General features: G+C 38.2%; 5 protein-coding genes across 6 annotated transcripts; 2 read left to right on the top strand and 3 right to left on the bottom strand.

Annotated features, from left to right (window-relative positions):
- Positions 1-42,284: 42,284 nt before the first annotated feature.
- On the bottom strand, positions 42,285-44,257 carry LOC145050899 (uncharacterized). The gene is made up of 3 exons (XM_078999086.1): positions 44,158-44,257; positions 42,857-43,365; positions 42,285-42,743 (listed from the first exon to the last, which is right to left on the bottom strand). The coding sequence occupies exons 1-3, from the start codon at positions 44,255-44,257 to the stop codon at positions 42,285-42,287; spliced, it is 1,068 nt and encodes a 355-aa protein (XP_078855212.1).
- A 41,917-nt stretch (positions 44,258-86,174) lies between these two features.
- LOC145050898 (uncharacterized) lies at positions 86,175-86,573 on the bottom strand. The gene has a single exon (XM_078999085.1). It carries the CDS (start codon positions 86,571-86,573, stop codon positions 86,175-86,177), a length of 399 nt encoding a protein of 132 aa, XP_078855211.1.
- A 7,527-nt stretch (positions 86,574-94,100) lies between these two features.
- LOC145055083 (putative glycosyltransferase STELLO1) lies at positions 94,101-97,461 on the top strand. Its single transcript, XM_079003371.1, has 3 exons — positions 94,101-96,020; positions 96,275-96,401; positions 96,835-97,461. The coding sequence occupies exons 1-3, from the start codon at positions 94,312-94,314 to the stop codon at positions 97,306-97,308; spliced, it is 2,310 nt and encodes a 769-aa protein (XP_078859497.1). The 5' UTR covers positions 94,101-94,311; the 3' UTR covers positions 97,309-97,461.
- A 237-nt stretch (positions 97,462-97,698) lies between these two features.
- On the bottom strand, positions 97,699-100,315 carry LOC145055084 (3'-5'-exoribonuclease family protein). Of its 2 annotated transcripts, none has more exons than XM_079003373.1 (9): positions 100,174-100,315; positions 99,772-99,944; positions 99,614-99,663; positions 99,429-99,498; positions 99,229-99,334; positions 98,853-98,919; positions 98,681-98,756; positions 98,150-98,445; positions 97,699-97,985 (listed from the first exon to the last, which is right to left on the bottom strand). In XM_079003373.1, exons 2-9 carry the CDS (start codon positions 99,932-99,934, stop codon positions 97,902-97,904), a joined length of 912 nt encoding a protein of 303 aa, XP_078859499.1. In that variant the 5' UTR covers positions 99,935-99,944; positions 100,174-100,315; the 3' UTR covers positions 97,699-97,901. The 2 variants fall into 2 exon arrangements, with proteins under 2 accessions (XP_078859499.1, XP_078859498.1); XM_079003372.1 differs by having other exon boundaries at positions 100,148-100,310.
- A 6,640-nt stretch (positions 100,316-106,955) lies between these two features.
- On the top strand, positions 106,956-112,457 carry LOC145055082 (villin-2-like). The gene is made up of 20 exons (XM_079003370.1): positions 106,956-107,333; positions 107,623-107,740; positions 107,869-107,968; positions 108,043-108,111; positions 108,210-108,624; positions 108,715-108,847; positions 108,936-109,095; positions 109,160-109,304; positions 109,411-109,670; positions 109,766-109,903; positions 109,993-110,124; positions 110,209-110,337; positions 110,424-110,571; positions 110,691-110,701; positions 110,786-110,926; positions 111,037-111,162; positions 111,266-111,328; positions 111,400-111,610; positions 111,698-111,888; positions 112,062-112,457. Exons 2-20 carry the CDS (start codon positions 107,688-107,690, stop codon positions 112,173-112,175), a joined length of 2,739 nt encoding a protein of 912 aa, XP_078859496.1. The 5' UTR covers positions 106,956-107,333; positions 107,623-107,687; the 3' UTR covers positions 112,176-112,457.
- The last annotated feature ends 31,722 nt before the right edge of the window (positions 112,458-144,179 follow it).

Raw genomic sequence — 144,179 nt, 5'->3', positions numbered from 1 at the left:
CTGTTTTGTGATATATGTGTTGATTAAAGCATGCTATACAGGTTTTTAAACTATGTATACAAATGTATATTTTTCTCTACTAATATGTTGGGTAGAACATGGGTAGACAGTTGGTGTGTAATAAACAGATGAGAGGCCTCGTTGTTGTTTGATTGAGTCATCTAGCGGAGTTTAGATGACGACCACTGGCTATTCTAGACAGTCTTGTGGAAACATTAGCAGGTTCGCCACCTGTAGGTGTTAATGAACTTGGGTGTTCATTCGCTGTACTCCATCCCCCTCATGGTTGCCTTATTTGACTTATATTGCTGAGGTACCCCCGAAGCATGTGTTGTCGCCCCGATGAAATATTCTTAGACTAGGTCCCTTATGTTAGTTGTTTTAGGGACATTAAAGTGAGAATAACGGGAATGGGTAATTGGGTTATTGTTGGTTGGTGAAAATTAAATATGATATTTATTGTGGGTTGAAAACCCTATATGCTCACCAGGCTCCCAAGCCTGACCCACTCAGTTTTAAATTGTATTACAGGTAGTGGCGGAAGGGCATGAGATGGATGAACCATCAAGTTGTTTTGTTTACAAGTCTGCATATGTTTATATTTGTTATATGACTTGTAATGTATTCGTTTATGCTTATTGGTATGTATCGGAACATGACACCCCGAGTTTTGATTATAATGAAAATACATTTCTTTTATGAAATGCTTCGGTAAACAATGTTTTATCATGTTTTGTTTTTGGGAACAAATTCCGCAACTCTTTCAAATCAAAAGGATTTACTCTGAAAATATTTAAAAGCATAAATGAAAATCGGTCTTTTCTGGCCGAGATTTTGGGGATGTCACAGGGCCCGTACTACCGAAGACACTGTATCAGTGCGTAGTCCAAGTAAGAATCCTTAGGGTACTAGAGAACAAGTAGGGCCGAGTTATCAAGTGCGAGTATGCACGAGCGAGTCTCTGATATTTTTATGTTGAATTTCAGAGACATCATGGTTGGGACACGCCACACACCTGAGAGCAGCAGTGTCAGTGATAAGGAGATCTGCCGATTGATTCTTGAGGAGGTGGCTGTGGCCATCTGAGCTGAGATACCAGAGATATTCGGGTCTATAAAGACCATGTTGATCGAGACTTTTGATGAGCGGTACGCCGGTCTTAGTGATGCTGCTGTTGTTGCGGCCACCGCAGCCGTCTCTGCTGCCAGGCCACAGGGAGGTGACTCGTTGCTGTATCGAGTGTTCAACAACACGAAGCCACCAAAGTTTGATGGGACGTAGGATCCGATCGCTGCGGTGAGATGGATTGCTAATATTGAGGGATGTTTCTATACCTGCTTGTGTCTGGAGCATTTGAGCGTACGGTTCGCGCTGAACCAGCTTCGCTTGGGGGCGAAGGACTGGTGGAAGTTTGTATCGACAGATTTCACCCCCGCTGAGCTTAATGCGATGACCTGGGAGAGGTTCACCACTATGTTTCATGATGAGTACGTTCCCCCTGTGGAGAGGGAATGACTGGCTTAGGAGTTTTTGACCCTCAAGCAGGGTACCGATTCTGTTACTGTGATTACCTGGAAGTTTCATGAGTGGGCGATGTTTTGCCCTAAGCAGGTGTCTACTGAGCAGACACGCATGAGCCGGTATCTGAGCATTCTGAGGAGAGATATTCGCGAGTTCGTGGCGAACTCGACATACCGGACATTTTTCGAACTTCAGGAAAATGCTCGGAAGAGGGAGATTGAGCTAGAGACTCAGGCTAGGGAGGAGGCGGAGTCTCAGGGGAGGGATCGGCGGCAGGCACAGTCTCAGCCGGCAGCCAAGCGAGCAAAGCCCGCTAATTCGAGATCTGGGGGTCCGAAGGGCTGCACTTGTGGGAAGTACGGCAAGAGTCACGAGGGGGTGTGCAGAGCTGGGGTGTGTTACAAGTGTGGGAAGGAGGGGCAATACGCAAGGGATTTCCCCAAAGGATTCTTGGTTTGCTTTCATTGCAACCAAACCATCCATCGGAAGGCCGAGTGCCCTCAGCTACTTCAGGGATCAACGCAGGGATCTGCACCTGCTGCTAGAGCTACCGAGACCCGGCCGGTGAAGGCCGAGGCACCGAAGGCCCGCGGGAGAGCCTTCCAGTTGACAGCGGAGGAGGTCCGCGCAGCGCCCGATGTCGTGGCTGGTATGTATTCTTTCATGTAATTGTTTAATGTTTGAGATATTGTGCTTATATTATGATATGCGTAGGTACTTTTCTTGTGAATTCCGTACCTGCTTTGGTGTTATTTGACTCGGGTGCGAGTCGGTCATTTCTGTCCTTAGCATTTAGTCAGCACATTAGTATTCGGCGAGAGGCGTTGAGTCAACCTCTGCGAGTTTCTATAGCTGATGAGCGAACGGTGTATGCTACGGATGTGATTCAAGGTTGTGTACTTGAGATCTTCAGCGTTGAGTTCCCAATAGATCTAGTCCCGATTGCAATGGGGGAAGTGTGTGTCATAGTGGGCATGGATTGATTGAGCCGATTTGGGGCTATTATAGACTGCGAGCGACAGTTGGTGACGATACGAGACGCTAGTGGGGGAGTACTTACAGTGTACGACGAGGGTACCCGGTGTGATTCAGCATTCTGTTCGGTTGCCAGGGCGAGGCAGAGTTTACAGCAGGGCTGCAGCGGGTTTGTAGTCTATGTGATGGATACACGAGTGGCCGCTGGGAGGCCAAGTTCGACTGATGATGTTCCGATAGTGCGAGAGTTCCCGGATATTTTTCCCGGGAGTTGCCGGATGTGCCTCCCGAGAGGCAGGTAGAGTTCTGCATTGATTTGGTTTCGGGGGCAGCGCCTTATCACCTTGCGCCACCAGAGATGCAGGAGTTATCCTCGCAGCTTCAGGAGCTGATGGGGAAGGGGTTTATTAGACCGAGTAGTTCCCCTTGGGGAGCGCCGATCGTTTTTGTCAAGAAAAAGGATGGTTCACACCGGATGTGCATTGATTACCGGGAGTTGAACAAGTTGACAGTCAACAGCCGTTATCCATTGCCGAGGATCGACGATTTGTTCGATCAATTACAGGGAGCGTCTTGGTTCTCCAAGATTGATCTGAGGTCTGGATATCATCAGATGAGAGTGCGTGATGAGGATATCCAGAAGACGGCATTTAGGACTCGTTATGGGCATTACGATTTCATGGTGATGCCTTTCGGGCTCACCAATGCATCGGCAACGTTCATGGATCTCATGAACCGGGTGTGTAGGCCGATGTTGGATCGTTCGGTGATCGTGTTCATTGATGATATTTTGGTGTATTCGAGATTTAGAGAGCAACACGAGGATCATCTGAGAGAGATTCTCGGGGTATTGAGGTCGGAGAGGCTTTATGCCAAATTCTCCAAGTGCGAGTTCTGGTTATGGGAGGTCCAGTTCTTGGGACATCTCATCAACCAGAATGGGATTTTGGTCGATCCGGCCAAGATTGAGGCGGTTATGAGGTGGGAGGTGCCGAGATCACACACCGAGATCAGGAGTTTTCTAGGATTGGCCGGATATTATCGGAGATTTATCAGGGATTTCTCCAAGATCGACGTGCCTCTCATCAGGTTGACCCGGAAGGGTGTTGCTTTTTCATGGGGTCCGGTGCAGCAGACCTCATTTGAGACACTTCGCCAGAGATTATGCGAAGCCCCGACGTTAACCCTCCCGGAAGGGATAGAGGATTTTGTGGTGTATTGTGACGCATCGATATCGGGGTTGGGTGCAGTACTTATGCAAAGGGGGCATGTGATAGCGTATGCATCGAGGCAGCTGGAGCCTCATGAGACGAGGTATCCCAGCCACGATCTGGAGTTGGGTGCAGCGGTGTTCGCCCTCAAGATCTGGCGTCACTATTTGTATGGGGTTCGGTGTACCATCTACACGGACCACAAGAGTTTAAAGTATTTGATGGATCAACACAATCTGAATATGCGCCAGAGGAGATGGTTGGACGTGGTAAAGGATGACGATTGTGAGATCCTGTACCACCCGGTCAAGGCTAATGTTGTAGCTGATGCCCTGAGCCGTAGGGCGGAGAGCGCCCCGATTCGAGACATTTGTATGCGGTTGAGAGTGATGACTCCGGTGTTGGACACCATTCGAGAGGCCCAGGCAGAGGCCGTGAGACCGGAGAACCGTAAGAGAGAGCGGGTGATTGGGCAGGTACCAGAGTTCATTACCGATAGCCACGGGCTTATGACCTTTCAGGGTCAGATTTGGGTGCCGTATGTAGGCGGGGCACGCACCACTTTGATGGAGGAGGCGCATAGATCGATATTTTCAATCCATCCCGGGGCCACTAAGATGTATTTGGATCTGAAGAAAGATTATTGGTGGCCCTGTATGAAGAGGGATGTAGCATGGTTTGTTGAGAGGTGCTTAACCTGTCGCAGGGTTAAGGTCGAGCACTAACTTCCGCATGGCATGTTGTAGCCACTTGATGTTCCTCAATGGAAGTGGGAACAGATTTCTATGGATTTCATCACCAAGTTGCCGAGGACCGCGAGGGGTGTCGACGCAATTTGGGTGATCGTCGACCGGCTGACGAAGAGCGCTCACTTTCTTGCTATCAGTGAGAGCTCTTCTGCTGAGAGGCTGGCAGAGCTATATGTGAGGGAGGTGGTATCGCGGCATGGAGTGCCGATGTCGATTGTATCAGATCGGGACGTATGTTTCACTTCCAGGTTCTTGAAGAAGTTCCACGAGGAGTTGGGCACGAGGCTACATTTCAGTACCGCTTACCACCCTCAGACGGACGGACATAGTGATCGGACTATTCAGACGCTCGAGGACATGCTTCAGGCATGTGTGTTGGAATTTGGAGGGAGTTGGGATACATATTTTCTGTTGGCTGAGTTTTCCTATAACAACGGTCACCATTCGAGCATTGGTATGCCTCCCTTCGAGTTGTTGTATGGGAGGAGGTGTCGGACTCCCATCTGTTGGGGAGAGGTAGGGCAGCGAGTGTTGGGCAGCACTGAGATAGTGCTTAAGACGATAGAGCAGATTCAGCAGGTCAGGAAGAGGTTGTTGACAGCTCAGAGTCGCCAGAAGAGTTACGCGGATAGGCGACGATCCGAGCTCGAGTTTCAGGTCGGAGACTTCGTACTCCTGAAAGTGTCTCCTTGGAAAGGAGTGATTCGTTTCAGGAAGAGGGGCAAGCTGGGGCCCCGGTATATTGGGCCGTTCAGGGTGACCGTGAGGGTGGGCAGGGTAGCATATCAGTTGGAGCTACTTGCGAAGTTGAGTCAGATTCATGATACCTTCCACGTGTCTCAGTTGAGGAGTGTATAGCCGACGAGTCGGCGGTGGTGTCACTGGAGGATATTCAGGTGGATGCGAGCCTGAATTATGTTGAGAGGCCAATCGCGATCCGGGATCAGAAGATCAAGGTTCTGAGGAACAAGGAGGTGTCCCTGTTTCAGGTCCAGTGGCAACATCGGAGAGGGTCCGAGCTGACTTGGGAGCCGGAGTTGGAGATGCGGGAGCAGCATCTAGAGTTGTGTGTGGATCAAGACTTCGAGGGCGAAGTCTGATTCTAGTGGGGGAGAATTGTAACATCTGGATTTCCAGGTATTATGTTTTATCATTTATTTTTGAGTAAAAGAGAGACTCGGCGAGTTGAGTCATAGACTCGTCGAGTAGGATTGCGATTGCTAACTGGATTAATGAACGCACTCGACGAGTCGGCAAGGGTAGACTCGACGAGTCCGTGCTGTGGAATGAAACCCTAATTCTCGGGGTCTGTGCCCTATTTAAAGGCCTTTATGGCCTCCATTTGCGGCTACCAGTCCTGAGAAAGAAACCCTAGAGAACTTGAGCGAGTTGTGAGAGAGATTGAGCTATTTTGATCATTTTTCGTGTGGTTTAGCCAAGGAGAAAGTGTTTCCAACAAGAGGAGGTTAAGGGGATTGCTATTCTATGGGTTTCCAGCTTGGATCTGCAACTTTGAGGTATAAAATCGATCCCTTTTTCTATTTAGTATGAGATCCTAGAATTTTAGGGTTTTCTATACCCTTTATTGGCTTGATTTGATGCTTATGTTGTCCCATTGAGTGATAGACTCTGGATTCGGACCTTTTGAGGTCCAGAGAGCCTTAGCCAACATGCTTTATGTGGTTTCATGGAGGAAATGAACTTAGGTTGCCCTTTTAGTAGTTATTTCACCAAAAGAAGCTTAGGGGGTGTTGCATGTGTACCAAGATTCGACCTTTACGTGATTATTTTTCTTTGGAAGGTCAAATCTATGGATTAAAGAAACAGATCTGACCTCAAAAGGTCATTTGAGTATGATCATGGAGGCAACTCGCCGAGTTCATAAGTGGACTCGACGAGTCGAGTCGGGGTTGCCCCGCGATTCGTGACAGGAGGAACCTGTCGAGTGGAAGGATGACTCGACGAGCCAAGAGAGGCTTGAAGGACTCAGAGGACCCGCTTGGACTCGCCGAGTCGCCCATGTGCACTCGACGAGTCGGGTCAAAGTTTGACTGTTGACTTTCGTTGACCTTAGGGTTTTGGCCAAGACTGATTCAAGAGAGTTCGGAGAGGGGTAGAATGGCCTTCTACCCAATCTTTAGAGATGAGTCTATGAGAGAGTATTTATCGGGGATGTTATTGGAATGATAGGAGGAGGCTAGGTTGAGACGTTGAGCACGAGAGTTTATCCGACTTCATTGAGGTGAGTCTTCTCACTATACATTACCTAGAGCGGTATCTATGTGTAGACCGGAGGGTCTTGTGTGCTATGTGTATGTATGAGATTATGTGCAATGTGATATATGTATGCTATGTGATTGTATAGACGTGACCGGAGGGTCCAACGATATAGACCAGACCGAAGGGTCCAACGATACAAACCGGGCCGAAGGGTCCAACGAGCTATGACCGGACCAGAGGGTCCAACAAGCTACGGGACTGGAGGGCTGAGACACATCGACCGGAGGGTCGTATTGTAGCCTCGAGTGGAATATGTGATGTATGTAGTATTTCGGGGGACTCACTAAGAATTTATGTTTACAGTTGTTGTGTTATGTGTTTCAGGTACTAGCGAGGACCGTGGGAAGGCGCCGACATGATACGTACACACTGAGAGGATTTATGTACTTGAGATCTTGGGATTTGTTTGTTGTGAGATCATGTGACACAATGGATTACTATGATATTTTATGAATGAATGTATGTTTTAAAAACAAAAAATTGTTTTCGAAATTTACGTTGTTACAAGGAGTGTCCATTGCGGGTTTCTATCACCAAAGAATACGAAATTTCTGCATCTAGAGTGTATCAGGGTTGTGTCTTGGAGATCTTTGGGGTGCCTTATCTGATTGATTTGATTCCTATCCCCATTAGGGATTTATGCGTGATAGTAGGGATGGATTGACTTAGTAGATTTGGTAATATGATTGTCTGTGAGGGTCAGTAGGTGTTAGTTCGACCCCCAAGTGGGGGAGAACTGGTAATCTATGGAGAGGTTACTAAGATCAGGACAAGATTATGTTCCGCGTCCAGGGCTCGACAATATATTCAACATGGTTGTATGGGCTATCCTACCTATGTGGTGGATACACAGGTTAGGGAGCAGGAATCGGTTTCAGATGTGCCGGTTGTTAGAGAGTTTGATGATGTGTTTCCAAAAGAGTTACCCGACGTCCCCTCCAAGAGGTAGGTTGACTTCAGGATTGACCTAGTGCCTGGTGCGACTCCGATTGCCAAGGCATCGTACTCTTTAGCACTGCCTGAGATGCAGGAGTTGTCCTTTCAGCTTCAGGAGCTGTTAGACAAGTAGTTCATCTGAACGAGCAGTTCGCCGTGGAGAGCACCGATATTTTTCGTCAAGAAGAAGGATTGTTCACATCGGGTGTTCATTGATTACCGGGAATTGAGCAAGTTGACAGTGAAGAACCATTATCCCCTTCCGGGAATTAATGACCACTTCGATTAATTGCAGGGTACATCTTGGTTCTCCAAGATCGATCTTAGGTCGGGGTACCATCAAGTGAGGGTTAGAGAGGAGGACATGGGGAAGACCATGTTTTGGACTCGTTATGGTCATTATGAGTTCGTGGTGATTCCATTTGGTCTCATCAATGCACCTGCAATGATTATGGACTTGATGAATTGGGTGTGCAGGGTGATGCTCAATCGATCAACCATTGTTTTTATTGATGATATCTTGGTGTATTCCAAAACAAGAGATCAGCATGAGGAGCCCCTTAGAGAGCTTTTGGGAGTGTTGAGGCGAGAACGGCTATATACCAAGGTCTCGAAGTGTGAGTTTTGATTACAAGATGTCCGGTTCCTAAGACATCTCGTTAACCAAAATAGGATTTTGGGTTATCTGGCCAAGATTAAGTTTGTGATGCAGTGGGAGGTCCTGAAGTCCCCCTCAGAGATCAGGAGTCTACAAAAATCATGCCAAATTTAAACTTTTTAAAACATTTCAAAACCAATAATTTTTACAAACTTGTTTTCAAAATAGCATAGTGTCAGAGTATCCCAGAATCAAATCATGAACATAAGGAGGTGTACGATCACGCCTTCGCCTTCCTGCGATCATTAGAAGTACCTAAAACAATAATCGATAAATGTAAGCTCAAAGGCTTAGTGAGTTACCCCTAAAATACCAACGCCATAAAACATATCAATAACACATAAGCAAACAACATGCATAATGAGTCTTCAGCCTTAATGGACCGCCTCGTAGGCCTTGAACCTATCTGGATCGCTCTCCAAGCCTTTGACACGTTTGGACCACATTGCAGGGCCAACAGCCTATCCGGACCGCTCGTCGGGCCTTCGGCCTGATTGGACCGCCTCGCAGGGCCTTCAGTCTATCCGTAACGCCCTGGGTATATTGGCCTTCAACACAAATCAGGACCGCCTCAACCTAACCCCCAATCAAACAATCATGTGCACATAAATATCATACGCTAGCATATATAACAGTCAAATCGATCTAATAGATCACTAATCATAAAAACATCCTATAACCAGGATACAAACCTAAGCGGTCACTAACATAGCATCATCCTATATACCAGGATACCGACCTAACCAGGTCACTAAGCATATCACCATCCGAACTACCAGAATGTAAATCAATAAGCATATCATGTAATAACCCGGATACAAATCCGAAAAGGGTCGGCATTGGTACCTTAGATCCTGTTGATATAGTGAGGAGAACTCACCTCACGATGCTGAAGTCTCGCGGACAAAACCCTAGCTGCTGGATGACAGATTCCTAAACTGTCAATATCAAAACAGCACTCAATTAATAATTGGGTTCCAATACATAACCATAAGTCCATGCTTAGGGTAAAAGACTACTTTACCCCCAACCTAGCTTGATTCAAGCCCATGGCCCAACTGACACTCCAAAGGTCCAAAAGTGAACCAATGGGCCAAAGCCCAACATATGTACCAATTTTACAAATTGGACCAAATCCTTCACATGGGCCTTACCTTAAGGCCCAACCGTCTATTCCGGTCCAAACACTTGGCATTCCAATTGTCCAATAAATCATAATCATTAAGGCCCATTTATGGCCCAATTTTCCAAATGGGGCCCGAGTCCCTCACATGGGCCTTACCTTAAAGCCCATTCAAAGATTTTAGTCCATTTACTTATTCTTGGATGGCCCATCAATAGCCTAATCACCAAAGCCCAATAGAAAAGCCCAACTCAAGGCCCAAGCGAAATTAGAGTTTTTACATAAAATGACGATTAGGGTTGGGTGTTTCTTACTTAACCCATTTAGGACTTTATCCATTAAATCTATCATTCTACTAGATAGATCATATGGTGTGATTGGGTGAAATTCATAATTCAATTCCATTGGCCCAAAACGCATGTCCCGATAAGCCCAAACCAACAAGTCCAAAATTAGGGTTTTCTAAACTATAATTAGGGTTTCCAACCCAATCGTGTGCCCATTAATCAAATGGTTAGGTTTTAGGTCAATTAGGGCTTTATTAGGTCAATTAGGGTTGAATAAGTCAGGCACCACCCACTACCACCTCGGGTAGTGGCGGTCAACAGCGGCTCACAGCGGCAGCCACCACCTCGTGGTGGTGGTTATGATTTTGGTTAAAAAGTATCCAAGCATCCTAAAATAATAATCACACACACACAAAAGCACACAGCCACCCAAGGTGGCGGCAAAATAGCGGCGTGAGTTGGCAACCACCACCTCACGGTGGTGGCGGGTTGTTTTCTTTGATTATTCCGACCATATAATGATGCAAAAACCATACAACAATATACAAAATAAACACTCAAAATAAATTACAAACACACACGGCCGCCCTGGAATGGCAATGATGGTGACCGTGCTGCGGCAGAAGAAGACGGAGAAGAGTACTGTTGTTTCATCGGTTAATGGGGCAACGATATTAGCCGGTCCCTGTGGTTCACAACTTTTATGGCAGCAGACAACGACGGCAATGCATGGCTCAGCTGGAAGCTCACGAAGTCAATTAGGAGGTGGCAATCGCGGCTAGCGGTTGGAGGGGTGATAGGGTGGTGGCACCGGAGATAGGAGGAAGGAGGGTGGTGGTTGGTGTATGATGCTGGGGTTAGGGTTAGGGATGCATATGGGTTATGATGTATATATATATATATATATATATATATATATATATATATATATATATATATATATGGAGGCTAATGAGGGTGAGGGTTCAACCCGTGTCTATCTTCAAATATTTGTATATATTACAAGTTTGGTCCCTCTACATAAGAAATCTTTTCAACCTAAGTACATAATTTACCCTTTTAGCCCCAACCATTCAAAATCCTTTCATATTAAGTCTAAATGATACAAAACACCCCCTTGACTACTGAATATATTTACAAAATAAGTCCTGAAATCACACTTTAACCCCCGAAACTCTAAATTATGTCATTTGACTCCCCGAAACCAACACCCCGATAAATATTATGGATTTTTGGGCTTCAATTTATTTACCAAATTTATCTATTTATTTACATGACAAATGGGATGTTATAAATTTCTCCAAGATTGTAGTACCCCTCACTCTTCTGACAAGGAAGGGCATGGATTTACGATGGGGCCATGAGTAGCAGACGATGTTTGAGACACTACGACAAAGGTTATGTGAGGCCCCAGTGTTGACCCTTCCGGAGGGTGTCGATAATTTCATTGTATTTTGTGTTGCATCCATCACTGGTTTAGGGACGATCCTTATACAGAGGGTGCGAGTGATTGCGTATGCTTCTCGGGAGCTCAATCCCCATGAGGATCGATATCCTACTCATGATCTGGAGTCGGGGGCAGTAGTGTTTGCTCTAAAGATTTGGCAACACTACTTGTATGGGTTGTGGTATACTATCTACACGAATCATAAGAGTTTGCGATATCTTATGGACAAGTCGGCCCTGAACATGAGACAATGTAGGTGGCTTGATGTGGTTAGGGATTATGACTGTGAGATCCTTTACCATTTGAGTAAAGCGAATGTAGTCGTGGATGCTTTGAACCGCAAGTCGGATGGATTTTCGGACGAGGGTATGTATATGAGGATATCCATTGATTCTCCACTTTTGGATTTGATCATAGGGGCATAGTTAGAAGGATTTAAGAAGGAGAACTACAAATAAGAGAGAATCAAAGGCGAGATCGACAGATTTATTACCGATAGTTGGGGATTGTTGACCCGGTGCGGTCGGGTTTAAGTTCTAGCTTCTGGTGGGGTCAGACAGACAGGTTTGGAGGAGGGGCATAAGTCTCGCTTTTCGATACACCTAGGAGCTGCCTAGATATATCAAGATTTGAGACTATGTTACCGGTGGCCGTGTATGAAGAGGGAAATAACTTGGTACGTTGAGAGGTGCTTGACCTATACGATGGTCAAGGCCGAGCACCAGAGGCCGCATGACAAGATGCAACCTTTGGAATTTCCTATATGGAAGTGGGAACAAATCACCATGGATTTTATTACCAATCTACTGAGGACTACCAAGGGTTTTGATGCCATATGGGTCATTATGGATCGGTTGACCAAGAGCGCCCACTTTTTGGCCATCCAGGAGAGCTCCTCGGCCGAGAAATTGGCCAATGTATATGTTCGTGAGATTATTGGTCATAATGGAGTTCCGATTTCCATTATATCAGACCGAGATGTTCGGTTTACTTCACGTTTCTGGAAGAAGTTCTGCAAGGAATTGGGCACAATGCTGCATTTCAGCACTGCATATCATCCGTAGACTGACGTTCAGAGCGAGCGGACTGTCCAGACACTTGAGGATATGTTGCGGGATTGTGTCATAGATTTTGGGGTGAGTTGGGATTCCTACCTATGTCTTACGGTGTTTTCCTACAACAAAAGCTATCACTCCAGCATTGGTGCCGCGCCTTTCGAGATTCTGTACGGTCAAAGATGTCATACCCAAGTTTGTTGGGGGGAGGTTGGCCACAAAGTCATGGGAAGGACTGAGGAAGTCCTCCATACCACAGAGCTCATCCAACATATCAGGCAGAGATTGCAGACAACTCAGAGTCGGTAGAAGAGCTATGTCGACCGGTGTCGATCAAAGTTGGAGTTCCAGGTTGGACATTTGGTGCTCCTGAAGGTATTACCCTAGAATAGTATGATACGCTTCAAGAAAAAAGGGATTGTAACACCCCGGTTTTCATGTATTTTCAAATTCATCCCTTGGGTTATGATTAGGTCATTTTTACTCCTTGGGGAAGAAATGAGTTGGCCCTTTTGGATGAAGTTGTTGAAGTCTAAGTAGTCGGAGTGTTCAATGGCATTTCGGAGCCCAAGGCTATAATCGTAAAATGTTAGTTCGGGCCTTTATGAATTTTGGGTTCTCTTTCGGGAAGCTTTAAGAATTTGATGAGTTGCTAGAAGTTAAAGGCTTCTCGTCACCTTTCCGTAGATATAAAGAACGTCGAAAACGAAGTTGAAACGAAGAAGTTATGGTGGTTCGAAGTTGGAAAGGATCTGGGAAAAATTGAGCTCACGACATGAGCAGTTGGAGCTCACGACGTGAGAAGTGATTAAACATAAATGTTGATTTAAACTATGCTCACGACGTTATCCTTAAGAGCTCACGATGTGAGTAACGCTGCAGCCCAAGCCCATGATCTTTTAGGGTTTTCATCGTATTTAAACCCCATAATCTCCATTTTAGGGCTCCAAACCAGCCTCCCTCACCCCCTAAACTCTAGTAAAACCCTAACCCTAGCCTCTCCTTGTGTTCTTGAACTTTTGGTGGAGTTTTGGAGGTGTAAAGAAGAAGAGGAAGAGCATCTAGTCCATCATTTATGCATTCAAGCATCACTATCATCCATTTTGAAACCTTTTGGACCTATTGTGACTTTCAAGTTCATGGATTTATGTGTCAATAAGCCTAGATCTAGATTTTTGGTGCTTATTTCTCTAGATCCAAGTTGGTGTGGTTATTGGAATCCATAAAGTTGACAACGGTCCCTTGAGTATGATAATTGCAAGATATTTAATTTAGGTACAGTTTTATGACACTTGCATGAGATTTGATGTCATATTTCTTCATTTGTTCCCTAGTTGATGTTGGGACATGTATTGGACATGCATGTCCATAAAGATTCGATTTTTATGGTCCTTTGGGTCAAGTAAGACCCTCTAGGCTGTCCCATGTCAAGACTTAATGGATTAAGAGCTTAATGCTCATTTTTGGTCAGATCTGGCTTCACGACGTGAGGAATAAGACCTCACGACGTGAGAATCTCCTGTGCATGTTTTGGACTCGTTGAGTGTTGGCTAGTTTGGTCTTGGACTTATCCTTTGGTTTGGGCTCATAATGGACTAAGGATTTTAAAGTAATGGACTTATGGTTGGGATTGCTTTGCTGGGCTTACCCTAATGGGCCTTGGATGGTGAATTTGGCCTTAGCGGGCCCAATGGAGTTGGGCCTTGTTTAGCCCTAATAGGCTTGGGCCAATTGTAGGCTTGGTTAGTTGGACCATTTATGGGATTAGTTCTTGGTGGGTTTGCCATGGGTAATTATTAAAGAATGGTTTGGTTGTTTGGTTCAGTTCGTGGAAGCCGGTTCATAGCAGCTGTAGCAATTATAGGATTTATCTGTTGTTCGAGGTGAGTTTTGCTCACTATACTAACAGGGTCGAAGGCACCAATGTCGGCCCTTCTTTTTGGATTGTTATCCTGGTTATCGCATGATGATATGCTTAGTGATCTGTTAGATTTGTATCCTGGTATATTAGATGATGTTATGTTTAGTGACCTGTTAGGTCGGTATCCTAGTATATAGGATGGTGTTATGATTAGTGATCTGTTAGATCGGTCTGACTGTTTGTACATGCTAGCATTTGATATCTATATGTTGATTGTATGTTTGGGGGTGGATTGAAGCGGACCTGCTTTGTGCTATAGGCCAACATATCCAGGGCGACCCGGATAGACTGCAGGCCCAATAGGGCATATTAGTCAGGCTGAAGGCCCGGAGAACGGTCCAGACAGGTTGAAGGCCCAGTAAAGGCGCAACAAACATGTTGAAGGTTCTAAGAGTGGGCCAGATAGACTGAAGGCCCGATGAGGGCGGTCCAATCATACTGAAGACTCTATATCCGAAAAACGGTCCAGACAGGCTGAAGGCCCGGTAGGGTGGACCAGGCATTCTGAAGGTTCTGAGAGTGGGCCAGATAGACTGAAGTCCCGGTGAGGGCGGTCCAGTCATACTAAAGACTCTATATGTGTGCTGTTATTTGTATATGTGCTACTTTTGTGTGTTGGTACTTTGGGGGAGCTAACTAAGCTTTGTGCTTACGGTTTCAGTTTATTTTCAGGTGCTTCAGATATTTTGGCCAGGCGAAGGCGTGACCGTACACATTCTCGTGTTTTGGACTTATGGTTTCTGGGATACTCCTATATGAAACTATTTTGAAAACATTTTGTAATAACTAATGGCCTTTGGATGTTTGAAAAAGTTTTAAATTTTACTAAAATTTTATGGATGTTACAAGTTGGTATCAGAGCCTTGGTTTGAGTGAATTGGTGGAACACTCATGTGAATCTAGTCTCAAACTAAGGAAAATATTTTCAAAATGATTTTCAAAATACATAGGAGGATGTGATGTGTACGATTTGTCGGAGCTAGTAATTAGACCCCAAATTACCTCACAGTTATTTGAGCTTATGATATGTTATGATATGTTAGAACAACATGCTAGCAATAGGCTAGGGATCTTCAGGAATTGCTAGGTAGAATTGCTTGATTATGTGATGCCTTAGTTCCCATAGAGTTTTCTTGTTGTAATGATCCGTGACTCTTTTGTGTGTGAACTAGTTATTGAGTGGATACGCTAAGTCACATGCCGCATGGTTTAAAGGATTCTAGATTGGGAGGTTTTGTCCTGTTGCGTAGCTCTCGTCGAACTCTAACCGTTGTGGGATTAAATCTTTTAGCCTATGGTTGTTTAAACTGTGGGGTATGTGATTGTATTCGTGCGATAGTCATCTGGCACCAGTGGAGATTCGTGTGGCAAGCGTGGTATGGACGAGTCGTATGGGGTCATCCGGCCAGTCACGTTATTGGATGAGGTAGTGGTGGTCTCCCTATTTTGGGTGCGGTTCATAGTGGGTCAACATGAGGAAGGATTAGCCACTCTCGAGAGAGTGAGGGCAGGGCGAAGATGCACGTAAGGTGCTGGAAGTTTGAGATCGAGGATATCATAGGAGAATATGTATGATTTATTGCATCTTAGTGTTATTTGGCTTATCTGCTCGAATGGTGCTTGCTTTGTGCTTTGTGAGACCCATGTTGATGAGAGCTAACCATCAAATGAATACATTAAATTACATGATATGAGGGTTAAATAATCTTAGTTTAAAGAACTTAGACCTATTGCTCAGCTCTTGTCTGAGTCCAACCGTTGTAGGGCTGGGTCCTTTAGCTGAAGGACTATTTAAGTCCGATTGCATGTAATTGTATTCGTGAAGTGTTTAGCTGGCGTTGGTAAGGGTCCTTCAGCAGCTGATGGCAGAGGGGGTGTGGGTGAGTCCTAGGATAGCCTAAGGAGTATTTATTGCGGTTGTTTCGCCAAGGAGCAAGTTTCATAAGTATTTTGTGACTAGGACTTAGAGGACCTGAGATAATTCGTGAAGAATGTATGGATAGGTGTGGAAGGTAGTATTAGGCCCATACTACTGAAAGCACATGATCCATACTCGAATCCAGGAAGATCCTGGGGATTCTAAGGGCTGGTCAGGGAAGGTAGCATGGTTGGATACCATGGTTCGCGACAATGGTTCTATTCCTGCTGATCTTTTAGTTGTGGATGGTCAGACATGAGGATGGTCCTGGTAATTGGTGTGAGCCCAGTGGCGTTATCGATTTTGGTAGTTTGGTGTAGACCTAGTGAGTGTTGGTTTAAGGCTTCGGGGGTTTTGCTCGAGGCCGAGATACGAGTTGTAGGACTCAGGAAGGGAGTGATAATTATGATCGGTTGAGTTTTGTAGATGGAAGTAGAATAGTTGATTAATGGATTGGAATTTCATCATCTATGGCAAGGGTTGTACCCTTCCAGTTTTTACGAGTTCATAGGAGTGAGCAGGATTGTGACCATAGGGCCAGGTTGTGTTTCTGGCTTGGGGTCAGTTGGTCGCAGGGGTTGGCAGTAGTAGTTTAGTGCTGGTGAGCATAGGTGGATCGTTGTGGCATGAGTATCTTGCGAGGAAAGTTAGGTACCATATCCTCGGGTAGGCCGGGTACTGGATTGTCATTGGGATTGTATCAGGAATTGTATCGTGTTGAAATTTTGTTGGATTGGGTAAGTTATATCCCATATTGTCTTTTTGCTTTTTTGGATTATTGAGGGTCGTTACATGCCATTCTGCATGTTGGAAGTCTTCAGCCGAAATTCTGGTTTCTATTGGGATTCGATTGATTCGGATCGAGAGGATTCCTTCGCGCGTGTCATTCATTCCGAGGCCAGGAATGATCGTACCTGGTTGAACCGGTTTGAGTCATGGATTATTTTCGAGCCAATGGATGGTAGTTATAACCCAAAGTAGGGAAGAATTGGGAATTCTCTTGTTGCGTGTCAGGCATTGAAGGGTTTGTCAGTTGCTGTTCAGACTGTTGTTTTAGATTTGTTGGGTAGATATTGATCGACGAAACTCTCCAGAAGCAGGTATATTCAGCTATAGGTGGGTTTGTGATTCTCTGGTTTAGGTGTCAGGATGTCCTCGACCATTGGTCATTGAGTTCATATTTCAGCGGAAATTCCTCGAAGGATTCAAGAGGCGATAGTTAAGAGCAAGGAATGCATCACACACCCTGTAGTGCAGTGTGTTTGTGTTTCCCATGGTCCTTGGGTATGTTCGCCCTTAGTGGTAGAGTGGAATTTCTTATTCATAGCAGACTCGGGTTTGGCAACCCTTGGGATCGTCTTGGAAGTCTTTGGGAGCAAGATGTGTATTGATGGAATATGTTTAGTCTCGATCAAGGTGATACTTTTAGGATTGGTGTAAAAGGCAGCATTGGGGTTCGGTTCAAATTAGGTGCAGGGTTTGGTTGGGTTATAGCCTTCGAATTGGATCAAAGGGTCGACCATTATCCTACTCTCGGGTCGTGTGCAACCATGGTTCGTAAGGTTTTTCTTGGGTAGCAACGTATTCTATAAGTGAATCGTACATGGTAGGGTTGCAACATGGTGGTGCGCGTTCGATGTCGTGTGGGATGGTGATTAGGTTCCCTCAAAGCAGTGAAAGGAGGTGGATATTTTAGCACCCAGAATGTTGGGCAAGCAATGTAATACCAACAAGGTCGGTATGATATAAGGAGCATTCCAGCCATGGACTGAGGATCTGGTAGGGGTATTCCAGTCATGAGTAGTGAGCTTAATGGTCATGATTGTTCATTTAATGTATTTGTGATACTCTCAGTAGTGACGCATTGATGGGGATCGGAGAACCCATAAATCAGTTGGTTTGGATAGGGAACAGTCAAGGGCCGTTGGGAGTGACAGTCAGGTATCAAAATGAATCTGTGGAATGTTTGCCCTGTATTCCTGTTTGTTCACAAGTTGTTGTTGTTAGGGATCAGATAAAGTGTGAAAGTTCTTGGTTTGATCATCTTATTTCGTCGGTTCGGAGGTTGGTAATGGCGTTGCAGACAGTCAAAGGTTATACTAAGGTTTTAGTGTATCATATGGATTCGGATTAGGATAGGTTTGCTATCGACCTGTTTGAGGACCTTTTCTTCACGATTTGTGGTATCTTCAGTCGGACATTTGGGGTGGGTTCATGGATGGCCATTTCGGGATGGCTTAGAGTGGAAACATGCATTGGGAATCGCAAGTGTATCCGTGTGAGGCGTGCATTTTGGAGGTCAGTGAGGTAAGTGGCAAAATCTTTTGGTTTGTTGTGCGAGTCGCGAGTTTCAGGCGAAAGGTGTGATGTCATCGATGGTGAAATCGAGGGTTGTTGGGGTTAGAATGTCCATGTCTTTCAGGTTTGGGAACCGGGTTAGATCTTTCTCCTGATTGTCTATGGCAACACATTGTATTTGGGTGGGTTGAGGCACTTCTGCTCTATGTAGTAGGCCAAGATACCGGGGGGCCGACTGTAAGTCGTAGGCATGGAGGCCCAGGAGGAGCGGTAGGGTTGAGGCAGTAGGCCAAGATACCCGGTGTCTATCGATTGTAAATCGTAGGCACGGAGGCTTAGGGGGAGTGGTAGGGTTGAGGCGGTAGTCCAACAAATCCTGAGAATTTCAACCCGATGGTTGATTGGATTCGACATGTTGATATTCCAGCCCGAGGCTGATCGGGCCAGTTGTGGGTGTTTGAGGTTATTAGCTAGCAGTGATATGTATATTGGTCCGGGAGTTAAGGGAAGCAGTTTCGGTCGGCACAAAAGGTTCGTCCCCCAGTTGTCTCCCGTTGTTCATTATATCCCTGGAATTTTGGTAATCGGAACGAGCTTTCTCTTGAAAGAGTATCTAATATTTTGTCAAGAAAAGAAATATAGGTAGCAGTGTATGATCTATGATTCTATTTTCTGGTGGGAACCTTAGGTGTTCAAGGTTGAGTAGTCAGTTTAGGGGTTAAAGGGAAGTGGAATTAGAAATGGTTAGCATGGGCGGTCTGTCGGGGAGTCAGATCGATTTCGAGATTCTAGATTGAAGATTTTTAGGTGAAGTAGGGCTGGGTTGATGCGTGGGATTATGGATTTGTTTTCATTAGATTGGAAACTTTCTACTGGGTGTGGTCGCCTTGGAAAGGTCATGGTATGTTCAAGGTTGTGGGTGAGTCCCTCAGGATTTTGGGCTTGCTAGGGATGGTAAAGGATGATTTCGTGGACGAAATCGTATTTAAGTGGGGGAGAGTTGTAACACCCCGGTTTTCATGTATTTTCAAATTCATCCCCTGGGTTGTGGTTAGGTCATTTTTAGTCCTTGGGAAAGAAAAGAGTTGGCCCTTTTTGGATGAAGGTTTTGAAGTCTAAGTAGTCCGAGTATTCGATGGCGTTTCGGAGCCCAAGGGTATAATCGTAAAATGTTAGTTCAGGCATTTATGAATTTTGGGTTCTCATTCGGGAAGCTTTATGACTATGATGAGTTTCTATAAGTGTAGGGCTTCTCGTCACCTTGCCGTAGATATAAAGAACGTCGAAAACGAAGTTGAAACAAAGAAGTTATGGCGGTTCGAAGTTGGAAGGGATCTGGGAAAAACTAAGCACGTGACATGAGCAGTTGGAGCTCACGACATGAAAAGCGATTAAACATACATGTTGATTTAAATTGTGCTCACAACGTGATCATTAAGAGCTCACGACGTGAGTAACGCTGCAGCCCAAGCCCATGATCTTTTAGGGTTTCCATCGTGTTAAAACCCCATAAGCTCCATTTTAGGGTTCAAAACCAGCCTCCCTCACCCCTAAACTCTAGTAAAAACCTAACCCTAGCCTCTCCTTGTGTTCTTGAACTTTTGGTGGAGTTTTGGAGCTTTAAAGAAGAAGAGGAAGAGCATCTAGTCCATCATTTCTACATTCAAGCATCATTATCATCCATTTTGAAACCTTTTGGACCTATTGTGAGTTTCAAGTTCATGGCTTTATGTGTCAATAAGCCTAGATCTAGATTTTTGGTGCTTATTTCTCTAGATCCTAGTTGGTGTGGTTATTGGAATCCATAAAGTTGCAAACTTTATGGATCTCCAGGGTCCCTTGAGTATGATAATTGCTAGATCTTTAGTTTAGGTATAGTTTTATGACACTTTCATGAGATCTGATGTCATATTTCTTTATTTGTGCCCTAGTTGATGTTGGGACATGTATTGGACATGCATGTCCAAAAAAATTCGATTTTTATGGTCCTTTGGGTCAAGGAAGACCCTCTAGGCTGTCCCATGTCAAGACTTAATGGATTAGGAGCTTAATGCTCATTTTTGGTCACATCTGGCTTCACGATGTGAGGAATAAGACATCACGTTGTGAGAGCGTATCAGAGGAAGTTTATGGGCAGAAATCACGAATGAACAACGTGAGCATAAGGTGCTCACGACGTGAGAATCTCCTGTGCATGTTTTGGACTCGTTGAATGTTGGCTAGTTTGGTCTTGGACTTATCCTTTGGCTTGGGCTCATAATGGACTAAGGATTTTAAAGTAATGGACTTATGGTTGGGATTGCCTTGCTGGGCTTACCCTAATGGGCCTTGGATGGTGAGTTGGGCCTTAGTGGGCCCAATGGAGTTGGGCCTTGTTTAGCCCTAATAGGCTTGGGCCAATTGTAGGCTTGGTTAGTTGGACCATTTATGGGATTAGTTCTTGGTGGGTTTGCCCATGGGTAATTATTAAAGAATGGTTTGGTTGTTTAGTTCAGTTCGTGGAAGCTGGTTCGTAGCAGCTGTAGCAATTGTAGGGTTTATCTGCTATTCGAGGTGAGTTTTCCTCACTATACTAACAGGGTCGAAGGCACCAATGCCGGCCCTTCTTTTTGGATTGTTATCCTGGTTATCGCATGGTGATATGCTTAGTGATCTGTAAGATTTGTATCGTGGTATATAGGATGATGTTATGTTTAGTGACCTGTTAGGTCGGTAACCTGGTATATATGATGATGTTATGATTAGTGATCTGTTATATCGGTCTGACTGTTTGTACATGCTAGCATTTGATATCTATATGTTGATTGTATGTTTGGGGGTGGATTGAGGCGGACCTGCTTTGTGCTGTAGGCCAACATACCCAGGGCGACCCGAATAGACTGCAGGCCTAATGGGGCATATCATTCAGGCCGATGGCCCGGAGAACGGTCCAGACAGGCTAATGGACCGGTAAGGGCGGGCCAGACATGCTGGAGGTTCTGAGAGTGGGCCGAATATACTGAAGGCACGATGAGGGCGGTCCTATCATTCTGAAGACTCTATGTCCGGAGAACGGTCTAGACAGGCTGAAGGCCGGTAGGGCGGACCAGACATGATGAAGGTTCTAAGAGTGAGCCAGACAGACTGAAGGCCCGGTGAGGCCGGTCCAGTCATACTGAAGATTCTATATGCATGTTGTTATTTGTATATTTGCTACTGTTTGTGTGTTAGTACTTTAGGGGAACTCACTAAGCTTTGTGCTTACAGTTTCAGTTTATTCTTTCAGGTGCTTTAAATGTTTTGGCAAGGCGAAGGCTTGACCGTACACATCCTCGCGTTTTGGACTTATGGTTTCTGGGATACTCTGATATGAAACTATTTTGAAGACATTTTGTCATAACTAATGGCCTTTGGATGTTTGAAAAGGTTTTAAATTTTATGGATGTTACGGGGAAGTTGGGTCCCCGGTAGATTGGACCCCTCAGTGTGATCGCCAGGGTAGGGGTGGCCTAGCGGTTGGATTTTCAAAGTGAGCTTAGCCAGCTCCACAACACTTTCCATGTTTCGTAGTTGTGGAAGTGCATGTTGGACTATGAGGCGGTGGTCCCTTTGGATGATATTCAGGTCGATGGGCGGTCTGAATTATATTGAGAGGCTAGTAACGGTAGTTGTAACGTCCTATTGTTAAGACTAAAAATTTTCGTTTTTAATTTAATAAAACTATTACCCAGAACATCATCATCAAACCATAGTGGAACAGACTGTATCAAATACATCAGAAAACATGAGAGTACTCATAAAATGTGGAATAAGTTGGTGTGTGCACTGAAATCTTCCAGGGATCTTCCCTTTTTAACCAGAAGTACCTGAAACCAAAATTGAAAACCGTAAGCACAAAGCTTAGTGAGTTTCTCAAAATACCACATACCATACATAATAAACACATAATGAGACCCGCCCATCATCGGGACCTGCCCGGTATACATATAATCATATAACAGATAAACACATAACACATGCAATAATCACAAAGATAAATAGCATACAAAATAGTCATCGGGCCCTGCCCGGTAAGCATACAAGCACATAACACATGCAAGAGTCATGCGGACATCTAGCATCCTAACATAACAAACCATGGGTCGGCATTGGTGCCTTCGACCCACTAAACACAGTGAGGAAACTCACCTATAGCTTCCGAATCACTCAAATGAGTCTCTGACTGTTGGTCTGGAAATCAACGCGCTAAAAAAGCTTGCAAATGAGAAGGTGATCCAGGATCTACATGCCCAAGCTACTCCTCCAAGTGTTCCTCTACTTCTTCTTCTCCACAAAACACCAACTAATCACTTTCAAGCTCAAAAACTCAGCAAATGCTTTCAAGGTTTCGTTTTTAGAGTAAAGGGAAATGGTGGTTGATCATGAGTGTCCAAAAGATGTTATAATGAGGCTTAAATAGGGTGCAGACCTTAAAAATTAGGGTTTACACCCGCACGACATACGCATGCGTACTCCACGTACGCCTAGCATACATGGGTGTAATCCACGATCATCAAGTGGGATAATACGCTAAGCGTACTCATTGAGTACGCCCCGCGTACAAACCAGGGGACCAAAATGTTAAAATTTTGTATAAAGGGATAAAAGAGAAACTTACCAAAAACTTGAATGTTACAATTCTCCTCCACTTGAATCAGACTTCGTCCTTGAAGTCCGATGCATCAATTAACTCTGGGTAGTGCTCCTTCATCGCGTCCTTCGGCTCCTACGTTCGTTCCGAACCCTTGTGATGCTACCACTGGACTCTCACCAACTCAACCACCTTTTTCCTCAAGGTTTTTGTCTTCTGGTCAAGAATCACTACCGGTCTCTCAATGTAATTCAGACGATCATCCACCTGAATTTCCTCCAATGGAACCACCACAAAATCATCCACTAAACATTTCTACGACTTAGATATGTATAATGTGATATGGATCTGACTATGCTCCTCGAGAAGATCCAAGCGAAAGAAACCCGACCCACCCGGTCCAAAACCTTGAAAGGACCGATATACCTGGGGTCCAACTTGCCCCTTTTCCTGAATTGGATGAAACCTTTCCAAGGTGACACCTTTAGGAGAACCATGTCCCCAACCTGAACTCTAGATCTTATCGACGCTTGTCAGCATAACTATTATGCCGAATCTAAGCTACCTGGAGTCTACTCCGAACCTGTTGTATCAACTCAGTAGTCTTGAGTACCACCTCAGTACTCCCCATGACTTGTTGACCTACCTCGCCCCAACAAATCGGGGTCCTGCATTTCCTCCCATAGAGCATCTCGAAAGGAGGCTGATCAATACTGGCGTGATAGCTGTTGTTATATGAAAATTCCGCTAATGGAAGATATGTATCCCAACTACCACCAAAATAAAAAACACACGCCTAAAGCGTGTCTTCCAAGGTATGAATAGTCCGCTCGCTCTGGCCATCAATTTACGAATGGAATGTCATGTTGAAATGGAGATGAGTACCCAACTCTTCGTGGAATCTCTTCCAAAAATTGGAAGAGAACCGGATGTCCCTGTCTGAAACCACCAAAACCGACACCCCATGTCGTGCTACAACCTCCCTGATGTATACCTCAGCCAACTTCTCCGCAGAGATAATCTCCTGAATCGGGATAAATTGTGCACTCTTGGTCAATCGATCCACGATGACCCAAATCAAATCCACTCCGCGAGCAGCCCGAAACAAATTCGTAATGAAATACATGCTAATCTCCTCCCATTTCCAAAAAGGAATATCCAATAGCTACATCTTTCTGTAACGTCGTTGATGCTCGTCCTTGACTTTCCTACTAGTCAAGAACCTCTCCACATACCAAGCTACATCACGCTTCATGTAGGGCCACTAATAATTAGGACGAAGATCTTTATACATCTTCGTCGCCCCGAGATGAATGGAGAACATCGAACTGTGCACCTCCTCCATTAGAAACTGACAAACACCACCCCAATACGAAACCCGTACTCTACGATGAAGAGTCAATAACCCTCGGATATCATAATCAAAGGAAGCCACCTAACCCACTATATGCTCACTCTTCTGGTGCTCTTCCTTCATAACCTCGATCTGAGCCTCACGAATCCGCTCCAAAAGAGGAGTAATCATGGCCATCCTCAAACAAATATCCCTGATTAGAGCTACAAACTCCTTGAGGTAGAGAGCATCAGCCACCACATTGGTGTTCCCCGGATGGTAAATGATCTCATAATCATAATCCTTCACCACATCCAACCACCGATAATGCCTCATATTCCTATTCGACTGATATATCAGATACCTCAGGCTCTTGTGATCAGTGTAAATAGTATAGTGGATCCCATAGAGCTAATGACACCAAATCTTGAGGGCAAAAACCATATCCCCCCAGCTCTCAATCATGTGTTGGATAATTCGCCTCATGAGGCTTCAACTGCCTCGAAGCGTAAGCGATCACGCGACCCCTCTGCATCAGAACTGCATCGGAACCTGTGATCGACACATCACAATAAATCATGAAGTCCTCAACACCCTCCAACAGGGTCAAAATCGGCGCCTCACACAGTCTTTGCCTCAGGGTCTCAAAAGTTGCCTGCTGCTCAGGTCCCTAGTGAAAAGTGACAGTGTTCTTCGTCAACCGAGTCAGAGGAACCACTTTCTTGGAGAAATCCTAGATGAATATCTGATAGTAACTTGCTAATCCAAGGAAACTCCAAATCTCAGATGGAGACCTCAGAATCTCCCACCTCATCATAATCTCGACCTTGGTCGGATCGACTAGAATACCCTTTTGGTTGACAAGGTGCCCCGAAAACTATACCTCTAGTAACCAGAACTCACACTTGAAGAACTTCACGAAAGTCTCTCCCTCCTCAAAGTCTATAAAACCTCCCACAAGTTATCCTCATGCAGCTCCTGGGTCTTGGAGTAGACCAGTATATCATCAAGGAATACAATCATAGGCCGATCCAACATCGACCTACATACGTGGTTCATCAGGTCCATGAACGCGGCTGGAGCATTGGTGAGCCAGATGGGCATCACCATGAACTCGTAATGACCATAAAGAGTCCCAAAGTTCATCTTCTGCACATCCTCCTCTCTGAACCTCATCTGATGGTAATCCGAATGCCGATCAATCTTGGAAAACCAAGATGCACCATGAAGTTGGTCAAACAAATAATCAATCCTTAGGAGTAGATAACAATTCTTCACCTTTAGCTTATTCAACTCCCGGTAATCAATACACATCCGATGCGACCCATCCTTCTTCTTCACGAACAAGATCGATGCTCCTTATGGCGAACTGCTCGGTCGGATGAACCCTTTGTCTAACTGCTCCTGTAGTTGTGTAGACAACTCATGCATATCTGGAGGAGCTAACTGATATGGTGCCTTGGCTATCGACGCCGCACTAGGAACCAGGTCAATCCTAAACCCCATCTGCCTTTCCGGAGGCACCGCAGGGAAATCCTCTGGAAACACATCAGGGTACTCTCGTGCAATCAGCACATCATCCATGGCCGCCTTACCCTTAACCTGGGTATCCATAACATCGGAGACAAATTTGGAACATCCTTGATGAAGACAACGTCTGAACCTAGTCGCTGAACATAGAAACGGCCCATGCTGAGCTCTCTCCCCATGAACCACCAACTATCCTCCACTTGGGGTCTGGATACATACCAGCTGATGCTCACAATTGACCACCGCCCCATTGGGACTCAACCAGTCCATCTCTATGATAACCTTGTTCCCATGCAAAGGAATGGGAAGCAAATCAATCGGATACTCATCGCCGAACATCTGAATAACACAGCCCTGATGAACCTTTGATACCCATACAGATCGACCATCTGCAATCTTGACATCTAAAGGACAATCCAACTCCATCGGAGCTCCAACAAACCTCTTGCTAAGCGTGAGCGATACAAAAGGTCGGATAGCCCCCGAATCAAACAATACCAAGGCAGAAATATTGTTCAGGAGGAATGATCCTAAAATAAAACACATAAATATAAGAATGCAATTCAATATAAATAAAGAGATAAGGAGAAGATACATACCTGTCACCACATCAGGTGTTGCACGAGCCTCCTCGTTCGTCTCTTGAAAAGCCTTGCTCATCACCACAGACGCATCCGCCTTGCCCTAGCGGCCCTCTATGATCCTCAACATTGTTGAAGCGGGTGCTACCACTGGTCCTGCTACTGCCAAACTTGGCCAATGGGCCTTCTTGTGGCCCCTCTGATTGCAATGGAAACAACTCAGATAAGATACTCGGGTGGTGGTGGTGGTAGTAGCAGTACAATCCCTGCTAATATGAACCGTCTGACCGCACTTGAAGCAGCCACAACCACCCACACTACACGCCCCATCGTGCGTCTTGTCACACTTTCCATAATGGCTTCGGCCCTGCCGGCCTCTCAACCTAGAATAAAATACCTTGAGCCTCTTTCCCAAACCCCTTGAAACCTGAGCCTGATTTGGCTTCCTCTTCCTCTCCATCTCAAGATATATCTCCCTCTCTCTGGCTCTTGCAATGATATCCTCCAGTGTCTTGCATCTGGATCGACTTACAAACTGCCAAATATCACTCCTCAACATCTCATGGTATCTCGCCTTCTTCATCTCCTCATCCGCCCCATACTGCAAAACCAACAATGCCCTCTCGAAACATCGCGGTGATCTTGTCCACAGTCTTAGTAGTCTGGAGAAGGTCCTGGAACTCCCTCGCTAGCTGCTACAACTCAATCAATGGTGCGAACTTAGCTTGGAATCTTGTGGTAAAATCATCCCATGACATCGAATCAACAACCTCATCACCAACGGAGCACCCAACCTCCTCTCACCAGTCTCAAGCTTTGTCTTTCAGAAGACAAGAAGCAAGTTTGACCTTTTCCCCATCGGGACAACTGCTAGTGCGGAAGGCGTTAGCGACATCCGCTAACCAATGCCTGCTCGCAATCGGGTCGTTCTCCCCGTAGTAATTCGGATCCCCATATGCCCGGAACTCCCTGAAGGTCAGTGAACGCGCCCCAATTAAAGCCACTATCTTAGAACGGAAAGAGCCCAAACGCTCCTCCAACACCTCCATGATACTATCCTTGATCGTACCAAAGATCACATGACTATACTCAAGTATGCTGTTGGTAATCGCAGACGAAATAAACTCCCACATCTATTCATCCAGCTGCCTAACTCCATAACCGGATCCTGAACCCTCACCATCACCACTCTACCTCGAGGAGTCACTATACTCAAAATAGACCATATAAACCATCATAATACACATTAATATATATCGAGGAGTCTCATACTCTACAAGCTCTATGGTTTCATCGCAGTTCTCCTTGAATCGAGTACGAATCCTCTGCTTCTAGTAGTATGGGCCCATACTACCTTCCACATCTATTCATACTTTCCTCAAGGATCACCTTGAATCCTCCAAGTCACTCCTTACCCACACAAATAATCCTCCACAAGACAAGGCTCCCAACACTAAATCTCTTCCTACATTTTCCTAGGGCAATCACCACACCATTCTCCGCCATCATCCGTAGAAAGAACTCCTACCAACACTCTCTAACTAGCTTACGAATACAATTAAATATAATTGACACTAAATAATTCTTTGAATGAAATGTCTCACACTATAACAGTTGGACTCAGACAAGAGTTATGCAATAGAGTTAAAACCCAACCTTCTAAAATTATTTAGATTCCACATTCGAGCATTGAGTAGTCCAAATCAAGCATAACCTAATAATACCATCCTATCACTGACTGATCAGTACTAGCATGCAAGTCTACAAGCTCATACAATAGGCATATAAAGGCATCTCTCCTTGCATTCTATCATGCAAATCTTGAGTAGATCCTTAGCCCTAACTAGCATGTGATTCAAATATTCATAAATCAAAGAAAATCATAAATCATGTATGAGTATTTTGAGAAAACTTACTTGAGCTTGGTCGATTGCATGCACCACACCCTTTTTCTTCTTCTTTTTTATAAATCCTTTTTTATAAAACATTTCCTTTTCAAAAATTCTACCAAACCCTCAGTTTGAGTTCAGACACACCCGTGAATATGTTTGAATCCCTCAAACCAAGGCTCTGATACCAACTTGTAATTTCCCACTGTAAAGCCAAAAAATTTTGTTTTAAATTTAAGAAAACTATTATACAAAACATCATCATCAAACCATAGTGGAACAAAGTGTATAAAACACATCAGAAAACATCAAAGTAATCATAAAATGTGGAATGAGGTGGTGTGTGTACTGCAATCATCCTAGGCTCTTCCCTTTCCAACCAAAAGTACCTGAAACATAAACTAAAAAATGTAAGCACAAAGCTTAGTGAGTTCCCCAAAATACCACATACCATACATAATAAATGCATAATGGGCCCCACCCGTCATTGGGCCTCATCCGATATCGAGCCCCGCCCAATATACAAATCTGTCAGTCATCGGTCCCCGCCCGGTATACATATAATCATATAACAGATAAACACATAACACATGAAATAATCACAAAGATAATTAGAATACAGAATAGTCATCGGGCCCCGCGCAACATTGGGTCCTGCCCGGTAAGAATACAAGCACATAACACATGCAAGAGTCACACATACCTCTAGCATCCTAACATAACAAACCATGGGCCGACATTGGTGCCTTCGACCCGCTAAACACAATGAGGAAACTCGCCTCTAGCTTCTGAATCACTCAAATGAATCTCTGACTGCTCGTCCGAAAATCCACACTCTAAAAAAGCTTGCAATTGAGAAGGTGATCTTGGATTTACAAGCCCAAACCACTCCTCCAAGTGTTCCTCTACTTCTTCTTCACCACAAAACACCAACTAATCACTTTCAAGCTCAAAAACTCACCAAATGCTCTCAAGGAAAATGGAGGCTGATCATGAGTGACCAAAAGATGTTATAATGAGGCTTAAATAGAGTGCAAACCCTAAAAATTAGGGTTTGCCCCTGCACAACATACGCCATGCGTACTCCACATATGCCTCGCACACGTGGGTGCAACCCGCGATTATCAAATGGGCTTGTACGCTAAGCGTACTCATTGAGTATGCCCTACATACTGACCAGGTGGACCAAAATGTTAAAATTTTGTATAAAGGGATAAAAGTGAATCTTACCAAAAACTTGAATGCTACAGTAGTGGAGAAAAAGATGAAGGTCCTACGCAACAAGGAAATACCTTTAGTAAAGGTTCAGTGGCAACATCAGAGAGGCTCCGAGTTGACCTGGGAGCCCGAGTCTCAGATGTGGGAGCATTACCCGGGGATGTTCTTGATATGTGCATATCTATACATATATTTTACATCATATCTTAATATTTTTAGTTATTTTTTATGCCAATTAGAGAACAAAAGGTACTTAATCTATTGTATGATGTGTTGTAGTGGTAAAAGACATGCTCAGGGCAAAAAGGAAGCAGGAAGCAAGGTATTTGGATCAAAGCTAAAATGAAGAAAAATATACTTACCACGTCGTGGTGACATTCCCACAACGTGGCATTTTGGATTTCGCTTATGGATCTAGAAGACTTGATTAACGGGATAAATATGAAGGCCACGATGTGGTGGACTTACCACGTGGTGGTGGTGTGATTTCGGTAAAACTATGTATAGAAGTCATAATCCTCCAAAAATTGAACTTTTGTTGGAGCTATTTTCATCTTTTGAAGGCCAAGAACACACCTTGGAGCTTTGAGTTGCAGAAGATTAATTATAGCTTGGATTTGATAGATTTGAGGCAATATAACTTCCTGTTACATTTTTCTTCTTGATTTTAATCATGAATGTTAATTTGAATTTCGTTTTTATATTTTTACCTGCTGAAACCATGGGCTAAAAACCTATGGCTTTCGTTTAGATTAGATAACTTGACTTTTTGTGGTTTGATTTATGGTTTGGATTATGAGTTGTTGGTTAGTTGTTACTTTAGCTTATTAAAGAACCTCTACATGCTTATGAGAACCACTTTTCTGTTTATTGATGAGTTCAATTAAGTTTGCATGACCATCACTCTTGATTGAACTTGAATCTTATGATCTTTGTGGATTGCAAAATTGTAGGACTAGTGTTTTGACCAAAACCTAGGGTGAAATAGAAAAATGGGTAAATAATTGTAGGAACTAATATATGATGACCAATCATATATTGAATTGAATTAATAAACCAAATTAATCAATCAGTTATAAGTCTAATTTAACTCAAACCGAACACTAGTGAATTTGTTAGTTTATCCATCTAATCACTATATGAATGAATTTATTTGCTAAAGGATTAGGTTAGTGAACATTAACCTGGTCATATTAGGAACCTGTAACCAACGAAGCATTAATCCATTTCACTTCCATAAATCAACAATAATAGTAAGTATATTGAAGCTAAATGAAATTCTCTCAATCATACACTACCTATTGAAGTAATAATTAGTTACATTAGTAGGTTAAACTACTGCATAATTATTTACGCATCAACCTTTTGGTGTCGTTGTCGGGGAACGGTCTATTTTTAGTTAATTTGAATATGCTATTTAATTAGGAATTTTTCTGTCTATTTTCTTTTAGATTTTCGTTTAGTTTTTCTTCTGTTTGACTTACCACGTAGTGGTCATTAACACCACGTCGTGGTGTCGTAATAGTTTTAGTTTTATTTTTTATTTTGTTCTTTTTATGTGTTTCATATGTTTTTGTTTCAGTGATTTGTGACCCGAGGATCAAAGACACCGATCATAACACCGTTTGACGATCCTAAGTTAGAATTCCATAGGAAGAAGACAACTAAACTAGGATAATCAAGCAAAAGAACTCTATAAAGTGAATTCGAAAGTTTTGAGAAGGCTCCTAACAAAAAGGAAGCGGTGTAACATCCCGACTCCCAGGTATTTATTTAAAGCTTTCATATTAAAAATTTTGGACCTACTCGATGAGTTGGTTGCCCAACTCGTCGTGTAGAAATTGATAAAGCCGTGTGGATTCTAGAATCTACTCGATGAGTTGGAGGACCCAACTTGATGAGTAGAGGTTGTGCATGAAAACCCTAATTTTTAGGGTTTGCACCCTATTTAAAGGACCTTAAGTCCTTTCCCCCAGCCACCCTTGCCACTTTCACATCCAGAGAGCAAACCCTAAGAGAACTAAACCCTATTTGAGTGTGTGTGAGGCTAAAAGAGTATGTTTGGTACATTTCTTGAAGGAGGCTTGAAGATTTGGAGGCTTGGAACGGGAAAAAGCTTATAGATCCAGCATCTACATCGTGTTGGCACTCATTTGGAGGTAAAAAAAATTTACCTTGGCTTTCCATCCCTTAGATCTCTTCTTATAAAATTTTATGGGCATTTTGGTGCAAAATAGGGGTCATTCTTGGGTTGGAACTTTTCACAAGGATATGGCTGCAGATCTAGACTCCTTTATGCCCTCTTTGACAGAAAGCCTCAAGCTTTATGAAGCTTTGGCCCTCCTCCATGACCTAAAACTCTTCCTAACCTTAGTACGGACGATTTTAGCCTCATGAAACCTTGCATGCACGTAAAGTTAGCAACTTTACGTGGTAACTTCACCCTAGGAAGCCAGATCTGGAGTTTGAAGCCATGAACTCGACTAGAATGAGCTGAATGCGAAATGGATGAAGGAACTCGATGAGTTGCATAGTCAACTCAACGAGTTGGATGAGGGTGTCCCGCTTTCTGGATTCTTCATGAACTCGACGAGTTAGCAAGGTGACTCGACGAGTTGGTTAGGGTTTCCCTGATATTCTGGATGCTGCATGGACTCGACGAGTTACTTGGTAACTTGGCGAGTTGACTAGGATTTTCGTGACTTTGTGAGTTTTGAAGGAACTTGACGAGCCTGTAAGCTGCACTCGACAAGTTGGGTCAACATGGACTGTTGACCTTGACCGTTGAGTTTGACTTTGACCAAGGGTTGATCAGTTTGACTTTTGAGGGTATTTTGGTAATTTGGGAATTTATGGAATTGGATCAATTGTGGTTGTAGGTGTTGGTGTTGGAGCCATGTTTCGGGAGTTTGATATTTCAGTTCCAATCGACGTTGTGACGTGTGTTGTCCTCCCTATACTAACAGGGTCGCAGGCACCAATGCCGACCCTTTTTGGATTTGTATTCGGGTTTATTGCATGTTGATATGCTTAGTGACCTATTAGGTTGGTATCCTGGTGTATAGGATGATGCTATGATTAGTGATATGTTAGATCAGTATGACTGTTTGTATATGCTAACATTTGATATTTATGTGTTGATTGTGTGATTGGGGAAGGGTTGAGGCGGTCTCTACTTTGTGCTCTAGGCCAACATACCCGGGGCGGCCCGAATAGACTGCAGACCCGGTTAGGGCGTACTAGTTAGACCGAAGGCTCGACGAACGGTTCAGATAGGCTGAAGGCCCGCGAGGCGGTCCAGACATACTGATGGCTCGGAGAGCGGTCTAGATATGCTGATGGCCCTGCAAGGCGGTCTAGTCAGACTGATGGCTCAATATGCATGTTGTTTGTTTGTTATGATATGGTTATGGTTTGTATAGAGTTGGTATTTTGAGGGAACTCACTAAGCTTCCGGATTACAGTTTTGGATTTTGTTTCAGCTACTTCGGATGATTGTGGGAAGGCGAAGGCTTGATCGCGCACCTCCTCGCATTTTATGATTTCGATTTCTAGGATACTCTGATATGAAATTATTTTGAAAAAAATTTGAAATAAATAATGGTTTTTGAATACTTGAAATTTGTTTAATTTTCATGAATTTTATGGATGTTTCAAGTTGGTATCAGAGCCTTAGTTTGACTGAATTGGAGGAACACTCGTGTGAATCCAGTCTCAAACTAGGGAAAAAGGTTTCCAAAATGATTTTTCAAATGGTTTTCAAAATACTAAAGGAGGATGCAGAGTGTATGATCAGCCAGAGCCAGTAAGTAGACCCCAAAATACCATACAAATATTTGATTTTATGATATGTTAGAAAAACATGCTAGTTCTAGGCTAGGGATCTTCAGTAATTGCATGATTATATGTTGCCTGATAGCCTATGGTTTTCCTTATATGAAATTGACATCATTATTGTAGTTGCTTAATGTATGCATCATAGTTGTACATAATTAGGATCTTATAGCCTGAGAATGTTTGGTTTGGCCTTATTTCATGTTCTTGTTTGATCAAGGGATTAGTGTAGGATTAGATATTCGAATGTCTATATAGTCCAACGTTATGTATGACTAGCATACACAAGAGCTGCAGGGTTGGTGGAAGTTTCATAGGTGAGTTGTGTGGGGTCAGTCAGTCAGTTATGAGATGTTTAGCCTTCCTCTTGGAGTGAGGATTGAGCGTTCTTCATGCTTATATGTATATTGTTAGGGCGTTGTGATGACACTTGAGACAAATAAGGGTAGGTGTGGAAGGTAGTATGGGCCCGTACTACTGAAAGCACAGGAACCATATGCGTAGCAAGGAAGACATAACCCCTAGGGTTTAGTTGGGAGTTGGCTCTCGTTATTATATGGAACGTCTGATATCTTCCTGGTATATTTTCAACATGGTGGTTACGAGACAATTTGTGACTGGATCCAGACCAGGTTAGGAGATGGCGGTCAGGATGGACCAATAGTTCCCGAGGTCATTGGTCAGATGAGGTCGGATGAGTTGGACGCCAGGATTCAGAGATCCTGCATGATGAGGTTGCTACTCTGTTCCGGGCACAGTTATCTAAGATGTGTTGGTTTATCAAGACCGCTATGGTGGAGTACTTTGATGAGCGCTATGCAGCTCTTGCTGAGACAACTGCCGCTACAGCCTTCGCAGCCGTAGCAGCTACTGGTAGTGGGACCAGTCGGGCTTTTCAGTACCAGGACTTCGATAAAACGAAGCCCCCGACTTTTGATGGGATTCAGGACCCGATCATAGCCATGAGGTGGCTATGTGGCAAGGAGGGGAACTTCGTAAGGGATTGTCGCCAGCCAGCCTCGGTTTAGGATATGAGGATCTGCTATCACTACGATCAGGTCGGTCACGTGAAGACCTATTGTCCACAACTCACTGCCAGGCCGGCGCAGGCTCCAGGGCCGACTACACTGAGGATTACTGACGGGGGTCAGGGTAGAGCAGAGCATCCGAAGGCTCAGGGACGCACCTTCCAGCTTGCAGCCGAGGAGGCCAGGATAGCACCGATAGTGGTTGCTGGTATGTTTCTATCATTTATCTTACTGATTATATTTGTTTTGTGCTTATGTGTTTGTACCTATGATTAGATACGTTCTTAGTGAACTCCTTACCCGCGTTGGTATTATTTGACTCCGGGGCAAGTCGGTCTTTTGTCTATTAGTCATTCGGTAGGGATTTTGGTTTGCCAATATAAGAGTTAGAGTGTCCGTTGCGAGTCTCTATCGCCAACGAACACGAGATTTCTGGTTCTTCAGTCTATCATGGCTGCGTGTTGGAGATCTTCGAGGTATCTTTCCCGATAGACTTGATTCCGATTCCCATGGGGGATGTATGTATGATTGTGGGTATGGACTGGCTTAGTCACTTCGGTGCCATGATCGACTACGAAGGTCAGCGGGTAGTAGTTCGAACCCCAAGTGGGTGAGAACTGATTATCTACAACGAGGGCACTAGATTGGGATCAGGGTTTTGCTTAGCTGCCAGAGCTCGACGGTACATTCAGCACGGGTGTGCGGATAATTTAGCGTATGTGGTGGATACGCGGGTCAGGGATCAAGTTTCGATTTCAGATGCTCCGGTTGTCAGAGAGTTCGCTAATGTGTTTCCGGAGGAGTTACCCGGAGTGCCTCCGAAGAGGCAGGTCGAGTTTAGGATTGACCTAGTGCCAGGTATGACCCTTATTGCCAAGGCGTCGTACCAATTGGCACCAACAGAGATGCAGGAGTTGTTAGGCAAGTAGTTCATCCGTCCAAGCAGTTCTCCCTGGATAGTGCCGATTCTCTTCGTGAAGAAGTAGGATGGTTCACACCGAATGTGCATTGACTACCAGGAGTTGAACAAGTTGACGGTGAAGAACCGTTATCCACTACCACGGACCGACGATCTCTTCGATCAGCTACAGGGACCATCTTGGTTCTCCATGATAGATTTGAGGTGCGGGTACCATCAGGTTAAGGTACGGGATGAGGACGTGGACAAGACCGTGTTCCGGACATGTTAAGGAGATTACGAGTTTGTGGTGATGCCGTTTGGGCTCACCAACGTGCCAACTATATTTATGGACCTGATGAATCGGGTATGCAAACCGATGCTTGATTGCTCAGTCATTGTGTTTGTAGATGACATCTTGGTGTTTTACAATACTAGAGAGCAGCACGAGGAGCATCTTAGGGAGCTATTGGGAGTCTTGAGGCGAGAACGACTTTATTCCAAGTTCTCAAAGTGAAAGTTTTGGTTACGAGTGGTTCAGTTCCTTGGACATCTCGTTAACCAGGAGGGGATTTTGGTCGACCCGGCCAAGATCGAGGCCGTTATGCAGTGGGAGGTTCCGAAATCTCCCTCAGATATCAGGAGCTTCTTGGGATTGGCAGGGTACTACCGGAGATTCATACATGATTTCTCCAAGATTACAGTACCCCTCATACAGTGACATTGCGAGGCTTTAGTCTTGACTCTCCCGAAGGGAGTTGAGGATTTTGTAGTGTTTTGTGATGCATCCATCACGGGACTGGGAGCGGTCCTCATGCAAAGAGGACGAGTGACAGCCTACGTGTCATGGCAGTTGAAGCCGCATGAGATGAGATATACCATGCACGATTTGGAGTTGGGAGCAGTAGTACTCGCTCTCAAGATTTGGAGACATTATCTCTACGGGTTCAGTTGTACCATATACATGGAACACAAGAGTCTGAGACACATCATGGATCAGCCAAACCTGAACATGAGACAACATAGTTGTCATGACGTAGTCAAGGATTATGACTGCGAGATCCTTTACCACCATCATGGTAAAGCGAATGTGGTTGCGGACACCCTGAGCCGCAAGTCAGCTGGATCTTCTGCTCCAGCTTCATATATGAGGATATATGTGGATTCTCCACTTGTGAGCTTGTTTAAGGAAGCTCAGGTTGAGGGTATGCGACCGGAGAACTGGAAGCTTGAGAGGATCATGGGTGTGAACACCCAATTTATGCAGGATAGTCGGGAGTTGTTGACCCGTTGCAGTCGGGTTTGGGTTCCGGTGTCTGGTGGGGTCAGACAGATTGTTCTGGAGGAGGCTCATAAGTCTTGTTTCTTTATTCACTCGGGGGCCACCAAGATGTACTGGCATTTGCGATTGAGTTGCTGGTGGCCATGCATGTAAAGGGAGATCGCATGGTATGTTGAGAGGTGATTGACCTGTCGGATGGTCAAGGCTGCGCGACAGAGGCCGCATGGCCAACTTCAACCTCTGGAGATTCCCATGTGGAAATGGGAGCAGATCACGATGGATTTCATCACCAAGTTGCCGAGGACGACTAGGGGTTGCGACGCTAATTGGATCATCTTGGATCGATTGACTAAGAGTGCCCATTTTTTGCCCATTCAAGAGAGGTCATCGGCCGAGAAGCTGGCCGATATGTATATCTGTGAGATTGCTGCTCCCCACGGGGTACCGGTCTCTATTGTCTCAGACCGTGATGTTCGATTCACCTCCCGTTTCTGGCAGTAGTTCCACGAGGAACTAGGCATGGGGCTGCATTTCAGTACGACATATCATCTGCAGACAGACGGCCAGAATGAACAGACTATACAGACTCTTGAGGATATGCTGAGAGTCTGCGTCATTGACTTCGATGGGAGTTAGGACTCCTATCTACCCCTTGTAGAGTTCTCATACAACAACAAATTTCAGTCCAGTATTGGTGCTCTACCTTATGAGTTGTTGTATGGACGGAGATGTCGCACCCCAGTATGTTGGGGTAAGATTGGTCATAGGGTGATGGGACGGACAGAGGTAGTTCTGCAGACTACCGATAGGATTCAACAGATCAGACAGCAGCTGCAGACTGCTCAGAGTCGGTAGAATATTTACACCGGCAGACACCGATCTGAGTTGGAGTTCCAGATGGGCGACATGGTATTACTGAAGGTGTCACCCTGGAAGGGTGTGATTGGCTTCAGAAAGAGGATGTGATTTACACCGACAGACTTGTTCTTCCCACTCTCTTTGTCTAAATCAGTTAAGACCATAGCTCTACTCTTAGATCTGGACTCCCTAAAGGCTCATACTCCATAAAGTTCGTGACTTTATGCCTTTGCATGGTTGAAAAAGTCCCAAACCCAAAAACTCTCACTCTTTTCTCCCAAAAATGCTCATATCTCATGAATGGGGTGGTTTTGACGTCCAATACTCCATTTTTATGAATCCACTCAATTAAAAACACTCAAAGGGACAAATATTAGGCTCTGGAGTTCAAAAACTCATAAAGCTTCAAGCTTTGGGACCAAAAACCCTAAAATGGACCATATTATGCACAAATAAAAAAAGGATGAGAAAGCTTTAAGCTTTATACCTTCAATTGATGCTCCAACCACTGGAAAAGCTCAGATCCAAACCATGGACTCCAACTCTATTCTCTTCAACATTCCTTCTTCACTTCAAGGATACCACAAGAACACTTAGAAGCTCACAAATGGACACTCAAGCTCAAGGGAAGAAAATTAGGGTTTTGAGAGGGTTGAGGGCTGGAAATGGTGGCCAGAAATGAGGCCATCATGTTCCTTAAATATGGATACACCTCACCATTAGGGTTTTCACTCTGAGCCTAGTACGCACAACATACTAGGTGGCTTCCGCGTCCAAAACACTCACATAAGTACGCTGAGCGTACATACGCGTACGCCCCGCGTACTCAGCTACCACCTTTTCTCAAATAAAGGGCCAAACTTAACAATTACAATAAAACAAGGGTTTATAAGTTATACCTGGATAAGTTTACTTTCCTCATAAGAATCAATTGAACCAATCAATCATGGTTTCCACCGTGGATGAGGCATCCGGAATCATAATTCCTCACCAAACTCCACAACAATAAATTAGGGTCAGATTCCATGGAATTTACGAGTTTGGATGATAGAAATATTACTTGAATTCACAATTAATTTCTAACAAAAAAAACCCTTTTTGGATTTGAAGATCAATTTCCCAAACCCTAGATTGCTTTCTAGGTAAAAAATAAATGAAAAACAAAAAATCAATTCTCTCAATTTTCCTTATATGGCATATATGACCCCTCAAGTTTGTACGTTTTAAATGATGACACCATTTGTACTACTTGTTAATGAAACCTCTACATTTCTCATCTAAGCCATAAATTCATCATTTCTTGGATAATTGTCAAACTATACTCAATCTTTTATATTCTCTACTTTTAAGTTCCAAAACAAATCTCCTCGTTTGAATGTTTCATCATCAAATATGATAAAACTTTTATAATTTGTTATTTCAATTACTTTAATTTGTTATTTAATTAACTAACTTACTTTATTTTAATTTCATTAAATAATTCAAAAAATCTAGGCCTAGTTTGAAGATGTTACACCATAAAATGGCACGGCTACCTTCGTACCAAAAATGGCACGACTACGTTCGTACCAAAATTGAAAAAACCTAAAAATTAAAAAGATTTTTAAAATAATACAAGAAGCTCATATAAAGTGTTAAATATGAAGCCTAACATTCACAAATCATCATATCTCCCTCCTCAACCTTTAACCTATTGACCATGTCATCTCCATCTATAACAACACAACCACCATCACCCTTCTCGCTTCTAACTCTCCTTTGTTGCCGATTGCCAACATCTCCAATCTTAGAACCATCATATCTCTCCCCCATTTTATCACCAGTAACTCTAACTGAAATTGGTGTATATCCCACGTATCTGGTCTCTCATGAATGAATAAGAATATATACAAAAGTACATGGAATCAGGCTAATCTAACTCTAACTGGGTCGAGATATATACAAGATATGAAATACAATAAATAATAATAATGTTACGCTAATAGCCCCCCGCAGTGTAAACGTCAGGAGATTCGGTAACGTTCAAACTGGATCGAAAATCAAGAAACAATGGTGATGGAAGGCTCTTTGAGAAAATGTCGGCATATTGAGACGAAGACGGCACATGCAAGACACGAACATGACCTGTGACAACTTTGTCTCTCACAAAGTGAAGGTCAATCTCTATGTGTTTCGTCCGTTAGTGATGAACCGGATTGTGTGCCATGTAGACTGTACTCACATTATCACAATAAACAATGGTAGCCCGTTGTGGTGAGTAATGAAGTTCAAGAAGAAGATTCCGAATCCAACAAGTTTCTGCAACAGTATTGGCCACGCCCCGATACTCAGCCTCTGCACTGGACCTGGATGTCGTGTTTTGACGTTTAGAGGACCAAGATAGAAGATTTTGTCCAAGGAAAACACAATAACCTGATGTAGAACGTCTGGTGACAGGGCAGCCACCCCAATCTGCATTAGAGTAGGCAAGAAGATCGCGACTAGGTGATGCAAACAACCGAAGACCATGAGTCGAGGACCCCTTAATGTACCGTAGGATGCGCTTTAAAGCAGTAAAATGGGGTTCGCGAGGATCATGCATGTATAAGCTAATCTGTTGAACATCATAGGTGATGTCAGGTCTCGTAAATGTAAGGTATTGAAGAGCTCCGGCTAGGCTACGATAGAGGGTAGGATCAGCAACAGGAGGACCCGAACCATCAAACTTTGCGGACAAGTCAGCAGGAGTGCGAACAGGATTGCAGTGAAGCATATTAGCCCACTCAAGTATCTCATGTGCATACTTTTGTTGAGATAAGAATAAACCATCAGGAGTATGAGTAGCCGAAATGCCAAGAAAGTAATGAAGATCACCAAGGTCGGTCATCGAAAACTCAGCGCTCAGTAAGGAGATGACATGAGTCAGAATCTATGGAGTAGATCCGGTAAGAACAATATCATTGAAATAAAGTAGAAGATATGCCATATGAGAACCATTCCTGTAAATAAAAAGCGAAGAGTCACACCTACTATGCACAAAACCAATACGTGAGATAAACATGGCAAAGCCTTGAAACCACGCGTGAGGAGCTTGCTTCAGACCATAAAGAGATTTCTGAAGTAGACAAACATGATTCGGTCTGGACGGGTCACGAAAACCTGGTGGTTGTTTCATATACACAGTCTCCTGCAAATGTCCATGAAGAAACTCATTCTTCACATCAAGTTGTCGAACGGGCCAATGGAGAGATACAACTATGCTCAGAACAGTCCGAATAGTTGCAGGTTTAACAACCGGACTAAAAGTCTCATCACAATCGATACCGAGACGCTGACTACGGCCATTAGCAACAAGTAGGGCTTTGTAAGGTTCCATCTGCATTCAATTTCTTCTTAAACAACCAAATACAGTTAATAATATTGGCATCTGGCGGTCGTGGAACAAGAACCCAAGTTTTATTAGAGATAAGAGCAGTATATTCGTTTGTCATCGCATTAAGCGAGTTATGATCTTTAAATGCATGTAAATAATTTTTAGGGACGGGAGAGACAGAATCAATATGTAAATTAAGTTTGCGAATGGGTTTGAAGATACCTTGTTTAGCACGAGTGAGCATTGGATGTTAAGAATGAGCAGGCTCGACAACGGGAGAATGAGTGGAAGAAACAACTATAGGTGGGTTGTCTATAGGAGTGATGGGATCATGGTTGATGTTAGAGTTTTTTGGGCTTGGTTCCATAGAGGAGGCAGGCCTCGGGGAAGAACGATCCGAGGGAGAAGAGTTGGAAGCGGAAGAAGTGGTAGAAGACAATGAGGGGGACTCGTGAGGATATCCACCCTCGGGTTGGTGTGTGGAGTTTGTTAGAGAAGAGAGAGGAGTGTACATGTCAACATGTTCGAGGAAAGAGTAGGAAGGAGCCATGTTGGGTGTCATAAATCCTAAAAGAAAGATAGTATCATCAAACACAACATGTCTAGAGATAATTATTTTATTGGTGTCAAGGTTTAGGCATCGATAACCTTTATGGTTGTTAGGGTAGTCGAGAAAGATGCAAGGAGTGGAACGAGGGGATAATTTGTGAGGGGCATCGATGTGAGGAAAACATAGACACCTGAAGACACGTAAGTGAGAGTAAGTGGGGGTATTTATGATATAGTTTGTGATATGGTATCTCATTATTAAGAGTGGTTGTAGGAAGGATGTTGAGAAGATGAGCAGCCATATGAAGTGCTTCAACCCAAAATGTGGGAGGAAGACGAGCGTGAAAGAGAAGAGTGCGAATGACATTGTTGATGGTTCTAAGCATGCATTCGGATTTACCATTTTGTTGGGATGTATAAGGACACGAAAAACGCATGAGAATACCATTTTGGTTAAAAAGTTGTTGGAATTGAAGGTTACTGTATTCCCCCCCGTTATCACATTGGAAAGCTTTAATATCCATTTGAAATTGATTATTAACAAACGAACGAAAGTGCATAAATTTATCAAACACATCAGATTTAGCACGTAAGGGATACACCCACACAAAGTGAGAAAAATCATCAAGAAATATGACATAATACTTAATACCACTAGAGCTAGCAATAGGAGATGTCCAAACATCAGAATGAACAAGTTCAAATGGAAAAGTAGTAACAGAATTGGAAGATGTAAAAGGCAATTTAACATGTTTTCCCATTTGACAAGTGTGACATAAAGAATTGTATTTATTTGAAGAACAATTAATAAAACGACTAGAAACTAATTTCTTGAAGACATGATGACCCGGGTGACCAAGGCGTTGATGCCAAAGGGAAGGACCGATGGTGGCAAAAGGTTGAGGAGTCGGATTGGTGACTGGATAAAGGTATCTGGTGCTATCTCATCTCATGAGAATTTGACGAGTGAGAAATTCCTTCACAGAAAAACCAAAGGAGTCAAATTCAATGGTGTACATATTTTCACGAACAAAACGACGAACATATATAACATTTTTAATAATAAACGGAGTAATCAAAACATTTTTGAGTTGTAAAGTACGATATGGGTTTGAGAGAGGAAGAGTGGTGTGTCCCATTTTAGTTACACGTATCGAAGATCCATCCCCAACTAAAACGGATGAAGATAAATTATTACTATTATTATCTGAAACAATTTTTAGGATACCTACGTTGGAATGAAGGTGAGAAGTGGCTCCGGTGTCCATATACCATTCGGCTTGCCCCGGATCATTCAAAGTCATAGTGTTGAACATTTGTGGAAGTGTGGTAGGCTCATTGTTTTGATGATGAGTCTGATGGGAGGCATTAAAAACCTGTTGTGGCGCAAATTGACCATTGGACTGCGATGGAGTGAAAAAATGATGTTGTTGGGTTGCTGAATTTTGGGCTATTTGTTGTTTTGGTCCATTAGAGTTTGGCTAAAAAGAAAGCCCATTTGGGGTTGGCAATATACCTGCTTGATGGACCCCGTAAGTGGGTTGGTGAACTTGGAACCAACCATAGGCCCATTGGCCATTAGTCTGACCTCCTCCTCGCTGCTGTCCGCCATGAGAAAAATTGATGCCACTGTTGTTATTGTATTGTCGGCCACCGTACCTTCCACCGCTTCTGCCTCCTCGATGGTTTCGACCGCCACGACCCCCTTGAAACCCACCACGATGATTGGTGGTGTTGTTGATTTGTGTCTCGGTTGTAAGAGCAGTTTGAGAAGAGGGATTATCCGAGAGGGAGAGAGAGAGGCTTCACGCTGATCATCCTGAATCATCTGTTGTTCCTCACAAATCAGCATCGATCTTGCATCCCAAAACGATGGAAGTGGGTCCCGATGATGAATGTTGATGTCTATGTATCGATACTTTGGAGAGAGACCATTCAACATGTAAGCAACCAGATTGGTTTCGGGAACAGTAGCATCCATGTGTTCAAGTCTATCAGCAAGAGCTTTAATCCGATTGTAGTATTCTGTAACAGATGAGTTTCCAATTGTTATATTTCAAAGTTCTCTATCTAGTTGAATTACTTTTGAAGCCTTGTTGTCACGGAAGACCTTTTCAAGACTTTCCCATACCTCACATGCAGTGGCCTTTTTCTTGAATATCAAATGAAGAAGGGAGATAGAAAGGGTACCAAACATCCAAGATTTCACGATAGAGTCTATACGAATCCATGCTTCTTGAGCAGCAGCTGATTCTGCAGTTGTATTTTGTTTTTCTTTCTCTTTGTCTGCTGATTATGTTGTTGTGTTGGGGCGAAGATGATGATCGACACCGTATCCAATGCAATGGATCTCAAATAGTTCACGCCAAATGTCGTAGTTCATTTGGTCAAGGTCTAGAACGAGGGGAACTGCATGTTTTATATTTATGGTGGATGAGAGTTTATCAGAAGCAATGGGAATCGACATAATGAAAAGAACAAGAGAATTAAGATATGAGAGATCAGATTAGTCGAAGATATAGAAAAAGACGGCTAAGGTTCAAGAAACAAAGGATAAGGAAGGTATGATCTGATACCATGAAATTGGTGTATATCCCACGTATCTGATCTCTCATTAATGAATAAGAATATATACAAAAGTACATGGACTCAGGCCAATCTAACTCTAACTAGGCCGAGATATATACAAGATATGAAATACAATAAATAATAATAATGTTACGCTAACACTAACAACTAGATCTATCTCTCTCGTCTCTATTTTTGTGACCATGAGATTTTTCTATCACCCTTTCTCTCTCCTATAACTCTGATCACCATCTATCTTTCTATATTTAATCTTTGATTGGTTGTTGGTGACAGTAGTGGTGGTGGTTGATGAGTTCGATGGCAACGATAGTGGAGTCGGATGCAACATTTATGGGATAAGGCGGTGGTGATGGTTGGTATCTAATGAGCTCGACGACATTGGTGGATTCAACGTTGGCATTGGTAGAGTCGATGATGACATTGGTTAAGTCAATGACAATAGTGATGGTATAGGGTGATGGTTGATGGTTGATGGATGATAGTGTGGTGGTTAAATCCAAACCATAACATGTGTAATCTGACTTCATGTACTACAAAATACTTTTGATTCACTCTTATTTACTTACACTTAGAGGCGGACGCATGAATACATAGTATGTGTTGCTGAGGTTGAAATAGGTGTTGTCGATGTAGAAAAAATAGGTAAAAAAATCGGAAAATCAATTTTTTTTTCACTGCGGACAGAAAAAGTAGGTATTACCGGTGTCACACCGGGACACCTACTAGGTCCGTCCTTGCCTACACTACAAATAAATACTCTAAAAAACCTTATTATATAAACTCATTTTAGTATAATTGAGATACAAATTGATTGTAAAACTCTAAACACATATAGAGAAAAACAAACTCATAAATTCATAGCCGGCATATCAAAATCCGAAATGAATGACTATCTGAAACATATAATTTGAAAGTTCATAAAGTCCAAAATATTATATTTCAAATAACTTTATGGCTCCTTTCAACATATTCCTAAAGTTCGACACACAAGTGATTTTTCATAATTGTTTTTTTTCTTCGGAACTAAGGGTCACTTTTGCAATCCGATTAGAAATTGGCAATTTCTAATTATTATTTAATTTTTATGAATATTTTTTTTAAAGGATGTTCACAAAAATAATCATATCGTTTTGAAATACATATAAGGAAATGATTTAATTTTTAGACATTTGTAAAAATAACCATACATTTTGAAATTGACATTTCAAATTTCACTAAATTTATAATATATATATATATATATATATATATATATATATATATATATATATATATATATATATATATATATTCTAATTTGCACCAATTTTTTTTTCAAAAATTCTCTCTACTATTTATTCGAAATAGTCATTCCATAATATTAATACAGATTTTCAATCAAATGTCATATTATGTTGTTTGTATCATATTTACTTACATATTTAAATCAAAATTTGAGTCCAAAATATACTAAAGATTAAGTATGTACTTATACTATCACATAAAGTTACTCCACTCTAAAATTCCTTTATTTCAAATATGTAGTTATTTTAATAATAAAAAAACGGGTTGTTAGTATTTTTATGAAAATCAATTTTTATTAATGTTAGAAAAAAGATGTAAAAAAGAGAAAAAAGTAGTGGGTAAGAGAGCATGTGGATGAGTGATGGGATGGTGGGAACCACAAATGAGATGACCAAAAGGAAAGCAAATTGAGGTTTGATGGAATCTGAATTGATGTAGATTGGGCACTCCCTTTATTAGACATGTATCATGACCCTTGTATCATGCATTGTCTCACCCATTTGGGGCATTTTGGGCCACCACTCTTCCTTTTTCAACTATACGTACTAAAATTGACAGATAAATAGAATGTCCAAATCATTTAGTTTGCTTTCATTTTTATATTATTAAAATACTATTAAGGGTATACACTAAAAAGTATATACACTAAAAGTATATTAAGTAACTTTAAACCAATTTAATCTGGTAAGAGTTTTAACCACAGACAAAACACATCTGTTTTTTTTTTTTTTTTCAGATAATAATTCGTTCTTGTGAGTTAATTGTTATTAATGTATGCCTCATCAAATGGTTATTCACTATTTTAAAGAGCCGACTAAATTTAACGCATCTACACAGTATAATTGTGAAATAATATGCATATGCTTATTCATTATTATAATCACATATCATTGAAAATTGTATAACAAATATGCATGAGTATCAGTTAATGTTTCGAATTACCGATAAAACCAAAATAGAACATTACTGTTTGTGAGATTGTTTATTGCATGAAGTGTACATAGATTTGTTAAATCATATGTACAGCGACATTATGTAGTCATTTTGTTTATCGAATCTTTAATATATGGCATGTATCATACTATTTTCTTTTATATCAAAGTAGAACATTTTAAACATATTTGATTTGTCTTCGATTATATAAACTAGTTTTATACCCGTCCATACGGGTTAACCAATATAAAAAAGTAGATTGATTTTTACTTTCTTTTATATCATCATTCTTTAATTTTCTCCCATATTAGCATTGTACAATGACGAATCTACCCAATTAGATTACATGTGAATGAATAAAAGAATCGCAATAGATTATAAGACAATAAAATAAAAGAATAGCAATCGATTAAAACGCAATCAAATCAAATCAAGTTCAAACAGAAAAATATTACAGTAAATGTCAAAGCTATTGTTTAATTACATGCCAAATTCATTCTTATATTGTTCATTGTCATAAATGTCTTAACAAAGTACATTGTTATTCTTGTGGGTCTCACAAAGTACATTGCTTTAAGTGCAATGCTATAAAGCTACTTTTATTTCTTTCTGTTACATTATTTTACTCTCATCTTTTCCAAAGTACAATGTTGTATTGGGAAGAAGTTAAAGGATGATATTATAACCAATAAAACAATGATAGTACATTCATATTTCCCTAATACCAGATTTCAAATAAATTGATGATGCAATAAGTACAACCCAATTGTTATGAAATATTATTTTGTAAATGACCATTGTATTCTCCATATTCTCTCATATATCTCCATCATTAGTGAACATTATAACAAATATTATTATGAGTTTTATAAGTGTAATTATGCACCACTATAATAAGCATTCATAACATACATCACTTTTCATCTTCTTCTGTAAGTATAAATAATGAGTAAGATGTATTGTTAATGTTGATTGTTTTTACTATAAGTAATGAAATAAAGTTCTTTACAATCTCATTTCCTACTTTGTTCATTAACTTAGCTTCATATTTTATAACACGTTATCAACAAGACTCTACCATAGAGCTCTAACTCCTTATTGCTTTAGTCATTTTCAGGTATGTATATTTTATAAGTTCACACGTATAATGCTCACAAGTATTTTATGGAATTTCTTAACTAATAATTCCCTAACATACAAGTCTTTATTCTGATTAGTATTTTCACTATGGAAAACCTTAACAAGGTTGAGTTTATGGCTCTTGACATTAGTGGAATGAGTTATTTATCATGGATCCTCGATGTTGAAATCTACCTCGATGCTATGGGTCTTGGAAACACCATAAAAGCTGCAAATACACTAAATGAAGCATCAAACCAAGATAAGGCTAAGGCGGCGATTTTTCTTTGTCGTCATCTCGATGAAGGATTGAAAGCCGAATACATCACTGTCAAAGATCCAACTAATCATTGGAATAATCCTAAAGAGAGGTATGATCATAAAAAACAGTGGTACTTCATAGAGCTTGTTTTGATTTGTTACACCTTGGGTTACAAGATTTTAAATCTGTGAGTGGGTATAATTCAACCTTTTTTAAAATTACTTCTCAACTAAAATTATGTGGTGAAATTATAACTGATGAAGACATGCTAGAGAAAACTTTCTCTACTTTTCATGTCACTAACATGGTCCTGTAGCATCAACAATATTGTGAGAAAGGTTTTAAAAAATATTATGAATTAATCACATGTCTTCTTGTGGCCAAACAAAACAATGATCTATTGATGAAAAATCACCAATCACGCTTGACCGGTTCTAGCCCATTTCCTGAAGTGAATGCAACATTATATAATCATCATAATCGTGGGTCTAACCCTGGTCAAGGTTGTGGTCATGACCGAGGTCATGAACGTGATGGAGGTTATCATAATTATCGTAACAACAATAATAAGATTATAAGTAACCACCATAAGTGGGAGAATAACAAAACCCCACATCAAAATGATAAAAATGGTAAATGCAAAAAGAATATTGAAAATGTTTTTCACCGATGTGGAATGACCGATCACTGGTCTCGTACATATCGTACTCCAAAACATTTTGTTGATCTTTATCAAGCTTCCCTAGATCTAAAGAAAAAATACAGAAACAAATTTTATTCAAAAGGATTTTCATGAAGATCAACCAGAAATGACACATTTGGATGTTGTCGATTTTCTTGTATACCCGGAAGGGACAAATGGTGCTATGGGTGGTGATGGAAGTATCCATTTTTTTCCCAAAAGAGATGGATATCTTCCCTTATCATGAAGTTGTTGGTTTTCCAGTATTGTTTGATTTTGGATTATGTTCGTTTAGAGTCATTTCCATGGTCAAGAATAATAAGTAGTTTTGTTTCATGTCATTTCTTATGTTTTTATGTCATAGTCGTGTCATGAGAAGTGATGTTGTCACAATCTTCCCAATGTAATAAAATATGGATTTATTTCTCTAAGTCGAATGTTTCTTATGTTTGTTTTATTTATTGAAAATAAATATGGACATTTTCAAGAGAAACGAGGAAGATATATGTCTCATAGATAGCAAAACAAGGCATAGAACTTTTAATAATAACAGATATTTTGCTTACTTATCAATTAAAGAAGCAAATGTTAATACAATAATGGATAGTGCAAAATTGATTGAAGGCTCCAGAAGAGCGAATTGATCATCACCATAAGGGACAATAATTACAATTGGTGATTCATTATTTTCATCCAAATCAACAATAAATTTATTAATTTTCAAGGATATTCGATCTAACGGATATCATGTTGAAATAAATAATTATGGTAATAAAGAGTATCTCAATATTACAAATTGAAATCGGGTAAGAAAAATCTTTGGAAAAATTGTCCGTATTATCTTCTGAATTGTATTACACAAAGATTAGAATGATTGGATCACATATTATTGAAATAGAAACTTTGACAACTCTTTCAAAGTATTTCATAACTGGTTGGTCCATCTCAGATCAATTATGATGTGTAGAATAATTGAAACTTCAAGTGGTCATTCCTTGAAAAACCATAAGTTTTTTCAAGCCAATACATTGTATTGCGTTGTATGCTCTCAGGGAAAATTAATTTTCTGTCCATCATTAAACAAAATTAGGCATAAAAGTGATTTTTTCTTAGAAAGAATTCAAGGGGATATATGTACAATTCATCCACCATGTGGACCATTTACATATTTTATGGTTTTAATTGATGTTTCCACTAGATGGTCACATGTGTGCTTATTATCTAGTTGTAATATCGTTTTTGCAAAATTACTTGCATAAATAATCCACCTAATGGCACATTTCTCTTATTGACCATCAAAAATAGTTTCATAAACTAGAAAATTTTGGCAAACGAAAGACTTGATTTTCAAAAATAACATAAGTTGATTTACACCCACAAAGGCTCATCTTGCAAGTTATAGGAGAATGTATGAACTTTCGAGACACCAAAAAGAATCCAACTTGATGATGCTAGTCTTTAAACTCTTCAACTCTTAAGCTTAAAGTTCATATCAAAATATGAACTTCAAGAAAGCAAATGCAAGTATTCTTTCAAGTCTCAAAAGTAAAACTAGAGAGAGTATGGGAGGAAAGAAAGAGCTCATGTTTTTTTCTTCTTCTCAAAAGAAAGATGAAAGCCTTCACTTAAATCACTTCCATTACACATAAGTCTTTAACCTTTTAAGTACTCATGACTATAAAGCATATGTGTCCCCTACCCTTTTAATACATGTCTTTCTTTTACATGAACTAGTCAAAAGCCCATAACTAATGTAACTAGTTAGAGTATTTATAAAAGAAAGTCAAAGTTTTATAAATTTTATAAACTCTCTTATAAAATATACAACTTAACTTTTGGGATAAAAACAAAAAGTCTTTGTAGTCCAAAAAGATGTACATGACTTAATAAATCATACAATATGATATATATTATTTTGCTAATAAAATTATTATTTCCAAGAAATAAATAATTTCTAATTAATTATAAGAGTTTATTGAATATTTATTAAAAATAATTTATAATCAATAATCAATCATATCAAGTTGTTGTTAGTGTGACCCATTAGTATCGTATGCTAATTAGCAATATCAATTTAATATGATTCTTAAGCATACACGATCCTTCAATCTCCCACTTGCGTAAGACTCATATTAGACTGATATAGACAGTGGTAAACATCTAGCAACATTTCATTGCCCCCTTTAACATATGAATTTGTGCCATTCTATCAATGCTCGATTCCTAAAAAGATCAAAGCTATAATTGGTGTATAATTTAATTTTATCAATTATCCCTTTGTCACAGACATCATGTTGAACATGAGATATGGTTCGTTATCAATCTCATTTGGTGTTCAACTTTTGGTAGGGGTCTTAGATGTATAACTCTCAACACATAAAAGGAAAAAAATCCCATCTTGAATACATAATCCTCTTGCATGGTTCACACCATACTTGAAAATGGATTTTATAACTGCCCGGTTAAGGATCAACATTTAACCATGTCAAATCATAGTATTCCCACACTTAAGTACGACTATCTATCATGGGTGTTAAGGATACAAAGATAGTACATTTTAATCAAGTATCACTCATGATAGTGATCCATGAGGTGGTCTTGATCGGGTCAGTTCAATACTAGTTCTTTGACAATTACCTATGAAACTTGGTTACAACCACTAGCCTACTTTCATCTAGTGAGAGTAAAAAAAAATCCAATTCATATTAGCCTTACTTTATAATTGCTCCTACAATTGTAACTTACTATGAACTTTTCGAATACTAAGATTATTCATGGATTAAACATGTTAATATAGAACACAACAAGTATTGATGTTATGATCATATCCCAGTATATCAAAACATTATATAATAGTTGTTGTCACAATGTTCCAATATCTAAATACTAAATCCAAATCAAAATCCCATTTCTAGAATAATAAAGTCTTATAACTGAAGTGTGACCATTCATACTTAGCTCAGAGGAAGGACTTTATTAATGGGTTCGACTAAAATTAATTTGTGTAAATTCTGCGAATACTATCATCTCCATATTTGACTTTACTCTAGGTATAGTTAAATGTCTTAGAGTATATGATTCGTGCTCTTTCGTGACATAGAGCCTCTTAGCTTGATTAAGTATACTCTCTAAGTCACAACGATCTCAGTGTGATCTTTGAATGGTAGAAATCAACATAGTTTTTCAATGAACTCATTCATCCAATCATATAAGATTTCAACTTCTAAAGCAATGTATTCTTATATTGTAGTATATTGTGTCATTATGTTTTGGTTGGACCTCATTCCAACTAAACTTACTCTTCATCCCATGATGAAGTCATTATCCAATTATAATTCATAATTATATATATTTGTTTAGAAATAAGAATCTTATGTAGTTCTTTACATGAAGATTTTGTTCTAAACTATTTATCTCATATACATTATCTTAGTTCTTCTAAAGTACTCTCAGAATGTTCCTATAGTTATCCGATGACTTAACCAGGTATTCGTTTGGTATATTATGATATGCTTATAGCATGATCATATACCAGGTCTTATGCATAATATGACATAAATGATGGATTCATTTGCCAAGTAAATCGGATATAAATCATTTCAGCTAGTTCAAACCTATGAACTAGGTTCCTTTTGAGGCTAGCTCAAATTTAGTGCCATGTGACAATGTTAAGGTTCGTCCAAAGGAATCTTATATCTTGATCTCTTTCAATATATTGTTAAATAAAATATAAATCATTCCAACTAGCTCATACCTATGAACTGGGTTCCTTTTGAGGTTGGTTCAAATTTAGTGTCATGTGACAATGTTAAGGTTCCTCTAAAGGAATCTTCTATCTTGGTCTCTTTCAAGATATTGTCAATATATGCATAAAGATATAAAACTTTTAACATTAACTTTATCTATCTCTACAGATTTTACATTCCAATAATGTATCTTGTCTTTCCTAAGTCTTTCATTTTAGAAACACATTCTGAGTCAAGGTGAAAAGGTCTGGCATGGTCAGAATGTAATTTCTCATGATTAAGATACAAGATTAGGAATGTCACAATGCTCCCACTAGCTCTTAGCAAGCACACATGTTATATTTATTTTGATATAAAAGCATACATTGTGGTTTCATATTAAAATGATAATTACAACATTGAGATGTTTTCTTTATATCTACAAATAGATCTCAAGCTTTACACATTTTGTTAGGATAACATGGATTAAGAAAACCTCCAAGCTAATCTATATTGATATCTTATAGTAGATGTCTATTAGAAAAGCGATCTTTCTTGAAATCTATTTGCTATATGTCATATTGAGAATATGATTTATAGTAAATAATATCCTTGTTGATCTAATCATAGCTACTTGTGAACAAGGTCTGATCATAGTCAATGTTATGAGTATGTTAAGAACCATAGTGTATGAAAAAAAAATCCTTTTTATAACAAGTTTTGCTTTAAATGTGTAAAATTATCCATGTAATCTATTCTTTCTAGAAGAATCACTTACTTCTTCTAGCCTTGTTATAAGGAGTGAGTTCAATCATGACGATACTTATTATCATACATGGATTACATCTCATGTTCATGACTCTAAATCATTAATTATATTCTAGATCTGACAAAGCATCTTGGTATTTGATGGATTTGCCAAAAACCATCAATAAAAGCTCATCAATAAGAGATTCTACATTTCTCAAGTCATATATGATTTCTACCACTAATGCGAACAATTTATATTTGTAAATAGCTATTATTCACTTTTAACAATCCTTGTTAAATCTAGTGTCAACTGTAACTACATCAGCTTGTGGTTCTTGAGCTACTTCAAGTTCCATGTACCTCCCACTTTTTTTGTCATTAGAAGCTTGCTTTCTACTAACTAATTTATCAAAGGAATAAGAAAACTTATTCTTGATGCGTTTGCATATAATAATATAAGCTAGATTTAGAGTATTATATAAATATGTATCTAGTAGATTTTGGGTTTAAAAGCTTTAGTCCAACATAGGCTTTAAATCCACCAAACATTTAATAAGATAGGGATGAACCCTTTCCATACAAAATCTTATAAAGAAAATGTTATATCTACTTATTAGTTGGTATTTGTACTCAAGGTACAATTGATTGCGTTCTAGGTGTTATTCCAAGGAAATAAAATGAGTATATTTCTATCGATTAGAAATTAAATCATACAAATTAAGATTTAATTCATCCTTTATTATCATTAAGGCCTTAGATAGTTCTTACCGGTTTCAATTTCAATTTTATATTTGAAAACTTAAACAAAGATTTCACACCTATGTTTTAACATATAAAATATAATTATAACTACTATAACTGTAAATAAAGTTGATTTGGTATCTTGTGCTAAATCTTAGAGATTCATTAGAAAAGGAAGTCATACATCATAGTGTGTAGTCCCTTAATAATTTTCTTTCTCTACTACTTAGTGAAAATATCATTAGGAATATTTTATATATAAATATATCTCAAATATGTCAAATAAACTACATTATTCGCCTTTAAATATCCCTTTCTTGCAGTTGGAATATGTGAATGTCATTTATATAATGAAGATAACAATGCCAAAGACGAGTTTGATTTAAAACAAGTTTAAGTCAATAGTGCTTTGCATTAGAACTTTTTATTTATAAAACTTTGACATTTAGTTTATAATTCTTATTAAGATATGTATTCTCATAAAAAAGAATTATATTCATTTCTAACTATGAAGGTGATCGTTATGAAAAATGATTGAAGTAAATAGTCAGTCACTCATAAAATAAATTGAGACGTATATTTAGACAAGCTAAATTTAAAACATACATTGTTCTAAAACAAACATTGTTTTATATTACAAGTACATTATGTTCCTAGCATAATTAATAAACTAAACTCCGAGAGTGTAGTTCCAAATTGATTGTGCTCAACTGGTTATTCTTCTGTAAATATCTGCAAGCCATTTACAAATATTAGATAAACATTTAAGTATCAAGTACCTAAGTGTTATATGAAAAAGTATGAGTTCAATCTAGTAGATACATGAAGTACTAATCTCTTCCAGACTTTATTTCCAAATAAGAGGAGCAAATCCTCTTCTAGTGTCCAGTTTCTCCGCAAAAGAAATGTAATATCCTAAAAATCACGAAAAAAAATCATTTTAATTAAGGAAAATCATTGTTTTCAAACAAAACCCAAGTCAAAAACCAAGTATCAAATACATATATTCCAGAATCATAGTGTAACCAAATCTCCAAAACATAACACCGAACGATGTGTACGATCATGCCTTTTCTTTTCCTCGATCAACTGAGGTACCTGGAACATAAAACTTAAATTGTAAGCCAAAGCTTAGTGATTTCCCCCAAAGTAACACACAACAGAACATATACAAATAATACATACTTACCCCTGGCCTACAACCTTCCGGTAGGATTGCCCCGGCCCATAACCTTATTGTTGGATTGCCCCCTTCTGGCCCACAACCTCACGGTTGCATTGCCACCGGCCCATAACCTTTCGGTTGGATTGCACGGGTTTCTTGACCGACAACACAAAGCAGTACAACCTCAACCCAACCACATTATGTCGACATATAAAAGAGATAAACACATAACAGTAACCAGATAATCATGCAAATCTTAACAGTTCACTTCAGTACAACAACATTCCAAACCAGAATACACCATTTACTGGGCTAATATTGGTGCCTTCGACCCACAAGTACAGTGAGGAAAACTCACCTCACTGTTTGAAAAGATAGCAAAAAGGAACGTTGCTCCAACTGTCAACTCTAAGGGTCACCTATATAGAAAAGAGTAACCTGGACTCAGTTCACAGCTCAAAATACCCAAAATACACATAGGGTACTCGGAAGTACGCCCAACGTACGCGACCAAATAGAAATCTTCCCATTAAGTACATATTTTCTTAAGTCCTTTCATCCAAATCCTAGATCTAGACCCAAATAATGTTCTAAATCGTAAAGTTTCCAACTTTATGATCTTGCCTGACTAATAAGAGCTCAACACCAAAATCCTAACCTATCCTAAGGTGCTAAGCCAACAAAATGGATGCGATGAGCAATCAAGATCCTTTTTTTATAACTGAAGACACTCTAAAAACATCCAAAAGGAAAACTTATTTGGTCTAGAGTAGCTCCTACCCAAAGGACCAAGATTATGGGAATAATAAGCACAAAACTCCACATCTAGCAAGATCTAATGAAATAACCAACAAGTTCAGAGATTTATACCTTCTGGAGATTGCTCAAGGAGTGTAAAACTCAGATATACCAAGCTTGGAGTTCCTTCCTTTCTTCCAATGGATTCCTTCCTTCAAAAGTGGACACCAAACACCAAAAATAAGATCAAAACACCACAAATGGATATTAGGGTTTTCTAGGTACGTAATGGGACTGGAGTCTGATGAGGGAAGGAGTCTTCAGGGAGTTAATGATACTTAAATAGTGATCAAACCCTAAAATTAGGGTTTACACTTTTCCACATACACCCAACGTACCAAACGTACGCCCAAAGTACACAAAAAGTGGCGCGTTTCTAATGGGGCCATAGGACCATTCTTGCAACAAATTTGTAACAGCCCAAAAACCAGGATCAAATTTTTCATTTTAAATAAACACAAAAGTTACAATCGTCACATTGTTCCAAAAATATTCATTAAATAATGTCAAATCATCATAGTAAAATGTCAAATTGCGGAAAACTAGTGAGGAGTGAATGTTGCGCCATCAAGTCGGGCCCTTCCCCTTAGTACCGGAAGTACCTGAAACCACAAAAGCAAACTGTAAGTAAAAGCTTAGCGATTTTCCCAATCATATCACATACTAAGAAGTAAACATGTAAGTGCCATGGTCCACCCCATGGTCTTTACTCACAATGTCGAGGGCCAGATCCCGGTCTTACATATGAGTGCCATGGGCTACCACCATGGTGTTTCCTTACAAAGCCGAGGGCCAAATCCCAGTCTTACACTCAAGTGCCATGGGCTACCCCCATGGTCTTCCATACAATTATCACAAAAGTCAAAAACATTCTACGTAATACGAAATGGGCCGACATTGATGCCTTCGACTAGGGGTGTAAATGAGCCAAGCCGAGCCCGAGCTTGACCAAGCTTGAGCTCAGCTCGTTTAAGTTTGAGGAAGCTCGATCACGAGCTCGATTCGAGCCTTAAAATGAAGCTCGAGCTCAGCTCGTGAACAATTTAGTGGGCTCGCGAGCCTAATCGAGCCTAAACGAGCCTCTATGCGTGTGTATATATATATATATACACACACACACACATATATATACACACACACACACACATATATATATATATATATATATATATATATATATATATAGGCTTGTTTAGGCTCGCGAGCCCATTAATTAAAGCTCGGCTCGAGCTCGTTTAATAAACGAGCCTTATGTTTAGGATTGAGCTCGGTTCAGGCTCGTTTAATTCGATCTCGACTCGAGATTTTAACGAGTCGATCCCGAGTAGCTCACGAGTAGCTCGGCTCACTTACACCCTACCTTTGACCCATGAACATGGTGAGAAGACTCACCTCAATTTGCTGAAAAATACTAACCGCTCGGCTACTGATCTGAAAGATCCCACACTGAACATACACAAATTACCCTAATCAGGAAATGATAAAAAGACATATCCATGACACAAATTCACCAAACCCATAATGGGCCTAACCAACCTTGACACTTAACCCCCCCCCCCCTTTGGTCCTTAAGGCCCATAAGGCCCAACTTGGGTCGTTAAGGGCCCACAAACAAAAATTTGAAGCCCATCTACCCTAAACAGGCCAAAGCCCAATAACTAGCTAAAACCAAAAAGTCCAAGGCCAACCGAACTACAAAAGCCCACTTGGTGTACGAGTCCGTAAGCCAGTACGCGTTGCGTACATGTTTGTATACCAGCTTAAGCCATTAAGTTCTTCTTCCTTACAGCCCCACACCCAAAGTTCCAAATCTCGACCAAAATGGGATTCTAAGACATAAAGTTGGCAACTTTATGCCTTAGCATGCCTTAATGGAACCCAACATCTACCCTTGTCCAACAAGTCTCTCATTAAGGATCTTCTTTCATGTATGGTGTAACGTCCCAAAAATCAGGGGTAAAAATTTCATTTTTAATATAACTAAAACATTGATACCATTTAATTCAAACAATCAGATCATAGTCAATCAAATCGTCTATCAGAGTTTATCCCAAAATCATTCATTGCGAAATCATAGGTGTGTGCACTGCGATCAACCCGAGCTCTTCCTTTTCAAAACGATGATACCTGAAACCATAAACAAACCTGTAAGCTCGAAGCTTAGTGAGTTTCCCAGAGCATACCATTCACACAAACCACATATCACATATCCTGTTAGCTATAAAAGCTACACATATATATCATATATATTGTTAGTTATAAAAGCTACCATATATCACATAAGCCCTGCATACATAAAACCTGTAATAGTGCCATGGGCTACCCCGCATGGTCTTTACCTAGGACTGCCATGGGCTCCCCCACATGGTCTTACATCTAATGCCATGGGCTACCCCACATGGTCTTTACCTAGGACTGCCATGGGCTACCCCACATGGTCTTACATCCAATGCCACGGGCTTCCCCGGGGTCTTCCCTGCCAATACCATATATAACCAAATATCATATCATGCATCACATAAATATCTACACATAACACGTACATAAACCAGTAAGGATGTCGTGGCTACCCCCAGGGTCTTATACCATTGTGCCATGGGCTACCCCACATGGTCTTCCATGCAAGTATCACAAAGACAGCTAGCATATCACATAATTACCGACATACCTCCTAGCATAAAGCTAACTATCATATCACACAACATAAGATGGTCTGGACTTGGTGCCTTAGACCCATTGGTATGGTGAGAAGACTCACCTGCAACTGTCGGCTGAAGAAATAAGATTGCCTTGGACTCGGTGAGTCTGGTCATGGAACCCTAACCTTTTCTGGTCAAGTCGTGAATCGGTGAGTCGAGGGACGACTCGGTGAGTTGAGTAGGATGGGACTCGAAGATTCTTGGACTCGACGAGTCAGTGGGTTGACTCGGCGAGTAGAGTCAGTCAGGAAGTCTGACTTTGGCCAAGGACTATGACTATGACTTTGACCAAGAGTTGACCAGTTGACTTCCAGGGGTATTTTGGTAATTATTGGTATTTATTGAGTTCAGTTATTTGGTGTTAACCAGTGGAGGGGTCGTGTCGGTGGTTGGAGTAGCGTGATGTTATTTCTTCAGCTGATAGTTGCAGGTGAGTCTTCTCACCATACCAATGGGTCTAAGGCACCAAGGCCGGCCCATCTTATGTTGTATGATATGATAGTTAGCTTTATGCTAGGAGGTATGCTGGTAATTATGTGATATGCTAGTTGTATTTGTGATACTTGCATGGAAGACCATGTGGGGTAGCCCATGACACAATGGTATAAGACCCTGGGGGTAGCCACGGCATCCTTACAGGTTTATGTACGTGTTATGTGTAGATATTTATGTGATGCATGATATGATATTTGGTTATATATGGTATTGGCAAGGAAGACCCGGGGGAAGCGCGTGGCATTGGATGTAAGACCATGTGGGGTAGACCATGGCAGTCCTAGGTAAAGACCATGTGGGGTAGCCCATGGCATTGGATGTAAGACCATGTGGGGGAGCCTATGGCAGTCCTAGGTAAAGACCATGCGGGGTAGCCCATGGCACTATTACAGGTTTTATGTATGCAGGGCTTATGTGATATATGGTAGCTTTTATAGATAATAGTATATATGATATGTGTGTAGCTTTTATAGCTAACAGGATATGTGATATGTTGTTTGTGTGAATGGTATGCTCTAGGAAACTCACTAAGCTTTGTGCTTACAGGTTTGTTTATGGTTTTAGGTATCATCGTTTTGAAAAGGAAGAGCTCGGGTTGATCGCAATGCACACACCTATGATTTCCGTAATGAATGATTTTGGGATAAACTCTGATAAACGATTTGATTGAATAGGATTTGATTGTTTGAATTATATGGTATCAATGTTTTAGTTAAAAATAAAATTTTTACCCCTGATTTTTGGGACGTTACATATGGGCTCATATCTATCATCAAGGAGACATTTTTATACATCTAACACCTCTAAGGGACATAGATCTAACACCTCAAACTCCTGAAGTTACCCAAACTCACAAGAGAGCTCATGCGACCAAGAATTAGCTCATAACAAGCCCTAACTTTGATAACCAAAAGGAATCACCAAGGTAATAACTTTTTACCTTAAAAAGCTTCCTAAGGTGATGTAGACTTAGGATATTGAAGCTCAACCTTGACCAAAGCTTGATCACCAAGTTCTTCTTCTTGTAAGCACACCAAAAAGCCCACTAAAATTACTTCCAAGCTCAAAAATCACTGACAATGGAAAACTTGGGTTTTAGGGACGCAAATAGTAGTGGAGGCTAATAAATGTGAGGGTCCAAAGTTCATAAGGATGCTTAAATAGGGCTCATTCCCTAAAATTATGGTTTAAAGTTTGGTTGTGTATGCCTCGTATGCCTCGTACGCCCAACGTACGTGGCTAAAATTACCGCTCCAAGGTGTGCATGTACACTAAGCGTACCAAAACATATGCCCAGCGTATGAGGGGACCCTTTCCGAAAATAAATTTTGTTTCAAGGACTAAAAAGGAAAATATCTGGATCCGAGTGTTACAAAATTCCATATATAAGGGTCAAAATTGTAAATTACCTTGATAATGAATGTTACAATTTCCCCCCACTTGAATCAGACTTCGTATTCGAAGTCCGCCGCCGCGAATAGCTCATGGTAGTGCTCGTGCATCTCTGCCTCAGGTTCACAAGTCCATTCGTAACCTTTCTGATGTTGCCACTGGACCTTGACCAAAGATACCACCTTGTTGCATAAGACCTTCGTCTTCCTATCCAGAATCACCACTGGCCTCTCAAAATAGTCCAGGTGATCATCCACCTAAATATCATCCAAAGGAACCACCAATGAATCATCAGACACACACTTCCGAAGTAGAGAAACATGAAAGGTGTTGTGAATCTGACTAAGCTCCTCAGGTAAATCCAACTGATAAGCTACCATGCTAACCCTGGTAATCAATCGGAACAACCTAATATATCGGGGCTCCAACTTGCCCCTCTTCCTGAAGTGTTTTACACCCTTCTAGGGCGATACCTTTAGTAAAACCATGTCGTCGACTTGGAACTCTAACTCCGATCGACGTCTGTCATAATAACTCTTTGACGTCTGTCAGCATAAATCTTCTACCGATTCTGAGCTGTCTGCAACCTCTGTCTAATCTGTTAAATAAGATTTGTCGTCTGAAGAAATACTTCGCCCTTTCCTATGACCTTATGACCGACCTCTCCCCAAACTTCCTCCCATAAAGAAGCTCAAACGGCGGCGCACCAATACTAGAACGATATTTGATGTTGTAAGAAAACTCAGCTAAGGGAAGGTAGGAATACCATCTCTCACCGAAATCTATGACAAAAGATCTCAACATATCCTCAAGTGTTTGAATGGTCTTTTGCTTTGGCCACCAGTTTGCGGATGATAAGCAGTGCTAAAATGTAACCCCGTGCCCAGTTCCTTGTGGAACTTCTGTCAAATTCGAGAAGTGAACTGAACATCTTGATCTGATGCAATTGAAACGGGGACACCATGTCGGGCGACGATATCGCACACATAAACATTGGCTAATTTCATGTCTGAGGAGCTATTTCCCATGATCCTATGATCGACCTCTCCACTATCACCCAAATCACATTAAATCACTTAGTCGTCCATGGTAACTTGGTGATTAAATCCACGGTTATCTGCTCCCATTTTCACATGGGAACCTCCAAAGGTTGAATCTTTCCATGTGGCCTCTGGTGCTCGGCCTTGACTATCTGACAGGTCAATCACCTCTCAACATACCAAGATATTTCCCTCTTCATCCATGGCCACCAATAGCTAAGTCTCAAATCCCGATACGTCTTGGTAGCTCAGGGTGTATCGAAAATAGGGACTTATGTGCCTCCTCCAACACAGTCTGGGATTCTGCCAAAATCTGGCACCCAAACCTGTGACATCCCCATTTTCACAGCCAGAAAAGACCGATTTGTGTATGCTTATTTAAAAATCATAGTATCCTTTTTGAAAAATAGTATTGTGGAATTTGTTCCGATAAAACATGATAATGATATTATCAAATCATTTTTGAAGAAATGTATTTTATTTATATTAAAACATTGGGATGTTATCGTCAATACAGAAACATAAGCATAACAAAATATTACAACCCTTATAGTAATTAAACTAGTGGCCTAATACTCCTTGAATCTCTCAACGGAATGTATCTTTCATATAGCCACCTGTAATACAATAAACTGAGTGGGTCAGGTTGGGAATCCTGGTGAGTACATAGGGATTTCAGTCCCACAATGTGATAATAATGTATAACTCAAACCTGAAAATCCAAATATAATCATTAACATAGATATATCATATCTCTAAAACAGTTTATCCCATCCCATCGATTACCACATATAGATCCTATACAACGATCTTACAAGATCTAGCCTAAAGAATCAATATGAACAACAAGTCGACGACGCTGCTTCGGAAATTCTCTGGCAGCAAACTCGGATCAATAACTACATCAAATGAGGGGAATGGAACAAGTTTCACCAGAAACCTCTGTTCATAAAAACAACATGACAATTAAGTCAGGGATGGTTATCTAGATAACTATGCCTAACAGTGGTTTGACACCGTGAGGTATTTTACCTCGAAACTCACCCTATCCGACAATACAACATCAAACTTTGCCTAGCAGTGGTCTGACAGCATGAGGTATTTTAACCCCAGACTCATCCTATCCGACAATACAACATCAGACATAACTAGTAGTGGTCTACTGCTGACACACTCTATTAAGCAGTCTACGAAGTTCCCTCTGTTACTTCGTGAAAGGAAATGCTGACACATGAAGCACTTTCGATCACATCATAAAAGAAAAATGATGACTCTAAAGTTCTTGAAAATAAAAAGTATGGGGGAATACTAATAAAGTACTCTCGTACGCTGCCGTACCCCGAAACGCAATAGTGTCAAAAAGAAGGAATTTGTACATGATAGTACTTCTGGCACATTATAGTACCCTGGTATGAGTAGGACTCGTACCCCAAAACATAATAATACCCAGACACAAGCAGCACCTAAGACACAGAGCCTTGCAAAAAGAATTGGTACATATAAAGTACTTTTGTATGTAGGACATACTTTACCGATCATCAGTCTACTCGAACAGAGTTTCTACTCTCCATTCCGATCACACACGTACCCTCAACAAGATATTACCCAATATCCAAACTTAATTGAACTAAGCATCCCTTTTAACTCTTATTTCATCACCAAGCAATCCTACAGTGCTTATCATCAACTTTCAATACGAACTCTGTTTCGGCAACACTATCCTGATTTAGTGTAATATTTTATATAGAGTATTAAGTATTAACATACATTTATCTTCTCATTTATAATACTTCTATTATTATTATCATGTAAATATATCTCAACACATATAGAACCATGCCTGGTTCACATAGCGTATATCATCAACTATACATATAATACATATTTCCAGATAATAAGCATATAATTCACATATTAACTTTCAACATATATTTAATACTTTTATTAATACTTGTATTAAAATCATGTTCATGAAATGGACTATGCGCTCACTTTTTAAAGTGACAAATCGAAATTCGGGCAGCGCTTCGCTTCTAACAACTGTCTTTTCCTTTAACGACACCTAGCTTTATTATCGTTGAGCCTTAGTATATTATTTATTGTAACTAATTATTAGTCTAGATTCATCATTAACTCAAATTCTACTTCAAGATCTATCAAGTAAGGAACAACCAGCTAGGATCATATCGGAGGTAGGGTCCATTTGGTATATGAAGTATACTATTTGGAAATCCCACTTTAAACACCTCACTAAATCACAGCCTAGACATCGTCCCCGTAAGTAGATCAATCAGTATAACGACTTGGAATCACTGATAAATCTTGTTTATAGGTTCATAATAACAATAATGAACTTAAACATAATCTATACTTAAAGTATGGTAAGCATAACTCACTTACAAGGGAGTTTAGCGAGGAACCGGACTCTGTGCAGGCAAAACTTCTGAGCCGAAAGCTCTTCTTCTTGGAGCATTTTGGCGCACTGGGACTCGCTTCTAACACCTAGGAGGTGCTAGGGAAAAGCCTTGAGGGTTTGGGGGTGTTTGGGAGATAATTGGATGAGATTGGTGTGGAGAAATGAGGAAAAATGAGTTTTATCTATAGGCTACCAGCACCCGCATACGTTGGGCGTATGCAAGGGTACGTCGGGCATACTGGCCAAAACAACAGTACGCTAGGCATACTTCGAGTTACGTTGGGCGTACTCCATCCAAGTCTCGCAATCTCGCTCCAAGCCATGGGGAGGAAGGTGTGGCTGGGATTGTGCCACGTGTCGCTTCGGAACTTAACCCATATTGTAATTATCTTCTAAATTCTGTATCTTTCTCATACGAGCACTGTTTTTGACGTTCTTTATATCCACGATTAAGTTCCACTTTAATATCTTCACTTGAAGTGGAGTAGGAACTGTAAGTATCACTTTAACCAACACATATGTTTGCCCATGTAGTATATATAATGTGGTTCTCTGATAGAGGCGATGAGTATTTTAGTATCGAGTTCCATGACTACCTCAAGGAATGTAGAATAGTTTCATAAATCATAATTGACACCTCTTAGGACACCACAACTTAATGGTGTGGCTGATAGGTACAATCGAACCTTGTTAGACATGGTTCGTTCCATGATGAGTCGAGCTTCTCTTCCAATCTCCTTCTGGGGTATGCCTTAGAGACTACCACCCACATTCTTAGTCTTTTCCCAACTAAGAAGGTTGCCAAAACACCTCATGAGATGTGGACAGGGAAGGTTCCATCGTTAGCACATATCAAGGTTTAGGGTTGTGAAGCTTTCGTTAGATGAGAGACTCAAGACAAGCTTGAGCTCGAAGTGAGAGATGTATTTGATGGGTTTTATGTACTATAACATTCCTATGGTGCACTGATGTGTGTGAACCTAACTAGTTTTATCCTACTCTTTAATTATGAATTAAACACACAAAGGCAGTGGACCTATCAATTGTGGTATGGCTAAATAAGTAGGGTATCGAACTCAGGGAACGGAAATTAAACTAATTACTAATATTATCTAAAACAAATATTAAAGTAGAAGGGGTTTCTCTAGTTTTACAAGACTAGAAACTTAACTAAAACTTAACTAACACTTAATTAAGCAACCAACAGCTAAACAATTAAATTGCAACTAAATTCAATGATAAAAAGGACTTCTGTTTAGGTTCGAATTAATTGATCCTATGGTTGATTTTATGGTAAATATATCGGATTAACTTTTCATTGGCTACCGATTGAGATGATTAGGTTCACGTTCGTTATTGCTAATCCTTAGAAAACAGATTAATTCAAACAGTGGCCAGTTGTCTAAGTTAACAGGTTCCCTAGTTAAGTAATTCGGGTTAAGTAAGACCTGTAATGGTTAATTAAATTGGTGATTCAATTAACCTCTTTTTGATGATGTATCATACAAGCTCACGTATTAACTTACATATCTTCTAGTTAATTCTAGTTTCACATTCGGTATTCCTAGACATATAACTATGTGGTCACATAAATCATATGAAATTAATAACTAAGAGATGTTCATACAACTTAATTACTGATTTATTAACAAAAAACAGTTGTTATTAATATATGAGGTTCTTTAACAAACTTAACAAAACAATATCACCAATTAAAATTAATCCTAACCATAAAATCAATCCATATTCACAAAATCGTCTACCCTAAATCGAAGATAAAGGTTTTAGTTCATAATTGTAGTAAAAACAAACTCAAAAACGAATTTAAAAAAAACTAGACATAGTTCTATTCAAAGGTAAAGTGGAAAATTAAACCTAAGTTGCCTTATTCTTCTTAGAATTGAGGATCAGGGTTCTTCTCACGTTCTTCAGATCTCCAGCAGTCTCCTTAATCGCCAAGTAAGCTTCCCAAAAGCCAGAGAGAGTCGATTCGGATTTGTGGCTTCTATTTATAGATATCTCAAAACACGGGCTACTCGTCGAGTAGACAACCGAATCGGCGAGTCCCCTTGAGGAATCCATATACGGCAAGGAATCCACGTGTATCTTCACGAATCTCCGTGTGTACTCGTCAAGTAGACGTCCCTACTCGCCGAGTAGCTTAAGGATTTAGCATATTTTTCTTCTTTCTTCAGTCCCCAAGCTTTCGATCATATCTCCGGCTTCCTTTTGCTTCCGAGCTTCTCTTTTGGACTGAAAATACAATTTGAACACTATTAAGTACCTTTTGTCCATAATATTGACATAATTAGCTAATAAATGATGAAAATCTATACTAAATATATAGCTAAATATGCACATATCATGCACATACAACCCTAATGCTTTTGATCTAAGTTTTCTCTAATTATACATGCAATAAACATTTTACAAAGCATAAAAGCCTAAACTAGCATGCAAGGTGATATTTGAATCATAAAAACCAGTTAGAATATTACCTTGTGTAGTAGCTTGTAGAACTTGGCCTTAAGAAAGCTTAACACCTCAAGTGTGATGCCTCAAATGGTTCACAAAACACCAAGAGCAATTGGATGAATATAGAAGAGGTTAAGGAGACTCAAAATTGGTTATGCCTTCTTCTAATACAAGTGGTAACCGATTTTAGGCACTAGAGTACATATTTATAGTGTAGAATTCTAAGAGTCACATGTAACCCTAATTCAGACACTTAGGTTTATGATACAATTGATGTGGACTACCACTTCATGGATTAATTCATAATCTTAGCCCACCAATAAATCAATCATGGATCATTAGCCCAATCCATATGTATGACTGATTTACATAATCAGTCCCCGTTAATTTAATTAGTCTCTTTTGATCACTAAATTAATTCCAAATTAATTCTTGATCAATACTAATTAAATAATATGATCTCTCAATTAATATATTATAATTGTAATATATTAATAAACCACAAATAACCTCTTTCTCAAATATTCATCCAATCAAATTGCTTTGATGAATGCAACCCAAATGGACCATGCTACTATCGGGTCAAGTACATACCAATTATAGTTATGGACTTAGACACCTAATCCAACAGTCTCCCACTTGGATAAGTCTAATAACTATAACTGTGAATGAAACATAAAACCCGATTAGCAATCATAGCTTTCAAAAAACCGCTGTCGAACTCTGATGCGTCCATTAGATATGGGATCATATAATCCTCTGTTCTACAAGATATCGTGTGGACAAAGACATGGAATAAAGTCGTACTCATTGCCCGACAGTTTGTTTCCCGATTTCCGATTTGTTTGACATAGAACTTAATTGAACACATCAATAGAGTTCTGATCGGGCCCGACACATAAGTTAAAACAAAGTCATCGAGGGGCCCAACATATCGCTTTTAATCCTCTTAGGATAAAAGGGACACATAAACTTCGACTTATATGCTTGTACAAACTATTCATTGAATCATACACAACAACACGTTTTATAACATCGAGTTAATGATGCGTTTTTGCACTATCAATGTACAACCAACTCATAATCACCAAATCATATATCTTGGTTTGAAGACTATACGATATTATCGTCTCACAATCACCCATGATAAATTCCATGAAGTGATTCATGTGAGTGTGGGTTTAATCGAATACTCAAATCTTATTTCAAGAACACTCATGAATGTTTGTAGCAATTTTTTGCTATGTCTAACACCTTAGACAATCTTACAAAAACCCATTCATGACAGTCTACTTTCATAACCTACTTCCAAAGTATGATTGACTATGGATGGTTTGAATAATCTTATTATTCTGGAAATCAAAACAAGCAAAATGAAACAATAGTAAATAATTGACACAAGACAATAACTTTACTTATAAATAAAAACTCCTTTTATTCAATCATCAAATGTCAATTACATTTGAGCTATTACAAGTTTCTAAATGTCTATCTAATTATTAAAACTAATATCGTCCTGAAGCCCGATACTTCTAGCGTGCTGTAAGTGCTTAACCTTGCTCAGTCCCTTTGTAAGGGGATCTGTTGGGTTTTCTTTTGATGATACCCTCTTCACCACGACAAGACCCTCTTCTACTTGATGTCTAATGGAGTGATATTTTTTGTTGATGTGTCTGGATCTACTATGATCTCTTGGTTCCTTAGATAAGGCGACTGCACTCTCGCTATCACAGAAAATCTTCATAGGATCCTTTATAGCTGGTATAACTCCAAGGTCTCCAATGAAGTTCTTCAGCCATATCGCATCCTTCGATGCTTCACTTGCTGCTACATACTCTAATTCGCACGTTGAATTAGCTACAGTCTCCTGTTTGGAACTTTTCTAAGTTATTGCTCCTCCATTTAGGGTAAATATCCAGCCCAACTAAGAGTGGAAATTATCTCTGTCGGTCTGAAATCTGGCATCAATATACCCTATCACTCTCAAGTCATCACTCGCACTGAGGGTAAGAATCCAGTCCTTAGTCATCCACAAGTACTTAAGAATGTTCTATACCGCAGTCCATTGAGCTCTACCATGGTTCCCTTGATATCTGTTAACCATGCTCAACACAAAGGCTACATCAGGGTGAGTACATGTCATAGCATACATGATCGATCCAACTGCAGAAGCATATGGTATTTGACTCATTTATGCTATCTCAGCATCGGTACTCGGACTCTGAGTCTTACTCAGTTTGCTATTGCTCTGGATAGGTAATTCTCCTCTCTTGGAATTTTCCATGCTGAAACGTTTCAACACTTTGTCCAAGTAGGTACTTTGACTAAGTCCTATTAGGCTTTTACTCATGTTTCTCAATACCATTATCCCTAGAATATAAGAAGCTTCTCCGAGGTCCTTCATAGCAAAACACTTCCCAATCCAGGACTTAACCTCCTGCAAGGTTGGAATGTCATTTCCTATGAGTAGTATGTCATCCACATACAACACCAGAAAGTTGAATATACTCCCACTAGGTTTGAACTCATCCTCGCTTCTCGAAAATCCAAACTCTTTGACTTTCTCATTGAAACAAAGATTCCATCTACGATATGCTTGTTTCAATCCATAAATGGATTTCTCAAGTTTACACACTCTATTAGGGTACTTTGCATTGACAAAACCCCCTGGCTGATTCATGTAAACATCTTCAGCCAACTTCCCATTAAGGAACGTGATTTTGACATCCATTTGCTATATTTCATGATTATGAAATGCAGCTATGGCTAGCATAACCCTTATAGATTTAATTTTGGCCACTGGTGAGAAGGTCTCGTCATGGTAAACTCCAGGAGCCCTTCGCAACCAATCATGCCTTATATGTGTGTACTTTCCTATCAATGTCGGTCTTCTTCTTAAAGATCCATTTGCACCCGACTGTCTTACGACCTGGTACATTGTCAACCAAGTTCCAAACTTGATTGTCATACATGGACTAAATCTCGCTGTCCATTGCCTCTTTCCATTTAGCAGACTCGGGGCCTCCCATGGCTTCCTTGTAATTATTAGGTTCATCCAAATTTATCAATTTACTATCACTGATAAACGTATCACCTTCAGCTGTTATATGAAAACCATATAACACAGGTGGAACACTAACTCTACTGGAACGTCTCAGAGGTACGGACTCGTCAATTGGTTTAATAGGAGTTTCCTCCTCGGGTTGAGCACTAGTGTTTGAGGTTCCTTCATCACTTAATTCTTGAAGCTATTCAAGGTCAATTTGCCTCCCACTGTCCTATTGGCATATGAGTTCTCTATCACAGAAAACCCTTCTCCTCGCAACGAAAACAACATTGTCAATCGGTCTATAGAAGAGATATCCAAAGGATTTTTGTGGGTAGTCGATGAAAATACATCGCTCACTATAAGGTTCGAGCTTGTCGTGAGTCTCTCGTCTTACGAAAGCCTCGCAACCCCAAACCTTGATATGTGCTAATGAGGGAACCTTCCCTATCCACATCTCGTGAGGTGTTTTGGTAACCTTCTTAGTTGGGACTAGATTAAGGATATGAGCGAAAGTCTCTGAGGCATACCCCCATAATGAGATAGGTAACAAAGTTCGACTAATCATGGAATGAACCATGTCCAACAAGGTCCGATGGCGCCCCTCAGCCACACCATTTAGCTGTGGTGTTCTAGGTGGCTTCAATTGTGAAACAATTCCACATTCCTTAAGATGGTCTTGGTACTCGATACTAAGATACTCACCACCTCGATCGGATCGGAGCGTCTTTATCTTCCTGCCCAATTGATTCTCCACTTCTTGCTTAAACTCTTTGAACTTTTCAAAGGTTCCTGACTTATGCTTGATTAAGTAGATATAGCCATATCTGCTATAATCATCAGTAAAAGTCACATAAAAGAGGTTAGCATCTCTTGTGGTGGTTCTGAAGGTTCCACACACATCGGTGTGTATGATATCAAACAAACATTCACCCCTTGCACAAGAACCAGTGAAGGGTGACTCGGTCATCTTTCCAAGCAAACAAGATTCACATGTGTCATCTGACTTTAAGTCAAACGACTCCAACACTCCATCCTTTGGAGTTGGGCTATGCGCTTTTTGTTAACATGTACAAGACGACAATGCCATAAGCATGATTTATCCAAACCATTGGACGAATCAATATGCAACACATTATCTCCTAAGTTATCTACAACCATCACAGTTTCCTATATACCATTACAAGGCAATGCTTCAAAATAAAATACACCATTATAATAAGCATAAATACTACCAATTTCATTATTAAACGAAAAAGTATAACCTTGTTCATACAAACCATGAAAAAAGATAATATTTCTCGCCATATCAGACGAGTAGCAACAATTATTCAAATCTAAATTTAACCCACTACTAAGCAATAAAGAATAAACTCCAATCTTGGTGACAAGCGACTTTTTCCTATTCCCCATGATCAAGCTCATCTTCCCGTGCTCCACATCCATACTTCTTTTTAGACCCTGCAAATCAGAACAAATGTGAAAACCACATCCTTTATCAAGGACCCATAAATTAGCATGTGATGAGTTATTAGAAAGAATAGTGTAAATAACTGCAAAGGAAGGTTTGATCTTCCCATCCTTTATGTCCTGCAAATATTTGGGGCAGCTTCGTTTCCAGTGTCCTTTTTCATGAAAATGGAAGCACTCGGCTTCCTTTGGGTTGGCAGAGGGTTTAGCAAAACCAACTTTGGTCCCACTAGAAGAGGATCCATCATGGGAATTTCCCTTGTGGCTCTTGGAAGGAGTCTTCCTCAACTTTCCCTTCCCATGTCCAATTGCCAAGACAGGGGCAGTAGCAGTAGGAGTAGTTACGAAAAATTTGCCTTTCAAACTGCTTTCAGCAGTTCTCAAAAGACCTTGAAGCTTGCTTAGAGTGACCTCCTCCTTGTTCATATGATAATTCATACGATTCAGATCATAACAGGGAGGCAAAGAGTGTAGGATAATGTTAATGGACAACTCTTCATCGAAGTGGAAATTCAACTTCAGCAAGCGGTCCACAAATCTTTGCATCTTTTGCAAGTGGGTCGTGATGGACTCTCTGTGCTTCATTTTGGTAGTGATCATGGAGGCAATGATTTCATACCTCTCATTCCGAGCACTTTGATGGTACCTTTCCATCAAATCCTGGTGCATTTCATAAGGCCAAAAGTCCTCAAATGCCTTCTGAAGCTCAACAATCATGGTAGCGATCATTACACATGACACTTTGGTCGTGTCCCTCTCATGAGTCTTATACTCAGCAATCTGTTTAGGAGTAGCAGTGATTTCATCAATCTCCTTTAGATCTTTGTCAAGGACATTCTTTGTCCTCGTAGCGAATGACCATGCAGATGTTTCGAATCCAATCACTGATAGTCGATCCATCGAAAATGACCCTGCCATATAAGTTCATGAAGGAGAAAGAGCCGTAGGGGATTGGGTTGGAGGCATTGTTTGAAGTAGACATCTGAAAAGAAAGACAAAGTTTAGATTAGATGATAATCCTTAATATATCAACCAAATTAAATATTAAGGCTAGGACCCAACACAATATTCTACAATTCAGAAGAGGGATATCGTAATCCAATTGTAAAATATTTGAAGGTAGGTAAATGACGATTTACCAATTTCCACCATGAAAAATGAAATTGAAGATTAAGTTTTAAATGAATTGAAATTCCTAGATTCTTTTAAGATTCATTGAACTTTTCAATGGCATGTTTAAATCTCGATTATGCCCTTCATGTTTGTGACTGGGATACCGAGGATCACAAACAAGGTGTGAATAATCATGCAAATGTGCTTAGTGCTCTTAATGTTACATATCACCTGATTAATGTGCCGATTAACCATACACGCTCCATTGATCCATGATTAACATCAAGCTACCCTTTGCAACTCTTGCCAATCCTAACTTAGTGTGCCGGTTAACCACACACGTTCCACTAACGACATAGCAAGGTTGTGACATCCCCAAAATCTCGGCCAGAAAAGACTGATTTTCATTTATGCTTTTAAAATAATTTCAGAGTAAATCCTTTTGATTTGAAAGAGTTGCGGAATTTGTTCCCAAAAACAAAACATGATAAAACAATGTTTACCAAAGCATTTCATAAAAGAAATGTATTTTCATTATATAATCAAAACTCGGGGTGTCATGTTCCGATACAGACCAATAAGCATAAACGATAACATTACAAGTCATTCAACAAATATATACATATACAGACTTGTAAACAAAACAACTTGATGGTTCATCCATCTTATGCCCTCGCGCCACTTCCTGTAATACAAATTAAAACTGAGTGGTTCAGGCTTGGGAGCCTGGTAAGCATATAGGGTTTTCAACCCACAATAAATAATCATATTTAATTTCCACCAACCAACAATAACCCAATTACCCATTCCCGTTATTCTCACTTTATGTCCCTAAAACAACTAACATAAGGGACCTAGTCTAAGAATATTTCATCGGGGCGACAACACATGCTTTGGGGGTTCCTCAGCAATATAAGTCAAATAAGGCAACCATGAGGGGGATGGAGTACAACGAATGAACACCCAAGTTCATTAACACCTACAGGTGGCGAACCTGCTAATGTTTCCACAAGACTATCTAGAAAAGTCCGTGGTCGTCATCTAAACTCCGCTAGATGACTAAATCAAACAACAACGAGGCCTCTCATCTGTTTTTTTACACACCAACTATCTACCCATGTTCTACCCAACATATTAGTAGATAAAATATACATTTTTATACATAGTTTTGAAAACCTGTATAGCATGCTTTAATCAATACATATTCCACATAACAGATGAGGCACACACACACATAACACGTATTTCATAGAGAATAAATCATATCTATGAGATAGAAGAAAGTGAATACACATTCACACATATAAACAACAATATACTTAATACACTCAAACCATACTTGTATTATTATCGTGTTTATGAAAGGTAGTATACACTCACTTGATCAGAAGATGATCGGACAACACTACGACTTGCAGAAGTAGTAATCCTTAACAGATCTGGAAGATCTTCACAAAAATCGAACTTCTCGCGGGCAGAGCTTCGGCTCGGGAACCGCACTTCTCGGGATCTTCGGGATCTCGGGACTTGCGTCGGGGCTCGAGAATAATACCGGGGCTTCGGGGTATTTCTGGCACGCAAATCGATGCAAAACGGGAGAGAGAAGAGAGAAAATAGCAAAAGAACTCGGCTGCCCTCGCATCCTATTTATAGGAGGCTGGAGCCTCGGAGTACACGGGGCGTATGCCAGTACGCGGGGCGTACTGGTCCGAATTCGTCACTGCGTTCGTCATCCGAAGCCACTTGCTGCGAGTGTCGACACCTTCGGTGTACGCGGGGCGTACTTCGGATCGGATCGCTGACTCCCCTTCGGATAATGCCGGATTTTCCAATTAAAATTAAATACAAATTATTTAATAAACTTCGGAAATTCATATCTTCTTCATACGAACTCCGTTTTCGACGTTCTTTATATCCACGCGAAGGTGAGACTACGCTTTACAACTTTCGTTTAGACTCCGTCGGCTAATTTTAACTTTATTTTTATTATTTATTTTTAATAGGCCGAGACAGAAAAACTTCGTTATAAATTCATAACTTCTTCGTTTGACGTCCGTTCTCGCCTAACTATTTATCGCTTCGATACCAACAACGAGACCTTCGATCCTCGTTTAGATTGTTTCGACTAAAAACTGCTCGATCTCAAATCGAGTATTTCGGGCTGCACACCGCTAAGCCGAAACTTCGATAAATCATAACTTCCTCATACGAAGTCAGATTTGGGCGTTCTATATATATTCGGAAACCTCATTTCAACTACTACAACATTAACCAAAGATATCAAGTTTAATTTACTCTGAAATTTTGACGCTTATTTTTATTCTTAATTAATCAAACCACATAATTAAGCAATTAAGCACAAAACACGTAATACTCAAATAATACAATCTTATTATTTCAAAATGGGTTACAAAGGTTAACCTAGACTATTACATTGCTAAAAATGGCAAGCCCGAAAACACAGGCGTTACAAAGGTGCAATGTGTAATTTCCATGGCATAACACCATTTTCACATTTTCCTAAAGTAACTAAGATTGGGAATTTATAAAAGTTTAGTTACGTTAATAATTATCATTATACTTAGTAAAGAGAATTAATGTCCTATCCTACCCGTTTGGCTAACGATCCTCCACTAGTCAAGGAAGCGGTGGGTAAGAGTGGACACCCATTCAATCGCCATTTTATAGGAAATTTCCTTATACCCCTCTTATAGACCGACTTCGTGAATGAGGCCTACTAACGGTAAGACTGACTTGTCTTATACATATATATAAGTATTAACTTTAATATTATAATAATATAGGGTTGAGTTTTAAACTTTTTTTAAAATTCTAGGGATTGGAATTAATGTTTCATAAATGAAACTTCTCAAATTCCAAAACTGGAGGGAAAGTTTTGAAAATTTTCAAAACCTGTTGAGTTATAGAATTTATGTTATTTAAATGTGACTTTCCAAGTTCCATAACTTGAGGACAAGTTATGTAACTCTTCAAGACTTTTGAAATTCTATAACTTAAAGTTTGAATGTTTCATGAATGAGACTTTTCACATTTCATAACTTGAGGACAAGTTATGAAACTCTTCGTGAACCATTTAGATCAAATTTAACTAACACAATTAATCATATGATTTATCATCTAACAATTTGACCTAATACTAATCATTTCGCAATATAGCTTCAAATTTTACAAATAATTAGTTTTTCATAAAATTAAGTAATTATCTTAAAATTTGACAATCATCATGTTATTGGATGGGGATAATCATTACCATATTATAAAAATCGAATTTTATGAACCAAAACAATTTGTGGTAATGATCCTAATCCAAAACAAGCCAAAAACTCGAAAATTCTGCTCACTGAGGACCCAACTCGTCGAGTGCACTTATGAAATCGACGAGTTCATCATCATAAGGCACCTACTCGTTGAGTTCAATGATGGACTCATCGAGTAGGCCCTAGCAGAATCCAGAATTATAATTTTTCAGCTTTTGAAAATCACACAATTGCATCAATATAATATAAAACACCCATGTTTCTGATACCACTGATGGGGTTTATGTACTATAACATTTCTATGGTGCACATACAATCCTAATGCTTTGGATCTAAGTTTTCTCTAATTATACATGCAATAAAAATTTTCCAAAGCATGAAGCCTAAATTAGCATGCAAGGTGATATTTGAATCATAAAAACCAGTTAGAATATTACCTTGTGTAGTAGCTTGTAGAACTTGGCCTTAAGAAAGCTTAACACCTCAAGTGTGATGCCTCAAATGGTTCACAAAACACCAAGAGCAATTGGATGAATATAGAAGAGGTTAAGGAGACTCAAAATTGGTTATGCCTTCTTTTAATACAAGTGGTAACCAATTTTAGGCACTAGAGTACAGATTTCTAGTGTAGAATTCTAAGAGTCACATGTAACCCTAATTCACACACTTAGGTTTATGATACAATTGATGTGGACTACCACTTCATGGATTAATTCATAAGCTTAGCCCACCAATAAATCAATCATGGATCATTAGCCCAATCCATATGTATGACTGATTTACATAATCAGTCCTCGTTAATTTAATTAGTCTCTTTTGATCACTAAATTAATTCTTGATCAATACTAATTAAATAATATGATTTCTCAATTAATATATTATACTTATAATATATTAATAAGCCACAAATAACCTCTTTCTGAAATATCCATCCTATCTAATTGCTTTGATGAATGCAACCTAAATGGACCATGCTACTATCGGGTCAAGTACATACCAATTATAGTTATGGACTAAGACACCTAATCCAACATTATTTTTATCGACTATCCATAAAAGTATTTTGGATATTTGTTTTACAGACCTAGTGAGAATGTGGTCTTTGTAGCAAGAAGATGAGTCTTTCATGAGAGAGAGCTCATATGCTAAGAGGACAGTGAGAGTACAATTGATCTTGAAGAGATTAAGGAATAAAACAATGAAGGAACCTCTGAAGACGCTAGGGTTCAACTAGAGGAAGAAATTCTAGTTTAACCAGTTGACGAGTCATTACATCTTAGGCATTCAACTAGAGTTAGAATGCAACTCGAGTTATATGGTTTCCATATTACTGCGGAAGGTGATACGTTTATCAGTGATAGTATACTGGTAAATTTGAATGAACCGACTAACTACAAAGAAGCAACGGCAGGCCCTGAGGCTGCCAAATGGCAAGAGGCGATGGACAGCAAGATCAATTCCATGTATGAAAACCAAGTTTGGGATTTGGTTGATAATGTACCAGGTCGTAAGACAGTTGGTTGCAAATGCATCTTCAAGAAGAAGACCATCATGGATGGAAAGGTACACACTTTCAAGGCTCGACTGGTTATGAATGGCTTTACTCAAACCCCAGGGGTTGACTATGATGAGACTTCACTAGTAGCTAAGATTAAATCTATCAGGATAATGCTCGCCATAGCTACATTTCATGACTATGAAATTTTGCAAATAGATGTCAAAACCGCTTTTCTTAATGGGAAATTGGCTGAGGATGTTTACATGAATCAACCAGAGGGTTTTGTAGATGCAAAGTATCAAACTAGACTGTGTAAGCTTGAGAAATCTATCTATGGATTGAAACAAGCTTCTCACAGATGGGATCTTTGCTTTGATGAGAAGGTCAAAGAGTTTGGCTTCTCTAGAAGTGAAGATGAATCTTGTGTATATGTCAAAGCTACTGGGAGTATAGTAACCTTCCTGATATTGTATGTTGATGACATACTTCTTATAGGAAACGACATTCCAACTTTTCAAGAGGTTAAGTCTTGGCTTGGAAAGTGTTTCGCTATGAAGGATCTGGGAGAGGCTGCTTATATTCTAGTGAAAAGGATTTTGAGAGACATGAGTAAAATACTAACTGGACTTATTCAAAGTACATACTTGGAAAAGATGTTGAAATGTTTTAGTATGGAAAATTCCAAGAAAGGAGAACTGCCTATATAAAGTAATACCAAACTGAGCAAGACTCAGAGCCTGAGTACTAATTCAGAGATAGCATAAATGAGCAGAGTTCCATATGCTTCTGCCATTGGATCTATCATGTATGATATGACTTGTAATCGCCCTGATGTGGCTTTTGCTTTGAGCGTGGTCAATCGTTATCAGGGAAATCCAGGTAGAGATCACTGGATAGCAGTTAAGAATATTCTCAAGTATCTTCGAAGAACTAAGGACTGTGTCCTTGTGCTTGGTGGTAGTGATACATTGAGAGTAACTGTGTATAGTGACGCCATCTTTCAAACAGACAAAGACAACTTACGTTCTCACTTTGGTTGGGTGTTTACCTTAAATGGAGGAGCGGTAACCTGGAAAAGTTCTAAACAAGAGACAGTGGCTGATTCTACTTGTGTGTCAGAGTACATAGTGGCGAGCGAAACATCAAAGGAGGAAATTTGGTTGAAGAGCTTCAATGGAGACCTTGGAGTTGTTCCAACCATCAAGGAGTCAATGGAAACTTTTTCTGATAATGAAGGAGCGGTTTCTTGACTTAGGAACCAAGAGATCATGGCAGATCAAGACTTATCGATATAAAATACCATTTCATCACACATAGGGTAGAAAAAGGTTACTTCGTCGTGAAGAGGGTATCATCAGAAGAGAATGTTGTTCATCCCCTCACAAAGGGTTTGAGTAGGGTCAAACACGTTCATCATTCTAGTAGCATTGGTTTGAAAGATGATATTAGTTTTAGTAGTTAGATAGTTAGTTGAAACTTGTAACAAAGTAAATGTAATTGACTTTTGGTGATTAAATAATAGAGAATTATTTATGAGTTTATTTACTAACTTTTTTCACATGTTTATTATTGTGCTTCAATTTACATGTTTTACTTCCCGGATAGTTCAATTATTCAAAGTTGATCGGTGGTAACCGTAAGAGAACCACATTATATATATACTACGAGGTGGTGGTTGTTGAGGCCAACATAAATAATAACCCTAAATATTACACACTAAAATAGTGTATAGTGGTAAAGGGGTCGAATCCACGGAGATTGGTTCAATTTATAACTCTATGAAAAATCTCTTTGTAAAAATACTTGTAAAATAACAATAAAAATAAAATGGGGGGTTTTGGTGTATTGAAATACTTGAAACAAACTAGAATTAACTATGATTTAAATAGACAATCTCAACAAAAATAAGGGTTTGATGTAAAATCAATAAGGGAGGGATGGTTGACTTAAAGTTTCCTCACTTTGACTTTTGATGAACATATCATTAGAATCCAATGGTGCAATACTTTGATTTAAATCCTTAATTTGGCTATAGTAATCCAAGGAGCTTGAGATTACCTAGACTTTTCTTAATTGCTGAAATGGCTAGAGAAGCTCATAACAATTTCTTTAGTCAAAGTCACTAATTCCAAATAGCATGTAATTAGTGAAAGTCAACTAGCATTAAGAACCAAAAAGTCACCAAATCCAAGAGGAGTCAATTGCTTTCACTACCATGTTGGAGAAAATGTTTTTATGATTGTGTGAAGCAAAAACAACACAAAAATCATTTGTTGCTTGCTAATTTGAGGATCCTTTACCTAATCAAGAAATTAGCCAACTAATCACCACAAACACATTTAAACTCATGAATAAAAACATAATGGTAGTGATAATATGATAAAACACAAAACATTTCCATAAAGATTTAAGAACAAGTTCATAGATTCTTCAACATTCAACAAAAGTTCAAAGGATTCAACAAAAAGTCAACCAAGATTAGCTTAGCCAAGCATGGGTAAACTCAAAGAAGCAAAATTAGTTAAGATTGTACCAAACATTTGACAAGAATCCAGAGATGAAAAGAAGATATTCTTGAAGTGTTCTTGGCCTTCAAAAGTACTCCAAACTCTAGAGAGAAAGTGTCAAACTCGGACCTCCAAGATAAGGCTGAAGAGGCACACCAACCTACCCAATATAGAGCTCTAAGTAAAATCTCGAAATTGCCCTTGTCATGAATCCACGCGGGTCGCGGGGTATCTTACGCGGGCCGCGTGACTGCGACAGAATTTTTGGGCTTCTTCAAGTCTTGGGCCCCCGCAGCTAATCCATTGGCCCACTTCGAATCCAATTAGCTTCTAGCCCATTTTTCTTCAATATTTCTTCACTTAGAGCCCAATTTGTCTCTCCACATCACTCAAAACTTCCGCAAACTCCTAAACATGAATCTTGCACACTCAAGAATTCTCCCGTGCCCCTTTCAAATTTAAAGTTCAACACTTCCGCGCCTTCAAGCAATCGACAAGCCTACTCCCTGAATCACCTCCACAGCTATCAAGCACGAAATCCCCACTGTTCTTCAAGTCTAATCACCTTCCAAAAGATCCCGCACACTCCCGCTCCTCTAGTTTCCTTAAAATCTGCAATAATGCTCAAGAAACTAGAAAGTACCCGAAATGGTCATAAAAATAACAAAAAAGGAAAATATGCATGAAAATTAATTAAAATGCGAATGGAATATGCTAAAAAAACTATAAAAAAAAGTAAATAAAATGAAGCTATCACGAGGGCAAACGTAAAGTTTTAAAATATGAAGGGGTGAAAGTGACATTTTAGAAAGTATAAAGTTGAGGGTGTAAAAACAGTATTTTATAAAGTAAAAGGGTGTAAAATCAAGAAGGAGAAAGTGACATTTTAAAAAGTTAAAAGTTGAAAGAGTAAAAGTGATAGTATTTTATAAAATATAAGGATGAAAAATGTCAATTTATAAAAAAAAATGGAAAATTAATAGAGACAAAGTATATGGTTTAACTAAAGTCGGTGTAAAACTCTATCGACTTTGATTTTTAGTATATAAAATACTAGTTGTGAGACTCATGTATTAACATAGGTTAATTTAATATATATATATATATATATATATATATATATATATATATATATATATATATATATATATATATATGTCAAAATATTTGAGAACTTTAAATTTATAAGAAAATAATAAAAATAATGAATTATTATAATTGAAATATTTTTTATCTTTTAAATTTAAATAAATAAACAAAAGAAACTAATGAACTTTAATTTGGGAATTTTGAAATTAATAGGTAAATTCATTAATGAAATTGATATCCATTTATTACTACATTTATTGCAATTATTGCATTAATATTATGTTGAATTCAATAAAATAGAAAAACTCATAAAATAACATGTGGGAAAAAAATTAAATAATCACAAAATGACATTTGGTAAATTGAATGAGAATGTGACATGTGGCAAAAAAAAAAAACTTTCATTTATTAGAGTAGATAGATATAATAACCAAAAATAAAAGCAAAAAAAAAGATAAAACTAAATGTAAAAAAAGAGGCGTAAAGGTTTGAAGAGGGTCTTCAAAATTTATATCTTCTTAATTTATTAGTTATTCTTTTAAGTTGTCTTATTTGGTTTAATTTTATCCATTACATTCATCTAATGATTAGATTGTTACATATTCAATATTATTTAGATCGTACCTGACACGTTATCACCTGTTATTGCCTACGTGGAGTAGCCTTAACGGTGTGGTAATTGGAGGAACACCCCTCCCCCCAACTCGATATATGATCTCTCATTGTAACGACAACAGCTTGCAACGCGTATGAAAATTTGATTTTGTCCCCTTTGACCATGTTAACGGTCACCTTTTCAAAAAAAAATTATTACTTATACATACATACATTCTACCTCAAACTTATTCACATAATTCTTTTCTTTCTCTATATTATTATAAAATTCAATACTTCTAGAAAAAATGGATCTTTTCGACTCGTATAACGATGATGATGCTGATGTTAATGTTGATGTTGATGATGATATATTTGTCTTTATGATGTACGAGTATTGCACAGACGTGCTACTACAACCAGATCCAACCTCTACTAACAAGACGTGTGATGTTAAACAAAAACCGCGAAGGACACCAACATCTTCTTCATGATTATTTTGCGGATAATTATGTTTAGCCAAACGATTTCATAAGAAGGTTTTGTTTGCAAAAAAAAGTGTGTTTGTATGGATAACCGATGCCTTGGAAAGCAAGTATCGTTTCATTCAAGTTTTGTAATTTATAAATGTAGCTTTTAGATAAAATAAATACATTTTTTACCTACTAAATATATGTTTAAGTATGAGCTTTTCCAAATGAGATACAGTGCTAGAGGTAAGTTAGGATTCACAAGTTTCAGAAATGTGTTGCGACAATTAAGATGATGGCTATGGGGGAGTCACCTGATTCTTTTGACGATTATATGAGAATGTCTAAGAGAATTGCAAGAGGTGTTGTCGAAACCTTCGATGAAGTTATTAGTGGAAACCTTCGTTGAATGATATGCAACAACTATATGTAACACATGAAGAAAGATATGGTTTTTTGGGTATGCTTGGAAGCATTGATTGCACACATTGGAAATGTACAAATTGTCTCGCGGCGTGGAAATGTCAGTATGCAAGTGGTCATCATGGAGCACCTTCGTTGGTATTAGAGGTTGTTGCTTCCCACTACTTATAGATTTGACATATTTTTTTCGGGTTTGCGGATTCCAAAAACGACGTCAACATTCTTGATCAATCACCAATATTCGACGATATGTTTTCAGAAAAGGCACCAGAGCCTCCTTTCATAGTGAATGGAAATGAATATAAGTTTGGGGTATTACCTTACAGATAGAATATATCCCGTATATTCCATATTTATGAAGGAATTTCGACACCTAGTAGAACCAAGAGACAAATTTTTCAAGAGGTGACAAGAAGAAGCACATAAGGATATAGAACCAAGAGACAAATTTTTCAAGAGGTGACAAGAGGTGACAGATAGTTGAACATGTGACATGACCATATCAGTTAGGAACTCTACAGGATATTATGTATGCATATATCATAGTGCATAAATGGTGATTGAATATAAAAGACAAAATATTGCAGAGTATATGCCTACAGAACTCAGACACGTGAAAATTCAACCAGAAACATCGAAATATTTACATAGAGTCGTTGCTATTCAAGACACATGAAAACCCATACAACTTTGAGAAGACTTGGTGGATTATTTGTACGATGGTAACGAAGATGAAGAATAGTGAATTTAAGGAAAAAAATGTTTTTTTTCGTCTTGTAATGTTTTTTTAGTTTTTAAATGTTATGTTTAATTAAAAATAGGTTGTATTTAAATAACATATTTTATTAAATTACATTTTTTTATAATTATTAAAAAATAAAAAAATAAAAAATAAAAAAATGATGACATGAAAATTAGTGAGTGTTATAACATGTTGAAAGGTAGTCATGGAACTCGATACTAAAATTATTACGTGTTTATTTTTATGTATGTGTTGGTATAAATTCAAGGTGGTCAACGTTTCGAAGTAAATTTGAAACTTTTCTTCGTTAATTTTTTTTTTTTTTTAAACTTGTTTGGTTTTTTATTGTATATGTCGATATAAGTTCGAGTTTATTTATGTTTCGATGCATTTTTTTATGTTTTCGTGCATATTTTTAAGCATTTTGTTTGGCTTGATTTTGTTCCTGACTTTTGTGCTTTAGTAACTTTTGTGCTTTAGTAACTTCAGTCCTCCTAATATGCATTTGGTTCATAACTTTTGTGGTTTGACAACTTAAGTCTTCCTAAGTTTCTATTGCTACTGAAAAAGTTCATCTTCTAAAATCCATTATTGTTGTCGTAAAATGCAACACGTAAAATCTTAGTTTGTAATAAATACATAATGGAAAAACACAAAAAAGATACATAGAAGTTTAATCAATAAAGATATTGAAAAGTTTGACTACTAAATTAGTAATAATTCTTTGTTGTTTTTTCTCTATATAATAACATATTAATTTATTTTGTAGTTGTTTAATTTTCTTTAAAAAAAGAAAATCACTAATGAACATTATACAAAAAGCTGAATTGTTTTTGATTAATCATTTGTGTACTATGTGACTTGAGATTTTTTGTTTATGTAGTCGGTAGACTTAATAAAACAAATGATTTTTTTAATTTTTTTAAACTGCAAACATTTAATCCATATCTTCTTCTACATATGTGGATTATAGATTGTAATATTTATCTCTTAAAAAACAAACATCTAAGTTAATTACATTATGTTGACTGCTTCCACTTTCTTCCTCATGTAATTTTAGTGATTCATTCATAAAAAACCATCATCATCTTCAGAATTTGAGTCGCGTCCATATTAGGAACTTTAAGTTCATGTTCAACTTAGTAAGATTCAACATTTTCACCACATGTCTTTATAAGTTCCACTTCAAGATCTTCACTTGAAATGGATTAGGAACCGAAACTTCAGGTTCCACTCCAAGTTCAACTTGAATTGGAGTGTCAACTTTCTTTTTTTTAGGCCTTGAAGTTGATATGCAAAATATGTTCAGAAAGTACATGGATTAAAATTTTGTTTTGGATGTAAACTATTTAGAGTGTTTTTTTTTAACTATAATGTGAACTTTTTTGTGGACCTTTAAGTTATAACGTTCCAAATTTTCAACCATTTTTTTGAAATATAATTTAATCAACCAAAACTCGTTTTCTTAAAAAGAAAAATAATCATCAAGTAAGTTCAAACATCATAAAAAAATCATAGAGTTAAGTGGAAGTCTCAAAAATAAAATACAGATGTGAGTATAGTGACATTGCTCCCTTTCCCTTCTTACGAGAACAACCTAAAAAACATTTTATAAACAACAAGTAAGCATGCAGCTTAGTAAATTCCAAATACACCACATATTCCATCACACATACTTCATCGTAAAGCCCCCACCATATCGAACATGTAGGCTCGTGGTCCAATATCGTTATGCCATTATCCCATTAGGCATGTAAGCTCTCGCCGTCATCTTATTGAACTTGTATACTTTCGTCATCATCCTGTCGGACCAATAGGCTTTCGTTATCATCCTATCGGACTTGTAGGCTCATCGCCAATATCGTTCTGCCATTATCCATACAAAGGCATGATCTTATCATATGATCGTTCGACCATCATAACAAAAGACAACTCTAGTCTAATCGGTCAAACAGACCCTAATTTCACATCCGTACCATAACATTACACATGCATCCTACCACACAAATGACATATAATCTCACACACAGTATAGTGAGAAAACTCACCAGAAGCTAAAAACACAAATCCCACACGCAAGTCTCTACAAGTGAATCAACTAGTACAAATCACCTAAATTCATCATTAGAAGCATCAGAGTAACCATTACCAAACATGGATCAAACCTCAGTTCAAAACTCCATGTCCATTAAAGCACCAAAAGTCAAATTGGTCAAACGGTCAACGCGCCCCGACCAGCCTCAGGTAGCGTTGCGACCACAACAGTCCAAAATAGTCGCAATCCAAGCTGCGCTACACATGTGACCAAGGGGTGGTCGCATCACGCTTCTTGGGCGATTCAACCACTTTACCAAGTGCTTAATCCGTTAAGTTAAGGGATATAACTTTTCAAACACCATCTTGAGAGGTGTCTAATGGATAAAAATCAAAACTTTACTAACATGCACATCCCAAACATGCTAAGCACTAACCTAAGATCCAAAAACAAGCCAAAGAGGCGAGGGCTTTCTTGAAATGATCAAAGAGAGCTTATGCATGCACTATTTTTAACTTAAACATTCTATATAGTAACCTAATAACTAAAACAAGCCAAAGATGTTAGGGATTTCTTGTAAGGATCAAACGGAGCTTATACATACATACTTTTTACCTAAACGAGTCCAGAAGAATAATCCAAACAACTCGCAACCTAGAGTTTTCCAAAATCCATTAAATAACATAGAAAAAGGGACCAAATATGATCAAAATGACTAAGAACACTAGATCTATAAGTATAAACCATAAAGGTGTAAACTTTATCACTTACATAGGAAGATGAGCTGATAAGAAGGCTTAAACTCTCTCGATCTCTCATTGTTTGCACCAAAACACTTGCTTATTCTTCAAGCTTTCACTCTAATGGCACCAAGACTATTGAGGCCATGGAAAGTGGCTGTGGTTTTGTTGCTTGAAGGGTTTCTGGAGGTTTGCAGCCGACGTGAGAGAAAATTCTAGACGTTTGTGCCTTTAAATAGTGTTCAAACCTTGAGATCTAGGGTTTTTGGGATGTTGACGGCAATGCGTCACAAGGGACATAAGGTAGCATCGAGACCCATGTGTTTCCCACGCACTGTGATCAACACATAGATGTGTTACGAAATCACTTTCGCCTAAAACCATATTTCTTATTTTCATAAAATTAATAAATAAACCTACATGGAAAGTAGGTGTTAAAGAAGTACCTGGTATGAACAATATGTTCATTAAGTAAATGTATTGTTTGGTTGAAAAATACATTAGAATGCAAAACTATTTTATATACCCGTTTGATATGTTGGTTTTTGTGGACATGTGAACTCGAAAAATTACAACCTGGCGATATAACTCATGACTCGAAAAATCCATGCATAAAGTCGAACACATCCTGCTTAAAAGGTCCCAAATTTTATTCAAAAATCAAAAAGTAAACCCATCTGGACCGGGTGCTTTATCGCTACCACAAGACCAAACTGCATCACGGACCTCCTATTCAGAAAAGTTAAAATGAAGATCATTAACTTGATCATCTAAGAGCTTTCGAAACCGAGAACTAGGGGTACCAAGATTCACGCCATGAAAATGTTGAAATTTTGAGTGAAAGAAATCATGTAACTCTTTTTTCACAAGCGTAGGATCAATAACCCAAACACCATCAACCAGAATCCCCCTTATCGCCATTTGTTTCCACCTTCTATTCAACATTCAGTGGAAGAACTTGGAATTTTCATCACCTTCAACGCTCCATTTAACTTTAGACTTTTGCTTACAGTCTAAAAATCCAGTCTTGTCAATTTCTATCACCTTCTATAAGGTATTTAATCTCTCATTCATGAGATCATCTGTGGCAACCCCCTCATCAACCAATTTGTCAATCTCACAAAGATGGTTTATGAAATTTTTACGTTGTTCACTTTTTACAACACGCATATCGGCTTGCCACAGTTTGATCCTATTTTTAACGAACTTGAGTTTACTTTTTAAATTCAAGCACATGTTAATCCGAGAGTCTGTAATAAACTCATTAACGACAGTTTGAAACAACCTCTGAAAAACCATCCATATCCAACCACGAATTAAACATCTTGAAGGAAGGACCATAATCAATAGGATCTTCTTTCAAAATCAAAAGACAGTGATCCGACCATCTTCTCTCAAGAGCAAAGCAACACAAATTTGGAACGTCATCAAGAAGACCCTCTGAAATAAGAAACCGATCCAGACGACTTAGTTTACACCCAAACCTATCCATACGAGTAAACTTTCGACCGTCCATGGGAATATCCACCAAAGCCGCTTCAAAAATGAAATTATTAAAATCTGACGCTGGAGAGCTAGAAAAACCCGATCCAAGCCTCTCCGAAGCAGACCATACCACATTAAAGTCGCCAATCACAATGAAAGACCCCTTATTATTTGCCATAATCAAAATCAAATAAGCCCACAGATCTTGTTTTTTTCTAGCATCATGCGAAGCATAAACATTAATAAGAGTACATTTTAAATTCCTTATAACCCAAGTCCCTTCCATAATAACGACATTTTCGGTACATAGGACTGGATCCTTTTGAAAACTGGCGGGTCCTAAATGGAAAGTAAACCACCTGAACTCCCTCTAGCAGTACTACAAGCAAAATCAAACATGGAATTACCCCACATAGAGCGAATTCTAAAAAGATCTACACGAGTCATCCGAGTTTCTTGTAACCCCAAAAAATTCACTGTGTTCTTGTTACAAATTTCTTTCACCCATCCACGCTTTTTAAGCGTTTTAATCCCACAAATATTAAGGGATAAAAATTCATAAAGACTGAATCACTCCCATACTGATTAATCTTTTTTTTCAAATCAGCCTTTGCGTTTTCCACATCATACCCCAACAATTTTCCCAGCTCAATAAACCGGCTTACTTCATCACAGGAACTAACTCCAACTATCAGAATCATTTTTTCCAAATTTTCACCGACCCTGTGCTCCGTGGATGCTTAAATTCATTACCTAAATATTGAAAGGAACCCCGACAATCCATACTTTTTTGTTCCTGAAATCTCTGCCCACCAAAAACCGGAGGTTTTGAACCACCTGTTTCACTCCTTTCCTCGTTGCTCTCGGTATGCTCTTTAGCCCATGGATTCATTTTTTCATTTGCATTATCAATAATCGGTTCAAATTGAATAGATTCTTCACAGTCTTGACAATTATTAACACCCCCTGTATTACTTTTATTAATAGGATAATTCTCTTGTTCGTTTAACTCTTTTTCATTAAAAAACCAACATTTTCACCTGATAAAAATTGCTCTTTTTCACAATTTTCGTTTACATTCTCATATATACTCCTTTCTTCATCTTAATTATCATAATCTGTTTCACCATCAAAGTGATCTCCATAACCTTCTTCCAAAGGATCATTCAACTTGTTCTCATCTTCATAAAGACTTCCATCATCCGCAACATCAGGTTCCTAAGGAGCAATCTCTTTTACATGGACCTGGTACTCCCTTCCTTCAATCACCACAAGAATATCTTCTTGAATGTTTGTCATTACACCAGTCTTAATACAAACTTTACCGGTCGACATGCAATTTGTCTCATCATCATCTGAAAATAGCACTGAACCCCAAACAGAAGCACCTTTTTTTAAATACACATGGATTCCACGCACACATAGGAAGACCAATTACCTCCAACCACACAGCCTTATACGAGATCACAAAATCTTTTTCAATGGGATGAATATTGCAAAAGATATTAGATGTACCCGCGTTCATAGAGAAATTTCTGCAAGCTTTACTCGATTCAAACAATACCCACACCCACAATCCACCACCATACCAGATTCTCACATTAGGAAAACCCTCCTAACTACACAGATTAACCATGTTTGGAATAAAAGATGCTTCTCTTACCTCACAAAGCATTGTAGATTTAGCATTTGTCATGTTAGTGATTTCTCTGCCTTCGATCATCACTTTGTGTAACTAAGGATTCGGTATGTTTTCACTTGTCCCTTCACCCATAACAGCCTTGGCATAAGATTTCTTCTTCTGGTCTTCTTTACCTTTTACATCATTCACTTTCATCCTGTGAGGTTGCTGACTTTTAGTGTTCTGAATGGATACTTCATCATTTCTCTTGAATCTATCAAGGGATGCAAACACATGATAACTACCAAACCAAATCTCACACAATCTTCTTTCCCATTCTTGAGAATTTCTGACTTTGATAAATCAAACAAAATCAAATCGACGACCCATCCTAGATCTTTTCTGAGTAATATAAGTATCAACTACATTGCCCAAACTTTCACACCTCTTCTAAAGATCCCTTGGTTGAAGATCACTTGGAATATTCATAACATAGAATGAAACCGAAATTCTGTTAACATCATCGAACTTCGAATCATTCCTTCCACTCCGATGTTGACCAGGGTCCTTCACCGATTCAGAACCAAATTTCCCACATCCATCTTTTCTCCTAGCAACATGCCTCCAATGAAACTCTCCTTCCCTCAACATACCTTGAATCAATATGATGTTTAGATTAATAAAGTTTCCAACATTATCCATAACAAGGTCACAAACTTTCAAGATCTAAACTTTATGTCATAAAATGACCAAAAAGTGGCAAATATGAAAAATATATAGATCTATGAAATCCATGAGCAAGTTAGAAGTTTTTTACTCATAATGGTCCATGAATGATGTAATCTTGTTGGATCTATACTTGAACTCTTCTTTTATACTCTTTGCCACCACTTTGCTCTTCAAGATTCAACCTTACAATGGAGAAATAAGCTCATAAATGATGCTAAGGCTAAAAAACAAGAGAGAGGAGGCTAGGGTTTCTTAAGGAATGATATAAGGTGATGGAGGCTGGTAATGAGAGGGTTTCCCATAAGTTAGAGCCCTTAAATAGGGCTAAAAACTGAAGATCTAGGGTTTTGATCTACCCAGATTACGCCCAACGTAACTTAAATTACGCCCATCGTAATTCATTAAAACCCATTATGCGTAGCGTAACTTAAATTATGCCCATCGTAATTCATTAAACCCAGTTACACCCAACATAAATTTTAGGTACGCCAAGTGTATCCCAAAAGTTCCCGATTACTACTTCAACTTCAAACATTCATAACTTCTTCGTTTCAACTCCGTTTTTGGCATTTTTTATATGCACGAAAAGGTATTGAAGAGATTCAGAATCCTATCTAATTACTTTTGACTTAAAACATACCAAACTAAACTCCTTATTCCATGAAAGAAGTCTGAAACATCACTTTTACCATTTTACCCCTTTGACTTCATAACACAACCAAGGGCTTAGATCACATAGTCAATATTATCAAAATCTAATAGGGTCTAAACCTTATTCCTTGAAGCCTAAGGATTTTACTTGATCAATTTATTGTTCATAATATCAAAATAAGAAATGTCTCGAAACAGGATGTTACATATCATATTCCATATAGAAGTATATATACTCATAAAACAAACTTTTGGTAGTTTTTAAGATATTGAGCACACATGTGATCTTCAAAAATGTTATTTGTGTGTGTGTTTTTTCCTAAAACTAAAAAATGTTTGTCAAGGGTTATCTAAGATTGAATTTCTTGAAACTTAAACATAAGATAGAAATTTCAATATATAAAGTAAACATATACGATGCTCAAAATCTATAAACATTCATCAATTATCTAACAAAGATGTTATTTTCTACGTCTTTCTAATAGTGGTGGTTATCCATCTATCCCTTACACCATATTAGCTTTTCACTATTTATTCTCATTTAATCCCTCTCATCCCCAAATCTATAGAAATGGTCATCTTCCATATCCCTCAAATCCCTCACCGTTTGTCGTTTGGTGTAAATAAAGAAGCACAAAGTACAAGATGAAAGAAGAAGAAAATTGATATGGAAGCTCCATAAGCACATCCATGCAACTTGGCATCTTGACGATTATTACTTAAAAGCATTTTTAACAGTGTAAAACTGTTATTTTCGTCAATCTTATCATATTCCATATTATAAGTATATATACTCATAAAACAAAACTTTTTGTAGTTTTTAAGATATTGAGCACATATATAATCTTCAACAATGTTATTTGTATGGGTGTTTTTTTTCGAAAAATTAAAAAATGTTCGTTGAGGGTTGCTATGATTGAATTTCTCAAAACTTAGACATAAGATAAAATTTTCAATAAGTAAGCATATACGATGCTCAAAATCTCTAAACATTCATTGATTATCTAATAAAGATTTTATTTCTCCATCTTTCTAACAGTCAATGTTTTAAAAACCGGTTTTTGAGTTGAACCGGTATGGTGACCGGTTTCCGGTTCAACCGCCGGATGAACCGGTTTCTATATTTTTCATGTTTTTTTTTTCTATTTTCCTACACATACATACATATAAAAATTAGGAATTTGATGTTTACAAGTTCAAACATTAAAAATACACATAAACATAAGTTGTCGATGAATCCAAATACATTAAAATAACACATAACCATAAGTTTTAGTGTTTTACATCAATCCATATACGTCAAAAAGAAAATAAAGTATAATACCGAAACGAAATATAGTTTTTGATGAATACAAACAAATCAAAAGAATTTATAACATTTACCATATGTTTTATAACATTTACCATATGCTTTTATTAAAAGAAAACTAAATAGATTTGAAAAAAATCACCAAAGTTTATAATGTAAATGATTCTTTTTCATGTGTTTTTTTTCGGTTTAACCGGTTGAACCGGTTTATTTTGACCGGTTCAACCGGTTTTTTTTCTAAAAACCGGCCGGTTCAATCCGGTTCAGAAATTAATGTAAAACCGGTGATAATTGAACCGCTCTATCTCCCAGTTCCCGGTCCAACCGGTTCGACCGGCCAATTCAAACCGGTTTTTAAAACATTGCTAAGAGTGGTGGTTATCCATCCATCCCTTTAGCTTTTCACTATTTATTCCCATTTAATCTCTCTCATTCCCAAATCTATAGAAATTGTCATCTTTCCTGTCCCTGAGTTCCCTCACCGTTTTTTGTTTGGTGCAAATAAAGAAGCACAAAGTACAAGATGAAAGAAGAAAAAAATTAATATGGAAGCTCCATAAGCACATTCACGCAACTTGATTGTTTGACGATTATTACTCAAAATCATTTTAACTATTAAAACTGCTATTTTCGTCAATCTTATCATATTCCAGATTATATAAGTATATATACTCATAAAACAAAACTTTTGGTAGTTTTTTAGATATTGAGCACACATATAAACTTCAGTAATGTTATTTGTGTGTGTGTGTTTTTTCCTATAACTAAAAAATGTTCGTTGAGGGTTATCTAAGATTGCATTTCTCAAAACTTAGACATAAGATAGAAATTTCAATATGTAAAGTAAACATATACGGTGCTCAAAACCTATAAACATTCATCGATTATCTGACAAATAGGTAATTTTCTCCCTCTTTTAATGATGGTGGGTATCCATCCATCCCTTACACCATATTAGCTTTTCCCTCTTTATTCCCATTTAATCCCTCTCATCTCCAAATCTATAGAAACGGTCATCTTTCTTGTCCCTCAGATCCCTTACCGTTTGCCATTTGGTACAAATAAAGAAGCATAAAGTACAAGAAGCTCCATAAATGCCACTTTCCTTGTAATAGGGAATTAATTACATCATTATCTTGAAAGGAAATGTTTTCCCCTATTTGATGGAAAAAAATTCATTTAGAATTCCAATTCCATCATACAAAATTGATCCAAACAGTAGAATGCGGTGGAATTGGATTTCTTTTCCCTGAATTTCATTCTATTTCAGCGAGCTAACCGCATCCTAAGATATCAAAATTAAAATAAACCTAATTAATAGAAGTATGCATACTTTCCCCTTTTAACTTATCGACCTCGTGGACTAAATCCAGAGTCCTTAACAATTGACTCTTTAGCCTTTTATTCCTTGGAATTTTACACTTTAGCCCCCCTTTTTCCATCTCTTCCATAACTTAAGTTGTGTACTATTAAATAACTTAACTTAAGTTAATAAAATTGAATCAATAACAATTATAAAGTTAAGATTTATCCTTTAGTTTGTATATTTTAACATATTTTGATTTTCTGTGTAAACGTATATATTGGACTTGATAAAGCTTGTTACCTATAACATAACATCAATTTAGAATTTTTATATAAAAAGACTGACAAACGGACAACAAGTTGCGTCACTAACCATTTTTAGATGACAAAACTAATTATATTAACGATTGCATCCATAAATCTTGAGATCATAATATTATTACTATGCATAACTTGTTAGATTATTTTGACGAGCTCCACAACATCTGGAGCAAAGAAGCAAAAAAAAAAAAAAAAAAAAAAATCAAACGCGAATGGTATAAAAACATTTTGATTTTCCATTTACATTTTCTTATGTTTTGACACTTTCATGAGACACTTTTTAAAGCAGTTTGACTCACAATGAAATCCCTGCTCCCCAAGCTCACGAGAAAGGAAACCATTTTAGATTCATACATATATGTTTCCCTCTTACCCATCCAAAAATAAAAACGTCAAGTGGTCCAAGTGTTGAACTTTATTCCAACGGGTCAGTCAAAAAGTTCTAAAGTGTCTCTTTCTTTATAGAAACACTGGCGCGCCGTCAATAAGAACATCCTAACTATATTGTGTCGGTACTTGAATCCAAGGAGCTCCTTACAATGTATTATATGTTCCCCAAATGCGTCCAAATATGCATTGTGACAAAGTGCACATATCTCATCAATCTACAATAATAAAATCATGAGACGATATTAAGGATATAATAATACTCCACTAGTGACACATTATTAGTAATGGAAACATTGGTAGTGTTACACAAACGTTTGATTCTAATAAATCATAACACCCCTTTCACGATGCCTATTCCTCTTTAACAAATTCTTGGCAGTTCCCAAATATAGTCCATCAATACCTTCAGAGTTTGTCAAACACAATTAGTGTAGGTGTGACATGACTAGTTTGGATATACATGGATCATGCCAACGGTATTTTCAGTCAAATACAAACCTCTTAAAAATACACACCACATGAATGTTAATAATTGAATCTTGCATTATTAAACGTTAAATCATACGGAGTATTACATAAAAAGGTTGGTGAACAGTTTAGGATGATTTTTTCCTCTTTTCTTGTCATTGTTTTTTGTCATCTTCGTCGCTTTTTTAAGCTAGAAAAAAAATCATGTTTATAGTTTTAGTATTCGTAAATTATTCAGCATCTTGTCTGTTTGACATCTTTGTTTCATTCATTTTTTTGAAATTAAAATGGCAGCTGTAAAGCAAATCATGTCTCCCAAATATCATTTTTGTTTAAATTTTGTGGCACAATATCAACAACATGATTTTTGTTATTTCGGTTTTGTTAACATGTTATTGTCGGTGCATTACTTTGTTTAATGGGCTTTTTCAGGATCGAATGGATGCATGGTATCTTATTTGTATTTCCTTTAATGAAATAACAAAAAGTTTCCTGTAGAAGTAATGATAAAAATTACAACACATAAAACATTCATATCTGCATATACATATTTATGTATGAACATATGTATGTTATGAACATATATGTATTCTTACTCAAATAACTTGGTTTCGTAGACACCTAAACTATTAAGTGTGTGATGATCTAAAGTTTTTGTACTAAGTATTTAATAATTTAAAGTATCAGAAGCAATTAAAGCTCGTACATAGGCATTCAAGTATCAGAAGAATAGAAAGTATAAAAATCCATGTTAATATACACAAGTAAAATAACTGGTTTTTCTGTTAATATTACCGAAAATTTATAATTTTCAAAAATCTGGTCATTTACTAGATAAATTATCGAAGTTGAGGGACTAAAATACAAATCAAAGTCAAGTTGAAGCACAACTTACAAGTAAAGAAAGAAATCAAAAAAGACCGCAGCGATCACGTTCACGTGTAGATTCCAAACCAGTAGCAGCTTCAGTTCAAGAACACGGAACACCCACTAGTATGTGCTTTTTCGAGATTGATCCTGCACAAATTAAGATAAGTTCGCTACTGAATTCGAGTTTGATTTGCAGTTCGAGTCCCAAACTGACAACGAATTTAGTGAGTGTAGGAATGCGGGATTGATTCGATGTTGGTCCAACAAGATAGTTCAGTCCCCAAATCCAAACCCCAGAACCCTAAATCATCATTGTTTCCAAGGACTCTTCGAAATCGATTTTCCCCATCTAAATCACTCGATTTCTCCACCTGGTTTTCTGAAAACCTCTACAAAATCATCACAATTGCCTTCCTGATCGCCTCCGTCGCAGCCGTCTTCTTCCTTCGTAACATCAGCGACTCTGCCACCTTCTTCTGCTTCCAACAAGAAGTCAAACAAATCGAAACCATCATCCACTTCCCAAAAATCAATTACGATTCCATCCTACCCATCACAGATAAGACAACCCCTTATTCGAAATTCAGATCAGACCAATGGATCATCGTTTCGGTATCAGATTATCCATCAGATTCGCTTAAGAAACTCCTAAAGATCAAAGGGTGGCAAGTTCTTGCTGTCGGAAACTCAAAAACTCCTAACGATTGGAGTCTCAAAGGTACCATCTTCTTATCCCTCGACGATCAAGCAAAATTAGGGTTTCGCGTTGTTGATTACTTGCCTTACGATTCATACGTTAGAAAAACTGTGGGGTATTTGTTTGCTATCCAACATGGTGCCAAGAAAATCTTCGACTTCGATGATAGAGGAGAACTGATTGATGATAACATCAACAAACATTTCGATATTGAATTAGGTCAAAACGCTAAAAAACAGATCATATTACAATATAACCACGATAACCCAAATCGAACTGTTGTAAACCCTTACATCCATTTTGGCCAAAGATCCGTTTGGCCAAGAGGATTACCATTAGAGAATGTAGGTCAAATTGAACACGAAGAACACTACAACAAAGTCCTCAGCGGGAGTCAATTCATCCAACAAGGGATTTCCAACGGTTTACCCGACATCGATTCAGTCTTCTACTTCACACGAAAACAAAATCAAGAACCATTCGATATCAAATTCGATGAACACGCACCAAAAGTTGCATTTCCTCAAGGAACAATGGTACCCGTGAATTCTTTCAACACAATCTTTCATTACTCTGCATTCTGGGGCTTAATGCTTCCTGTTTCAGTTAGTTCCATGGCTTCCGATGTGCTACGTGGCTATTGGGCACAACGCCTTTTGTGGGAAATTGGTGGTTATGTGGTTGTTTATCCTCCTACTGTTCATAGATCCGATAAATTCGAATCATACCCATTTGCAGAAGAGAAAGATCTTCATGTAAACGTGGGTGATCTGATCAAGTTCTTGATTTCTTGGAGATCAAACAAGACCGGTTTGTTTGAAAAGATTCTTGAATTGAGTTACGCGATGGGTAAAGAACGGTTTTGGAGTGAAAAAGATGTGAAATTTACAGTTGCATGGATTCAAGATTTGGTTTCTGTGGGTTATTTGCAGCCTCGTTTAATGGGACTTGAGTTGGATAAGTTGAAAAGAGGAGGTGTTGTTAATTATGGAGATAGGAAGGATTTTGTGCCTCAAAAGTTACCGAGTGTTTATCTTGGAGTTGAGGAAACGAGTACAGTAAATTATGAGATTGGGAATTTGGTGAGATGGAGAAAGAATTTTGGGAATGTTGTTCTTATAATGTTTTGTAATGGAGATGTTGAAAGGACAGCTTTGGAATGGAGATTGCTATATGGAAGGGTATTTAAGTCTGTAATTATTTTGGCAAATAAGAAGAATCGTGAGCTTGTTGTTGAAGAAGGTCACTTGGATCATTTATACAAGTAAGTTCCTACTTCTGTCCTTTTTCCCATCAAGATAAATGATTTTTAAAAAATAACAAAGGGCAAATTAGTAAAAAGTTGGGACTTTTGAGAATGTTTAATCCTGTTTGGCTAGTATAGTGTATAAATTTTGAAAGATTGAGCTCATACTGTCTTGCATTTTAAATAGTGATACGGTAAACTGATTTCACCAAGGCAAGGGTATTTTAGACATTTGGGCAGTAGTCAAATTAGTTTGTTTTTGTGTGTGGCAGGCAACTTCCAAGATTGTTTGATAGATTTGAGAGTGCAGAAGGGTTTTTGTTTGTACAGGATGATACGATTCTTAATTACTGGAACTTGGTCCAAGCAGACAAGAATAAGCTCTGGATAACAGACAAGGTACTGAGAATTACTATGTTCGACTTTATTTTATAATAGTGTTTGACTATTAGTCAGATGTCTATAGTACCCTTTAGTAGCTACAAGATAAGAGAATCTTGTAGATTAAATGACATTGGATCTTTGCTCAAGAAAAGAAAATGATTGACCGATTTACCCCTGGTGTACATTTGAGAAAGAAATTGATTTGACAGATTATTTACCTGATTTCCGATTGAAACGAAAGTGATTTGACTTATATATATACCCCTTTGCTTAAGGAAAAAAAGTGATTTGACCAATTTACCCCTCATGTCAGGTTAAAAATAGAAAGTAATATGACCGATTTAACCTTGGTGTCTGATCAAAGAAAGAAAGTGATGCGACCCATTTACCCCTTATGTTAGTTGCAAAAAGTAAGTGATTTGACCGATTTACCCTTTTGTTTGTGTAGGTATCAAGATCTTGGAGCACCGTTCCATACGATGGCAACAAGGATTTTCACGGAAAACAAGCGGAGATGGTGAAGGAAGTCGTGAGCTCAATGCCGGCTCATTTGCAGGTCAGTTACAAGGACCACACGGTCAACCACGACTCGACCCTCACCATTTGCGGTTCGGAGGTCTTCTATATCCCTCGAAGGCTCGTGGTTGACTTCATTGACCTTGTAAACCTTGTGGGTGATCGTGATATCCACCAGAAAGTCGCGATTCCGATGATGTTTATAGCAATGGATTCCCCCCGGAATTTCGATTCCGTGTTTAAGAAGATGGTATATAGGAAGAAACCACCTAAAGACATTTCCATCAGTTTTTATTCTCCGGAAGCACCTGCGGTTCACCCCATGGTGGTTTCGAATGAGGAAGACTTTATAAAGCTCATTAGAGTCATGGCGGCAGGTGATCCCATGTTACTGGACTTGGTTTGAACAAACATTGCATAGGGTGTTGTACCCTTGGCTACGATTTTTGTACCATTCTTTATGTAGATTGTAATTGTTTTCTTATAGATTCTTGATAGATGGATGTTTATTTGTGTTTTTTTTAAGTGAAGAAAGAGGTGGAGTTGGAATGCAGTAAAATCTGTTAGTTTTAGAAAAGTCCCTTACTATTGTCTAACCTTCACAGCTCATCCATTATGGGGGGAAAAACCTATATATATATATATATATATATATATGGAGTTTTTTTTTTTTTTTTTTTTTTTTAAAAACGACTTAACAAGAACATCAAAAGCTATGTATTTTTAATCTATCATTTATCCAGATTATAAGCATGTAAGAAGGAAAAATGGAGTTTCAACACGTTGCAAGCCATAGTTGAGCATAAAAGTCTATACCTAAACCACATTCCAAAATTTAAAGCCAAGCCAACCAACCCTTTTACAAAGCTTAGAGAAAACTCCAAATCCTTAGGCAACAGATTGCCATGGATTCAGTAAATATAGCTCTGGGAAAAGAAATTACATAACAAAAAGAAAGAACAAGTAATAAAGATGCTTAGGAAACCTTTTGGTTGAAAGTTAATCCACATCCATATCAAGAATGGCTTCATTCAGGATTTTCTGAAGCTCTTTCACTCTTTGTCTTGACAATGCAATACAATCCTGCACCCATTCCAAACCAAATTCCCTCAATATCATTCACTAATAGCAATGTACTTTCATTTATTATTGCATAATGTCAACGAAACAAGACAATTCTTATTGCTATATTTTATAAAAGTGCATTGCTATTTCTTGGTATTTGAAAAGTGAAGTTGTGGGTTGACCTGGAGCACAGACTCATAGGCAAGAGCCGGACCACCTGGCTTGTAAAGAGACACGAGTTGACAAGATGTGTCCAATACGATTGTGATCAATGTATCCATGATGGATTCTTCCTCAGCCGTTGGATCAGCCAAGATGTAGTTCTTGTGAAGTATGCAAGTCAATGCAAAAGGAATGCTTCTCAATTTAAGCTTTCTCTTCTCCTCATTCACTGGTTTGTTTTTTGCCTTCTCTCCATTTTCCTTGGAAACAACCACAATTCTTCCATCATCATTCAACGACACCACCGGAATTTGCACTGCAACATCACAAAAGTTTGACCTCCATCTTGACTTTTTATTTTAATACAATAGAACTAGTATTTCATTGTTTTCGGCTATCTTTTCCTTCGTTTTTTCCAATTAGGCAGTTGCTTAAGGTTATTGATTCAGTGGCACACACACTAATATATGACCATGGCTATAAAAATATACCCCAAAGTCGACTAACATGAATACAGGAAATCAGAAATGTCAAAACTCAAAACAACTTACAATGGGAGAAAGCAGCAGCTGCAGCAAGTAGGGCAGCATCAAATAGTGCACCATCAGCATCCAAACAGTATATATCCTGGAAAAGCAACATCATTTCATACAAATTTAATTTAGGAATTCATCTGAAATAGCATGAGTGTAATGATTAGTGAAATTTTTAGATGATAATTACCAGGTATGCCATCCAAGCAGCTTTGCCACTGACCAATGACAACTCTTTTAGATCAATCATCCCAGAACTGTAATAAACAAAGTATAATGACTTAATCACTATTCACTACAGTAAATAGTAAAGTAAAATTACTTTTCTGCATTTTGCCCTATTCCTAATATTTCTTTAAAGAATAGAATAACCATTAGCACCTAGTCACCTACAAGTGTCGCCTCAAAGAATTTACAAAGAAAGCAAATATGGTCTATCATTCTGAAAGATACAATTCCCATGCCTCATTGACTATGGGGTCCAAGTAAATCTCAAAAAGGGTAACATGTAACAGTTTTCAAATGTTATAAGTTCTTGAATATGAGAATAAAGATCGAAAGATTGCCTAATGATAGTGTCAGATAACTGCTTGGACACAACAGGTGCAGCTTCAGCAGGTCTGCCAGGCCTAACAATAGGAGAACAAATTGGAGGCATGTGGAAATCTATGGCTGGAACAAAAGGATACAACATCAGATACAAGAGGGATAATGTGATTAGAACAATGAAGCAAAAGAATTGCAGATATAAAGTGTGTAGTCAAACCTACACAGCCTTCATCAGGTGCTTCCTTTGAAGGTGTCATGACTTCCATTTTAATGGCAGCTAACATAGTCTGCAAGAACAACAGGAGAGAAGATAATGCATCTTCTTTGAGTTGATAATGGTGTATATAGAATATAGAATAAAGATAAAAAAAATATTAGTTAAGTGGGTGAAACAGGATGTACAGTGCAGCCTATCTTTGCTAGTGCTGATCCATCCGCAGATGCCACTGCCCCTAAATTACAAGTGGGAAGTCGAAGTATCAGTGTTGAATGTTAAAGAAGCATATAACTGTATATACAAATTGAATAAGAACATCGAAAGTTGGTAAAATTAGACTAACCTAAAGCCAATGACGTTTCTCTGGCTTTACCAAGTGACCTGGCATCGGGCCTTACGGACTCGAGCAAATGGCGCTCGTGAAATCGTAGAGGAAAAAGTCTTCTGAAAGCATCAACCTCCATCTCTGATGACAAGTCCGTCGCGCCATTCGCAGAACCCACCATTTTCCTCTCTCTTGTACAATTAAAATGCATACAAAAGAACACAATTAGCAATTTATTCACATATGATTCCAATGAAGTACATGTATTGAAAACCCTAGAACCAAGATTACAAGGAAATCAAAGGCAATCCGTCCACATTGAAGTACAAAACGAACAGATAATTTCACGTAATTAAGAAGACATGAAGAACTGATAGGTTTAAGGGATACATACAAGAAGAAAAGCTGGGAAAATCAAACCTAGAAGAAGGATCGATCAGCGAAAACAAAGGTAATGTGAAAGAGCTGAAACTGGCCTGTTTCTCCACGGTCGGACAAGGTATATTACTCCGCGGTCGAACAAGGTTTGAGAAGGGGAGAATGAACAAAAGTGTTTTGGTAGTCTGGGTGTCAGCCGATGTTCAAAATAGGGCGGGTTTGTTGGAGTGGCCCAACAAGCTTTTCGGGTCGGGTGTATTGAGGTTTGGATGTTTTATGATGGATTGATGGGTATTTTTATTTTTATAACTTATATAATATAATATAATATAAAGTTAACCGATCTTATATTTTGCAAGTTGTAAAAATCAAAATCAGCCCTAGCCCGTTGTTATTGAGTAGGATTATGTTATTAGCCAAATAAATCGAATTTGATAAAACTCAGACATATAGAAGTCAAAATTAATATAAAGTTTCATTTTATATAATACCATACTTTTCTACGTGCAACTCCGCCTACATGTAGAGATGATGAGCTCCAAACCCATCGGAACTAGACCAATTAGAATCGGTATAAGCTAAACTGGTTCGAGTATCGATTATTAATACAAGCCTAAAATGGGTTTCGGGTATGGTGGATCCGGGTAAAACGGTAAAGAGAATCAGACCCGAAAGTTTAAATTTGAAAAGCTAAAAAACTTTCAACTTTGATACTCCAACTTCAGAGACTGTAAGGGCAAACAGAATCGTGAACTGATAAGGGTAAATCGTGATATAGAATGGTATTGGGGTACCGTCGGCAAACCATATCTTAAAATAACCGGTTGAGTGGGTTACCTCATTTATTTGATTGCAATGGGTTCGTGAACCCACCATTTAATTTCTTCATTTAATGTCTCTTTCTTTGAATGCCTCATTGCCTTGACACACACACACACACAAAAAAAAAAAAAAAGGAAAAAGAATTCTAATTTATTTTGTTTTGACATAATAAAAAGTAAATGTGATTATTCAATTGGAAGAAGAATTGATTTCATGCCACTTTACCGTATTTCATGCATTGTAAGTCTTTTTTTTAATAAGTATAAATTTGTTTAAATGAGATAATACTCGCACTTCTTTTTTGTTTTAAATTAGCAAAACTATATATTTAAATAAAAAATGTTATGTTTTATTTTATATTATATTTTTTAATTTAATTAAATAAAAATAATGGCATGCCAAGTAAGTTGCGTGGGTCAGGAAAGATAAGGTTTTCATATGTTATGGGTTAAAAAAAATAGAAAATAAAGGAGATAGAAAAACTGAGGCGGCGTGAGTTGAGTGGGTTGGAGGGAAGATCTTGTGTAAATGATGAAATTATAGTCTAAATTGAAGTACAAACTATAAACTAAATGCTGAAAAAGATCTCATGTAAATCTGACTTCAAATACACGTTATAAATACAAACACTTACCTGCATAGGTTAGGAATGAGTCATTCCCTTCCAATCCACTCAACCTACTTCTACATCAGTTTTTCTCTCTCCTCTTTCTTCCAACCCTCCCAACCTACAACACATGAAAATCCTATTATTCTCAGCTCATTTAACCAACTCAATTTTTTGTTTTAAATTAAATACAAACTAATTAAAACCCTTCAAAATTAATTAACAAAAACATACAAAACCAATTCACAGATTAATTAAAAACATACTAAATTAGTTTGGTATAAGACTTAAAGCAAGAAAAACAACTACTCAATGCACAAGGATGAGAGAGAGAGAGAGAGAGGATGAGGAGGAAGCGGGTTCACAAACCCGTTGCAGCGTAATAACACTCTAACCGACTGATCCCACCTACCGACGGTATCATAGCCCAACGGTATTGCCCTAAACAGATCATTTTCCTGCACCCGACTTCGTCCACCCTTGTTTAAATCATCAATTTATCATTATCCTAAAAGCTAAAAATAGATAAGAAATAAGGATATCAAACTAAGGGTGAGCATCTTGATCGAACTGAACCAGCTCTTGAACCAGACCGGTTTGACAGAAATTAGTGGACCTTGGACCGGATCGGTTGAGGCCGGTCCAGGTCCAAGTTTTCCGATTCTTGCATCTGTTGGACTGGTATAACTTTATTTTTATTTTTGAAAATAGTTTTTATCTTGATTTTTCTATCAATTCAATTTTAATATTTTTTAATTTTGTTTTATGAATTTTAACCGGTTCTTTTTCATATAGTTTTTAAAAGGGAAAATTCATTAAAGCGTTTATTTTTTACGTACTTTAGTTTTTTATATTGTTTTTCGTGAAAAAAAATAGTTATCACCTATGAATTATTTCCTTATTTATGTTAGACAATCTTCAACCCACTTTCATTTTTTCCTCCAAAAAATAGAGTAAATAGTATTTCATCTCCAACCTATATTTTTTTATCTCATTTTTACCCCAAAAAAATATATTTCATTCTTCTAAGTTATAGAAATTGTCAAACACACCCGTCTATTAATTTGGTTTTAACAAATATATAATCTATATTTTTTTCATTACAATAATATTAAATAAATAAGATTATATTTATAATATGTAATTATAAGATTTTGTAAAATATGTTATTGTGTTTTAAAAACTTTCAAATATGTATTTAAAATTTAATATGAATTTGTTAAACAAAATACAAACTTTATATTTATAATTAATTAATATAATTTAATATATAGCACAATACTATAAGTATTAAATATTACATTTAAATAATAATTAGTAGATAAAAAAACCAAAAATATATAAATATATAAAACAATGGAGTAAAATCGACAACTCAAAGTTCATCCGCATTTTAGGGGAAATAAATAGTATAAAACCAAATATGATGTTATAATATTCATTTCCCCCAAAATGGGGGAATAAATGGAATAGGGTTGGAGAGAAATGAGGAAATAAATGGAGGAAAAAATGAAGAATATGAGTCGGTTGGAGATGCTCTTATCATGTAATTTTCTACTTTCTAGTTATTGTTGCTTAGTTGACACTATGATGTGACATGATGAGTTGATATTTTTTTATGACTTGATGTTTAAGATGACAAATATATATATATATATATATATATATATATATATATATATATATATATATATATATATATATATATATATATAATGGTTTTCTTGCTTGTAAAAATGGGAAGTATTTTTTTACTAATTATTTTGATCTAAAAGACAACAAAACTCGAAGGGACGAGACTCAGACCCACAACATCTATCTCACACAAGCACTTAACGAGTAAGAAATGATTGTTTGACCATTCATTTTTTGCTATCGGACAAACATATTGACTATGAAATATATTTTCTACCCATTTTTAGCTCGGTAACAGATTGTATGGTTTTGTTTTATACAAATTTAACAATGCTAGTATCTTTATGTAATAGTTACATCACAAAATGCCTTTTGTTGATTTTTTTCGAGACAGTGATTACAAAATCTTTTGATTTCTTTAATTAGTTGTCAAACATAAATAATTTAAACAAAATTTTGTTAGGTTGAAGTTGATGTTTCAAACAAATAGTTGCATAGAAAAAGAAAATGGTAAAATACACAATCTAATTGATCCAACCTAATGTCTCCCAAGATACATGTGTAAGGTCAATCATATAACACTAACAATATTTTAAACATATAAGGTTTAAATGGTGGATCTCATATGTGGAATTTTATACCTTAATCACTAGTTTCATATCTTTTGGAAACTGAGTGGCGCTTGACAGACTATGATGTTGTTGGCATGACATAGTCTAAACTAAAATGTCTTTCATTATACAAACTTCTTTTATTAGGGTGGACGGAGTGGGCAACAGGCTAGGGAAAATGGATGAAGGTATCGTCAGTACCTCGAAGCCTACAGTTCTGCTCATTGACCAGGTTAAAAATGGTGGTAGTGAGCAGCTTTACAAAACCGTTGAACTCTTTATCTCTCACACTTAAAAAGTTGTACTTTATGTTTACAGACTTGTATCAAAATAGGTTTTTATGTTTTTAACTAGTTTGTAAAATACTCTTGTATGTTTTTAATATTTTATGAATTAAATTTTTAAGAATTTAATAAGTTTGTATTTGTTAAAAAAAATTGTGTAGGTTTAGAATGGATGAGAAATATTAGATGGGGGATATTGTGACATGGAGGGATGAACATGAAAGGAAAGTGAAAAGTTAGGTCTCGTTTGATAGTTGCTAACTGAGAAAGTACTGGCTGAGAAAGGTCTGTCCGAGTAAGAAATCCTGACTGAGTAAGGAGAAATGTTGTTTGATTGTACATTTGACTGAGTGTGCTGACCAATAAAATATGACCATTTTACCCTTTCACAAGCAATTCAAAAGGAAACCCATTTTTTCAAAATATAAATAAACATAGAATTTTGGGGAATTAAAAGCTAAAAAACTTATTTCAATATCTTTTACAGATACTTTTAACAAATTAAATAAAATCCTCAACTATCTAAAGACGTTATGATCATCAACATTCAAACAGAAAACACAAGTAATGAACATATTGACTTTTCTCATCTGGAATAAAAATCCTCACCATGCAAAACAAATAACAAGAATTAAATTCACTTGTAGAAAATATATTCAAAACCTATTGCAGCTCTACATACATACAGTGTTTGCCATCCGAAGTGAGCAATGAATGGACCGATTTATATGACAGTGTTCAAGAATCAACTTTAAGTCAACTGGTAATTCATGAAACTTCTATTGGCCACTTTCAATTTGAAAACAAATCTATAACTAATTACAAAACTCTGATTCTATACAGGTCTATGCCGATATTGTGCTTTATTAAAAGAACATTGATTATATTGTGCAGATCTATGTATAAATGTGATTGCAACTAAGAGGATCTTATGTTATTCAAAGATTATATGGATTAGAATCATTAGGCTCTGAAAAAAGAGAAGAAATTAAAAAGAACCGCAGAGTCTCTTCATCAATTTTCACAGAAGAATCTCAAAATCTAAAAGCATAGCTTAAAACACAACAATAAATTAAAAAGACGGCAGAGTCTCTTCACCATTTTTAGAGGCGAATTTCCTTCTTTTCTCAAACAAGAAATTTTTTGGCTTCAAATCTCTTGATTGGAGAAATTACGACGAAACAAATTGAATCAAGAATGAAATCAATTTGAGTTAATGAAATCAAAATGAACAACAAACATGAGCAAATCAACAAAAAATCGAAACAGAAACAGCAAAAATGCAACTGAGAAGAGACGGAAGTAGTACCTGATGAGAAGAGGCAGAAATTGTCGATTGGTAGGGGGATAGAGGCTTGAATCGTCGATTAGTGGGTGGGGGGAGATGCTCAAATTTTCGATTGTAGCTGAAAGATAGAAGAAAGGGGATGGAGACTCTGAAAATTGGAACGGTAGGGCAAGGGCACTTTTGGAAACGTTAATCCCTTTCTCAGTCAGCCGATATCTCTCGTCTTTTCCGATCAGATCTAGCTTACTCAATCAGACATCTAAAATCTAGTGTAACAAACAACTTTAGCTGACGAGTCAGCCAAAAACGTCTGAGCCAACTCGGTCAAACGTATATCAAACAGGACCTTAATATGACAAATAAGTTATGATGGGTATGAAAGATGGACTATCTTCACCCTTAGAACCGGTTCAAACCCGTTTAATTTGTGATCTAAATTGGACATAATTTAATTAAATTGGTTCGATCCATTTTCCTTACATTTTAATAATTTAATATTTTTTTTGCATGTTCTTTATCAAATATGGTTCATTTTAGTTTATTTTAAACTTTGTTTTATTCTTATTTTGCTATTTGTTAACATTTATAATTACTCTATGTTATGTTTATATGTATTTTTTACATGCCTATATATTTTAAGCCCTAAGGTTCAATGAAAAAGTTATACAAATTTGAATTTACAAATTTGTTTTAGAAAATGTTAATAATTGAAAATACTTTGCTTAATTGATATTTTGAACCTTCAACATTATTCATGAAATTCTGAAGCTTAACCCTTAAGTTTTTATCGAAGACTCTGATCAATATCATCATCACCATTTGTCACCATTACATGTACCTATCTATTATCACCATTGACCTTGCTTTGCTCTGTCAACTAAAGTTGCTTAATAAAGCATAAATCCCAATGTATCAAATTTCAATAAGGTTGGAGGGTGTGATAAGAATGAGGTAGAGCCTATATCATATATTTTATCATGAGAAAGACCATGCCTAGTCTATGGTATGAACAATATGACAAGAAAAAAATTGCAATAACTTGTCGTGCTCCTCTCTCTCTTACTCTTCCTCCCTCTTTCAATCTCTCTCCTATTTCCCTCTCCTTGCTCTTCATTGCAAAATTGATATATCATGCCTAGTGTACGGTTTTGTTAGTAGCAAAATGAGGTGTAGTGTGTTAACGGTGGCACACCACATCCTTCACTCTAATATATTAAATTGTTTTTAATATTTTATAGTTTTTAAATAATTTATTATTATAAATTAATAACGTGTTTAATTAATTGCGTCCGCACCAGATCAAATGGATCGTACCCAAACCGGACATGCTTTCTTCTAGACATGTTCAAGATCATCTTGGTCCTACCTAAATGTAACAACTAGTGATTAATTAATATTTTATAACTGATCACATTACTAGAGTAAGAAAAAAAAAACAGTAACAGTAATTTTTTTTTTAATCAGGAATTAAAAAGTACGTTTCAGTAATAAATTGTTTTAATTACGTTTGCGATAGTTGTATCATTTTGGACATTATATAATGCAATAATATCGAAACCACCAATAAACCAGGAGCTTCAACTTCTTTGGCATGGCGCCCTTTTCGTCATTCTTTGCCAATAACCCCGGGACGATGAAGCAATTATCGATCTACAAATGGCAAATGCAGATGCAATAGAAAAAATTCATGGAACCAAAAACAGAGGGAAATTGAAACGAAAACAATGCATGGCCATCCGGTTTTTCCCTTAATTTCAACATCTTTCTCAACGAGACTCCCTTCCCTATCATCATCATCCATTCCTCTCTAAAACGAAATGCCTTCTTCATATCTCCATTTCTCTGCAACCATAATTCCTTAAAATCGATTACTTATTTACCTTTTGCTTTCAATTTCATATCCGTCTCTCCAAAATTCGTTTTTGGAGACAATTATTATAGCGATCGAATCCCAGGTACGTTGTCGTTGATTTACCTTCCCTCTGTTAACACTTGATTTGTCTCTCGTTTATTAATTGCATTGCGAGTTTATATTGTTATTGCTGTGATCTAATTTAGATTTCTCAATATCATGATCAGAATCTCTCTAATTCTTAAGATCATCTTCTAAATGAATTAATTTTCAGAGCACAGAATATGATTTTAGGGATGATTACATGTTTGCTTAAGCCGATTTTGATTCTCTCAATTTTTTAGTGACGATTGTTCTAATCTAAGCTTCCTTTCTCAAAATCTTACATATAGAGACTACACAGTGAGAATTTTGATGGTATTTTCTTCCGTCATCATTTGAAGAAATTACAAGCACCATGGCTACTGCAAAAGCTCTTGAACCTGCATTCCAGGGAGTTGGTTCTAAACCGTATCCTTACCCAACATCAATTTCTTTTATCATCATCATCTACTTTAAAGAACATTAGAAATTCAGTCATTATATGCATGTATGATTCGTTTGCATTTGTTGTTAGTTTTTCACTTAACACCTTGTAGAGGGCTTGAGATATGGAGAATTGAAAACTTTCAACCAGTTCCTTTGCCAAAATCAGATTATGGTAGATTCTACATGGGTGATGCATACGTTGTTTTACGGGTTTGCTCATAACCTTTCACAATTTCTATTTCAGTTATAAAATGTTATTGTTTTAATCATTCATACATTTGCAGACTTCTAATGGAAGAGGAGGTGCTTATGGGTACGACATACACTTCTGGTTGGGAAAAGATACAAGCAATGTATGTATAACAACATCCTATATCCCAAATTAAATAACACTTCCTTATTTTTTTTTTAAGAAAAAGTTCAATTCAAATTAACTAAATGTGATAATCAGGATGAAGCTGGAACAGCTGCAATAAAAACAGTTGAGCTTGATGCGATTCTTGGAGGGCGTGCAGTGCAACATAGAGAGATTCAAAGTCATGAATCTGATAAATTCTTGTCATATTTCAAACCATGTATTGTGCCACTTGAAGGTGGTGTTGCAACTGGATTCAAGAAACCTGAAGAAATGGAATTTGAAACAAGATTGTATATATGCAAAGGGAAAAGAGTTGTTCATGTGAAACAGATTCAATTCTCTCGATCTTTGTTGAATCATGATGATGTGTTTATTTTGGATACTAAAGAGAAGATCTTTCAATTCAATGGAGCAAACTCAAATATTCAAGAAAGAGCTAAAGCTTTAGAGGTTATTCAGTATTTGAAGGACACTTATCATGAGGGAACATGCAATGTTGCAATTGTTGGTATGGGATATACATTTAAAGCACATAATTAGTCAATTAGATTTACATTTATCACCCTTTTTTTATTTTTGTTTTTATAAATCATTTCAGACGATGGAAAACTACAAGCGGAAGGTGATTCGGGTGAATTTTGGGTTATCTTTGGAGGGTTTGCTCCTATTGGCAAGAAGGTTCTTGGTGATGATGATATAATTCTAGACAGGACACCTGGCAAACTTTTTAAGTACGAATCTCCTTTTGGTTTTCTTTAATCTTTATCTGACAAATTATCTTTTACAGAATTCTAATTTTTTTTTTTTTTTTTTTTTAAGTATTGGTGGATCAGAGGTGAAGGATGAAATTACAGGATTTACGAAATCGACCCTGGAAAACGACAAATGTTATCTAATGGACTGTGGGGCGGAGGTTTTCGTGTGGGTTGGTAGAGCAACACAAGTTGATGGTAGAAAAGCTGCCATGCAGGGTGCTGAGGTAGGATTTGGTTAATTACATTTTTACCCTTTGACTGATTCTCACCATTAAGGTCCATTTGTAGGAGTATATCACTGCTCATGGTCGACCAAAATCCACCCTTGTAACCCGATTAATTCAAGGTTATGAGACGGTTGCATTCAAGACTAATTTTGAGTCATGGCCATCAACAGCTGCACCTCAAGCAGAGAATAGAGGAAAAGTAACAGGTAAATAACAACCTACTTTCATTCATCATTTTGGAGTATTTTTTATTACTATAATTGGATTGGATGATTATTAAGCTATAATTGGGGTTTGGACTTTGGATTATAGCGCTGCTGAAGCAACAAGGTGTAGGCCCAAAAGGAAAAGACAAAAATGCTCCGGTAGCGGAGGAAGTACCTCCTCTGCTTAAATCAGGCGGAAAACTTGAGGTGTGGACTATCGACGGCGGTGCTAAAAAGGCGGTTGCTCATGAGGACTTCGGTAAATTCTACAGTGGCGATTGCTACATTGTCCTTTACAGTTACCATACTGGAGAAAAGAAGGAAGAATTCTATCTTTGCTATTGGATCGGAAAGGATAGCACAGAGGTAAATCAAACAAACAAAATCGTCTGTCGAAATCAACTAAACGATTGAGCGATTGCGTTTTAACTCTTAATCGATGTGTATTAATTAATCAACAGGAGGATCAGAATACAGCTGCTAAATTGACTACATCGATGTTCAATTCACTGAAGGCGAGACCTGTACAAGGTCGTATCTATCAAGAGAAAGAACCACCACAATTTATCGCTATTTTCCAGCCGATGGTTGTTTTCAAGGTACGATCGTAAAACATTCATTTGATTTGCGAATCGAATCCCTTTTCTTCTGTTATGGAATTTGACGATAAATGATGATATGAATTTAGGGCGGATTGAGTTCTAGCTATAAAAGCTCCATTGCAGACCAAACTGACGAAACCTACAGTCCAGATTCTAATTTTATTATCCGGATATTGGGAACTGCAGTGCATAATAATAAAGCTGTTCAACTTGATTTTGTATGCTCTTTCATCCTCTTGTAGTGAACTATATGGATATGATAATAATTCTGGTGTTCATGAGGGAGTTTTTCAATATTTCAGGTGCCGGAAGCTTTGAATTCATATGAATGCTTCGTTATACAATCTGGTTCCCATGTATATATCTGGCAAGGAACTCAGAGTACTTTTGAACAGCAAGAATGGGCAGCTAAAATTGCTGATTTTTTGAAGGTATCATTTATTCATACAACAATTAATGTGAAAGAAAAAAAAAGAATTCAGTAATCAATACTTTATGTTATGTTATCTTTGATCAGCATGGGGTAAAAGCAAAATTCCAAAATGAAGGAACAGAAAGCTCAACTTTCTGGCTTGGATTTGGAGGGAAACAAAGTTTCACTAGCACCAAAGTATCACTGGAGACTTCTAGAGATCCTCACTTGTTTGCATTCTCACTCATTAAAGGTTTCATTTTCACAAACATATAATAACACCACTTTAGTTTTACTTTTTTTCTTTTAAATATTCAATCTCTCTAACTAGTTTTTTTGTTACTATTTTTGCTATGCTTTGTGGATTTCCAGGAAAGTTTGAGGTGGGTATGATACATTTTGCTCATTCCATTTATATATTTTCAACACAAATGTCTAAAACATTTTTTTTTTTTTTTTAAAATAAGATTGAAGAAGTTTACAACTTTGATCAAGATGACCTGTTGCCAGAGGATATCTTGATATTAGATACACATGCCGAGGTGTTCGTTTGGGCTGGTCAAGCGGTTGACTCAAGGGAGAAGAAAAATGCTCTTGACCTTGGCCAGGTAACAGAACAAGTTGTACCACGCTTTGACATGCATTGGATAATTGGATATAATTCATTTTTGCATAAACAATTTACTCTTTTTTTTTTTTTTGATGAATTTGATTTCAGAAATACATAGAATGGGCTGGATCTCTTGATGGATTGTCGCCACATGTGCCATTATACAAAGTAATGGAGGGAAATGAACCTTGTTTCTTCACAACGTATTTCTCATGGGATCCTTCTAAACCATTAGTATGCTCCTCTCCTCTCCTACATTACATATACTTAATACCCATTTCAATTAATATTTACATGTTAATTTGGATTCTATGTGCTTTTGAATGAATGCAACTAGATTCATGGGAACTCATTTGAGAAGAAGATTTCAATACTGTTTGGGGCAGGCCATGCTGGAGAGGTAATTAGTAAATAACACCCTTATAAAACCAAACCAAACCGATTAGTTTAGTGATTTTATTATTAATATAGGGAAATCAAGGTGGTGGGCACACTCAAAGGGCTTCAGCCCTGGCGGCGTTGAACTCGGCTTTTCAACCAGGAGGAGGAGGTGGTGGTGGCGGTGGTTCTGTAAAAGGATCGAGTGGGGGAGGGGGATCACAGAGAAGAGCTGCAGTTGCTGCATTATCAGGTGTTCTTACTGATGTGCCTGTTAACGAACCCTCTCCTGAAGCCTCACCCGGTATTTTCAATTTACTTTTTAAAAAAAAAAAAAAAATCCATTTAATAACAACAATGTATTTATACGGGTTGTTTGTTGAAAATACAGAAGCACCTGAACCTGAACCTGAACCCCCTGCAGAACCTGAACCGGTTCCTGAAGAAGACGATTCGGAACCAAAGGTAGAAATCGAGGAGGACGAAAATGGTATTTTATCTAGTCCATCCACTTTCACCTATGACCAAGTCAGGGTTAAGTCCGAGAACCCCGTTCCTGGAATCGACCTTAAGAGACGAGAGGTTACTTACTTCCTTACTTACTTTTCAAAATCTAACAGTCCTCACAAAGGACTAGACTGGACAGTAAGTAGTACTTACTGTCCAGTCTTGTTCATGTCATGTCCTCTTAGTGTGGACATGATATGACATGCTCTTTTAGTGTGCATAATGAATGATTTATGATGATGTTTCAGGCTTATCTTTCTGTGGAAGAATTTGAGTCTGTGCTGGGGATGACAAAAGCGGATTTCTATAAATTGCCGAAATGGAAGCAAGACGTGACAAAGAAAAAAGTTGAGCTATTCTAGAAAATAAATAAGTCTTGAGGTTGAAACCAAGTAATAAAAGATTAAAGACCACCCTTTTTTCTAAATATATCAATCAATAATGATTAATTATTTACAGTTTGTTTTGGCACACACGATCATAGGTGTTATTGTGATCGTTTGTGGTATATTATGATGATTATAGCGAATATTTAGTATCGGTTTTTGTTATTTCATGTGTGATTAAAGAGTGTAGTTATACACTGCAAATGTAACACCTCAAATTGTATTACATAATGGATAAAGGTTTATTTAATGTCGTAATTCCATGTTTTCTTATTTTGTTCAAGCCTAGTCTTTATTAGATATATACTACAGAGAATGCATGCCAATTGCCTTGTATCCTAATCACACCTTTGAAAGTCTCACTAATGACTTGTTATCACCTAGAAAATTCTTTTTTCTCTATATATATGACAAAAGAAAAAAGAAAGTTGGGGTTTTATACTCTTATCACCTAACAATCTCTGAAAAAAAATGCTCTATTTAAACCTTTGGTCGCACCACACTCTAAACACATGCGCCCATACTTCATATATTTTATAAATATTTATCTCCCAAAAATATCACATAAATATGATATTCAAAATATTTTAAATGTTAAAACATGTTTATAGTCATCCACTCTTTGAAACTACTCTAGTACTCTTATAATCTAAAATTCATATATCGTTGGTATCACTATGAGAACAAATTTAATTTGGAGTAAAGCAGTAAACTTTGGTTACATAATTAATTTCAACTATAACTTAATGTAAGGTCACACATTATCATCTGATGAGTCAAACACTCTACACGCTAACTGTCAGCGTCAGGGTCAACTGTCACCATCGGCGCCAACGCCTCAAGTCTTATCAGCGCCAGCGTATAGTTATGTAATCTTTGTATGTTAGGTAATGATACAGATATGTATAGAATAGATAGCAGATCCGATATCTTTGTGATGAGAATCGGTTCTTAGTAGATTAGATCCAAACCCTTCAATCAAGGGATATACTTGTATAGATTAGTATATATTCAACATTAGGGTTTCAAACCCTTTGTGACAACTCGTTTTCTTGATGAAAGACAATTTGGAGAATTCTTCGTGTTCTTTACTTTTTCTGTTCTTTATTTGTTTAGTTTAGTCTGTTCATGTTTATCATACTTGAAGTGTATCCAATCGATATAAACCTTCAATTGGTATGAGAGCAGGTTTTTTATACACTCAAGTAATCATGTCGACTTCCAATAATCTCAAATCCTTTGGTCTCAACAAGATTCCTCCTTCCGATGAGTACAACTTCACAATGTGGAAAACTAAGGCCATGGTTCTTGAAACCGTGGACTATTAGATGCGTAATATTGTTGAAAAAGGTCCTCATGTTCCTATATACCAACCTATGGTCAACTCATTAGTCTTGATGTGAAAGCTAGAGTAGCGATAGGAAACTCTCTTCCTTATCACGTGTATTATCTTGTATAGAATTGTGAGCCAACTCAAGAGATGATGGATATGCTGACACTGGCCTATGAAGGCACTATGGAAGTTCAAGCCACTACCATCAATAACCTTAATCAGAGATACAAACACTTCTTCGCTCAGCAAGGTGAATCACTAACCCAAACGTTTAACATATTTAACTGCTTGATTAATGGTATGTGCATTCTAGGAGTTGTCAAGCATTCTTCTCAATTAGTTCTGAAGTTCCTGGACTCTCTTGGGAAAAGTGGGAACATCACACTGATGTACTTAAAAACAGTGAAAAGATCGATACCATGGATCTGAACTCCTTGTTTGGAAAACTTTGAAATTATAAAGAGACCAAAGCTCTTCGTAAATATATCATGAAAGAGTCAAGCAAGGAAAAGTCTTTAGCATTGGTTTCTCGAAAAGAAGCAATGAAACACATCAATGAATCAAATGACTTAGATCAGGGTGAAGAGAGTGGTGAAGATATCATTGATGAACTTGTTGCCAGTGCTACACTTATTTTCAAACGTTACGAAGAAAGCAGATCAAATAGGGCTCGAAGAGCTTAGTTTAAAGGAGGCAGTTCAACGAGGAGATACACTTCAGAGAAGAAAAACTCAAGTAATTGTTTTAACTGTGGAAGCCCTTACCATTTTGCCACAGACTGCAAAGAGAAGAAAGAAACTCAAAGTTCTAAGAACTATGAAGTGTTGTACAAGAAACTATTAGCTCATATGAAGAAGGAGACCATCTCTCTGCCAAAATCTTTCATGGCAAAACAAGAGGATCGTGAAGAGTGGATGAATGATGAGGAGACATTTGAAGATGATGGGTTGGATGTTAAGGGTCTAATGACTTTTAACAATGATTCCCCCGATGGTAATATCAACATGTGTGACACAGATATCTCTCAAGCTGTCCAAGGATCAAGTCAAAATCTAGAACATACTTGGTTCCTAGACAGTGGGTGCTCTAGACACATGACCGGTCTCAAGTCCCTCTTAGCAGACTTTGTGGATAAAGATGGTCCTATGGTGGTTTTTGGCGACAACAATGAAGAAGTTGTCATGGACGTTGGAACTTTTGAGTGCATGGCGTTCAAGCTGAATGATGTGTAAGTTTCTTTTTGATTGTAATGAAGGAGATGTTCTTGACTCTAACAATAAAATTGTGCTCAATGCACTCAGGGACAACAACATATATATGCTTTAATTTTATGTGTTTAGACAATGCTACTTTATGTTTTTGAGTTTATGCTTCGCTACCATAAAACTTCTGAACATAAGCTACTAGAATTTTAGTTTACTATGACTTTTTGCTTCAAAAATTCTTTTTAACTTTTATTTTACCAAAGAAGTATACATTGTACATTATTCAACCAACATTTTTCTATGCATGTTCTTCTCTATCGATAGTGACCTTATCCGATTTGTTTATTTGGAAAAGATCAGAGTGTCATTCCTTTGGTGCAACATCTTCTGAGTATACACTGACTCTACATATTTTCTTCTAGACACATATCACTTCCATCTTGAACAACGTATTTCTGTTGTAATGGGATGAAGTGAAGTTAGGTAACATAGCACGTCTAATTTGTAACGCCCATAAAATTTACGCCGATTTAAAACATTTTAATCCATTCAAAAACCATTAAGTTATTACAACTTGTTTTCAAAATAGTTTAAACATCAGAGTATCCCCAGAACCAAATCACAAAATCATGAAATATGAGGAGCGGTACGATCACGTCTTTGTCTTGCCACGATCTCCTGATGTACCTGAAACAATAAACTGAAACTGTAAGCCCGCAAGCTTAGTGAGTTCCCCCAAAATACCCACACACACATAACTATACACATACAACAATGAATAGCATACTATGGGCCCAATCAACCATCCGGTTGGAATACCCCTGGCCCTCAACCTTCGGGTTGGAATGCCAACATACTATGAGTCCAATCATCCTACCAGGATGGAATACTCTCGGCGCACAACCATCGGGTTGGAATGCCCGGACACCTACACATACAACAACAACTACCATGGGTCCAATCATCCCTCAGGATAGAATACCCCAGGCCCTCAACCATCGGGTTGGAATGTCATCCTACTGTGAGTCCAATCATCCTACCGGGATGGAATACTCCTGGCTCACAACCATCAGGTTGGAATGCCCTACCTACTATGAGTCCAATCATCCTACCGGGATGGAATACTCCTGGCCCACAACCATCGCGTTGGAATGCCCACACACTAACAAACATGTGCACCTATCAGATAATCACATAATAGTTTATAGAAACAACATACTAGGGCCCTATCATCCTACCGGGATGGAATACCCTCTACTACTGCTCAAACATGTGCACTTATAACAAGTAATCTCCTACCAACATTTAGACAGTCAGACCATCTATAGGTCACTAAGCATAGCCACATCCAATCTACCAGTATTCCGATCTAAATAATCAATACTAACACATAATCATCCTTTCTACCAAAATATCAACTAACGTATCACAGTAGTAACTATCTCAAATAACAATCAAAGGTCCAGCCTTGGTGCCTTAGACCCTTGGGTATAGTGAGTATAACTCACCTTGCAACTGCCGAACCGAACCACGAAAGCATAATCCCGAAGCACTGCCCCAGACTCCAACACTTATAGCTATCAATGATCCATTGACACAAATATCCAAATTACCATAATATCCTTGAAGGTCAAAAGGGTCAAAGTCAAAGTCTTGGCCAAAGTCAACCTTCCTGATTGACCCTACTCGCCGAGTCAACCCATTGAATCACCAAGCTCTTAACTTCAGAAAACTCTCATATCACGACTCGACTCGCCGAGTCACCCTATGACTCGTCGAGTCCATCAATCTCCGAGTCCTATCCTGTCTAACTCACTGAGTCACCACTCAACTCACTAATCTGAGTCTTAACCACAAGAGGATCTGGGTTCTACGCTATGAATCGCCGAGTCCAAGAACAGACTCGCCAAGTCCATGACAATCTTCATCAGACTCGCCAAGTTGTTCATCCAACTCGTCGAGTCCATGCCCATCATCATATGACTCACCGAGTCAACCCATGAGACTCGTCGAGTCTCTTCAGTCCTTCATCCATACAGTCACTTTTTGAGCCATGCAGAGGCTACATACTGTAGATCCATCCTCCTAGGGCATGACTCTCATGTAAAGCTACCACCTTTACATGAATACAAGGTGCTATTGGCCCAAAACAAGCTAGGGCTAGGGTTCAAGGCAAGAATGCTTCACAATCAAACCAAGGGCTGATGCTTTATGATTTCCTGGACCTAGGCAAGTCTAGATCTGAAGTTGCAACCTCATATCTAGACCCATGACCCGAAATGGATCTTAAGCATACTAAAATGGCCCCAAATCCATCCATAAGTTGATCTAGAAAGGAAAGGATCAAGGTAACAACTTGTTACCTCCAAAATGTGCCCAAACTGAAGTAGATTCAGAATCTATACAAGTCCCTTGATGCTATACACTTGATCTACAAGCCTCCTTTGCTAGAATCTCCTTCCAAAGCTTCCAAGCTCACTCCAAAGGCTCACACACGATTTTAGGGTTTTCTGACTCTCAATGGGTAACAAAGAGGCTAAGGTGAGGACTTAAGGTCCTTTAAATAGGGTGCAAACCCTAAGATTAGGGTTTTCTCTTCCCAGTACCAACTCGTCGAGTCCAGCCGCCGACTCGACGAGTTGGTCACTTAACTTGCGACCAAAACCCGCTGCGACTCGACGGGTAATCGCACCTACTCGTCGAGCAACCTCCTCAATTTACACTTTAAGCCCTTAAATCATATTTCTAAAGTTTGGGATGTTACAACTCTCCCCCACTTAAATCAGGCTTCATCCTCGAAGCCTACTGCAACACACGATTTTGGATAACACCCCTACACTGCAGACTCTGATTTCTCAATCAACTCAGGTCCTTCCAGACGCTACTACCGTATCCCTTTTAAATCAACTTCTTCTCGTGCAGTATCCTGCCAATACTCCAAGCCGACCATCGGTTTTTCTACTTAATGACAACACACAACAACCAAGTATTACCCGATGATACTGCGACCTTCCTGTCATGATGTGACAACCCAGGTTGTTCCGTTACATTTCCCCGTTACCGTTAACGGAATATTCCAGTTTATAACAGTTTCGTTAATTAAAGGTCGTCAATTTAATAAACATTCCATTTGTTTACATTAAATGTGTCGTTAAGTCGTGATAAAAGGAAATAAAAACTCGTATTACACATTTCCATTTAGTTGGAAAAGTTAGTTTTTATTATTACGACCACTAAATCGGGTGCGACCAAAAGCCCCGTATAACGACAGTATCGGGTAGAATTTCACTGAGCTCCAACTCCCACCCATATATAAAGGGGAGTAAACTCCATTTGGAGCTTTTCCACCCTCTCTCTCTCTCTATACTCTCTCTCTAGACTCGTTTTCGCCCCGAATCCGCAACCAAACGCTTCTAAATCGTAAGTCCACTTACCCTAGCTTATTCTAAGCATTATGATTCGTGTTTATAGCCCAAAAATCAGACTTAGAAGCTGTTGAAAAGGAGTTTACGGCCTAAGCTCCTCCTTAGGCTGTAAACACCTTAAAAGAGGCCAAAATGACCCCAAAATGTCCCTAGAAGCTTGGAAATAAATTGGGGATTTAGCCTAGGAGTGTTTAAACATTAAAACACATGGATTTAGGGGATAAAAGAGAGTTTACGGCCCAGGCATATGCCAAGGCCGTAAACACCTCTTAAACATGTCTAAAAGCCCCAAAACACTCCCAAACCACCCTTAGGCTTCATACATAATTTAGGGACTTGGTATTTTGGGTTTAAACCATTTAAACATATCAAAATGAAGGGGAAAAAGGAGTTTACGACCCAGGTATGTACCAAGGCCGTAAACACCCCTAAATGTGCCCAAATGATAGTTTTAATTCCCCCAAATGGCCTCACACTTCATTATAAATTACTAGCAAGGTATTAGGGGCTTAAAACTTCACAAAACTCAAGGAATGAGAGTTTACGGCCGTAAACTCCCTTAGGAGTTGTCCCTAGGCCGTAAACTCCATTAAAATACCCTTAAAGACCTTAAACCCACTCATACTATATAGTTTTGGACCTAGAATAATTCCATGAACAAGATTGAAGCCTTAAAACACACTAGAACCCTTCACCATGAGTTTACGGCCGTAAACTCATGGTGAATAGTCCCTGGGCCGTAAACATCATATTAAGGGTTTACTCTCGGAGAGTAAACTCCATTCCCAAGCCATACACACCTTTAGACGCTACCCGGGACACCCAAACACTTATCTAAAGTGTTATCCGCTCCTTTGAGCGCGTATATTTGTTTAATTAGTATTAAATATACTAATTGTATGTGAACATATGTTATCATATGTTAAATAGGTCATTGAGTGTGTTCGAGTCCTTACGTGACACCGAACGCCCAAACGACACCTTCGTCGGACCTACTTACACCAGTTATCATATCAATCACATGTGATTGATAACCCGCATGCACAAGATTTTACCACACTTTACACTGTTTTACCGAGTAGGACACTATAAAGGTTTTCAATTGTTTCAAAACTCTTACTTATACCGTTTTATCTAAATTCACTCTAAACTGGTTTATGAAATATTTCCAAAGGTTTTAAAACATATTTTACAAAAGAATACAAATTGTGATTTTCCCCGAGTACAACGGTTTTTCATCAATGTTCCCTTTTACGACGTATGCTTTTACTTGTTAGTTACTACTGTTTCGCTTTCATGTATTTTAAACTCCTATTCGATAAAGCTTTCACTTCGTGACGCGTTTATATATGTATTGTCTCTATAACGCTTATACCTATTATCGTCTCTATTTCACTTATAATTGTAGTCGCTTATACCTGATAGACGCTCTTACTTCACTTATTGTCGTCTCTACTTCGTGATACGCTTATACTTGTTCGACACTCCTACTTCACTTGCGACCGCTCCTACTTCACTTGTTAGACACTCCTACTTCACAAGAATCACTTCTACTTGATACACACTCAGTCGTAGTTAGATGTATGTCGGTGCTTATATAGGTACATATAAGTAATGATTGAAAGACTTAGGAAGGCTCGTCCGCCCTATTTCCTTTTCTTCGTTGAGATGTGGTCTGGTGGGATCGGATGGCCGTCCGAAGGTCGTTTGATTCATTAGTTATATAATATGTATATGAGTATGGACATACATGAATTCTCTAGTCAGTTCAGTTGAGAGTCTCTACCTCTAGTCTACACTTACATTTGAAACACACTACCCACTATTTGGAAGTCTCTACCTCTAGTTCAACACTTACACGCTACCCACTATTTGGAAGTCTCTACCCACTATTTTGGATGCATCTTCAGGACACGGCCTTCTCCGTCGTCTAGTTGGTAACCAGAATCTCCTGTAGGGAGAGCGGACATTGTGTGTATAGATCTATACGAGATTGACAACCCCGCACCCAGACTGCTAGCTACAGTCCCGGCCTACCAAGCCAACGGGTGACAAATGCCATATTTAGACGCTTGTAGGGCGTCTGGTACTCCATTCAGCATGGTTACGAGTATCCCGGGTTACCTTATAATTCATTGGCTTTAAGGTAACGGTATTTCACCGGCAATTTACACTGTATGCTGGTAATTCATTTTCAGAGTCACACTGTTTTGAACTTACAAGACGTACCTTTCATTTGATACTGTCTGGGGTCTGTTTTCTCTGTTTTGACCTTACAAGACGTATCTTTCATTTGATACTGTCTGGGGTCTGTTTTCTCTGTTTTGACCTTACAAGACGTATCTTTCATTTGATACTGTCTGGGGTCTGTTTTTCACTGTTTTAGACCTTACCAGCTGTACCTTTCATTTGGTACCTTCTGGGGTCTGAGTCTCTATTTGTTAGACTGAACCAGGCGTGTCGTTTGTTCGATACTCTCCTGGAGTCTATGATTCCTTGCCTTAGTCAGCAGTCCTCACTGCTGAGGCATATGTTATTCCTTGATGTCGTTTGCTTTCCTCAATAATCAAATTCAGTATTTTGATAATGATAGCAATTTAGGGAAAATGACTTTTTACCACATAACACTGACCAGGCTTGGTAGAAGGCTGCTTTATTAAAGAAAATATAGGATTTTCTGGAAAGAACTCTAATGCACAGTAAACACTTAAACTACTACTTTATAAAGTTATTTGGATAAATGTCACTAAATACTTATGAACTCACCAGCATTTGTAAAAATGTTGATACTCGCTTTTCAAATAACTTGTATTCTCAGGTCAGCAATTAGACAGGTAGAACCTCAGAGCTGTTGATGAAGATAGCTTAGTACCTTGTTGTACTTATTATATTTACCTGTATTACTTTGATGTATTGTAATGTAACCATGTAAAATTATTACTATTAATGCAATGTTTTGTTGTACTTTGATTACTATAATGCATGTGTTGTGATACTTGACATGACGTCATCCACCCCAGAACGTTTCCGCCGTTCCGGTTTTGGGGTGTGACAGATTGGTATCAGAGCATTGTTTATAGTGAGCTAAGTATATCAATTCATAAAAGATATACAACCTATAAACACAAAGGGATAAAACACTCTGACCAAGAATTATACTTTAAAATATAACCATATTTTACCAAAGTATAAGAACATCCTGAATCTAAACACTCGAACAAAAGTATCACAAGAAGAACAATAATGAAAGTCTTCGGATGTTGAGCACTACAGTCAAACCTGGGCAGTTATGTAATCGTAAGTTGGGATAAATGTAACCTGATCAACTACATTTATCCGAGATGCAATGAACATATGCTTGGGAGTGATAGTGGTGTACAACAGGTCTGAAAACTTACCAACTAGGATTGCTAGAGCCAAACATAAAGTTAAAATACTATAGGAGTATTTTAGAACGCTAAAAGATCCACACTAATCCCAGAATGAAACTCAGAAGATAAGAAACAAACAAAAATTAAAATACCATAGGGGTATTTTAGGATGCATAGATAACCTTGTGTGAAGAACAAAAAGATCCTTATTGATATACCAACGACTACAGAGAGTATACTCCCAAGGTTATATATAATAATGATCACATAGGCTAAGAATGTGTGGTTTCGCTCTATTTCCTTTTCCTCATTGGGATGTGGTTCTAGAGTAGTATCACATATTCGAAGGCCTATCGGATCTAAGCTATATATGATTTGTATACCCTGTGTAATCGTTGCAGGACTCGATATGGATCACACAGTGAAATGTTAATAATCTCTTAGGATTCTTTAGACATTTCCATTCTCGCACGAACCCTGTAGAAAACCCTACCCACTTCAGTGCTTGACAGAAGAGTTGATTCAGATCCAGAAGAGGTTCATTGAGAAGATTTCCTGTTCGGAAATAAATGAACTGGGTCGAGACTATTGAATGCACCAAGTGCCCATATTCTTTTAGGGACATTGGTGAGAAATTTACCTAAACTTCCGAGATTCCCAGTTGCCCTTTATGAGGTGATGACACCCATTGGCGGATTCGGAAGTGAGGTAAAGTAGAAATTCAATATGTCCATACGAGAAAAGAACCCTAGGTAACTACCCGAAGGAAACCAACGCCGATTCCAGCCAGAGATACGAGGCAGACAGAGGGAGCCAGTACATGGAACCCGAAAATTGTCTTTTCCTCGTGTTCGTCACACTAATAAACCCGTAAAATAATACAATTTAGTGAGTTAGTGGTTACACTACTCACGCTATGTGTTAGGTAAAATCGTCGTTTCCTGTTGCCAGATACACGATTAGGGCGGATCCCCGCATCTCTATTGAGAGAATTTAGTCATTTGCCCTTGTGAGCCTCTCTTTCTGCAGTTTCGTTCCGAACTGTTCTCAAGTCTCTCCAGGCCGGAGAGTGAAACCTTTCCCAGTATAAAGGTAACTTAGTAGGAACGACTCGCATCTTATGGCCTTTTTCCGATATTCACACACTCCTACCTTGATCACCAGGACTACATCATGGGGATGTAGGTCGACACTCAGACAACCAGTACCCGAGGCACGGGAAAGTTTATGCCTAATACAGTCAGGACAGATATGTCCAGGCTAGCCATCGTCTCTCACCATCTTGAATTCCTTTCCTTGTAGGAAAAACCATGCCACCGAAGAAGCGTAACCAGTCCTCAAGCAAGAAACCTACACTCTTATTCGATGAAGCTACGTTCCAAGCTGCAGGCATCATGTAATAAGGCAATTCTATCATGCAATTCCTGAATATCCCTAGCCTAGTACTAGCTTGCTGTTCTAATATATCACATAATCAAATAACTTGTATGGTATTTTGGGGTCTACTTACTGGCTCCAACTGATCGTACCTTCTGCATCCTCCTTTACTTATTTTGAAAATCTTTCCTTAATTTGAGACTAGATTCACACGAATGTCCCTCCAATTCACTCAAACCAAGGCTCTGGTACCAACTTCTAACGCCCATAAAATTTACGCCAATTTAAAACATTTTAATCAATTCAAAAACCATTAAGTTATTGAAACTTGTTTTCAAAATAGTTTAAACATCAGAGTATCCCCAGAACCAAATCACAAAATCATGGAATATGAGGAGCGGTACGATCATGCCTTTGCCTTGCCACAATCTCCTGATGTACCTGAAACAATAAACTGAAACTATAAGCCCGAAAACTTAGTAAGTTCCCCTAAAATACCCACACACACATAAATATACACATACATCAATGAACAACATACTATGGGCCCAATCAACCATCCGGTTGGAATACCCCTGGCCCTCAACCTTAGGGGTTGGAATGCCAACATACTATGAGTCCAATCATCCTACCAGGATGGAATACTCTCGGCGCACAACCATCGGGTTGGAATGCCCGGACACCTACACATACAACAACAACTACCATGGGTCCAATCATCCCTCAGGATAGAATACCCCAGGCCCTCAACCATTGTGTTGGAATGTCATCCTACTGTGAGTCCAATCATCCTACCGGGATGGAATACTCCTGGCTCACAACCATCAGGTTGGAATGCCCTACCTACTATGAGTCCAATCATCCTACCGGGATGGAATACTCCTGGCCCACAACCATCGCGTTGGAATGCCCACACACTAACAAACATGTGCATCTATCAGATAATCACATAACAGTCTACAGAAACAACATACTAGGGCCCTATCATCCTACCAGGATGGAATACCCTCTACTACTGCTCAAACATGTGCACTTATAATAGGTAATCTCCTACCAACATTTAGACAGTCAGACCATCTATAGGTCACTAAGCATAGCCACATCCAATATACCAATATTCCGATCCAAACAATCAATACTAACACATAATCATCCTTTCTTCCAAAATATCAACTAACGTATCACAACAGTAACTATCTCAAATAACAATCAAAGGGCCGGCCTTGGTGCCGTAGACCCTTGGGTATAGTGAGGATAACTCACCTTGCAACTGCCGAACCGAACCACGAAAGCACAATCCCGAAGCACTACCCCAGACTCCAACACCTATAGCCATCAATGATCCATTGACACAAATATCAAAATTACCATAATATCCTTGAAGGTCAAATGGGTCAAAGTCAAAGTCCTGGCCAAATTCAACCTTCCTGATTGACCCTACTCGCCGAGTCAAGCCATTGACTCGCCAAGCTCTTAACTTCAGAAAACTCTCCTATCACGACTCGACTCGCCGAGTCACCCCATGACTCGTCGAGTCCATCAATCTCCGAGTCCTATCCTGTCCAACTCACCGAGTCACCACTCAACTCACTGATCCGAGTCTTAACCAGAAGAGGTTGGGGGTTTTACGCTATGACTCACCAAGTCCAAGAACAGACTCGCCGAGTCCATGGCAGCCTTCATCAGACTCGCCGAGTTGTTCATCTAACTCGCCGAGTCCATGCCCATCATCATATGACTCGCCGAGTCAAACCATGAGACTCGCCGAGTCTCTTCAGTCCTTCATCCATACAGTCACTTTTTGAGCCATGTAGAGGCTCCATACTGTAGATCCATCCTCCTAGGGCATGGCTCTTACGTTAAGCTGCCAACTTTACGTGAGTATAAGGTGCTATTGGCCCAAAACAAGGTAGGGATAGGGTTTAAGGCAAGAATGCTTCACAACCAAACCAAGGGGTGATGCTTGATGATTTCCTGGACCAAGGCAAGTCTAGATCTGAAGTTGCAACCTCAGATCTAAAGCCATGACCCAAAATGGATCTTAAACATACTAAAATGGCCCCAAATCCATCCAAAAGTTGATCTAGAAAGGAAATGATCAAGGTAACAACTTGTTACCTCCAAAATGTGCCCAAACTGAAGTAGATTTAGGATCTATACGATTCCCTTGATGTTATACATTTGATCTACAAGCCTCCTTTGCTAGAATCTCCTTCGAAAGCTTCCAAGCTCACTCCAAAGGCTCACACACGATTTTAGGGTTTTCTGAATCTCAATGGGTAACAAAGAGGCTGAGGTGAGGACTTAAGGTCCTTGAAATTGGGTGCAAACCCTAAGATTAGGGTTTTCTCTTCCAAGAACCAACTGGTTGAGTCCAGCCGCCGACTCGGTGAGTTGGTCACTAAAATTGCGACCAGAACCCGCTCCGACTCGATGGGTAATCGCACCTACTCGTCGAGTAGCCTCTTCAGTTTACACTATAAGCCCTTAAATTATATTTCTGAAGTTTGGGATGTTACATAATTTCTATTGACGTTGCCACTACAACACCATTCCCCTCAGAAATCCAGAGGCATCTTCAACAAGATAGTGCTCCCACATTCTCTTCTTTCACGGATCACAATGAATGGAACCTTCAAGTTTTGCCTTTGTGACTTTCATAAATCAAAGGTTACAAAGATTGGATCCTCTTAACTTGTTGTTTACAAAGATTGGTTCATGTTCTTCTCGTGTTCTTGGTGAACATGAAGCTTGGAATCAATCTGCAAAACCTTAACGATTAAAGGCATTCTCTCTCTTTGATTTCTATGAATTGTCTTTGTGTTTGATATATTTGATCATTTTTGCTTATTCCTTTATAGAAAGTGTTGAGTGGAGATATCTCGGAAAATGGAAGTAAATTGATGACCCTTCAATTCAGAAGATTTGATGGATCGAGTCTTTATCTTGTTTCTGAAAAAGCTGCACAAATATCGACTTTATAATATTTCCTTGATTGACTAACTTTTTTTTTCATATATTAGTTATTATTTTGTCGTTGTACCTTTTTAAAGGAAATGACGGTGGCATTTTATAGGCCAAGTATATTACTTTTGAAAAATAATCGTCCCTAGAAGCATGCTGATGTATGTGCCTAAATCCCTCTAAGTATCTCATCAGCGAGACCATCTACTGAGATGACATTGAGTCACCCCCTCACGCTGATTCTTTAGCATTGTCTAAACTTTCTAAGTGAGATTGCCTAGTCCAAATAAAAAATTTATAGAAAGGCTTGGGTGTTTATTCTTAGTTAATTATCTTGCCCGAATCTGTGCCTGGAAGCATGCTTGCTGTATACATCAAGTCTCATGTTCCGCTGAAACATTAAGCATAACCCAATGGCTTACCCTGATTGCATAGTCATTAGAGTAAGAGTTACTTGTCTAGTCATCAGAGTAAGAGTTACTTGTCTAGTCCATAAATGACAAAGGGTTATTCATGTCCTTGACCTCCTAGACTGAGGTATGACATGGTATCATTACGAATTGATGGTGAATCTATGATTCTAGACTACAACTATCTCTATGATGCAATGGTTAAACCACTTCTCGTTGATGAGTTATCACTGTTAATGATTCACGCTGATTCCACCTCAACATAACTGAAATCATCCCTTCTCTCATTTTCTTCTTTAAAGCTTTACGATTCAGCGTAATGTACTATACGTTGATGAGATCTTGAAAAATCTATGTTGATGGTTAAGCTAAAAAACCATAACTTATCACACACATCAATCCACTCTCTCTACATATTATTTTTTAGAATTTTATGATTCAACGTATGAAGCCATATACTGATGAGAATTCGAAAAATCTTTGTCGATGGGTACATTTCATACCAGAATGTAATACACATATCATACCAGTCTTGCCATTTTCTTCTAATCAAAGTGGTTAATGAGTCATCATATGAAACCACACGCTAATGAAATCTCGCAATACTATGTCAGTGAATGGTAGTTTAAGCCTACACTATTAGGAGACATCACAAACTAGATTACAAGATGCAACTTTGATACACTGATTGCTTTCGATGATGACCATTGCTGCTGATGCCATGTCTCAATGATATAACTTCCTTATCTCAATGGTAACTTTTGGATAACAATTAAAAGATCTATCAATATCTTGGGATATGAGATTTTTACGATGCCGATCTCTTCTATCATTGGTTACGTAAAAGGGAAGAAAATTTTACGGATAAATTGGGAAATTTTTATCATAGGTCATTCTCACAAGTCATTCAAGTAATTGGTTTTCTATCAAAAATGGATCTCTCAATCATCATCTTCCCCAAGCTCTCACAATGCCAAAGCCTCTATACGAGTTTTCCCCTAACGCTAATATTGTCAAAGGTTCCCATGCCCCTAATTTGTCACACCCCCAAACCAGAACGGCAGAAACGTCTGGGTGCGGATGAAGTGACTTCATGTACAGTATCATAACAATTGAATAGTAATGAAACATAACAACCCAAACATTCATACATTGATAATACAAGTTTACATCGTTTACAACTTTGTTTTGCTCAAAAGATAAATACGAATAACAAGTGTAGAAAACAAAACGCAGAGACGTCGGGCCTCAAAATGTTGTGAATACCTGTCTACTGATTCCCTGAGAATACAAGTGATTTTGAAAAGTGTCAACAATTAAGTTGGTGAGTTCATAAGCATTTTTGTGCTAGAAGGATTTGTAACATTTTCGAGAAAATGATTTTTTATACTTCTAGAAAATCCGATATGTTCTTTAATATGAACTATAAATGTATGTATTTCCTTTGTATCTTTTTCCTTGTAAAATGATGATGTATGTTTCCAGAAAATCGAATATTTGCTTAAGAATGAACTGTAGATGTATGTATTTCCTTTGTATATTTTCCTTGTAAAGTGATAGAATATGTTTCTAGAAAATCGAATATTTTCTTAAGTATGAACTGTAGATGTATGTATTTTCGTTGTATATTTTCCTTGTAAAGTGATAGTGTATGTTTCCAAAATATCCAATATTTTCATAAGTATGAACTATAGTCTTAAACTCTAAGACCAAAGATGTAAGTAGTGTTGTGCTGAAAATAGTATGTAGCTTTATCTTTTATTAAAACTATTGAAGTGTAAGTTACCCCGTAAACCGAGTAGTGTTGTGCTGATAGTGTATGTATTTACTTTGTATTATTTTCCTTGTAAAGTGATAATGTATGTTTCCAATAAAAATCCAATATTTTCATAAGTATGAAATGTAGTCTTAAACCCTAAGACCAAAGATGTAAGTAGTGTTGTGTTGAAAATTGTATGTAGCTTTATCTTTTATTAAAACTATTGAAGTGTAAGTTACCTAATAAACCGAGTAGTGGTGCTAATCCCTATGTGAGTTATTATAACCATACTTGATACGACTAGTGGCATGTACGACGTTCTTCAGGCGTCGAAGCTGGTAGATATTTGTCACCCAAAACTTCTGGTCTAACTGTAGCGAACAACTTAGGTGCGAGGTTGTCAATCCCGTATAGATCTATACACAACGGTCTCGCTCTCTCCAGGAGACTCTAGTTATAATGCAAGAGTTAAGGTGTACTTTAGGTAAAGTATGTGAAGAGAGTGTGTCTCACAAGAGCATTGACTGATTTACGTGAACTATGACTCCTTTTTCTTGTAAAACGAAAAAAATTATATCTTTAAATAATTATATCTACCATCTGAAATGAAAGTGTGGTTTGTGACTTTCAAACTATACCAGTTATAGTTTATCTTGTTTGTTTGAAACTATTTATAGAATCTTTTATATAAATATGCATGTGTATTCTTGTCTAGTATTAAAATATGAAATCAAAACATAATTACTTTGGGTTGTAACCCACCAAATTAGTAAATGACTGTAACGTAACCATTTTTGCTAGGAAATCTATCTTTGATAAAAAAATTCAAAAACCATGGAGTTTTACAAATCATCAATTTTTCTTATGATTTTATAACACTGATTATGCTTGGTTTGTTAGCTTTGCAATTCAAACTAATATATATATATATATATATATATATATGTATATATATATATATATGTATGTATATATATATATATGTATATATCACAATAATTATACAAAAACTAGTATTAACCATATTATATGCAAATAATATTTTAACTTTTACATAAGATGAAAAAATGTAAAAAAAAGTGTGATAATCAAAGATTTACTTGTATTCCCCACCCTAAAAACATGAAAAATCTTAAAAATATGGGGGTATGAACTCACATTGATTGGATTTGTGGGTTGTTTGAGAAGATGGTGTGAAGATCTCAAGCCTAAACTCTTGAATGGAGTTGATGAACTTCCTTGGAAATATTAGTATCCTAAAGGTTTAACACATAATAATATATGTGTAAATATAATGAAACCTACGTAAAAGTGTATAATACACTAGACTTGAGGGAATACTTACCAATTCTAAGAATATAATTGAAGATCTTGAGCTTGGAAGTTGAAATTGGTTATTAGAGAGAAAATGTGATTAACAATAGGTGAGAATGGAAATGGTAGAGTTTGGGAAGGATGAATTCGTCCTTAAGATAATGAAGGAAATTGATTTGATGTTTACTTGGGTCGCTGGTGGATAATACATGGATATATGTTGTGTATTGTTTTGCATGGGAAAATGATGAATTTGTCACTTCACTAAGTCGACTATTCTTATATGTTTCCTTCCCCTAGACCGAAATCATGTTTTTATGAGGCCATATGTGTGATTTCGGCTAAAACAATGATCCATTAAAAGTGTTTTCGGCAAAAGTGTGGTCCATTGAGGTGATTTCGGTCCTAGGTGTTTGCTTTGGGGTTGATTTCGATCTTGGGGTCCACTATGGAAGGGTTTTCGGTTTGAGTTTCACCCAGTAAGGGGTGATTTTGGTTCTAGCCTTCCACATATGTTGATTTCGGCCTTAGTGGTTCTAGGTTGTTGATTTCGGTTTAGGGTGTTCTAGGGTGGGTGGGGTACTAGGCTAGATATTATAAAACAATGTTCTAAATTTATGTTTTCTATTTGTTGTTTGACTAGTCTTGATTTGTTAAAACTTGTTTACTTCAAGAGGTTCTCATAAATATGATTTTTAAGGTGTGTGTGTGTGTGTGTATATATATATATATATATATATATATATATATATATATATATATATATGAACTTATATACATACACATGCCACTAATATCCTTAGGGCTTTCAAGGTTTTATTGTAACAAGGTTACATTGTGAACGTACTTGCACAAGGCTACAATCTAGACCTTGCTTGATCCAAATCTTTCGAGTTGTCACATCATCCCCCTGTTAGAGGGAATGTCGTCCCGAAATTAGCATCTCGAACGGGTTCTTGGTAATCATAGGGAAAAGTTGGGGGTATTTCCGTTTCATCTAATGTTAGTATTTCCAAGTGAACTTAGGTCCTCACTTGGCATTCTAGCGGACCTTTGCTATTGGTATTTGAGTTTGCTCTTTTAATTTCCCCACACATGATCCCCACATGTTCCTCTTTGGGGTGTAGGCTCTCGTTTACGTGGATTTCGGTGAGTGGGACTACAAGAGTTTCGGCGGTTAGACACTTCTTAGGGTTGGACACGTGGAATGTGGGATGTATGATGATGAGTTCTCATGGTAACCAAAGTCTATGGGCTACTGGACCGATCCTGGCGAGGATCTCGAATGGTTTAATGTAGTTTGTGTTACTTGACGCCCTAGGGGTAGTGTCTCTAAACCTTAAGACGAACACTATTGTCCCTAAGGTTAAGGTATTGTGCAGTACATTTGGCCTTATGAATCTTAGGTTGTCTTGGGAGTTTCTTCCTGTGGAATTCTGAGCTAGTCGTATGTCGACATTTGCTTGTTCCTTGAAGTTGGTTGAATAGGTCATCGATTCAGAATAGGGGATATTGATCCTTGATGATAGGTTTGTTTGGCTCTTGGTAGTGAATGGTCCTATGGACAAATCACCTTTCCTCTTTATGAGTCACACGGGTGCTCTCTAAGGTTAGAGGCTTGGTCTGATAATTTCCTTACTTATTAGGTCGTTCCATTGACCGGACAATTTATGTTTTTGTGCCAGTGCTAAGTGTTATTGGGGACTTGGCTACGGAAATGGCTCCAAGAGTCGAGTCGATTCCGAACTCCACTTGGCACATGGGTGGTATTTCCGAAAGGACTTCTGTGAATACCTCGGGAAGGTTATAAACCTATGGGATACCCTTGATGTTCTTTTCTTCTTGTTTCCTATTTCCATTGTGGGCTAGGAAATAGCGTGGTACCCCTTTCATATGTACTCTTGAGCCCGAATATATGGGGCAACTCGGAGGTTTGTTTCGGGTTTGTCGTTTATAGATTGAAAGGGTTTTGTTAGTCAGTCGGTTAAGGCGAAGGGTCTTTTCATAGCACATGAAATTGGTATGGTCCAAGCCAATCCATGTCAAACGACGATGTTGAAACTTCTTATTGTAACATATGTTAAGTTGATTTGGAAGGGGGGGAGGTGGTTGTTTAGAACGATAGTGTATTCTATGTATATACTTTTATCCTTGTTATTACTACTATTTTGTACTGGAATTAGTGAGTACTAGCAGTACGAGTGCTTCGATAAATAGTGATGAAATTTTGTAGTATAATCCTTACTAGGTCCCTCTATAATCGTTTGGTGTAAACTAGTCGTATATAATTAAGATTGAAAAGACAGTCAAATGCGCGACTTTTCCCTAAGCCCACAACCAAACAAGGAACAAGAAGTAAGGTGGAATCACACATTCTAAATCTGTAGAATCTTGATTATATATAACCCAAACGTTTACCCAGCCTCCATAGATCACCTGTAAGAGTCCTTAGTTTTTATATGAATGATGTGATTTATTTGGGTGGGGGGGGGGATTTATGACTATGATTTTTCGCGTTTCGAGATCTATGGTTGATAACTTTAATTGACACTAGTTTTAGTAAAAAAAATTAGTGCCTAAACATTGTTGTTAGGAAGACGTACCAATATTCACAGGTGATTCCGGGAGAGTCTCTCCTACAGTGATCATAAGTACCCTTCCATCACCACCAACATTCCTTGCTCTTGGACAATCTCTCTTGAAGTTTCCGGTTTCACCACACTCGTAACAAGCCGAGCTTACTCCAACACCGGGGATTTGTGTGATAGATTGTGCCGGTGCCATACAGAAACGAGCGATGTGCCCCCTCCTATTGCAGTTTTTCAGTACATTTCTCGACAAACTCCGGTGTGATGGAAATTTTACTTGTTACATTTTGGAAGGTTTCCAGCATATTGATTGGGGGGGGGGGGTTGCTGGAGTATCAGGAACAATAGTAGGGACGGTAGCAACGTGGATTGCCATGGTTTGTTGCCTTTTGGCAGGTCCTTGAGTTGGACGCGCCTTTCTCTTGGTCCAAAACTTTCGTTTCTTGGGTAGTACTTCTCCTTTGTTGCAGGGGTTCTTAGGTTTGTGATTTGGTGTGTCCTTGCAGGAACACACATGCTGGTGTCCTTGTTTTCCACCAGGGTTGGTACCGCTGGCACCGCTACCGTTTCTGTTTGCGTGGATAGTGTTAAGTTGTGCCATGATGGCTGTCACAACGGCTGTTATGGTGGCTTGAAATGTAGTGAGGTCCATTTGTAGAACTGGTGTTTCTCCGGTAGGTTGGTTACTTCCTGGTTGCAACATGATTCTGTTGTATGGTATGAAATGGGTTCGTAAGTAAGTATGGTCATTGCTACTTGTATCTCATTTATACTTACACACACACACACACACATATATATATACATATATATATATATATATATATATATATATATATATATATTATGGTGGTAAGTAGTAGCAAGTATTGTACGAATGTTAAGTTTATCAAAATGGAACATAGTTATCAATACATTTAATCGATTCGGGTTACATGGGTTCTTGGAGGGCGTACCTCTCTTGATTTACTACTAGTAGTTGTGATGAAAGATGCAATAAGTCTACGACATAGTGTGAGTAGTTTAGTCACTAACTCACTTGGCTAAACTATTCTATCATATGCCAAAATGGCGCACAAGGTGGCTAGCCCTTTCACTCATTTCACGAGTGGCCTCTTCCACTCTCTGTTCTGTTAAGACTGCCCTAGTCTCAGCTCCAAGAAATTCTTGTCTCATGGTGACCACTTCCTCCTCTAAGGAGTGTGGTCGGTCTGTAATGTTCTCTTTCTCTACTTGCTGGTTCAGTATAGCTCCTAAATGGCGTTCTTGTTCTTCGCGGAGGCGTCGAATTCACGATGTCGCATTCTGGGCTTCACCTCTAATCTCCATTACCTCATGATGGAGAGCCTGAACCTAGTTGTCTAGAAGAGCCACTGGTGGTACCATTAGAGGTAATGCTTGATTGGTGAGGGTGTTGGGGCCCGGGTTGTGGTGCTGTGGGTGCATGCCTAATGCGGATCGTCAGTCATCTCCGCTAGCCCAAGCATGTAGATGGGTTGCCCTATGTGGAGGTGCATCCTGGACAAGGTAGATGTCAGCAACCAAGCTTGCCCTTGTATAGGCAATACTTTCTTACTAGGTATGTTTATCTAGAGAGGACCTCTATTGGGTGTTTACGTACCTGGAAGCAAGGAGGTACGAGAAATACGTAGAAGGTTTAAGTGTGGGGTTCTATGGAATCCTAAAATACTCCTATAGTATTTTAAGCTTTATGTTTGGTTCTGGATTTTCCTTTTGTATATAGATTTTGGTAAGTTTTAGACTTGTTGCAACACCTCGATCATTCCCAAACACATGTTGGTCGTAATTCAAATAAATATAGTTGATCAGACTATATTTATTCCAGCAATGATTACATAAACTGTCTAGGCTTAACTGTAGTGTACAACATATCTAAATACTTATGTTTTGTCCTTATCATGACACTATTCTAGTATGTATGTATGTATGTATGTATGTATGTATGTATGTATGTATGTATGTATGTATGTATGTATGTATGTATGTATGTATGTATGTACGTATGTATGTATGTATGTATGTACGTATGTATGTATGTATGTATGTATGTATAAATTCTTATTATATTTAAAAGCATAACTGTTGGTCAGAGTGCTTTAGTCCCATTGTATTTATAGTTGTATATCTTATATGGTTTGATATAGTAGTTCATTATAAACAATGCTCTTATACCAATCCGTCACACCCCAAACCAGAACGGCGGAAACGTCTGGGGGCGGATGGAGTGACTTCATCTACAGTATCATAACAATTGAATAGTAATGAAACATAGCAACCCAAGCATTCATACATTGATAATACAAGTTTACATCGTTTACAACTTTGTTTTGCTCAAAAGTTAAATACGAATAACAAAAGTAGAAAACATAAAGCAAGTGATTTTGAAAAGCGTCAACAATTAAGTTGGTGAGTTCATAAGCATTTTTTTTTGCGAGAAGGATTTGTAACATTTTCGAGAAAATGATTTTTGTATACTTCTAGAAAATCTGATATTTTCTTTAATACAAACTATAAATGTATGTATTTCCTTTGTATATTTTTCCTTGTAAAATGATGATGTATGTTTCCAGAAAATCGAATATTTTCTTAAATATGAACTGTAGATGTATGTATTTCCTTTGTATATTTTCCTTGTAAAGTGATAGTGTATGTTTCCAGAAAATCAAATATTTTCTTAAGTATGAACTGTAGATGTATGTATTTTCGTTGTATATTTTCCTTGTAAAGTGATAGTGTATGTTTCCAAAATATCCAATATTTTCATAAGTATGAACTATAGTCTTAAACTCTAAGACCAAAGATGTAAGTAGTGTTGTGCTGAAAATAGTATGTAGCTTTATCTTTTATTAAAACTATTGAAGTGTAAGTTACCCCGTAAACCAAGTAGTGGCGCTAATTCATATGTGAGTTATTATAACCATACTTAATATGACTAGTGGCTTGTACGATGTTCTTCAGGTGTCGAAGCCGGTAGACATTTGTCACCCTTGACTTCTGGTCCAACTGTAGCGAGCAACTTAGTTCTGGGGTTGTCAATCCCGTATAGATCTATACACAACGGTCTCGCTATCCCTCCAGAAGACTCTAGTTATAATGCAGGAGTTAAGGTGTACTTTAGGTAAAGTACGTGAAGAGAGTGTGTCTCACAAGAGCATTAACTAATTTACGTGAACTATGACTCCTTTTTCTTGTAAAACAAAAAAAATTATATCTTTGAATAATTATATGTACCTTCTGAAATGAAAGTGTGATTTGTGACTTCCAAACTATACTAGTTATAGTTTATCTTGTCTGTTTGAAACTATTTATAGAATCTTTTATATAAATATGAATGTGTATTCTTGTCTAGTATTAAAATATGAAATGAAAACATAATTACTTTGGGTTGTAACCCACCAAATTAGTAAATGACTGTAACATAACCATTTTTGCTAGGAAATCTATCTTTGATAAAAAAAAAATTCAAAAACCATGGAGTTTTACAAATCATCAATTTTTCTTATGATTTTATAACACAAATTATGTTTGGTTTGTTAGCTTTGCAATTCAAACTTATATATATATATATATATATATATATATATATATATATATATATATATATATATATATATATATATATATATATATATATCACAATAATTATACAAAAACTCATATTAACCATATTTTATCTTTTACGTAAGATAAAAACATGTAAAAAAGAAGTGTGATAAACAAAGATTTACTTGTTCCCCCCCCCCCCCCCTAAAAACATGAAAAAGCTTAAAAATATGAGGGTATGAACTCACATTGATTGGATTTGTGGGTTGTTTGAGAAGATGGTGTGAAGATCTCTAGCCTAAACTCTTGAATGGAGTTGATGAACTTCCTTGGAAATATTAGTATCCTAAAGGTTTAACACATAATAATATATGTGTAAATATAATGAAACCTATGTAAAAGTGTATAATACACTAGAATTGAGGGAATACTTACCAATTCTAAGAATATAATTGAAGATCTTGAGCTTGGAAGTTGAAATTGGTTATTAGAGAGAAAATGTGATTAACAATAGGTGAGAATGGAAATGGTAGAGTTTGGGAAGGATGAATTCGTCCTTAAGATAATGAAGGAAATTGATTTGATGTTTACTTGGGTCGCTGGTGGATAATACATGGATATATGTTGTGTATTGTTTTGCATGGGAAAATGATGAATTTGTCACTTCACTAAGTCGACTATTCTTATATGTTTCCTTCCCCTAGACCGAAATCATTTTTGTATGAGGTCATAGGTGTGATTTTGGCCAAAACAATGACCCATTAAGAGTGTTTTCGGCCAAAGTTTGGTCCATTGAGGTGATTTCGTTCCTAGGTGTTTGTTTTGGGGTTGATTTCGGTCTTGGGGTCCACTATGGAAGGGTTTTCGGTTTGAGTTTCACCCACAAAGGGGTGATTTCGGTTCTAGCCTTCCACATATGTTGATTTCGGCCTTAGTGGCTCTAGGTTGCTGATTTTGGTTTTTGGGTGTTATAGGGTGGGTGGGGTATTAGGCTAGATATTATAAAACAATGTTCTAAATTTATGATTTCTATTCCCCTGTTTGACTAGGCTTGATATGTTAAAACTTTTTTACTTTCAATAGGTTCTCAAAAATATGATTTTTAAGGTGTGTGTATATATATATATAGGGATGAGTAACGGGCCAAACCCGGACCAGACCGGCCCGAAGACCGAAAATCGTGAATTTTCTTACCCGAAAACCGGACCGTTTTTGGATGTACGGGTTCGGGTCCGGTCTCGGGTACTAAACCGGGTTTCGGGTTTTGGACCGAACTAGGCTTTGAAATTGGTACAATGCGGGACTTTACTTAAATCACGTGCAAATGTGGTGTCTACAAAAAAATACAAACCTTATTAACATTTGGAACAAATAAAAATTACACTATTTAGCACAAAAACTACACTTTTTATAAAAAATGCATGTTTTAACAAAAAAGAAACAACATCGTTAATAAAAAAAAACTGCATTTTAATAGCTTTTTTGCGTAAAAAACAACAAAAAACATCATTATTTATAAAAAACTGCATGTTTTTATAAAAAATTTTGCATGTTTTTATAAATTTTTTTTTTGCATGTTTGAACAAAAAATAGCATGCTAAATACATATTTTCTTGTAAAGTGATAGGAACAAACGTTGATCAAGATCTATAAATAATGTTACAATAAAAACATCAAGTTTTATACATAATGTTATATATAACATTAACTAATAATTCAATATCCTTATCTATATATTTTAAGGAGAAAATTTTTTTCGGTCCGGTCCGGGTTAAATCCCGTATTCCGGGTACGGTCCGGTCCAAACCCGAAACCCGATTAGCGGTAAAAACAAAACCCGAAAACCGGCCCATTAATATGTATATTCGGTCCGGTCCGGGTCCGGTCCCGGTTTTTTTCCGGTCCGGTCCGGTCCAACGGGTCATATGCTCATCCCTATATATATATATATATATATATATATATATATATATATATATATATATATGTATGTATATATGAACTTATATACATACACATGCCACTAATGTGCTTAGGTCTTTCAAGGTTTTATTGTAACAAGGTTACATTGTGAATTCACTTGCACAAGGCTACAATCTAGACCTTGCTTGATCCAAATCTTTCAGGTTGTCACATAATTCTCCCATCATCATTCAAGCAAACATTATGGTGTTCTCTGATGACATTCCAAAATAATTCGTGATATCAAGAATCGAATACTTCGTCGACTATGTCAAAAGCCTCTATACTATTCATGTTTTATTGATTCTAATGCTCAAACCATTACTAGAGAAATTGGAGATTGTCAATATAGGGTTACTATTGATGTGGAATCTTTTAGAACTGCTTTCGTCTTCCTCGATTTGAAAACTATTCTGAAATCCTTGGGAAGAACTGGGCAAGTCCGTTCGTGAAAGATTATGATATTGTTGGGTTTTGAGCATTCTAACACTCCTATGGTTTACATGCAACCCTAGAAACCATGGATCTATGTTTTCCTATGATACTTGCAAGATTAATTTTCCAAGGTTCTTGACCTATCTAGCATACCATGGGGAACTTTTAAACATAAATGCTAGAAGAAGAGCATACCTTTTGTAGTTTGGATTCCTTGAGAACCTTGTGAGCCTAGCACCTCAAGTGTGATGCCTCAAATGTCTCACACAACACTACAACTCTTGGAATAGACTTGAGAGAAGTTCACTTACACCTCAAAATTGGCTAGCCCTCTATCTTGTACAAGTAGTAGTGTTGATTTTGCTTGCATGGGGTTCTTTATATAGTTGTGGCACAATTAGGGTTACACCACATAAACCCTAATTTCATGGCTTTCCATATTCCATGATCCATGGGTTTGTAACCTCCATGGATTATCCATGGAGCACCTTATGGGTTTTAACCTAATCCATACAAACCATTGATCATTAGCCCACTATATAAGAATAGATTATTTACACACTTAACCCCATATATTTATTTGGTCTCTTTTTGATCACTTAATTAATTTCAAATTAATTCTTTGATCAATACTAATTAGATAATATTATTAACATATTAGAACTTATAATATATTAATAATCCTTAAGTGTCCTTTCTCTCATTTAGTCTATCCAAGTGTTGCAATGCCATGCAACCCAAATGGACCATGCCAACCAGGTCAAGTACATCCCAGAAATAGTTATGAACTTACACACCTAATCCAACAATCTCCCACTTGGATAAGTCTAATAACTATATCTATGAGAATAACTTCAGGAACCAATCAGCAATTGTAGCTCTTTCAAGGTTTCGCGGAACTGAGATGATGATGATACGCCATTTAAGATAAGTGATCATATAATCCTCTGTTCTAGATATTAGCTGGACAAATACATGGAAGAATGTCTTACTTATTGTCCAGCAGTTTGTTTCTCGATTTCCGATTTGTTTGACATAGAACTTAATTGAACACATCAACTTAGTTCTGACCGGGCCTGATACATGGGTCAACACAAAATCATCGAGGGGCCCAGATATCGCTTCTAATCCAAGAAGGAAAAGATAAACTTTGACTCATATGCCTGTTCTACTACTTGTTGAATCATACACAAAGACACGTTTTATATCATCGAGTTACCATTGCGTTTACGTACAATCAATGTATAACCAACTCATAGGCAACAAGTCATATCTCTAGGTTTGAAGACTTATATGATATTACCGTCTCACGATCACTCGAGATAAATTCCATGAAGTGATACCAGTGAGCGTGAGTTGAATCCAATACTCAGAACTTATGAGCACTCATGAATGTTGCAGCAACTCGTGTTATGCCCCATATCTTGGACATCTACAATCCAGCTTCATGACAGTCTTGAATCACATCTACTTCCAACATATGATCGACTGTGGATGGTTTGAATAACTTAGTCATTCGGGAAGAATGACCTAGTTATTCTGGAAGTCAAAAGATGCAAAGTGAAACACAAGAATAATCGAATCAAATATGGTCTCAGAACTTATGAATATAAATAGAACATCTTTTATTTATCACCATATTGATTACACTTTATTCATTGCATACTGTTTCAAACTATCAACTTTATACTTGATAATAGTTGTCCCATGCTCCAAGCATGTACACTACGGTTTTTTTCCTTAGACACTAGTCATGCCATACACCAAGTATACACACTATGTTTTTCCAAACATTGGTTATGCAATACCAATTATGCACACTAAGTTTGTATATGATCTTTTTTCTGTGAAATAGATCGATTGAACATAATTCCAATGATACTCATTTCACAATCCCAAATCCTTACCGCAAATTCAAGAATTCCAAATTTCTGCCATTTACCTAAATCTGTTAGATTATATGCATTGGTCCTCTTGTAATGATTATGCACAAAGTCACAAAGACTTGTCAACATACATTACAGAGTATTCCAATGAAGATCAACTCCATGGAAACGAAGTCTCATATTCAAAGTTCATTGCCTTTGAACATTCTTCTTTTATTAAGTTTCCTAATCTTACACAGATTTAATGAATAACTTCCACCTATAGGAACATTTCCATATTCCCCATTTGACTATTACTCCTGAACAAGAGTTGCCTCTTTTCAGAATATGTCAATATGGTCCTTCCAAAACTAACACTATACTTCCAACTGTCCTTGAGCAACCAATCTTTGGTAAACCTTATATTGTCCTCGACAATTGCTTAATCAAATTAGTCATATCTAGTTCTAGTACTTTTTCCCTCTTAATGCTCTGGGCATTTGGAAAAATTTAGAACAAATGAATATTATAGCACATGCAATCGATCCTATATCTGAAGCATATGGGACACGATTCATAAATACATGATACTAGACCAGTCTTTTGTTATAATATTTCTATTTCTATTTGCCAAGTTCTCATAATTCAGATTATGAAAAGGGATGTCACAATCATAATCGAATTTAGAATGCAAATAATGGACCCATGTATAGAATTTCCTTATATTGAGCCATTCCAACATAGAATTCATATATATATATATATATATATATATATATATATATATATATATATATATATATATATCCTTGACTAAAGATTATTAAAACCTGAATCTAAGCTTTTAGAATTCAAATGAAGTATAATTTCCTCTCCTTTAATTATAGCAAAATGACTTTTTCCCAATTGAAACCTTTTGTTTTCTATAATTAACAATGCTAACTTGTAACACTTATTATAATTATCATGCTCTCACTTGCATGATGATTATTAGCATAACACTTATGCTCCCACTAGCTTTGACATGTACTCAAAAATCAACTGGACTTCTAGAAATCAATACTTTATTGACCTTCTTACCAAAGTTCATATTTCTGATACGAGATGCTTTGGTAAAACTTTATCAAAATTATACACCTTTCCTTAGATAGCACACATGTGTGTCTAAACAATTTCAGAACTATGAAAAGGGATGTTGTAATCATAGTCTCAATTGTTTAGACCTTTTTCATTTCTCACAAGTCCATGTTAGTGTGCCAGTTAACCACACACGCTCCACTAACGACTTTGAGAATGCAAATATCACAATTGCTATCTACTTAGTGAAAGCTTTTCCTCACCATCATTTTCATGAATCGGAGTGAAAACTTATGACACTTAGATTTTATGGTGTATGTGTTCCTATCCATGTGAATTTGTCAAAACCATAATCACAAGACAAGGTTAGTGATAAATCCAAACTCTTATGGATTGAACTTGTGCAGTCTTGACTTCTTGCCACCTGGCAGCACAAGGGCCTGCCATTGCTTCCAAGTTGTTATGCAACCAATTGAGAACTCTCAAAAGTCATATGCAAAGCCAACTTTAACTAGAATGGGCACAGAAATAGGAATATGTCAACACGATAGATATAAACCTCAAGTCGTGTGCTAGTGATAAACTATAGGTTTTTTCTTCTTGATTAGATCTGGAAGCTTTTCCAAGATCTTTAAGACTCCCACTGTTCTCTTGACACATAAGACTCACTTGCCAAATATTCAAGAGATAGTGTGGATTCTTTATCAAGACAAACACTTCACACAATTGGCCTTAGTTTGTCTTTGTTTTATCCAAAACATCACATGTAACATCCCAAAAATACAGGCCAAAAATTTCATTTTTAAATACGTTATTATAAAGCCAACAGTATAATAAAACATCCATAATATTGTGTCATGTTAAAACCGAAGCAGAAATAATCAAAACATGTTATCATAAAACAGTATCAGAGTGTAATCCCAAAGATTTCATGTGCGGAAAACCATAGTGTGATGCGCTGCGATCAAGCCAGCTCCTTTCCTTTGAAAATGAGTACCTGAAAACAAAACTGTAAACCGTAAGCACGAAGCTTAGTGAATTCCCCCATCATACCACATACCATACAAACATAAAACATACATACTGTCAGGCATATCTGGGTGCCCGTACCCCTTCGGTCCATTTTGACCAGACATTGCCTAACATATCCGGGTGCTGGCCTCCCCATCGGTCATTTCGACCGGTCATTGCCTAGCATATCTAGGTGTTGGCCACCCCTTCGGTCCTTTCGACCAGACATTGCCTAGCATATCTGGATGCTGGACTCCCCTTCGGTCCTTTCGACCGGACATTGCCTAACATATCTGGGTGTTGGCCTCCCCTTCGGTCCTTTCGACTGGGCATCGGGGACTATTTCACCCCTCTACTACTACCACATAATCTATCCCTTCGTCCCTATCGACCCTATCGACCCCTTCGTCCCTATCGACTGGTAATCTTGGGGACTATCTCCCCTACTGCTACTATCACATAACATCATAACATATCATGCTAGCACATAAACATATCAAGTAGCAGCAAACCTAGATGAATATCACATAGACAATCATCTAACATATAACTCCTACTGGTGGGCCGACATTGTGGCCGTAGACCCACCGCTACTGGATGGTAACTCACCTCACACTGCTGAAGTCCCATAGACACAATCCCACACTGTTGAAGTCCTGCAGACTCAACCCCAGCTGTTGGATGACAGATTCCCGAACTGTCAACACCAAAATAACACCCAATTGATAATTGGGTTCCACTACATAACCATGAGTACATACTTTGGATAATTACTACATTACCCCAAACTTGGCTTTATGCAATCCCAAGGCCCAATCCATAGGCCCAAAGTCAACTAGAAAATCAAAGCCCAACACATGGCCCAATTTACCAAATTGGGCCCAAACCTTTATAAGGTCTTACCATAAGGCCCAACCATTTAGTCCAGTCCAACAGTCGACATTCTAATGGCCCAATATCACATAATCATGAAGGCCCAATTATGGCCCATCTATGGCCTAATTTTCCAAATTGGGCCCAAACCTTCACATGGGACTTACCCTAAAGCCCATTAAATTATTATAGTCCATATGATCGTTCTTGGATGGCCCATTAATAAACCAATTACCAAAGCCCAAAAGAAAGGCCCAACAATAAACCCAAGTGAAATTAGGGTTTCACATAAGACGACGATTAGGGTTAAGTGTTTCCCACTTAACCCATTAAGGACTTAATCCATTAAGTCCAATATTGCTTAGATTAATTTTTTCCAATGATTATTATTTAATATTTCAAGTTATTAAATAATTCTCGTGTGTCCCGATTAATTCCCCAAATTAGGGTTTTATTGGCATTAGGGTTTTCCAATCCAAATACTAGCCCATTTATCAATTTGTTGGGCTTTTAGGTCAATTAGGGTTTTATTGGGCCTATTAGGCCCACTAGAATATCATTAACCCCATTAGGGTTTTCAGTAAGCCCATTAAGCTTCATTTGGCCCATTAGGGCTTCTTTGGGCCCATTAGGGTTTCAAGCACCCCAAACGAGTCAACACAATGAGGCAAGGCACACCACCACCCGACACGGCGGCCGGTGGCGGAAGCCACCACCCTACAGTGGTGGTTAGGGTTTATTTCTCATTATTCCATTTCCAATTACATTTTACAAGGCTAAATCTCAAGATGACACACACACTAAACAAAATAAGCACACACAAGCGGCACATGGCGGCAGCCACCACCTCACGTATATGTGAGTCAAGTATATGTGAGTCAAGTGATCTTTTGTGGTGGACCTTGACCAGCTGCCCTAACTACCTGAAAGAATCAAACTTTCTAACTAAACCTTCTCTCATATCTTTCAAGTGGTTAGGGCAGCTTTGCAACCAATGCCCCTTCCTTTTTGGCAATAGAACCATATGGACCCTTTGGGAATGGTACACAGGACTATCTCAGACTTAGCCTTTCTCTTTACGATTTGGTCAACCGAGTTGACTATGGCCGATCCCTTTCCATTGGGAAGAGAATGATTTTTGGATTTCCAATGTCACCAATTGTCAATGTCCATGGTAGTTTGGGATGTTGATCTACTAATCAAATTTGCTTTACCAGAGCTCCAAATCATTATTGATTCAGCAGCACCAAACAAATAGATAAGATCATTGAGGGTCATGTCATAGTCTGTTACATAGTAGTCCTAAAGAAACTCACCATGTGACTTAGAAAGTAATTGAACAACCAACTTTCTCAAGACTTTGACACCCAACTCTCCCGGCTTGTCAATATGTGACTTCATCTCCAAGATGTGATCACATGTAACATCCCCAAAATCACGGACAGAA

Source organism: Lactuca serriola, chromosome 5 (assembly GCF_051521515.1).
Source record: "Lactuca serriola cultivar US96UC23 chromosome 5, Lser_US96UC23_V15, whole genome shotgun sequence".
In the NCBI taxonomy this organism is placed as follows: Eukaryota; Viridiplantae; Streptophyta; class Magnoliopsida; order Asterales; family Asteraceae; genus Lactuca; species Lactuca serriola.
Note: the sequence above shows the minus strand (reverse complement) of the source record. Positions and strands in the feature narration are given on the sequence as shown.

Coding starts and splice junctions, on each gene's coding strand:
- LOC145050899 (XM_078999086.1), bottom strand. CDS start 44,257: ATGTTGCATCCGACTCCACTATCGTTGCCATCGAACTCATCAACCACC. Junction 43,366..44,157: donor TAAATATAGAAAGATAGATG/GTGATCAGAGTT, acceptor CATCTGTTACAG/AATACTACAATCGGATTAAA. Junction 42,744..42,856: donor TTACGGGGTCCATCAAGCAG/GTATATTGCCAA, acceptor ACTCCATCGCAG/TCCAATGGTCAATTTGCGCC.
- LOC145050898 (XM_078999085.1), bottom strand. CDS start 86,573: ATGGCAAATAATAAGGGGTCTTTCATTGTGATTGGCGACTTTAATGTG.
- LOC145055083 (XM_079003371.1), top strand. CDS start 94,312: ATGTTGGTCCAACAAGATAGTTCAGTCCCCAAATCCAAACCCCAGAAC. Junction 96,021..96,274: donor CACTTGGATCATTTATACAA/GTAAGTTCCTAC, acceptor TGTGTGTGGCAG/GCAACTTCCAAGATTGTTTG. Junction 96,402..96,834: donor AGCTCTGGATAACAGACAAG/GTACTGAGAATT, acceptor TTGTTTGTGTAG/GTATCAAGATCTTGGAGCAC.
- LOC145055084 (XM_079003373.1), bottom strand. CDS start 99,934: ATGGTGGGTTCTGCGAATGGCGCGACGGACTTGTCATCAGAGATGGAG. Junction 99,499..99,613: donor TAGCAAAGATAGGCTGCACT/GTACATCCTGTT, acceptor TTGTTCTTGCAG/ACTATGTTAGCTGCCATTAA. Junction 98,446..98,680: donor AGCTGCTGCTTTCTCCCATT/GTAAGTTGTTTT, acceptor GTGATGTTGCAG/TGCAAATTCCGGTGGTGTCG.
- LOC145055082 (XM_079003370.1), top strand. CDS start 107,688: ATGGCTACTGCAAAAGCTCTTGAACCTGCATTCCAGGGAGTTGGTTCT. Junction 111,163..111,265: donor GGGATCCTTCTAAACCATTA/GTATGCTCCTCT, acceptor GAATGCAACTAG/ATTCATGGGAACTCATTTGA. Junction 111,329..111,399: donor GGGCAGGCCATGCTGGAGAG/GTAATTAGTAAA, acceptor TTATTAATATAG/GGAAATCAAGGTGGTGGGCA.